At 44.5% G+C, this 144179-nt stretch overlaps 7 protein-coding genes and 1 long non-coding RNA gene across 13 annotated transcripts in view; 6 read left to right on the top strand and 2 right to left on the bottom strand.

The window, feature by feature from the left end:
* The window catches only part of LOC138961941 (uncharacterized), a 21624-nt gene extending 18746 nt beyond the window's left edge, over positions 1 to 2878 (top strand). Inside the window, exons 5-6 of the mRNA XM_070333625.1 lie at positions 725 to 809; positions 1262 to 2878. Of these exons, the coding sequence (XP_070189726.1) occupies positions 725 to 809; positions 1262 to 1760 (584 nt within the window). The 3' untranslated portion in view covers positions 1761 to 2878. The remainder of the gene's footprint in view (positions 1 to 724; positions 810 to 1261) is intronic.
* Positions 2879 to 8793: 5915 nt separating this feature from the next.
* LOC138961937 (uncharacterized) lies at positions 8794 to 25242 on the top strand. Of its 2 annotated transcripts, none has more exons than XM_070333621.1 (13): positions 8794 to 9331; positions 11107 to 11342; positions 16904 to 17057; positions 17529 to 17683; positions 18278 to 18500; positions 18797 to 18907; positions 19267 to 19500; positions 20218 to 20376; positions 20893 to 21161; positions 21450 to 21567; positions 22179 to 22355; positions 23151 to 23298; positions 24207 to 25242. In XM_070333621.1, the coding sequence occupies exons 1-13, from the start codon at positions 9238 to 9240 to the stop codon at positions 24478 to 24480; spliced, it is 2352 nt and encodes a 783-aa protein (XP_070189722.1). In that variant the 5' UTR covers positions 8794 to 9237; the 3' UTR covers positions 24481 to 25242. The 2 variants fall into 2 exon arrangements, with proteins under 2 accessions (XP_070189722.1, XP_070189721.1); XM_070333620.1 differs by having other exon boundaries at positions 8795 to 9331; positions 11104 to 11342.
* A 782-nt stretch (positions 25243 to 26024) lies between these two features.
* Positions 26025 to 33349, bottom strand: LOC138961939 (uncharacterized). Of its 2 annotated transcripts, XR_011454356.1 has the most exons (3): positions 33272 to 33349; positions 28406 to 32087; positions 26025 to 28342 (listed from the first exon to the last, which is right to left on the bottom strand). XR_011454356.1 is itself a non-coding variant. In XM_070333622.1 (2 exons), exon 2 carries the CDS (start codon positions 32065 to 32067, stop codon positions 31039 to 31041), a length of 1029 nt encoding a protein of 342 aa, XP_070189723.1. In that variant the 5' UTR covers positions 32068 to 32087; positions 33272 to 33349; the 3' UTR covers positions 26025 to 31038. The 2 variants fall into 2 exon arrangements, 1 of the variants encoding a protein (XP_070189723.1); XM_070333622.1 differs by having other exon boundaries at positions 26025 to 32087.
* A 105-nt stretch (positions 33350 to 33454) lies between these two features.
* Positions 33455 to 47125, top strand: LOC138961940 (8-oxo-dGDP phosphatase NUDT18-like). Of its 2 annotated transcripts, XM_070333623.1 has the most exons (9): positions 33529 to 33609; positions 34170 to 34218; positions 35503 to 35629; positions 38266 to 38426; positions 38951 to 39071; positions 39464 to 39560; positions 40262 to 40417; positions 41740 to 41842; positions 42871 to 47125. In XM_070333623.1, the coding sequence occupies exons 3-9, from the start codon at positions 35527 to 35529 to the stop codon at positions 43120 to 43122; spliced, it is 993 nt and encodes a 330-aa protein (XP_070189724.1). In that variant the 5' UTR covers positions 33529 to 33609; positions 34170 to 34218; positions 35503 to 35526; the 3' UTR covers positions 43123 to 47125. The 2 variants fall into 2 exon arrangements, with proteins under 2 accessions (XP_070189725.1, XP_070189724.1); XM_070333624.1 differs by lacking the exon at positions 34170 to 34218 and having other exon boundaries at positions 33455 to 33609.
* Positions 47126 to 58036: 10911 nt separating this feature from the next.
* On the top strand, positions 58037 to 68608 carry LOC138961936 (uncharacterized). Its single transcript, XM_070333619.1, has 4 exons — positions 58037 to 58692; positions 60026 to 60204; positions 60652 to 62558; positions 65452 to 68608. The coding sequence occupies exons 1-4, from the start codon at positions 58372 to 58374 to the stop codon at positions 65643 to 65645; spliced, it is 2601 nt and encodes an 866-aa protein (XP_070189720.1). The 5' UTR covers positions 58037 to 58371; the 3' UTR covers positions 65646 to 68608.
* An 808-nt stretch (positions 68609 to 69416) lies between these two features.
* On the bottom strand, positions 69417 to 123879 carry LOC138961935 (uncharacterized). Its single transcript, XM_070333618.1, has 24 exons — positions 123750 to 123879; positions 122120 to 122332; positions 115549 to 121002; positions 115066 to 115325; positions 112003 to 114745; positions 110881 to 111047; positions 109574 to 109682; positions 108987 to 109220; positions 98160 to 98272; positions 97068 to 97202; positions 95439 to 95600; positions 93152 to 93254; positions 90716 to 90808; positions 89753 to 89880; positions 88277 to 88357; positions 86928 to 86945; positions 82098 to 82277; positions 81485 to 81592; positions 80864 to 81039; positions 80568 to 80657; positions 79955 to 80104; positions 76035 to 76142; positions 74172 to 74259; positions 69417 to 73735 (listed from the first exon to the last, which is right to left on the bottom strand). The coding sequence occupies exons 2-24, from the start codon at positions 122217 to 122219 to the stop codon at positions 73598 to 73600; spliced, it is 10938 nt and encodes a 3645-aa protein (XP_070189719.1). The 5' UTR covers positions 122220 to 122332; positions 123750 to 123879; the 3' UTR covers positions 69417 to 73597.
* LOC138961934 (uncharacterized) lies at positions 99035 to 104683 on the top strand. Of its 2 annotated transcripts, XR_011454355.1 has the most exons (5): positions 99035 to 100596; positions 101585 to 101658; positions 101945 to 102105; positions 102643 to 102708; positions 104502 to 104683. It is a non-coding gene; the product is annotated as an uncharacterized lncRNA (long non-coding RNA). The 2 variants fall into 2 exon arrangements; XR_011454354.1 differs by lacking the exon at positions 99035 to 100596 and having other exon boundaries at positions 101129 to 101658.
* Positions 123880 to 124146: 267 nt separating the features above from the next.
* LOC138961933 (sialate O-acetylesterase-like) lies at positions 124147 to 139109 on the top strand. 2 transcript variants are annotated; one of them, XM_070333617.1, is made up of 10 exons: positions 124147 to 124287; positions 126048 to 126187; positions 126419 to 126631; positions 127035 to 127173; positions 128104 to 128305; positions 128795 to 128916; positions 130080 to 130213; positions 130675 to 130832; positions 133808 to 134006; positions 135720 to 139109. In XM_070333617.1, the coding sequence occupies exons 1-10, from the start codon at positions 124203 to 124205 to the stop codon at positions 136020 to 136022; spliced, it is 1695 nt and encodes a 564-aa protein (XP_070189718.1). In that variant the 5' UTR covers positions 124147 to 124202; the 3' UTR covers positions 136023 to 139109. The 2 variants fall into 2 exon arrangements, with proteins under 2 accessions (XP_070189718.1, XP_070189717.1); XM_070333616.1 differs by having other exon boundaries at positions 126045 to 126187.
* Positions 139110 to 144179: the final 5070 nt, after the last annotated feature.

Below are 144179 nucleotides of genomic sequence, written 5' to 3'. Positions count from 1 at the left end.
TCCCATTGGTTGTTTTCAGTCACATGACTCACTTACACTGGATTCCATTGGTTGTTTTCAGTCAAGGACTGGGCGGCCGAGTAGTAAACGCACTTGCCTCGGAAGCGAGAGGTTGCGAGTTCGACCCTGGGTCAGGGCGTTAGCAGTTTTATCCCCCCTTTCCTAACCTAGGTGGTGGGTTCAAGTGCTAGTCTTTCGGATGAGACGAAAAACCGAGGTCCCTTCGTGTACACTACATTGGGGTGTGCACGTTAAAGATCCCACGATTGACAAAAGGGTCTTTCCTGGCAAAATTGTATAGGCATAGATACAAATGTCCACCAAATAACCGTGTGACTTGGAATAATAGGCCGTGAAAAGTAAATATTCGCCTTAATTGGCTTGAGATTTACTAGCCGATGTGAATGCGTGATATATTGAGTAAAAATCTTACACGGCAGAAATTAATATGTAAAGCGCTTAGAGAACGTCAAGCACTATATAAATCGCCCCATACATACATACATACATACATACATACATACATACATACATACATACACTCACTTACACTGGACTCCATTGGTTGTTTTCAGTCACACTCACTTACACTGGACTCCATTGGTTGTTTTCAGTCACACTCACTTCCATTAGTTCTTTCAGTCAGTCACACTCACTTACACTGGATCCCATTGGTTGTTTTTAGTCACAATCACTTACACTGGATTCCATTGGTTGTTTTCAGTCACGCCGGCCATTGTTGGTGGGATGATGGCGGGCATTGTGGGATTGCTGCTTACCGTCTTCATCTTTATGTTCTACTGGGGCAGGTAGGAGACTGTTGTTGTTGTTGTTGTTGTTGTTGTTGTTGTTGTTGTTGTTGTTGTTGTTGTTTCCCCTGCCGAGTGTACTTGTTCAAGAAGCTTATTTTGCAATGTAGCGTTTAAGCCTTTGCTTCAGAAATAAAATACGGTTTAAGCACACGAAAATTGCTGTTTGTACATTACTTTTACACAAAATCAGCGTAGTTAGGCAACGTCAAGAAACTTCAACCATCATGTCTCCTGTTGTTTCTATTTTTAGCTATTCTCACACACACACACACACACACACACACACACACACACACACACACACATACACACACACACAGAGACACACTCTCTCTCTTCTCTTTCTCTCTCTCTCTCTTTTCTCTCTCTCTCTCTCTCTCTCTCTCTCTCTCTCTCTCTCTCTCTCTCTCTCTCTCTATTAACTCCTTTACTCCCCATATGTGTTGCAGGAAACGACAGGTCCGCATCTCGGGGAAGAACCAGACCTCGGTGTGGGACTTCCTGCTAGCCAACTCCATGTCGGTGCGGGCCTTCAGGGGTTACGACAACTTCAGCTCGTCGCGCCAATCGGTCAGCTCGGAGGACGGGTCGCCAGTGGCCCGCAAGACGGTGTGGCTTCCCAACATCTCCCTGGACAGCGGGCACGGCGAGTCCGCCCTCACCTCGGACGACAACTGCAGTGTTGTCACTCTGGAACACGCCGCCAGGAGGAGCTCTTTCGTGGGGGCGGGGCTTAGGGAAGGGGCGGGGCTGAGACAGGGAGCGGGGACGAGAGAGGGGGCGGGTCCAAGAGATGGGGCGGGGCCTAGAGAGGGAGCGGAGGCGAGAGAAGGGACGAGGGCGGGGGCGAGAGGAGGAGCGTTCCCAGGAGGGGTGTCTGTCGGAGCGGTGGAAGGGGCGGTGGGAGGGGTGGAGGCGGGTCGGAGTGTTGACGTCAACAGGCTGTGATGAGTTTGGACTCATTGCGAGACAAGCTGATATTGTGAGAAAGGAGTTGTTGTTGTTGTGAGACAGCGCGTGGCTCAACGTCAAGAGATGGACAAGCTGAGAGCTAGACAGCAAAATGCTGTGTGAACGCTGCTCTTCTTCAATTGGAGACAGGAGGATGCTGGTAAAAAAAACACCCAACTTCTGGCCCAATTGAGACCATTGGGAGCTGTGTCAGTCCCATTGACTGGAATCAGGAAATAAGCCGGATTTGGAAAGGGGGCACGCATTGCCCTGAGAACACAACGGGCTGCGGTTAGTAAGTTCTAACTGAATGCCACGTGTGAAGGGAGTGGTGGGGACAGAGAGGGGGCGCGGCAGGGGGAGGTGGGGCTGGCTCGTGTTAGACCAGCGACTGATTGTGTGAAGAGACCAACGGCTGATTTTGAAAAGCTTGTTTGTGATCTTTTGAAATTGACATGGGACACAAATAGCCCGTGTGGAACTGATGACTTTTTGACAGTTTCTGATTAGGCGGCCATGATTGGTTGATCCAGTAATAATCTTTGATACGATTGGATGATGTCAGACACTCACTGAACAGTTACTGTTGGCTGGTTTGAGACAAGGATACCATGTGAGAGTGTGTCGGTCTATATCACAACTACATGCAGTCCTTGTCGGCGTGTGGTGCTGGAGTAACTGAGGTCTGTACTGTGACAAAACCTAATGTAAAACAGCAGTGTCTGGTGATTTCCAGTCGATGTGAAATGACGTCAATGGCGTGATGTCAAGTCATTTTACCTGAGACAGCGTCATGCTACGTGTAAGAAGTTTTGCTGGTGGAAGTTAACAGAACAAGTGATTTCCTTTAAACACTGATGTGAGAAAACAAAAAGAAATGATTCACTTGGTACACTGAAGTAAGAAAGAAAGCGGTGTGTGGAGCAAACCTGAAGCCATTTTTGACATCTGCGTCAGGCTGTTCTCTTCTGTGGTGGACTGTTGCCTGGCATTAAGGCACACGCTCTATGGTGGAATGGCTGATTTGAAGTTACGGACAATTACCTGGGATATTTGAGGCAAATACTTTTGATATTTGAGGGGAGGGGGGGGGGGGCATTTATACATGAGACAAATTTATATTAGGTACTAGCTTATTTCAGACAACTGCGGCTAAGTGCAGGGAGGGGGGGGGGGGGGGGTGGGTATCACAGAAGACGGGCTGTCGAGGTTAGACTTGAAAAGCAGATATGACTTTTTGTTTCACGAGCGAAAGGGTCAATTGCTAGGTGCCAGAGTGGTATGGAAGGCTGAAGATAAGGGGGGGGGGGGGGGGCTGTGCTTTGGTCATTCTCTCCATCTGTTGGCGGTAGTCAGAGAGCACTGAACACAATGTGGGAGTGAGAGATGTTTCCTGGCGTGCTTTTTGATCCCACGGCCTTGGTGCAAGGTGTGAAGCTGTATGCTGCACACAACCTGACAGACAGGTCCACGGCTTGGGTCAACAAACAGGTGGGGGGGGGGGGTGATAATAAAGAGACAAAATATGAACAGCAAGAAGACAGCCCGTTTCAGTGAAAACATTGCAATCATCTGTGGTAGTGACGAACACGTGACTCGAAGCGTCGGACATACCTCCATTCACCTTCCCGCTGGAAAACATGGGCCTGTGTCAGTGGCCTCTCCAGCCATGCCCGGCGTTGGCAACATTTCACGTGGCGTTGCTCCCAGCACACAGACACATAGCTGTCTGCACAATTTCTCTCGCAACCCGCCACATGCTGCACCTGAGTGAATGTCGCCCTGCAGTGCCGAGGAATGTGATAATGCACACACAACCGTGGAATCCTCTTTCGCGACCTTCAGTATCTGAAAAAAATCAGGTCTTATACAGGAGGACGTCATAAAATGGGGGTAAATTTACAGAGGTTGTGAACAGAAAATGTGGGAAAGCATGGTCTTAAGAAGGAGTGAGTCTTAAAATTAAGGTTTTTTTTAAAGGAGGCTTAATTGTTATTTAGTGTGTGAGGGGAATTGTGAGGTGTCGCCTGTCACTCAAACACTCCCTTTTGACGGGACTAACGGTGACGTCATGATGAAGATGGCTGCCACGCGTGATGTGCGCGATGACCTTGACATTGATAGGACTCACCAAATGCTTCAAAGGGAATATATGCAGTTGATGGTGAAATGTCATGTGCTTGCCGGGAAATTTTGTTTTTGAAGTGCTTGGAGAATACGTTGTTATTTGTAGATTGCTGCCATGTGCCTAGGGATGTTTCTCTGTGTGTTTTGTTTCACGTCGTTTTGTGAGAAAATGAGATGTCTCTGTCTGTGTGAAAACTGATGGCGACAAAGAAGCATTACATAATCTTTCAGTGTGAAGTTATGTAAGCTGTTATCGCTCTAAGGGAGGATACTGCTGTTTTCTGACAATATTCGTTTTACGAAACTTATCTCCCTTATGTTGTCCCTATTGTCTTGATTTGTCCTTTCCTACAGCCTGTGTCGGTGCGGTTGTTCCATGTTAATATTGTCATAGCATTGTCTGACAAAGTGCTCTTTCGTATGAAGAAAACAGCACATCAATGATAATGTAGCGTTAGTGAACTGCAAAACTCCGTCAACCCGCTTTCTTGTCCGTACCCCCCATGCCTAGTGTGGAGGTTATTTGATTTGTCTTATTTTGCGTTTGCTTGTATTTCTGGGAAATGGTTTCTCATTGTTAAAATGGACCAAGACTAAGAGAGAGACAGAGAGAGAGAGAGAGAGAGAGAGAGAGAGAGAGAGAGAGAGAGAGAGAGAGAGAGAGAGAGAGAGAGAGGTGGTGTGTGTATATGTGTGTGTGTGGCAGTCAAAGTGTTTTTGCACTGCAGACCGTACTGCAGTCAGTTGTGATAAATGCTGTGAACTGAACTGTTCTCTCATCGTTTGTAAACCATGCTTGGCAATATTTGTATCATTTGCTTTTTTACTTTTTGTTTCTTGGATGCTGTAACTGACAAAGGTAATTTATGTTGGAGTGAAAAATGTGCACAGTGTTTGTGGTAATAGTAAACACATACAATCATTCGAATTTGAATAAGCAAATAATGTTACTCATGATCTCATGTTTTATTGTTCGCCATACGCCATCAGTGCCACTAACATGGGTGGGATTCTTCCGGTATATGCCGGAAATCCGGATTCGTAATGTCTGTGGTGACCAGTTTTTTTGGTTGTTAATCATACAAATCCTTCAGCGTCAAAGTCCGTCAGTGTGGTGTCAGCTCTCATAGAAACCGTCACACTTCTTTTACACAGAGTTTTACACGCGTTAAAGGCATCCTTCCACGTGCACACATACAGACAATTAAAAGCCTGTTTTCTGCGCAGAGCTGGATTTGTTGGATTGATTTCGTAAGTGACTTCTTTGTCAAGATCAACCTGCATGACGTGTTCTACTCTGCTGAGGAAGCAGTCGTGTTGTTGATTGTTGGTATGTTACCAAGTGGAAGGATAATACTTTCCCATGTGAACATTAGGATAAGGAGGATAAGATTTTATATAGTCCATGAGGGTAACCTCACAGAAATTCGGGCTGCTTTCTCCCTGGGGAAAGCGAGCTGCCACACAGTATACGGCGCTACCCATTTTTTTTTTCCTGCATGCGTGTATTCATGTTTCCAAGCCCTGAGACTTAATGCCGTGTGAGATGGAATTTTTTTTACACTTTATTCCAAGTCACACGGGTATTTGGTGGACATTTTTATCTATGCCTATACAATTTTGCCAGGAAAGACCCTTTTGTCAATCGTGGGATCTTTAACGTGCACACCCCAATGTAGTGTACACGAAGGGACCTCGGTTTTTCGTCTCATCCGAAAGACTAGCACTTGAACCCACCACCTAGGTTAGGAAAGGGGGGAGAAAATTGCGGCCTGACCCAGGCCTGAACACGCAACCTCTCGCTTCCGAGCGCAAGTGCGTTACCACTCGGCCACCCAGTCCATGTATGTACCTGAGACGGTGAACATCATGATGATTGCTTCTTCGGTCGCCTGTGGTCAGATGAAAACTAATGTAGGCCTACCTTTGATGTAAATATAACGATATGACATAACTTGCCCTGCAACGAAGTGTGCTATACAATGGTTTTCGATCTGTAAATACAATGACAATGTTCTTGTTTGTCATTACTTTTGTATAGTATCATTGTAAATAAGAAATAAATACATTTAAGAAAATGTGGCTTCTTTGTGGTATTTCTGAAATATGGTTACATCTTTCTCTGCCACGCTCTTTGTCCGTCTGTCTGTATGTCTATCTTTCTGGCTGGTTGTCTCTGTCTGTCTCACACACACACACACACACACACACACACACACACACACACACACACACACACACACACACACACACACACACACACACAGTTGGGTATTGTACCGGTAAGACATAATTTCTTTCCAAGTTCTTTGCCTCTAGTACAACTGTATGTCATCTCCACATACACACACACTGTGTAACTTTAGACTGTCAGGCTATGATGCGCGTTTTCAAAATACAACGAATATAATGGTTATCGTAAAAGTTATGTCGACTACATTTTCCTTATTGCCATGGTTGAACAGCGAAGCATGAACCTTTGAAGCTTCAATTGTGTAACTGTGAGGAAAGTTCATACGATACGTGCGCCAAATTGAACAAAAAGGCTGTATCAGTGTATGGGTTGCGCTGTCCTATCCGTGCAGTAATGGCGACACAAAACCCGTCTGGCCGCTTTCTCGGCCGGGTAACACCCATTGCTTCAAGGGACGATCTATTCTGAGCCGCGCGAGTAAACACGCACACACAACCATATGTTTTATTTCTAGGTGTACATAAGCCACAGACAGCAGTTATACTCACGTAAGATGTGAAGGACGGGTGAGGGGGGAAGAAGGTGGTAGAATATTAAGTTAAGCAGAAAGCTTACCTGTATCTTGAACACTGCTATGTCCTTTTGCAAGCACGTGTGACATGTGTGCTCTCTCTCTCTCTCTCTCTCTCTCTCTCTCTCTCTCTCTCTCTCTCTCTCTCACACACACACACACACACACACACAACCACAACCACACACACACACACACAACCACACACACACACATATGACACTGAAACGGGCGCTTTCTTCTTCCACCTCCGACCACTCTGCATACCACCAGATTCAACTGTGTGTATAACTTTATTACATTTATTACACACATTGTGTGTTCTCTGTATACCCGCAAAGTTTATATTTTTCTATCAATTGAAACTGTATGTTTGTTTGTTTGTTTGTAAGTTTGTTTGATTGTTTGATTGTTTGTTTGTTTGTAAGTTTGTTTGATTGTTTGATTGTTTGTTTGTTTGTTTGTGTTTGAGCTTTCCTGCTTGTCGTTCATTCCAGGCTCAAAATAAAGCATTCAGGCAGTCTATGTCCATTGCTGACACCGAACTCACGCATTCCGATATCTTGCTGAGCGCTTCAGCCATGTGGAGAGTCTAGTCATAGTTGTCAGTAAGCGGTTTAAAAAAAAAATTCTGCATAAATAGCGATCTCGAACATAACTACTTCGCTTCGTCAATAATGTGCGCAAGAGGCACTGGCATGACTTTACAAGGCACAACTTGCTGCTGAATCTTTTGCTGGGTGCGAACAACAACAACAACAACAACAATTACAACAATAACAACAACAACAACAACAGCAGCATCAACAACAACAACAACAGCAGCAGCAGCAGCAACAACAACAACAGCAGCAACAACAACAACAACAACAGCAGCATCAACAACAACAACAATTACAACAACAATTACAACAACAACAACAACAGCAGCATCAACAACAACAATTACAACAATTACAACAACAACAATTACAACAACAATTACAACAACAACAACAACAACAACAAATGGCATGGTGAAAACACGACTGTCTTTGTGTGTTTGTGTGCGTGTGTGTGTGTGTGCGTATGTGTGTGTGTGTGCGTATGTGTGTGTGTGCGTGTGTTTGTGTGTGTGTGTGTGGTGTGTGTGTGCGTGTGTGTGTGTGTTACGGTGTGCGCGCGCGCGTGTGTGCGTGTGTGTGTGTGTGTGTGTGTGTGTGTCTGTGTGTGTCTGTGCGCGCGTGTGTGTGTGTGTGTGTGTTTGTTTGTTTGTGTCAGGCATGGGAATTGTCCGCGAAATCGCGGATTTCCGCGAAAAGAAAATTACGTTTCAGCGAAAATAGTAAATTGTCCGCGGGGGAAAAAAAAGGTAAATTAAATGATACTATTGTCTTTCTGTCCATTATTTGCTTACACAAGAACTATCAAAATATTGGTCTAAAATGCTAAAATTCGTTTTCCTTCCCAACGGAGCTCTGCCCCTGCGCGCGTGTGTTTGTGTGTGTGTGTGTGTGAGTGTGTGTGTACCTTGGTGCATTACCTGTATACAGGAAAACCACCTACAGGAGGTGCACCCATTTTTGGTCGACTTAGACCCGGCTGCCACTGTAATGGCTACTGACACTCCACTAAGAACTGGATTCAAATAAAGTTGGGGCGGGGATGTAGCTCAGTCGGTAGCGCGCTGGATTTGTATCCAGTTGGCCGCTGTCAGCGTGAGTTCGTCCCCACGTTCGGCGAGAGATTTATTTCTCAGAGTCAACTTTGTGTGCAGACTCTCCTCGGTGTCCGAACACCCCCGTGTGTACACGCAAGCACAAGACCAAGTGCGCACGATAAAGATCCTGTAATCCATGTCAGAGTTCGGTGGACCGGTTATAGAAACACGAAAATACCCAGCATGCTTCGTCCGAAAACGGCGTATGGCTGCCTAAATGGCGGGGTAAAAAAATGGTCATACACGTAAAATTCCACTCGTGTAAAAAAAACGAGTGTATGTGGGAGTTTCAGCCCACGAACGCAGAAGAAGAAGAAGAAAAAATAAAGTTGGAGTTATTAATGTCAATCCTCCCAACAGCAGCCTATATTCCAACGCACCCACAATGAACTTGACAGGGCATATGGGCCTACCTTGTGAGACAGGCATTCTTCTGAGCGCCTGTATGTATAGTCAGCCGTGACATCAAAACATACCTCCAACCCCCGGAAAAGAGGCAAGCTGGCTGCGAGAAAGTGTGTGTCGTCAGGCTACAAAGGCGATTTGAGGACCCGGAATGAATGCCTATCTATTCAAACCCCAACCTGCTCCGCACTGCAAGACACGGAATGTAATTACTAGAAAGGAGGACAAGTCAATGGAATTGGCTCTCTGTCTGATTTTGTCTTTTGTGCAGTGATGTGATACAACGTGGTGTGATGTGATACATGTGTTATGATGTGATACACGTGTTATTATAATATGCACTGTCTTTTGGTGTAATTCATTGTGTTGTGACGTGATTATGATGTGATGGAGTGAGTGACAAGTTTGTGGAGGATGTAATACATTGTGTTAAGATTCGAGTAACACACTGTGATATGATGTGACACATTGTGATGTGATGCATTGCTGTCTGCGGCACAACATGGAGCACCTGGCTACAGTCTTGGCTGCCTGTCACCTGCTTGTCACTTTGCTTACTCTACCTGCAGCAGGTAAGATGATTTCATTCTGACCTGCTTGTGACTTTGCTTACTCGACCTGCAGCAGGTGAGATGATTTCATTCTGACCTGCTTGTGACTTTGCTTACTCTACCTGCAACAGGAAAGATGATTTTATTCTGACCTGCTTGTGACTTGGCTTACTCTTCCTGCAACAGGTGAGATGATTTCATTCTGCATGCTGCTATTGTTTTGATTCAGGTACACAATGTCTGAACGCACATTTTCACATCTGGCAATGGCGTGAATACTGGTCAGTATTGTGCAGCAAACCAGTAGAGAATGCACCGTCCTTAAAAATACATACGTTTTGCAAGTTGTTATTATATTGGATTGAACCGAATAATATAGTTTGGCCTTGAGGAACTCTGTAGAGTCAGGGGTGAGTCACGCCTAATTATCGAGTGTGTTTACGGGTAGTTTCAACACTCGTGGCAGTCACCTCTCTGTGGAAAGAACCCATGACTAGAATCGAATCAGTTAGGGAAGCATTCTCTGCAGACTCTTGTCTTGCGCACGCAGAGTAAAAATAAAAATAAGTTATTGGAACGTTTAATTTATGACAAAACAAAACATTACAATCACAGGAATGCAATGGTCTTCACAGTGGACAGACAGACAGTTGTGGTACAGATAGCAGGGCCGGACCAAGTTCGTTTGAGGGGGGGGGGGGGGGTTCCAACTGAAGGCAGGGGTCCAGGGGCCGCCCAGGCCCCGGTGGGGTGCAGGGGCAACGCCCCGCTGGGGGGTCTGGGGGGCAAAGCCTGCCAGAAGCCGAGAAAATTGTGCATTTGTGAGGTCATTTTTTGGTCTTTCCTTGCAATTGGGAATCAAAATTACACATTTTCAACACTTTTTTTTCTCTCTGAGAGGTACATTGGATGGCCAGGGGGGGGGGGTTCCGGAACCCTAGGAACCCCCCCCCCCCCCCCCAGGTCCGGCCTTGGATAGTATCTTAGCTGCGAAAGTGTTGCTGTTTTCAATCTTCTGAGCGTACACAGAAGTTGACCTCGGATCGCTCCAAGCTGAGACGCAGCCCCTGGAGAACGACTTTGCCACTTCCACTGTTTCTTTTCTTTCACAATACGTGGCTATTGCTGATTGAACAAGTAAACGGCGCAGCCCTTGGTGACCCACTGTGCCACTTCTACTCTTTCTTTTCTTTCACAATACGTGGCTATTGCTCAGAGAACAAGTTAAAATTACGATGCATTGTGTGGTGTCGCTGTCTTTGTCCATGTAGGACTGCCAGAGACTGCTCAAGTCCTCCGTCTCAAACATTACGCAATTGTGCCTGCTTCGCTTACACTATATCTGCGCCCTTAAAGGCCCACTCTGCCTCCCGTAAACCATCAGTGTCTGATCACAGACACCGCCAGGCTTTCGCATACAGTATAGACACCCTTCCCTTTCAGCACTTACCGCCAGAGAACATTTTTCAACGAATTTATTTCGCGTGGAGGTACAGATAACAATCGGAAGCCTCGTTATGGCGTTATACCTAACTTTTAAAATCTAGAGAATAAATTGACAGCTTGTGAGACAAACATTGTTAAAACACGAAAGAATTCTTACTAATGAATTACGAGCAAATGATAGTTGACGTCTTACCTCCATGTCCAGCAAGGAAAGACAGTTACACTTTACACTTTCCTCCTGTGACGTCGCTTTCAACTGGAGTACTAATCAGCGTTACGTTCATTCATTATCAGTGTTATCATAAATTACGTGCAAATGATAGTTAACCTCGTACCTTCATGTCCAGCAGGGACAGACCGTTACAGCCACACCTCCCCCCTGGTGTGTATGAGAGGGAGGGACCGGTCAAGCCACGTGGACATCGACTGCCACCACACGGTCACCCCAAGTCTCATCTCCGTCACTCGGGTCATCCACGGTCTCACCCCCAACACCAGCGGATGTGACGTCACGGCGCCCAGAGTCACGTGCTGTCCTGACCCCTATGACCCGGCCCGGGACTGTGTATTTTCAAGCGAGGAGGAGGTAATGTTGGCAAGTGTATTCCTTGTGTATAAGTTCTTGTCAGCGGCGGGCGTTGAAGCAACAGTCAAGACAAGATCCCTTCATTGTCCAAATTGGTAATTACAACAAAATAAAAGTGTATCTACTCGCACCACATTTGTAAACTCTCAGAATATAGACAATAATAACACACGTTGCCTAGCACTACAATCACACATTTTGGATGATTAAAGGCACAGTAAGCCTCACAGTAAACATCCTAGGTGCCCTCCGTAAAGAGCGAGCAATTTTCAAAGAATTTATTTTTGAGGAACTGGCGAAAGGTATAAACCGTCGTCTGCTACGAGAACCACGACCTTGCGTGACCCTGCTTCCGGGCTTTTCTTTTTTCAAACTTTCAAAACTTCGAATTGTACTGATCTTGTCTTGATGAAAAAAAGAATTCTTTTATGATTTAAGAATGTTTGTGTAACAAGCTGTCAATTTATTATTTAGATTTTAAAAGTTAGGTCTAGCGCCAAAACGCACCACGTACGGTCCGATTGTCTCTGACACAATCCGCAAAATTAATTCTTTGAAAATTGCTCGCTCTTTACGTAGGTCCCTGCGTAGTAGTCCAGGCATCTTAGCCACTTTAGTGAAGGGAACGTTGAAGTGACAATGACTAGGTTTAAAATGTCCCTTATCAGAAAGTTCAACCTCATTCGTTTGATGTTTATTAAGCACATTTTCATATAAAGTTGGCGCTTCATACGGAAAAATGGCTTTGAAATTGACCCAAATCCTTCTTTGGGCTCTGTAAATGTCGTTTGGGGGTATGGTTGTAAAATGGTATCTACTGGTCACCCCAATGTATAAACTGAAAACTATTTCTGCACCAGAACACGCAGAAAGGATTGTATCTGCCTGATGTCTGATGCTTTTCAAAATCCCCAACCACTAACACCTTCAAAACGGACTTTAACTGACACTGTTGTTTTTCCCTATATAATCCTTACTATTTTTCCGAGACGTCGTCGTGTTGTGTATTTAGCTTGCCACAACCTCATACATGGTCCTAAAAGTTAAAGTTGAAGAAAATACTAAAGATAAATGAAAAAGCTGACGCAGTGTCATTCGCACCGTGAATCCCCCCATGGGAACATACTAAAGTCTGGTTCCAAATAGGCTCAATTTCCTTCTATTTCTTTGTATTTCTGCCTCGTAGGGGTAGGGGTGTTCAAACCAAAGGCACCTTTAAACCAAAATTCAAATCACACATCTTACAATACTAAGACACTCAGCAGTAAAAGGGTGTCTGCTGGTAAAAAATTCCAAACAATCCTAAAAGTACTTCACTACTAAAAGTGCTTTTAAAAAGAGCCGTTATTTTTCCCTCTATATTCAGTATTGTGTTTTCTGCGAACATGTAGTCTATTTAGATGGTTGTCGTGTGCACTTGAGTTGCTAAAGCGTTTTCAGTTGGGCATATGTCGAAAAGCAAAGAATTAGCCCTTTGAAAACCATCAGAACTGTCACACAAAAATAACATTTACCTATCTCACCAACTGACCAAACATAGGGCTTTTCCTTATGTATTATGTATTGTCGTGTTTTTTGTAGCATACTTGTGAAAACAGCCACCACTGTTGTAAATGATACTTTAAAGAGCATTATTTCATTTTTACAGTTGAAGGACAACCTGGACTGCCGTATATTACAGCTGTTTTACAATCAGCCAAAATTTTCTTAACAAACGTATGTTAAGAACAACTCCCATAGTAAAATTGAAGGAAAACAAATTGAAAATCCCCCTGCCATAGAGGAGCTAAAGAATCAACAATAAACGACTGCATGGATAGCTTGATGCACGAATGCATTGCGGACATGTTTGTCTCCAACCAAGAGAAAGTTCCAAAAAATCCCTTTTGTGCTTCTTATTATACAGTGACGTCAAAGACAGCCTTTTCTGCTGTTCATACATTCAGGGGTTATAGTTACACTAAACGACGTAGTTGTAGCCATACTGCCATCCAGATTTATTTTTTCCTTGCGAGCAGTCACAGGGTGTTTGTGCTGTCTGCCAACCGTTAGATGACCCCGCCCAAGTCTGTTAAGGGACCGTTTGACCGTTATAGAACGCGTCTTTTTGATTTTTTGGCACAGTTGGAAACGGTTGATTTTTATCCCTACCATTGTTTCCAAACATTATATAGGAATGTTTTGTGAACAACGGATAATAGCCGCTACTCGCATGTGTAGCAAAAGTGAGCGTACATACTCACCCTGGTCGTCCAGCCGTTGTCCGTTGCCCGTCTTTATCTGTCTGTACTGAACATTACCTTTGGATATTTCTCCAACGCTATGAAGTGAAGAAACACCAAATGTTGCAAAATGTTGTATGACCCCAAGAGCTCAAAAAAGATACTTGAGAACCTTGACCTTACCTTAAGGTCAAGGTCACAGGGAGAATGAATGTGATCTAAAAACTGCAAAATTTCACATTGTGCCAGTTTTCTGGAAAACAAATTAAAAACAGCGGGCTTAGTTTTGTATGGTATACAAGAAAAAGAAAGCCTTATCTTCTGATACCATTTTGGTTGACCTCGCTTCAATGTCAAGGTCAGAGGAGCCCTTCAAAGTTGAATTGTAGACATATTTTGATGTGAACTTGCCCCTTTAACTTTACTATGGACGATATCTCTTACAAACTTAAACACTGAGTGGGGCGTTTGTTAGAATTTCATAGTGAGCCACATCTGGTCACATATCGTTAGGGTCAAGGTCACATTGACCCCTATGAAAAATGTGACCAAGCCGGGTAAAGAAATCCATGTGTCTTGGTAAAAAATCTTAACAAAGCAAAGCCCATGCGACTCTCATGCTTGACCTTTGTCTTAAAGTGACCTTGACCTTCAGGTGACCTTGAAGGTGAAGGTCTAACAACTGAAGCTGGCAAGGACATTGTACACTATTAGAACTGTTTTACAGATTTTTCCTACCAAATTACACATGACCTTTGGCCAAGGTCAAGATCATCAAAGGTCACACATCACAAGGCTATCAATTCAAGACATAGGAAGCATAAACATACTTATTGGCACTTTCTACAAAGAGACATTGTCACTTTTAGTGATTCAATTGCCCGTTTCAGTCACATTTCATAAGGGGCAAAGTGACCTTGACCTTGATGATATGTGACTAAATGTGGCTCAATATCAGTATATAACATGTGCCCCACACAATTATGAAGTTTGAAAGATTTTTTTCATAGTTCAGGGTCAAGGTCACTTCAAAACATGTATACAATTCAACTTTGAAGGACTCCTGTGACCTTGACATTGAAGCGAGGTCAACCAAAATGGTATCAGAAGATAAGGCTTTCTTTTTCTTGTATACCATACAAAACTAAGCCCGCTGTTTTTAATTTGTTTTCCAGAAAACTGGCACAATGTGAAATTTTGCAGTTTTTAGACCACATTCATTCTCCCTGTGACCTTGACCTTAAGGTAAGGTCAAGGTTCTCAAGTATCTTTTTTGAGCTCTTGGGGTCATACAACATTTTGCAACATTTGGTGTTTCTTCACTTCATAGCGTTGGAGAAATATCCAAAGGTAATGTTCAGTACAGACAGATAAAGACGGGCAACGGACAACGGCTGGACGACCAGGGTGAGTATGTACGCTCACTTTTGCTACACATGCGAGTAGCGGCTATTATCCGTTGTTCACAAAACATTCCTATATAATGTTTGGAAACAATGGTAGGGATAAAAATCAACCGTTTCCAACTGTGCCAAAAAATCAAAAAGACGCGTTCTATAACGGTCAAACGGTCCCTTAACAGACTTGGGCGGGGTCATCTAACGGTTGGCAGACAGCACAAACACCCTGTGACTGCTCGCAAGGAAAAAATAAATCTGGATGGCAGTATGGCTACAACTACGTCGTTTAGTGTAACCATAACCCCTGAATGTATGAACAGCAGAAAAGGCTGTCTTTGACGTCACTGTATAATAAGAAGCACAAAAGGGATTTTTTGGAACTTTCTCTTGGTTGGAGACAAACATGTCCGCAATGCATTCGTGCATCAAGCTATCCATGCAGTCGTTTATTGTTGATTCTTTAGCTCCTCTATGGCAGGGGGATTTTCAATTTGTTTTCCTTCAATTTCACTATGGGAGTTGTTCTTAACATACGTTTGTTAAGAAAATTTTGGCTGATTGTAAAACAGCTGTAATATACGGCAGTCCAGGTTGTCCTTCAACTGTAAAAATGAAATAATGCTCTTTAAAGTATCATTTACAACAGTGGTGGCTGTTTTCACAAGTATGCTACAAAAAACACGACAATACATAATACATAAGGAAAAGCCCTATGTTTGGTCAGTTGGTGAGATAGGTAAATGTTATTTTTGTGTGACAGTTCTGATGGTTTTCAAAGGGCTAATTCTTTGCTTTTCGACATATGCCCAACTGAAAACGCTTTAGCAACTCAAGTGCACACGACAACCATCTAAATAGACTACATGTTCGCAGAAAACACAATACTGAATATAGAGGGAAAAATAACGGCTCTTTTTAAAAGCACTTTTAGTAGTGAAGTACTTTTAGGATTGTTTGGAATTTTTTACCAGCAGACACCCTTTTACTGCTGAGTGTCTTAGTATTGTAAGATGTGTGATTTGAATTTTGGTTTAAAGGTGCCTTTGGTTTGAACACCCCTACCCCTACGAGGCAGAAATACAAAGAAATAGAAGGAAATTGAGCCTATTTGGAACCAGACTTTAGTATGTTCCCATGGGGGGATTCACGGTGCGAATGACACTGCGTCAGCTTTTTCATTTATCTTTAGTATTTTCTTCAACTTTAACTTTTAGGACCATGTATGAGGTTGTGGCAAGCTAAATACACAACACGACGACGTCTCGGAAAAATAGTAAGGATTATATAGGGAAAAACAACAGTGTCAGTTAAAGTCCGTTTTGAAGGTGTTAGTGGTTGGGGATTTTGAAAAGCATCAGACATCAGGCAGATACAATCCTTTCTGCGTGTTCTGGTGCAGAAAGAGTTTTCAGTTTATACATTGGGGTGACCAGTAGATACCATTTTACAACCATACCCCCAAACGACATTTACAGAGCCCAAAGAAGGATTTGGGTCAATTTCAAAGCCATTTTTCCGTATGAAGCGCCAACTTTATATGAAAATGTGCTTAATAAACATCAAACGAATGAGGTTGAACTTTCTGATAAGGGACATTTTAAACCTAGTCATTGTCACTTCAACGTTGTTCTCTAATATGCCTGGACTATAGGGCACCTAGGATGTTCCCGTTTGGTGAGCGTTCAAATGGAAGGGTGTTTGTACTGTGTGTAAAAGCCTTACAGTATCTGTGATGGTTTACGGGAGGCTTACTGTGCCTTTAAACAAAAGGGTGTTTGTACTGTGTGTAAAAGCCTGAGAGTATCTGGGATGGTTTACGGGAGGCGCACTGTGCCTTTAACTATATAGAGAGACTGGCAAGAGTAAATGCGTACATGCACGGCCTAAAAGCGAGAAACACACATAGGCCTACACTGGTAACTGAAAGGTGTGTCACCAGGTGAGAGCGGTCAAGGCCAGGTGTGACGGGCTGGTGACGTGTGAGACCAGTCTGGACAGAGCGACAGTGGCTGACCAGTGCCCGGACAGGGGGAACGGGGCGACATACGGCCGGTACTCGGACTTCGCTCGCGTGGAGTTCGTCTGTGCCAGCTGTGAGTAGCTACCCTTGTATCCTACAATGACAGATTGTAAGAAAAGGCCTAGCCTTAAATCTTTGTATTTTTTGTATTTTTTGTTTAGCCTTAAATCTTAATTCTTGTAAAATAAAGTTCAGTTCAAGTCAATTCTGTCCGCATCTCACAATCATGTATGTGTCAGCAGTGAGCAGGCTACCCCTGTGTCTGTCTGTGTCTTACATGTCTGTTCTCGCTATAGTGTATTCTATCTTTTGAGCAGCGGCGGTATCATGAGCAGACACAATGATGTGGGTGAATGCATTTAATGCGTCTGTTGATATCCTCCACAAAGACCGTCATTGCCCTGACTGTCACGAACTATCACTGACTATCACTGGCTATCACTGACTATCACAAACTATCACTGACTATCATAAACTATCACTGACTATCACAAACTATCACTGACTATCACTGACGATCACCATCCTATCTGTCTGTCAACAGCGGCGCTGCTGAGTGACGTGTGTGCCGCCAACACAACAGTGACGGGTGATCACGTGTTTCTGGAAACCAACTTCCTCCATGACAACCGTCACCATAGCAACAAGACCTGTTCCTGTGTCGTCACCACCGCCTGCCGGAATTCTCTCATTTTCAAGGTAAATGAATCACAAGCAAGTGCACGACAATTATTTCAAATATTTGAACAACAAGGCAATGCATTTGTAGGCCCCTACTTGATTGGATGCTTGTTGTTTGCTTGCCTCGTTATTTGATTTAATATGCGCTATCTGTCTCTCTGTCTCTGTCTTTGTCTCTGACTGTCTCTGTCTTCCTCTCCGTCTGTATCTCCTTCTCCCTCTCTGTCTCTCTCTGTTTCTGTCTCTCTCTGTTTCTGTCTCTCTCTCTCTGTATCTGTCTCGGTCTGTCTCTGTCTTTCTCTCTGTCTGTCTCTCTGTCTATCTGTCTATGTCTGTCTGTCTCTGTCTCTGTGTGTCTCTATTTCTCTGTCTCTCCGACTCTGTCTGTCTGTCTGTCTGTCTGTCTGTCTGTCTCTCTCTCTCTCTCTCTCTCTCTCTCTCTCTCTCTCTCTCTCTCTCTCTCTCTATCCTTGAAAAATAAAGTTTCATCATCATCATCATCTCTCTCTCTCTTTCAAAACGATGATCAGGAAGCCTAAAAAAAACAATGGTTCTATGGTTGAAAAATCGCGCTGTGAGAATATATGTTTCCAAGACAACGTGTGATTACAGGTGCTTGACCTTGACCTCAGCCATGACGCCGAGGGGGGATGCAGGGAGAGAGTGGTGGTGACGGAGGGAGAGGGTGGGGGTGTCCTCGCCAGCATCAACTGCAGCTACGACCCCTTGTTGCCAGGCAAAGCAGGGACGATCTTCACCAGCCAGTCCAGCGTGGCGACCTTTGACCTTGACGTCACGAACAACACCACGGGCAGGGTGCTGGTAGTGGTCACTGGTCAGTCAACTACACACACACACTCACACACACACACGCACACACACACACACACACACACACACATACATACACACACACACATACACACACACACACATATATATATATATATATACACACGTACAGCGCCACTATCGATCTACTGTATGTCCTTCACTACATCCCATGTCGCTGGCAACGGATGTTCTGCTTTAAGAGCGATTTCTTCTGAGAGTTGTTGAAACATGTAATCAGCATCACTGTTATTGTATATGTGTAAACAGTTGTGTTGAGGTTTGACTTTTCCTTTTCAGCCACGCAGGGAGCCCCAGTGGAGGTGGTGTGCGGACAGCCGGCCCGTCAATCACTGCTGACTGACCTGAGCCAGTGCTCCGCCCCCACCACCCCGCCTCCTGCTCAGCAAGGTCGGTTTGCTTTGAGCGCTTACTGATTTATCTGTTTCTCCTTCTGTGAGCTCATTTCATCAGTATGCAACAATCATAGTGGCGAGCCTTGCTCAGTTTGTGGAAACCATTATCTTTAAATGTTCCTGTTCCGCGGCTTGCGTATAAGTTCTCTGCCATTCACAATTCGTTGTGACGATTTATTTCAGCATGGAAGTCGATCTCGGGTCTTATTTTGTGATACAATTTTCTTTAAACTTCATCTAAGCTAAGTTTTAAGCAGCTAAAAGCAAACCTGTTCAACTGATCAAGAACTGAGCTACTCATGAACTTCAGCGGCCCTTAGTGAAACGTCACGTGATCATTTCTACTTGTTGCAGACGTGAGTTCCCCGCTGTACAACACGACGCGAGCAGCGTGCCTGCAGGGCAGAGATATCTCACACGACTTTGAGATCACTTGTCTCAACAAGGGCGCGCCGGGTCTCATCTCTGTGGAGCGCATCCTGCACGCGCTAACGCCTGACGTCATGGGCTGTGACGTCATGGCTCCCAGGAACAGCTGTTGTCCTGGCTACGACCCGGCCCGGGACTGCGTGTTTTCGAGTCAAGAAGGTCATAAAGAAGAATCATAGAGTGTTTTATGTTGCGACTCAGAACACTGAAAACTTCTCTCTATTCCACCTCCCCCCCCCCCCCCCTAAGCCTCCCCTCCCCCGGTCTGAATACTTGTCCCCAAATATTTGTTCTTGATTTGTTTAATCACCGATTATTATCCTTTACGCATTCTTCTGGTTAGATGTGTATGTGTGTTTACTTTATTTTCTTTGGTGTTTTCTCACCTTCTTTTCGTCTTTTCTTTTCTCTCCTAAATTTGGTAAATATTTTGAGTAAAATTTACGGATTGTTTTTATTTACTGTGTAAGGGCTTGTCTGCCATGTTCTTATTGTAAATGTGTTTGAAGACACCACCATAAGCCGTAGGCTTGTTGTTGTCTTCACCCTATGTCCATGTACATTTCCTGAACATGTAAATATGAATAAACATTGTTTAAACCAAGAGCAGGTTTAGAGTTAGGGCTGGGGGAAAGGAGGTGGGGGGGGGGGGGGTGATTGGACCATGGCACAGACTTTCATTTGACTGACTTACCTAGCTTATCGTCTTCACAGGTAACTAGCGACCTAGTGACCTAGTGGGGACATGAAGTTGATGCGCTACGACTTTTCAGGTGTCAAACAGTGCGACACTTTTTTGGTATTTATTGTTCATTGTAATGATTTTAGTTTATTATTCGTTCAGTTAATGCCATGTGTTGCCTTGACCCTGTGCAGGGCTGGCTGAGCTGCGCAAGAAGTGTGACGGGAGTAAGGAGTGTTACCCCAGCCTGAGGAGAGCCACGGTCAGTGGAGCGTGTCCCCCCACACAGGACGGGGCTCTCACCTACGGGGCTTACTCCCACTCTGCCTGGGTGGAGTACAGTTGTATCAACAGTGAGTTCCGGGCCTAGACGACCTCCGATAACCTTAACCTAAACATTCCGTGGCTACAATTCCTTAGATTTTGTGAATAATATAGCGAATGATATAGCGAACAATATTGCCAATAATATGAGTTATTTCTAATATCCTGACTGTTAGCAACTGATAACAGACATGTCGAGAAAATGGATTATTAGCCATGAGCCGGAGGAGAATGCTGATATCATTTGTGAGACATGTCTGTTATCATTAAATTTTGCTAACAGTAACAGTCAGCATATTAGAAATAACGGTTTTATTACCGTCTATTTCGACCAAAAGAAATTTCGAGTAGTCTTGTCTTGTTACTTTTTAGCGTGAAAAACAAAAACGTTATAACATTTAGAGGGTCACCTAGAATCAGGCCTGATTGGTCCAAAAGCCATATGGTGCACTGGAATGGTAATAATACAGTGATAGCGAACGATAGCGAATGATATAGCGGGGCTTTGAGTTGTTTGATGAAGGCCTGATTGTGACTGTCGACAGTGGGGTTGCTGGGCGACGTGTGTGACGCGGGCAGCACGACACAACACACGGAGCTGTACCTGGAGAGCAACGTGTACCACGTCAACAGCGAGCAACGCAACACGTCATGCACTTGCCACGTCACAGCGCCGTGTCGTCAGAGCCTCGTCTTCACCGTGCTGCAGCTGGCCTTGACCTCCAACAAAGCGGGGCGTTGCCTGGAGACCGTCGTCATGGAGGATGGGGGCAACAGCTCTCTGACTTTAACCCTGGACTGCAGCCACAATCAGGTGAACAAGAACATAGCCATTGTCGTTATGCCACTAACAACCAGGTGAACATAGCCATTGCCCTTATGCCACTGACTGGCACCGTACAATGGCTCTCGCTAGCTACAGTAAACTAGGTGTTGCCCTTGTTTTAGCCCTCTTTTTCCCTATTGTTACACAACCAGAGTTTCATTGCTCGTTGTGAGCTGTGGTTTCGTATGAGTATATTGCCAGTCAGGAAAATGTGTCATAGCTTTGTGCGTAGAAGTGTACACTTGTTTTGAGCGTTGCTGCTTTCTTTGCTCACAGCTGGACGAGGGAGAGAGGGGTGAGGGAGGGGGAGTGTTCGTGTCACAGTCCAACCTCGTCATCTTCAGCCTTCACCTTCCCGCCAACCACACGGGCAAAATTCTCTTCCGGGTCACAGGTCAGACACTAGGAAGGCGATAGCGCTTTTAGACGCCAGAGAGAGACAGAGAGACAGAGAGAGAGAGGCAAAAAGACAGAGAGAAAGAGAGAGAGAGAGAGAGAGAGAAAGAGAGAGAGAGTGCGAGAGAGAGAGAGAGTGAGAGATTGGATTGGATTGTTTAATTGTATAACCAGGGATTTGGTTTTTACAATGGTAAAAAGAAAAGAGAAAATGTACAAAATCAGCATTTCACGTAATCGAATCAAATGTATATACATGGTGTTAAATATTTTTGGCAGTTGCTTGCTAATAGTCACCTCACCATATAGATATATACATCGTAGCAAACAGTGTATCAACCATGAAAACTTTCTGGTAACGGTAATACCGAGGGGTACATTTTTCATGTCACGAATCAAACATCAAGTCTCTTCTGCCTCGCTTTCCAAGGGAGAGAAAGAGAGAGAGACAGAAAGACAATGACAAATCTTTATTTTTCGAAGGTGACAAGAATAACCATAGGTATGCTTTTTTGGGCGTAAAATGAAAGAGGTAGAAGAAAACAAAAAGAGAAAACGTACAGTTATGATGTTAGAAGCTGACCGAAGCAGCCTGGTCGTGTCTCACAGCCTCAGACGGCGGCATGCTGGAGGCTCGGTGCGGACGGACCACAGAGCTAGATGTGTGGGACCAGCATCGCTGTACCTCTGTCACTCCCCAACCACAACCCACGTCATACACCCTCACAAGCGTGACGTCAACACTGATGTCGTCAACTGCACCAGGAAGAAACGTCACGAGAGACTGTAAGCAGTTTGACCGCCAGTGTTCATTACGCTGTTCCAGCGAGGTCTATGTACTTAGTTCAGTGTTCATTACAGGCTGTTCTATCGAGGTCTATGTACTTAGTTCAGTGTTCATTGCGCTGTTCTAGTGCATGAGGTCTATGTACTTAATTCAGTGTCGTTTTGTTCGGTGTCGTTTGCCAAATTATCAATATTCTGGGCGGGGATGTAGCTCAGTCGGTAGCGCGCTGGATTTGTATCCAGTTGGCCGCTGTCAGCGTGAGTTCGTCCCCACGTTCGGCGAGATATTTATTTCTCAGAGTCAACTTTGTGTGCAGACTCTCCTCGGTGTCTGAACACCCCCGTGTGTACACGCAAGCACAAGACCAAGTGCGCACGAAAAGGATCCTGTAATCCATGTCAGAGTTCGGTGGGTTATAGAAACACGAAAATACCCAGCATGCTTCCTCCGAAAGCGGCGTATGGCTGCCTAAATGGCGGGGTAAAAACGGTCATACACGTAAAAGCCGTGGGAGTTTCAGCCCATGAACGAACAAACAAACAAACAATCAATATTCTGATTTTTTTTTCTCCATATTTTTTCAAGGTAGCTCACGTTTTTTTCAGGTCGACTTTGGGAGTGCCCTTTTTTTGGCGGCGGTCACGGGACGGACCCCAGTAAAAGACATGTTTCATTCCAAATCTGAGTGTGTCAGATAGCAAAGTGAAGTGCCTATTTAATGGCAAAGAAAGTTTGAATGAAAGGACACGGGCATGAGTGTCATAGTTAAAGTTTATATTGGACGTATCTTGCAGTGACGGCAGGGGACACGACCAAGGGAGGTAATAACGACGACAACGACAGTTCTCTCAACACCGGGGTGGCCATCGGTGTGAGTGTCGTCGCCTTTCTCGTCGTTCTTCTCACCATCATCGTCATCGTCGTCATCTGGCGCAGCAAGAAGTCAGTGTGATGTGGTCCTCGTCTTCACTCTTGTTATAGAGTGACAGGGTGACGCACTGGTAGTCGCCCTTTCTCCCACACCCCCACCCCCTCTCTCTCTCTCTCTCTCTCTCTCTCTCTCTCTCTCTCTCTCTCTCTCCCTCTCTCTCTCTCTCTCTCTCTCTCTCCAAGGACAGATTGTAAGAAAAGGCGTAGCCTTAAATCTTAATCCTTGTTAAATAAAGTTCAATTCAATTCAATTCAATTCTCTCTCCTCTCTCTCTCTTTCTCTCTCTCGCTCTCTCCCTCTCCTCTCTCTCTCTCTCTCTCCCTCTTCTCTCTCTCTCCCTCGCTCTCTCCCTCTCCTCTCTCTCCCTCTCTCTCTCTCTTTTCATTCTCTCTTTCCCTCTCTCTCTCTCTCTCTCTCTCTCTCTCTCTCTCTCTCTCTCTCTCTCTCTCTCTCTCTCTCAAGCTTTGGTATTTTGAAGTAAATGTCAATAGAACATCTTGATCAGCCCTGCCGTGGAAGCAAAGCCCTGGTGTGTTCCCCCAATACCTTTAACAATCTTGTTGTTTAATTAAACACCGCTGAGAGGCAACGGTGGTGGGAGGGTGGTGGTTTGGGCGATTGTTGAGAGGGTGGGTTGGTGAGTGGGGTGGGGGTTTGGGGAAATTTGAGTGAGTGGGGTGGTGAGAATATGGAATGGTTATTGCAATAGTGAGGAAGGGGAGATAAGAAGCATACGTGGAGGGCGGAGAGGGCCTCCAGTCCCCACAGTGAGAGAGAGAATCGTTGAGTATTATTGTAAAGGTAGGGCTTATCACAAAAAGGGCGTGCACTACTTTGCTATTTGACCTTGACCCCCGATGTGTGACCTCGAGTCCGCTGTGTGACCTTGACCCCGCTGTGTGACCTTGGCTGTGTGCAGACGGAGCCCGGATGATGACGAGGACCGCTACATCGTGCGCTACGTGGGCCCTGACCCCGAGCCGCTCGCCATCGTCAACCCCTCCCTCGCTAGCCACTACGACAACGTTGCCAACACCGTCAGGGACCCGCCCCACAGCCAGCGTGAAAAACACGTGTACGACGTCGTCATCCTGCCCGAGGAGGGGGAGGAGGTGGGGGCGGTGGGGGGCGTGGCCAACCCGATCTATGACTACGCTCGCCACGACATCACCTCGGACAAGGAGAAGTGGTGAACGCAAAGTGACGTCACTGCAGGTGTTGTACATGCAGCGTCAATCACAGAAACCGATGGAGTTTCAACTGTAGGCCTGACGTTGGAAGTGTGCGCAGCGTTTCTGTGAAAACTGTGTGTATATATATTATATACACTATATTTTCCTGATTGGCAATCCTTATTATACACCGTGATGCTGAGTTCACGGAGGCGTGACTCTTTGTGCGGAGTGCACGTGCACGCGCTGTCAATCAAATGTTGTTAATCAAGTGCTGTCAATCAAGTGGTGATTCCCGACTACAGACTGATAGTGCTGACTTGTAAAACATTGTATAACCTCACGCAAACTCTGGACATATCAAGTTTTACACTTCTTTCTCTGCTCCGCTCTCTCTCCTACCACAGGGAAAGCGAAGAGATTGAGGAAGAGGTGAAATCTTCCCAGTGTGTCATTCAACCCACAATGGGATACTACAGACATAGCTCCATGGAAGTGACGTCACATTCTGACAGAAGAGTGTTACACATTACACATGTTACACATTACTCAGTGTGATGACGAAGCTCACACCAAAGTAGGTGTTTTCACTTTTCTTTGTTTGACCTGTTATTTTCTTTCGTTGTTGTTGTTTTTTTTTTTTGTAATCGCCGCCTTAACATTGCTTCGACGATCTTGGGGATGAGGCACTGTAACATTAATTTTTTTCTGTCGATCGTGTCTCTTAAATCGTTTGTTCACTTTTGTTTTTTGATTCTTGATTTGGAACGTTAGCAGCCTGTCTGTTTCGGATTTTGTTGGGTTTTTTTTCGTTGAAAGTTTTTGTTGGTGATTTTCATGTAATCTTTCCAACACACACACATGAGCGCACGCACACACACATATATATATATATATATTGCTATTTCATATGTTACGTGGATTTCCATTGGTCAATTGGGCAAAACTGAGCTCATTGTAAAAGTGATATCGACGACATTTCCGTCGATATCAGTTTTGATATCGACGACCTCTTTATTGCTTCCCCACTTCAAAAACAAAAACACCTAAATCTAAAAATAAACAAATATATATGACAATGTAATGATCCCAGAATTTGGTTGAGCAAGTGACTAAAGACTTTTTGAAAGAAAAGACATTTTTAAATACTGAAAAGTACAAAAAAAGAGTGAACAAAAAGAAATAATAATCAGAGGAGGGATATGGAACAGCCAAAACTGAGACAAATACTTTTGTAATTTCTTTACAGTAAATACAAAATGTCCAGAGAATTAGCAATATATCTAACATTGACTGACTGTGTGATGATATCTTCTGCTATTGGTCTGTTTCGACAGTGATATCAAAATCTCGACCTCCGGTCTCGATTTTGATATCACTGTCTCAACAGACCATAGCAGAAGATATCATCACACAGTCCGTCAATATTGGGTAATTAATATATACACATACAAATGCGCGCGCATGCAGACACACACGCACAGACACGCTCGCACACACACACACACACACACACACACACACACACACACACACACACACACACACACACACACACACGTAAATAAGCTTGTACAAAGTAATATTTATTACCATAGATCGCAATGTACAGAAACATCAGTTCATGAAGGTACGTCACGGGTATGGGTGGCATGACGTCACGGGTATGGGTGTCATGACGTCACGGCCGGTATGGGTGGCATGACATCAGGACAATGATGCATTGTTCACAGACCCACACACATCACCAAAGTCAACATAACAAAAACAACACATTCTATTTAGCTGCACACACTAGTCCAAGTAATTAGGCAGCAACGTCTGAAGCTTGGGTGAATGTTTGAGAGGCTTAATTGTGCAGCTAGTAGCTACAGTCGAACCTTTCCAGAAAGACCACCAGCGGGACCAACCAAAACTTATCGTTATAGACACTTATGGAAAGGTAAATTAGACTGGAAAAAAAATTATCAATATCCTCTTGGGTGGTCGTTTTGAACAAGTGGTCGTTTTTGGAGAGGTGGTCGCTCAGAGACTGTAGAATACATACTGTTCAGTACACACTCGACAGTCTCTGACTAGCTCATCATAATCTAGTCTGCAACACGTGTCACACAACAGCAATTGTTTGATGGGCAATGCTCATCATAATCAAGTCTGCAACATGTGTCACACACCAGCAATTGTTTGATGGGCAATGCTCATCATAATCAAGTCTGCAACATGTGTCACACACCAGCAATTGTTTGATGGGCAATGCTCATCATAATCTAGTCTGCAACACGTGTCACACACCAGCAATTGTTTGATGGGCAATGCTCATCATAATCAAGTCTGCAACACGTGTCACACACCAGCAATTGTTTGATGGGCAATGCTCATCATAATCAAGTCTGCAACATGTGTCACACACCAGCAATTGCTTGATGGGCAATGCTTATCACAATCATACGAACACTTCCAGCAGTATTACCTGCTACCATAGCAGTACTACCTCTTATCGTAGCAATATTACCTGCACTTTTACCTGCTATCGTAGCTGACAACCTACCTGCCTCCAGGTATAGCTGGCAATATTTACAGCATCCACGTACTGTGGAACCTCCCCTTCCAAGATCCCATTTTGAGACATCCGGTCCCCTTTTTTTAGATCCTATTTTTTTCAGATCTTCGGTTCATAATGTCTGTAAATGAATGAACTAACTTTTCTGATCTTCTCAGATTGTTGTAGGTCTCATAAGAAGGCTACCACTGTTTTGAAAGTCCCGGTTCATAATGTCTGTAAATGAATGAACTCACTTCTGTGATCTTCTCCGATCGTTGGAGGTCTCATAAGGGGGCTACCACTGTTTTGACAGTCCCGGTTTATAATGTCTGTAAATTAATGAACTCACTTTTCTGATCTTCTCAGATTGTTGGGGGTCTCATAAGGGGGCTACCACTGTTTTGACAGTCCCGGTTTATAATGTCTGTAAATTAATGAACTCACTTTTCTGATCTTCTCAGATTGTTGGGGGTGTCCTACTTTCACAAAACAAACACTACCCCACTTCCATCCAAACCTACTCGATCCCACCCCCACAAGCATCATCTTCCTGGTGTTTTGGGACATCATAGCATATTCTTGGGGCACATTTAGCAAAGATTGTGTCTTTACTCCGGGAAATACTTCTGACTTTGCCTGGGGACATATATACTTCAACAAACAGGCACCAGCGGTCACACTCAACGTTGGTCCATCAAAGACACTTCCCACTGGAATAAATACAGTGGAACTCGCCACCTCCCACCCAACCTCTCTTTTAACGCCACATCCTTCCACAAGATCCTACTTTTAAATATTTTCTGTTCATTTCATTACAACTACAGTGGAACCCCCCTTTTAAGACCTCCAAAAATCTGACAAGATCAGATCTTAAAAAGGAGGGAGTCTTAAATTGGGTTTAAGACCTGATTATTCAGATTTTCGGAGGTCTTAAAATGGGGTTCCACTGAACATGGGCAGTCAAAAAGTCTACTGACACAGATCAACAACAATTAAACAGACACCTGCGTGCATGCCACTCGTTCATCACAATGTTTAACCAAGCAAAGACATGGAAACAAAATCATCACAATGTTCAAACAACAAAAGACATGGAAACAAAATCATCAAATCCAGGACTTTCATTCTGAGCTCACTTCTGCATTAGGTTTGTACGGTCGCATTCAATGCTTTTTTTTGGCTAGACCTCACCCAACTGAGAATTGCAAAAACAAAAGTCTGCTGGGAGTCACTTATAAATCACTGAGGAGTAAAGCAGCGTTAAACTGAGTTCTCAAGTTGCTAATAACTTAACTAGGAAGTAAATTGGAACAAAATCTTAGGGACTGTTCACATGGCAGACTTGTTGCCCAATGTTCAGTCACATGGCAGACTTGTTGCCCAATGTTCAGTCACATGGCAGACTTAGTTGCCCAATGTTCAGTCACATGGCAGACTTGTTGCCCAATGTTCAGTCACATAGCAGACTTGTTGCCCAATGTTCAGTCACATAGCAGACTTGTTGCCCAATGTTCAGTCACATGGCAGACTTGTTGCCCAATGTTCAGTCACATGGCAGACTTGTTGCCCAATGTTCAGTCACATAGCAGACTTGTTGCCCAATGTTCAGTCACATGGCAGACTAGTTGCCCAATGTTCAGTCACATGGCAGACTAGTTGCCCAATGTTCAGTCACATAGCAGACTAGTTGCCCAATGTTCAGTCACATGGCAGACTAGTTGCCCAATGTTCAGTCACATGGCAGACTTGTTGCCCAATGTTCAGTCACATGGCAGACTAGTTGCCCAATGTTCAGTCACATGGCAGACTAGTTGCCCAATGTTCAGTCACATGGCAGACTAGTTGCCCAATGATCAGTCACATGACAGACTAGTTGCCCAATGTTCAGTTAGTTGGTTTGAAGTTGCTCAGGAGTCGCCGACACCAAGTCGGCAAAACGTCTGGTATGTGAACGTTTTAGTTTTAGTTTGGATTTAGTTCCAATTTACTTGCTATAAAAGCCAAGAGTGAAGCCAGGAGTATGAGTTTGAGTGTCAAAACGTCTGCAGTGAGTGCCACACTTCCACACACTGTATATATTGCTCTCACCACTGTCTCTACTCACCTGCCTCACAGCAAATAGTTATAAATACATGTAATTCTGTCTTACAACTATTATTTGTCTTCTCTTTGTCTTCAATTTCTCCCACCTTGCATACAATTTCTGCCAAATGTTTTGCATGCACAATTAAGTTTCATGGTAAACTGCTTCACAAAACAAATCTGAAGTTTTCAGAAAAGCGTTCAAAGACAACAGTATAAATATTACATGCATCTCTATCATAAACAAATAAATCTATTCCTCATGTATACCTGATATCTTAAGTTAAATTTACACGGTACTGATAGCACAATTTCTTATACAATGTAAAACACAAAAAAACAAAAAAATTTGGGAACTATTAACAACTTAAGACTATATCAACAAGCCAGGTCATTACTTCTCACAAGAGTTCGTGGCGCACACAGGCATTCACTCTCACACATTGAGATATGATCATTTGCACAATGCCCAAGCAAGTCAGTCAGCGTATCTCCAAACAAAGAGAGAAGATGAGAAGTTATCAGTGTACCACCACAAGTTGGCCGGGATGTGAAACTGGACGCAACCTGGACACACCAAGCTGTGTGGTGGCCGGATCGGAGCGAGAAGCCAAACGCTCACTGTCCACTTGGTCAGCCACAGAGACTCGAGAGAGTAGAGCCAGCACACGGAGGGGCAGCATGTCGTGGTCAGTATTATGAACAGTGCACATCATACCATGCATATCACACAGCGACAGAACGCACCTGTCAAGAACGCACACAGCAGAATGCAAAGCTGTCTTCTTATATTCTGTAGAGCACAAAGTCTGCAAAGCACGAAGCTATCTGATCTTGCAGAACACAAAGCTATCTGATCTTGCAGAACACAGAGCTATCTGATCTTGCAGAACACAAAGCTATCTGATCTTGCAGAACACAGAGCTATCTGATTTTGCAGAACACAAAGCTGTCTGATCTTGCAGAACACAAAGCTATCTGATCTTGCAGAACACAAAGCTATCTGATCTTGCAGAACACAAAGCTATCTGATCTTGCAGAACACAAAGCTATCTGATCTTGCAGAACACAAAGCTGTCTGATCTGGCAGAACACAAAGCTATCTGATCTTGCAGAACACAGAGCTATCTGATCTTGCAGAACACAAAGCTATCTGATCTTGCAGAACACAAAGCTGTCTGATCTTGCAGAACACAGAGCTATCTGATCTTGCAGAACACAGAGCTATCTGATTTTGCAGAACACAAAGCTGTCTGATCTTGCAGAACACAAAGCTATCTGATCTTGCAGAACACAAAGCTATCTGATCTTGCAGAACACAAAGCTGTCTGATCTTGCAGAACACAAAGCTATCTGATCTTGCAGAACACAAAGCTGTTTTTATCATGTAGCAAACAACAAGGTGTCTTGCATGTTGCAAAACAAAACGCTGTCTTGTTGCCACCCAGTACAACTGACGGTCTCCCAACACTCACAAGTCACATGAAAGACCAGCTTCATCACGGCTACAAAAATAGCTTTTTTTGTACAAAGCAAAAGCTTGTAAATGGTAATGCAAACACATTGAAGATGTCTCTCAAATACTGTTCATAAGACTCGTTTTCCCTCAGGTTTTGTTCTGGGGGTTGGCAGTCTGCTCATGCTCAAAGTCACAGCTATCCTTACTCATGATTTCAATCATTATACACAGAATGAACCCACACTCTGGTATCAGCCTCTTCATGAAGACCTTATCAGTGTGAGACTTCAATCACTTCACAGAGAGCTCTCACACTCTGGTATCAGCCTCTTCATGAAAACCTTATCAGTGTGAGACTTCAATCACTTCACAGAGAGCTCTCACACTCTGGTATCAGCCTCTTCATGAAAACCTTATCAGTGTGAGACTTCAATCACTTCACAGCTCACATCCCACAGCCTGTTATCACGTTCTCCCGCACAGCACAAGGTCAAGGTCAGTAGGTGTTGGGGTCGGTGATGAGCAGATATCTCTTCAAGTCCTCGGGGAGCAGGATCTGCTGCACGGCGTGCACCACGTTGTACTGCAGGTTGCTGCGCACACACAGACGACACAGGTGCTTGAGGCTGTGGGGGCGACAGTGGAAGTCTTTGTACCAGCGGATCAGCTCCGCCGCCTTGTCGATCTCGACGTTGGCCATGCGGTGAATGGCGGCGGGACTCATGGTGAAGCCCGCCAGCATCAGGTACTTGAAGACATCGTCGTAGAGATCGGTGGGAAAGTTCTGGATGACGTAGAGCACGGCGGGGGACGCCTGACCGTTGGCGGCCTGGATGGTCATCTTGGTGATCTTGTTTCGACTGCTGGTGTGGATGGTGAACAGGCAGCCGTACGTGAAGTAGATGTCAAACAGGTTGTGTGCCGTGTAGTACCGCGAGTACGGGTTCTCCTGGCAGTTGACGGGCCACAGGTCGTTCAAGGACATGCCGCGCGTGAGGAGCTGCCAGTACACTTCTGTCTCCTCGTAGAGCACAAGGTTGAGGGACACGTCGCGACACAGTTCGGGCGACACTTTCAGCGCGGTCTCACAGAAGAGCACCAGCAAGTCTTTGGGCGGGGGCCGCAGGATCTTGAAGGCGGCCTGGAGGACCACCACATAAGGGATAAGGTGGGGGCGGCTGGTCATGAGACGACTGAGCAGCGACAGGAAGTGGGGGTTGCGAGAGTTAGCCAGGCTGTGCAGCGCGGTGATGCAGGCCGACAGCACCTCCTCCTGACCCAGCGATGCCCCCAGCGTGTCCAGCAAGTAGTCCAGCATCTCGTCGTGCGCCATGCTGGTTGCCAGGGACAACGCAGAGTTGCCCGCGTCGTCTAGCACCAGGCCCAGGTTGTGACCGTCACGATGCGCCTCCCTCAGCCCCGCCACGTCCCCGCTCTGCACCAGCTGTTTCAGTTGCGTCTTCCACGACGCCTCCCCTTCCTCCCCCGCCTCTCCCCCTGCTGCTACCGCCGCCATCATAGCCATGCAACCAGGCTCACAGCAAGCTGAAAGCACAATGGAATACCACATTTGTCTTACTAAGTCAGAACATTTGTATGTAGTGTCTGCAAAAACATAAATCACCAGAAAAATAAGCTTATGAAAACAACAATTGAACGTCAAATTGTCGGCACAACATGCACAAATATGTTGCAGGATTTATGAGTGGCAAAAATATAAACAGGTGTTATAGGGGCTCTAGCTGTGTTTGCCGTTCCTGCTGGAATACTCTAATGGTCTAGGTGACGACAGTTGTAATAGCAGTACAGAAGTATTACAACACAGAAACAAACTGATACACATACTGTGATACATAAATGCTCCTTGCTCCTTGAACAAGGAAGAAGAAGAAATATACATGTATGCAAGGAATGTTGTGACAGGGAGACTACTGCGTCAACCTTCACAGATTCTTGCGAATTTAATGGACATGTATATATACAAATGTGAGCAAGTCAGTAGAATGTTCATCCCATTCACTGTAACTAATGTGTTGAAATGGGAGCTATAGTAGCATTCATTATTTTTTGAAACGGCTAAACATTACAATTAGCTTATATTTATAATTCCATCATCACCAATGATTCGACCAACACGGTCTCCCCAAACTACCTGCTAGTATCAGACAGTAGCTAGAGTGTTTTTTAGCCAGCTTTTTAACCGGAACTCCAACTGAAAACATGAGCTGGTGGACTGTCCACACAAAAATCAGCACATATAGAGGACTTTTTTTTTAATAGGCGCTGCGCTCTCCCAGTTTCTGTTGCGACGATAGCCATTACTGGCTCCTGCAACGTACCCTTACCCTTACCAGATCCAGAACACAACTGGATTGCCCGGGGGGTGGGTTATGAGTGAAGGCTACAGTGCATCCGTTCAAAGGCTGACATTCTGGTGAACATTGTAATTATATCTTTAAAGACATAATACATCCCTCTTTCATAAGAGATCCGCCATTCGGACGATGCCAACCACGCTAGCTGAGACGCAGCACACACACGCACACACACGCAAACACTGTGTTATTGTTTTGCAGAGGAAACCGCGGCCATCTTACACACGTCGTCTGCTGGGGCTAATAAATGTGCAAACCACACTTTCTGTCCCTCTTTCCTCGGGACACAACACTGCTCATAAAGAACCTTGGGATTTCGAATCTAAAGCAATGAGTCAATCAAACGAAACTTACAATCACAGTGAAGTCACGATGAGTTTACAGCAAACAACGACTCAACATCTTGATCGATGGAAGGAGAGGTCAAGGTCAACTTTCAGGGAGCTCTTATTGTATAGAAACAGCGCTATGGTAGAAAAGCATGGATTCTCTTATAAGTTAACGTTAAAGTCATAAATATCACTAAGATATTCGAGTTTGCTACATGTTTAAAAACTGATATCCAGAAAAAACATTAGGAAAACTTCTGAGTGCATATCAACAGAACCCAAAATAATACGGATACTCTTTTTTGTGTGAAGACACAGAAATTATCAACTTCCTGGAGCAACAAAACACGGCTGTTTTCTATCGTAAGTGAACTTTGTGTGCGCATGTAATGCCCTTCTTATGCAGTCATTTCGCCCTGTGTTACATTAAATGGCTTGAATTAAATGGTAATCTTGAACTCTAGCGTTTTAATTTGAAGCTCGCAATCCTGTGCCATAATTGAATTTTCTCTGTAAAGTTTTTCGTACATGGAACCGTACTTTGATGAATGATTTTTCCCTTCTGCATGTCAAAAGGTACGCTTATAATATGTATTTTATTTACTCACAAACACACGCACGCACGCACGCACGCACTCACACACACACACACACACACACACACACACACACACACACACACACACACACACACACACACACACACACACACACACACACACACGTGGTGAAAACTGAGCTTTACATAGAACAATACGGTTGACAGGATGGTACGCACAAAACACACAACAGATTTAAACACGCACTGCCGCTGGGGTATGCCCAGCCGCCTTGCGCTTGCTACATTATCGTAACATGGGAATACTGCTGAGCTCCCCGGGGGAAGCTAAGCTTAAATGCCCTAAACAGACTCACCGTTTCAGGCTGTTGCAAGTCTCCGAAAACTTTGAAGACCGTTTGGAGATCCAAAAGGTACGTCTTGTTGTCTTGTCTCTTGAATCTATCTGTCTTACCCACCACTGTGTTTTTCTTTTCTTTATTTGGTGTTTAACGTCGTTTTCAACCACGAAGGTTATATCGCGACGGGGAAAGGGGGGAGATGGCTCAACACTCCCAGTACAGGGGGAATATATGGGAGTCGTCTCCCTTAGCCTAACAGGAGAATCGACATTCACCACACACACACACACGAGTGCATGAGTACACACACAAACGAACTTACACATGTGTGTGCGTGTGTAAGCGTCTCGATCATAGGCCCGTACCCAAAAACATACACACATAAAGGCTGTATTAGGATGAGAGAGAGAACAAAAGAATGAACAATCAATCTTTAAATCTAAAAACAAAGAGACTGCCAACGTACCAAAATTAAGAATAAAAAAAACAAGAAAGGTAGGTTGTTGGAACGTTTGTTATTGACAAAACAATACATTCACAGATATTTCGACCCAACGGTCTTTTAAGTGAACAGGCAACAGACCTGGGAACCCATACGATTTCGCCGTATTGTGTACGCATGATTGTCTAGAATACAATCAGTACGGTCAGTGGGAAAAAAATACGACCAGAAACATCCCTAGACATTTCTTCACAAGCCCATCTCGAAGGCGATCCAGTATTTTGACACATGATCACAGTTTTTGTCAGTAAACATTGAAAAAAAGCATTTGTTTTGATATCTTAACATCGCTCTGCCTCATTCTGTTTGAGATTTAAATGTATAGGTAAACTTGTGTGAAGCATGCTTTAATCATGGATGTTCATATGCTGTGTGGAGTACGCTCATTTTTCTGAAAATACACCAAGTTTGTTTGAGAATACTCCAAGTGCAAAACAGGGGTTCCCAGGTCTGAGGCAAACAAATATTCACACAAAACTTATCTTGATAGAATCAGGAAGCCGAGCGAATGAATGATTGTATGATGAAATAAAAGATTTTTTAAATTAAAATGAAAATGAAATTCTCTTTCTACGTCATTCATTTCATCATACAATCATTCATTCGCTCGGCTTCCTGACGAGTGGGCAAAAACTGATTCTATCAAGACAAGTTTTGTGTGAATATGTGTTTGTCTGTTCACTTAAAAGACCGTTGGGTCGAAATATCTGTGAATGTATTGTTTTGTCAATAACAAACGTTCCAACAACCTCCCTTTCTTGTTTTTTGATTTTCAATCAATCTTTATTTATTACTCAAGTATTGAGATTTCAGGCTGACGCCTCAAGAGTCTTACAATCTGTCCCTGAACACAGTGTGCAGGCCTGGTCCGCGGCAGGATGGCGGAGGAGCAGCAGGACCATGTGACCAAAGACCTCGGCAAGCTGCTGGCCGGTCAGCCCGTCCCCGTCAACACCATCGACTTCAAAAGGAAGGATGCCCGTGAGTTCCCTCTCAACAGACCTGTTTACCCTTACGATTTTGGCGTAATTTATTACGATTTTCTGCAAAAAATACGCCATTCTGCTATCCGTGTCAAGACTACGATTTTCATAAATAAAAAAAAATGTAAAAAAAAAAAAAATAATTTTTTTTTTTATTTTTTTTTATCCATTCACATGTTTGGCATTGTTTTTGTCAATGGCAAAATGGGGTGAAAAAGCACAGGACTGACCAGAGATCTGTCTGATGAGATGCTGGAGAGCCTTATTCTAGTGGTGAAGTCTCGCCCTCACTCATTCGGCAAGCTCAAGTACAGTAGAGAAGCGCTTGACACACTGAAAAAGGCCTACTACGAGCAAAAGAAAAAGAATCAGTGATGCATGTGCTTTTGATGTGATCTTCTTTGAAATTATGATGACCACAAAAACTGACTGATGTGTTTTGTTTGTGAATGATGGATATATGTGCATGATTGCGTTTCGCAGACACAGTTGTCATGTGCGTTGTAATTGGCGACGAATGCTGGATGATTACTATTTTTGTGCCAGGATTACTATTTTTGGGGCTGAGCATTACTCCAAAACACTTATGGGGGTAAACAGGTCTGTCTCAACCATGTGTGCTTCTGCTCAAATGGACCCCCCCCCCTCCCCCTCCTCCTTTTAAGATCTCCACAAATTTGAGAAAAATCAGGTCCTAAAAAGGGAATCTAAACAGTAATATTGGAGGTTTATGTTGCAGACGTTGTGAAATTGGGTGGTCCTAATAGTGGGTTTCCACTGTATAGTATTAGGGGGATTTAAATGAGCAGCTATAAGAGTTTCACTTTTTCACCTGTTTTCAGTCCTATATTTGCACTGCCAGCGATGTTCCCACATGTGTCACCACCCCCCCCCCCCCCCCCCCCACCCCCCCCACCCCCCCCCCCCCCCCCCACCCCACTGTACATACTGATGAGGATTCATATTTAAATGTGCATGGGTCATCGCTTTTTCTAACAATTTCTCCCTATCAGGGCACTTTCCCCCTGGATTTTTTCCCCCCTGACTTTATCCCCCCGAATTCTTCCACCCGGATTATTTCCCCCCGTGACTTTTTCCCCCTGGGACTCTTTCCACCCGTGACTTTTCCCCCTCGGACTATTTCCCCCGTGACTCTTTCCCCCTTGTGAATTTTTAGCAATGTTTTTTTTATATCAATTGATGATCACGTGAGAAGACACAAACATTTCCACCCCTTTACAAATTGGTCGCACGTTTGTATTATCACGTGAGAAGTGAGCAGTGTTAGACACAAACATTTCCACCCCTTTACAAATCATTCGTACACTTGTATTTTCACGTGAGAAGTGAGCAGTGTTGTTAGCCACTGTAAATGAAATCTGTGAATGCGTGAATGATAAATCTGCGATATCAGTATCCGTGACTGTCAACTTGATTGCCACTATTCTGCAAAATGGATAACAAAGAGAGGCCGATTTCAAAACAACAGAGAGAGGAGCAAGATGCGTTGTTGACAAGAAATACATATATTTAAAACAGAAGGATTTGGCAGGTGGAAAGCAAAGCAGGGAGTGTGAGAGAAGAAAGATGGGCGGTTGCAAGGCCAAGATCCATTTGTTTGAGACAATGGTGCAGAAGGAAGTCAATGAACACAACCATCTTCCTGAGTCACACAGAAGAAATTATGGCAGTGAGGAGTTCACTGAGGCGCCGAGCTGAAGAAACGGAGGAACCGCCTCAAAGACTTCTTTCAACGGCATTGTCTGGCTTGTCACAGGGGGCAGTCTGGCTTGTCACAGGATTCCAGTTAAACGTTGGAGCGCATCACCCCAACTTCTGGAAGTTCCTGGAAGTTCTCAGAAGAGAGGAAGCAGCTGGCCGAGCAGAGATTGCTCAACACATCGTTGGTCATCCTCCACCACCCAAAAGAAGGAAATACAAAGACTCTAACGAGCGCGTTTTGCGGCTCGTTCGGTCATATGACAACTGAAACCTTGACACATACCTACTTGGAATTGCACACAATGTTTTCTTTTAGACGCTTCTAGATGTGAACGTAGCAGAGATTGCTCAACACGTCGCTCGTCATCCTCCGCCACACACAAGAAGGAAATACCAAGACTCTAACCAGCGCATTTCGCGGCATACAGTGTTTTCTTTTAGACTATTTTAGACTCTTTTAGATGTGTATGTTTGTGAATGTACGTGTTTTAAACCAAAGCTGCTGAATTAAAAGTAGGAACCACACATGTGTAAGAATACACATTTTATTTATTCATTTTATAAAAAAATTAAGCATTATAAGCATTAACAAAAAAATTAAAATAGAAATAATAAAATAACGGAAAGAGTCAAGGGGGGAAAGAGTAACGGGGGAAAGTGCCCCAGGGGGGAAAAGTCACGGGGGGAAAAAGTCTCAGGGGGAAAATGTCACGGGGGGAAAAAATCAGGGTGGAAGAATTCGGGGGGATAAAGTCAGGGGGGAAAAAATCCAGGGGGAAAGTGTCCTAGAATCTTCTCTCTCTTGCCCACTCCGTGTGTGTGATTGTGCGTGTGTTTGTGTGCGTGTGTGTGCATGTGTGGTTTGCACGGTTTAAGTGATAATGAAGATAACACGTGTTGATTTGCTGGCAGTGCAATTTGTTCCCAGGACCAAGGTGAACACGGGCTACATCGTCATGACGATCCTCTTCAACAAGAACGGCCAGGTGCTGCTGGTGCAGGAAGCCAAGGAAAGCTGTCACGGGATGTGGTATCTCCCCGCTGGTAGGCTGGAACGCAACGAGACACTGGTGGTACGTACATATCTTGTCTCTCACCCTTACCCTTACACCCCTGTCACAGGATGTGGTATCTCCCCGCCGGTAGGCTGGAACACAACGAGACACAGGTGGTACGTCTCTTGTCATTCACCTGTGTCCCTTGAGAGATCATTGACTGACTTTGACTATCCACAGAAATGGGCCAGGAGAGTTATTATTGACTGACTTTGACTATCCACAGAAATGGGCCAGGAGACTTATTGTTGACTGACATTGACTATCCACAGAAATGGGCCAGGAGATTTATTGTTGACTGACATTGACTATCCACAGGAAGGGGCAAGAGAGATCATTGACTGACTTTGACTATCCACAGAAATGGGCCAGGAGACTTATTGTTGACTGACATTGACTATCCACAGAAATGGGCCAGGAGATTTATTGTTGACTGACATTGACTATCCACAGGAAGGGGCAAGAGAGATCATTGACTGACTTTGACTATCCACAGAAATGGGCCAGGAGACTTATTGTTGACTGACTTTGACTATCCACAGGAAGGGGCCAAGAGAGAGGTGAAGGAGGAGGCGGGACTGGACTGTGACATCGTGACCTTGCTGCATGTTCACTTTGGCTGTGCTCGCTGGATGCGGCTTTCCTTCTTTGGGGTCGTCACAGGTAGGGTTGCTTCTGAAACAGGATCATTTGTTTAGACAGGGTTGTGTTTGTGTGTGTGTGTGTGTGTGTGTGTTGGAATTGTTTCGTTTACTTACTTAAGAGTCGAGTGCTGGTATTGGTGGCTTGTTAGGCTTTTGTTTACAATGTACGGTAACAGTGTTTTATTAAATTCATTGGTATTATTTTATTTTATTTTTTTTGAAGCCATTATTCACATTATGGTTTCAAATTGGTTGCATTTTTCTTCTCTTGGAGTGTACATGCGAACATCTTCTCATCTACACACATTAACGCAGTCATGTACTCACTCACACACAAATCACACACACAAATCACACAGACCTCCCAGCCCATGTTGGCGGTGTGGTGACCCAACCTGTGCTGTGTGACAGGGGGACAGCTGAAGACGCTGGCCGAGGCGGACGAGGAATCATTGCAGGCAGAGTTCTATGATGTCAGCGCCATCCTCAACGGGGAGGTGGAGCTGCGGTACGTTACCATGACTACGCATGTCTAGAAAGGAGAGATAGGTTGAAGGGTGATGGGTGTGGTATCATGCTATTGAATGTGAGTGTTCTGTGTAATAAGTAACTTGGGTTTGGTCTAATCATATATAGTAGTAGTGGAAAGGACAGGATTCTTTGGGCGGGGAGATAATTCAGTCGGTAGAGTGCTGGCTGTGAAAGCAGTTGACACAGTTATATTTACAAACACAAGAGTCAACTTTGTGTGGACTCTATTCGGTGACCCAACATCCCTGTCAGTGCACTCGGTGACCCAACATCCCTGTCAGTGCACTCGGTGACCCAACATCCCTGTCAGTGCACTCGGTGACCCAACATTCCTGTCAGTGCACTCAATGACCCAACATCCCTGTCAGTGCACTCGGTGACCCAACATCCCTGTCAGTGCACTCGGAGACCCAACATCCCTGTCAGTGCACTCGGTGACCCAACATCCCTGTCAGTGCACTCGGTGACCCAACATCCCTGTCAATGCACTCAGTGACCCAACATCCCTGTCAGTGCACTCGGTGACCCAATATCCCTGTCAGTGCACACACGCGCTCGATAAAGATCCCAAGCTTTGTACCAGTGTGGACCAGTCACCGGACTAGATGATACCTTAATATCCTAACCCTAAGCCTTGCAGCTTTTTATCGGTCCCTTCTGTATGTGTGTGTGTTTCAGTGCCGGTGACATCATCCCACCGATCCAACAGGCCCTGGAATACAAGAACTCACTGGAGTCCACTCCCCTCCACCCTCCCCTCCTACCCACCCTCACCCCCCACCCCCTGCTGCTACACCGCTTTGTGCTGGTCGCCGACCTGGCCGACAATGGAGGGTGAGGGTCTGTGTGTGTGTGTGTGTGTCTGTGACTGTGTCTGTCTCTGTGTGTGTCTCTTTGTCTCTATAGATGTGTTTGTGTGTGTGTTTGTATGTCAGTCTTCTTCTTCTTCTTCTGCGTTCGTGGGCTGAAACTCCCATGTACACTCGTGTTTTTACACGAGTGGAATTTTACGTGTATGACCGTTTTTACCCCGCCATTTAGGCAGCCACACGCCGCTTTCGGAGGAAGGATGTATGTCAGTCAATCCTGCATTGACCTCTGGCAGTGTATTGATATTGTGTGTTGCTGCTGGTTGATGTAAGTTGCTGCATGTTGCTGTCTTGACATAATTATGCTGTCTGTTGGTGTGTATTTCTGTCTTGGTGTAAGTTGCTGCATGTTACTGTATGTTACTGTCTGTTGCTGCATGTTATTTTATGTAACTGACTGCTGCAGCATGTTACTTATATTACTGACTGTTGCTGCATGTTACTTTATGTTACTGACTTGCTGCATGTTACTTTATGTTACAGACTTGCTGCATGTTTCTTTATGTTACTGACTGTTGCTGCATGTTACTTTATGTTACTGACTGTTGCTGCATGTTACTGACTGTTGCTGCATGTTTCTTTATGTTACTGACTGTTGCTGCATGTTACTTTATGTTACTGACTGTTGATGCGTGCTACTTTATGTTACCGACTGTTGCTGCATGTCTTTTTATTTTACTGACTGTTGCTGCATGTTTCTTTTTGTTACTGACTATTGCTGCATGTTTCTTTATGTTACTGACTGTTGCTGCATGTTACTTTATGTTACTGACTGTTGCTGCATGTTACTGTATGTTGTCAAAGCAGCACCGCCCTGATATGGCCCTTCGTGGTCGGCTGGGCGTTAAGCAAACAAACAAACAAATGTTACTGTATGTTATTGACTTGCTGCATGTTACTTTATGTTACTGACTGTTGCTGCATGTTACTGACTGTTGCTGCATGTTACTGACTGTTGCTGCATGTTTCTTTATATTACTGACTGTTGCTGCATGTAGCTTTATGTTGCTGACTGTTGCTGCATGTAACTTTATGTTACTGACTGTTGCCGCAGGTTACTTTATGTTACTGACTGTTGCTGCATGTTACTGACTGTTGCTGCATGTTTCTTTATGCTACTGACTGTGGCTGCATGTTACTTTGTGTTACTGACTGTTGAGGCATGTTACTTTATGTTAATGACTGTTGCTGCATGTTACTTTATGTTACTGACTGTTGCTACATGTTACTGACTGTTGCTGCATGTTACTGACTGTTGGTGTAAGTTGCTGCCTGTTCATGTTTCAGACTGAGGATGCTGGCCAGTAACAAGGAGCGGCCTCACATCATCACCACCGTCATCTCTCCCCACGACACCTCGCTCAACATCACGCTACACTCTGTGCTCAGGGTAACTGGCTTTCTCCTCTGTCTGCTAGCTTAGTGGCTAGATCACTCAACATCACGCTACACTCTGTGCTCAGGGTAACTGGCTTTCTTCTCTGGCTGTCTGCTAGCTTAGTGGCTAGATCACTCAACATCACGCTACACTCTGTGCTCGGGGTAACTGGCTTTCTCCTCTGTCTGCTAGCTTAGTGGCTAGATCACTCAACATCACGCTACACTCTGTGCTCAGGGTAACTGGCTTTCTTCTCTGGCTGTCTGCTAGCTTAGTGGCTAGATCACTCAACATCACGCTACACTCTGTGCTCAGGGTAACTCACTTTCTCCTCTGTCTGCTAGCTTAGTGGCTAGATCACTCGACATCACGCTACACTCTGTGCTCAGGGTAACTGGCTTTCTCCTCTGTCTGCTAGCTTAGTGGCTAGATCACTCAACATCACGCTACACTCTGTGCTCAGGGTAACTGGCTTTCTCCTCTGTCTGCTAGCTTAGTGGCTAGATCACTCAACATCACGCTACACTCTGTGCTCAGGGTAACTGGCTTTCTCCTCTGTCTGCTAGCTTAGTGGCTAGATCACTCAACATCACGCTACACTCTGTGCTCAGGGTAAGTCACATCATCACCACCGTCATCGCTCCCCAGGACACCTCGCTCAACATCACGCTACACTCTGTGCTCAGGGTAACTGGCTTTCTCCTCTGTCTGTCTGCTAGCTTAGTGGCTAGATCACTGGACTTTGAAACCAGGTCAGGACAGACACACTTTATGTGACTCCCAGAGAGGTATTCATGTCACACACCCGTGTCATTCTCAGATTTGTTAAGGTCTTAAAAGGGGGGTTCCACTGTACCCCTGGACTTGTCTTCTTTCACAAGACTTTCAGGTTGTGTGTGTGTGTGTGTGTGTGTTTTTGTGTGTGTTTTTTTAAAGAAAAATAAACCTTCAAGTAGTAAATATTTCTGCCTCTGGTGGAATATGCGAAATACATGTACAAAAATCCATGCCCTGTCATATTCCAGTGAACATTTGTGCAGGAAGGGATATCCGGTGACAAGTTCAACCTCACCTTGCACGGCATTCTGGGAGTGGAGCATGACGGATTGTCTGGTCAACACGACGGGATCTGTATCACCACGCTGGCATCACTGTCACTGCCGCCCAACAGGGGACTGCCGTCGCTGAGAGACATGTCATACCGCTGGGTGGCGCTCACCGACCAGGCTTCCGTCAACGCCTTGCGCCACGCAATGAACTGTCACACCGTCATGCTCATACAGAAAGCATAGACACAGGCAGTGAATGTTCACACTGTCAGGCTGATACAGAAAACATCGTGAAAGGTTATGGATGGACTTAACATCTTGTTGATACAGAAAGCGTATATAGCGACAGTGTCAGTAAATGTTCACACTGTCAGGCGGACACAGAAAGCATATAGGGACAGATTATGGCTGGATTTATCATCTTGTCAACACAAAAAGCATGGTGATAGATTGTAGTTGGCTCTATTGCCTTGTTGATACAGAAAGCATAGACACAGGCAGTGATCGACTGGTCACGCGGTAAGCTTGATGGAAAAAGTATAGTGACCTAACCTTCAGACACATCCAGCCATCTGATGTGGACTGGTCAAAGCCAAATGGGAGATGAAAGGACAAAGAAGATTGGAGGTCACAGGTCTGTTCTCATTGAAGTGAAGTTGTCTGTGTTGTTTGTGATAGAGAAAGCATGGTGACAGAACCTGTGGTCAGTCATGTGTTGTGTCCAGGTGTTTGTGAAGTGAGAGATAAATGAAATAAAGAGAGTTAAAGGCACACACAGCCTCCCGTAAACCATCCGTTTCTGGTCACAGACACTGTCAGGCTTTTACACACAGTACAAACACCCTTTCGTTTAAACACTCACCGCTTGAGAACATCCTTGGTGCCCTCCGTAAAGAGCAAGCATTTTTCAAAGAATTTATTTTTGCGCGGCCTCCCGGATGGTCTGTACCACCAACGGACGCCTCGTTTTGGTGCTAGAACTAACTTTTAAAATCTAAATAATAAATTGACAGCTTGTAACACAAACATTCTTAAATCATAAAAGATTTCTTTTTTCAGTAAGACGAGATCAGTACAACTCGAGGTTTTGAAAGTAAAAAAAACAAGTCGCGTAAGGCGAAAATACAATATTTAGTCAAGTAGCTGTCGAACTCACAGAATGAAACTGAACGCAATGCCATTTTTCAGCAAGACCGTATACTCGTAGCATCGTCAGTCCACCGCTCATGGCAAAGGCAGTGAAATTGACAAGAAGAGCGGGGTAGTAGTTGCGCTAAGAAGGATAGCACGCTTTTCTGTACCTCTCTTTGTTTTAACTTTCTGAGCGTGTTTTTAATCCAAACATATCATATCTATATGTTTTTGGAATCAGGAACCAACAAGGAATAAGATGAAAGTGTTTTTAAATTGATTTGGACAATTTAATTTTGATAATAATTTTTATATATTTAATTTTCAGAGCTTGTTTTTAATCCGAATATAACATATTTATATGTTTTTGGAATCAGCAAATGATGGAGAATAAGATAAACGTAAATTTGGATCGTTTTATAAATTTTTATTTTTTTTTACAATTTTCAGATTTTTAATGACCAAAGTCATTAATTAATTTTTAAGCCACCAAGCTGAAATGCAATACCGAAGTCCGGGCATCGTCGAAGATTACTTGACCAAAATTTCAACCAATTTGGTTGAAAAATGAGGGCGTGACAGTGCCGCCTCAACTTTCACGAAAAGCCGGATATGACGTCATCAAAGACATTTATCAAAAAAATGAAAAAAACGTTCGGGGATTTCATACCCAGGAACTCTCATGTCAAATTTCATAAAGATCGGTCCAGTAGTTTAGTCTGAATCGCTCTACACACACACACAGACACACAGACACACGCACACACGCACACACGCACATACACCACGACCCTCGTTTCGATTCCCCCTCGATGTTAAAATATTTAGTCAAAACTTGACTAAATATAAAAAGGGAGACCGGAAGCAATTAAGTCACGCAATGATCGTGTTTCACCAAGGCAAGCAGACGAACTTTCTGCATATCACTTGCGTCTTTGAAGCTAACCGCCTTACGATAAGGATAAGTGCGTGTGACTCGCAGTCGTTCGTTGCATTTTACATTCAGAGGTACACAATTACGTGCTATTGCAGATACAGCAAGTCGCATTGAAATCACAAACTGATGACGAACTTGTGAGAAAAAAAAGGAAAGTGTGTGCCACGGGTCCACGATGGCTCAAGGGTAAAATGAACCACGAAATCTGGTGTGTGGTTTACGCAAGCTAAATTGCCATTGTCATTTAATGCTATTAAATGCTGTTGTAAGTGTGTTCCATAAGGTTAGAACTACTTTTTTCGGGAGAAGATTTAAATCGTTCTGTAAACCATTTGAGGCAGACTGGGCCTTTAAGTGATCTTCATTTGCCAAATTGAAGTTGTTGGAATACTTTTGATAGAAGATGTGATACTGGGATCTGTGAAAGAAGTAACTGACTCATGTCTGTACTGATTTTAAGGTGCATGTGAATTGGTGGAAGGGATAGCATTTGGCACTTGATTTTTTAGTTTTATTCACATTGTTATTGATCTTTTTGCTTGTTACTTTGCATAGCGCTGTCTGTGATACACACAGTCTTACTGGCTGGTTCAGACTGTCACTGTGGTAACGTGACAGGAACACTTGGGTGTACATATAGTGATTTCTCAGGCCTGTCATCTGAAGACGGAATCTCAACTCCTACACAGAGGATATAAAAACCAAAACAGATTTTTATTGTTTGTATTGTTGCATGAAACATCCATTTAGAACTTTTTGTTCTTGAATATATATGACAAGTTTTCTTGCTTTGAGGCTGCATGATTTTCCTTCTGAATTGTAGATCCTAATCTTTAGTCAAGTTAAGCCCCCCGCGGGTTAGGGGGAGTCCCATAGTGGTTGGGACGAGAAAGAATTTTCCCGATGCTCCCCAGCATGTCGTAAGAGGCGACTAACGGATTCTGTTTCTCCTTTTACCCTTGTTAAATGTTTCTTGTATAGAATTATAGTCAATGTTTGTAAAGATTTTAGTCAAGCAGTATGTAAGAAATGTTAAGTCCTTTGTACTGGAAACCGACACGGTTGGCCTCGTGGTAAGGCGTCCGCCTCGTGATCGGGAGGTCGTGGGTTCGAACCCCGACCGCGTCATACCTAAGACTTTAAAATTGGCAATCTAGTGGCCACTCCGCCTGGCGTCTGGCATTATGGGGTTAGTGCTAGGACTGGTTGGTCCGGTGTCAGAATAATGTGACTGGGTGAGACATGAAGCCTGTGCTGCGACTTCTGTCTTGTGTGTGGCGCACGTTATATGTCAAAGCAGCACCGCCCTGATATGGCCCTTCGTGGTCGGCTGGGCGTTAACGCGTTAAGCAAAACAAACAAACAAACTTTGTACTGGAAACTTGCATTCTCCCAGTAAGGTAATATATTGTACTTCGTTGCAAGCCCCTGGAGCAAATTTTTGATTAGTGCTTTTGTGAACAAGAAACAATTGACAAGTGGCTCTATCCCATCCCCCCCCCCCCCCCCCCTTTCCCCGTCGCGATATAACCTTAAACGGTTGAAAACGATGTTAAACACCAAATAAAGAAAGAAAGAAAGAAAGTCAAGTTAAGGGGGGAAGGAGGAGGGCAGGTTAATAGTGAAAAAATAGGGGATAGGGATAAGAAACCATTGTCAAAAAGCTAACACAAGAAATCAAACTTTTTGCCTCTGTGGTATGAAGACCCCTCCATTTGTTTTACTTTAAAGACATTTTTACCATCCAGACAAGGTTTCTGTCCAGTGCTGTGTGAGCAGGGACGTAGGACGCGGTACGGCGGGTACGGCGATCGCAGTACCAAATTTTAGACTTTTTTTTTTTTTAAAGAAATCCGATGATGATCACGTCACATTGGGAAGCAAATCGGCTTTTTTTTTCCCTCGCCGTACCAAATGTTGTGGGTCTGCTACGTCCCTGGTGAGTGGTAATACGTGTACGTGTGTGTGTGTGTGTGTCAACAAGGGGTATAGCGCGCATAAAAATCAGTGTCATTTTCAACATATTGTGGCTGACCTGATGTGATCTGTTCAGTTGCAGTGAACAAGGACTTTGTCAGCCACTGGCACACAGTGACGCCTCCAACATGTTGCACTATCAAGCCTCTGTTTTTGTACATCTATATTTTGATCAGTTCTATAAAAATGACTTGAGTTTTGCATCTGGTGTCGTTTTGACACTGAGTGTTACTGTGGAACCCCCCTTTTAAGACCTCCAACAAATCTGAGAAAATCAGGCCTTAAAAAGGAGGGAGTCTTAAAATGGGGGTAATTTACAGAGGTCATGAACAGTAAATCTGAAAAAGCAAGATATTAAAAGGGGGAGGTAATTGGGGGGTCTTAAAAGGGGGTTCCACTGTACCCCCAAGATAACTGCTTGGAAGTGGGGAAAGTTGTACGTCTGTTGTGTGAGTGGGATGACCATTGTATGACATTTATCTGTGAATCACTATGTTTCTGTATACACACTCACATATGCATGCAAGAACGCATGCACACACATAATTATACACACACACACTCGTACAAATACACACTGACACACATTCAAACACATTTAAAATAAAGTAAAAAGAGAAATGATTTTTGTTTCAACGTGTTTTTCGCTCGATGGTTGCATGAGAAATAACAAAATCATGTGATGCCAATATGACTGTTTTTTTCACAAAAAGCTAGTACAAACTTGCAGCGTACATTTTATAATGATGAAATATGGCAGTAGTGTATAATCCATCCTAGCTTGTAGATCCCCTCTTGCAAAGAACTATGTGTACATTCTGCGTTACATTGCAAGCCAAAACAAAAGTGAACTTGGAACACAATGTCATACACTTTGGCTAAACCTGCTCATGACTGCGGATAACTTTGTATATTTAATCATTCACACACACACACACACACACACACACACACACACACACACACACACATACACACACACATTGATGCAAACATATAACCACACGCGCACACACACACACACTGAAATTTTAACAGAAAAAGGAGACAATTATTCAATGTTTTCCTCCATCTTTTAGATGCTAAGTTTGTCACAGTAACCACAGTCACAGTCATTGAGACCAGTGAAGTGTTGGAACAAGCCCACACGGCAACATGGTGACTGAGACCAGTGAAGTGTTGGAACAAGCCCACATGGCAACACATCAACATGGCGACTGAGACCAGTGAAGTGTTGGAACAAGCCCACACGGCAACACATCAACATGGCGACTGAGACCAATGAAGTGTTGGAACAAGCCCACACGGCAACACATCAACATGATGACAGACCAGTAAAGTGTTGGAACAAGCCCACACGGCAACACATCAACATGGCGACTGAGACCAGTGAAGTGTTGGAACAAGCCCACACGGCAACACATCAACATGGCGACTGAGACCAGTGAATTGTTGGAACAGGCCCACACGTCAATATGGCGACTGAGACCAGTGAAGTGTTGGAACAAGCCCACACGGCAACACATCAACATGGCGACTGAAACCAGTGAAGTGTTGGAACAGGCCCACACGTCAACATGGTGACTGAGACCAGTGAAGTGTTGGAACAAGCCCACACGGCAACACATCAACATATATGGCGACTGAGACCAGTGAAGTCTTGGAACAGGCCCACACGTCAACATGGCGACTGAGACCAGTGAAGTGTTGGAACAAGCCCACACGGCAACACGTCAGCATGGCGACTGAGACCAGTGAAGTGTTGGAACAGGCCCACAATGCAACACATCAACATGGCGACTGTGCTACATTTACTTCCAACACATCATAACTTACCAAAAGATAAACATGAACTGACGTGTAAATAAAATCCTTTCTAATATAATTCATACACTGCCATGAACACACTTTCATTCTCAAAAGTTCATAGAAATATATGCGCCATCTTCACTTAATATATATATATATATTAATCGTTTTAAGCCCACGGCAGCCTCATAAAATATATAAATTGACATTTAAAACAAGCCTGCAGTGTACATAGATGGTACGAAATGTACACACAAAATTTGTTGGCATTTATTTCCGAACCCTCAAAGAATACAACCTTGAGTACTGGAAGAGACAGACATACTTGTGAATGCTGCAAACTGATCTGACTGCTTTATCATTGAACCTTAACTCCATTCTGCACGTCACAAAGTTCCCTTACCGGCCTCTTTAAGTACACCTTCCTATGGCATAGACTGTGGTAAAATCTTTGAAGGTTAGTAAGTGAAATTTGATTGTTTCTGTTGTTCTTTGTGGATAAGTAACACCCTTATGTTATTACGTTGTATAATGAAGATGAAACTGTGAGAGAGAGCGACAGAGAGAGAGAGAGCGCGAGAGAGAGAGAGAGAGCGCGAGAGCGACAGAGAGAGAGAGAGAGAGAGAGCAAAGATTGCTCAGAACATCATTTTTTCAATTTTTGACAAGTTTGTTTCCAGTTTCCTGTTCTGTTGCTCTAAAAAGGATTAAAAAAAAAATAAAAATAATGTACACTTCAGCCGGCTGATAAAATTAGCCCGCCAGCTCCAAGAAAAGTTCAGCTGAGATAGCAAAGCCCTCCACCGAACGGAACAGTGTGACAGCTGTCCTATTTGCCAGAAGGTATTGCGGGCAGTCGGGGTAAGTACACTTCAGAAAAAAATTATCAGAGATACTTTTCTCTTCCCATGCAGCAAAATTAAAAGATTCACCGGCACCTGAACGTTGAAACAAAAGTTGCAAAGCAGCTTATTTATAAAGCTTGTCAAATAATGATAAAAACAGACAGTTTACCATACAATAATAAACTGACTTTGACAAGGTGGGGAAAACCTCCAGTACACAGTCACACAGATACACATGCACACACTTGATCTTGGACCTAATAAGACATAAGACATAAGACTTTATTTCAACCATGTGCAGTACACTAGGGACATGTTTTGGCCAGAGTACAATCAATCAATCCATACACACCCTTCCAAACATCGCTTGCAATCTCAGTCACACAAACGCTCACGCACGCCCGCATACATTCCCCACACAAAACCCACAACAGCACTCACGCACAAGCATGCTCCTCCTTAACAAAACGTATTTAACCATCAATTATACATATGCGTGAAATAAACAGTATAGAAGTATCAGTAAGAATTATATATGTAGGCTATCAGACATCAATTATGACGACAATAACTAAAATCACAAATCCTTAATAATTTTAAAACCAAAACATTTATTACAATACTACACTGGGTAGGTGAACTTTAAGAAATATGGTATTTAAAGGCTTGACGGCTGTGTCTCCCAACAAAATACCAGGACATAAACCTTGAGTAGAAGCTCAATTTTTACCAAGAACAGCAGTTAAAAAACTTAAGGAGCCAGGACACGCACTGCACTTGGGATAAAAACTGTCTCTGAAACGCGCGGTGCGTGTCCTGATCGAGCGAAAACGCCTGCCCGAGGGTAGGGGCCGGAACAACTTGTAAGCAGGGTGCGAGTTGTCTGCCAGAATCTTTTTGACCTTCTGAGCGCTTCGGGATGTGTATATGGAGGCAATGGAGGGAAGCTCACAACCCACAATCTTGGAAGCTGTTCGTACAACTCTGGCACTGAGTGGAGCTACATAAACGATAAGATCCAAGCAGGCCTGTCCAGCAACAACACAAAACCCTTTTGGAACTTCATTAAGTCCCGCCGACAGGACAACACCGGCGTTTCCCCCTTAAAACACAAGGGCAAACTTATAAACGATAGCGTAGGGAAAGATAAACTTCTCCTCGACCAGTTCAAATCAGTATTCACAAAGAGTGCTAACTTCACCCCCCCTCCCCCACCCCCCGCCGTCAGTCCCATAGAGCAGATTGAAGTGACCACAGCTGGAGTAGCTAAACTGCTACGTGACCTCAACCCCGCCAAAGCCCCAGGCCCCGACAGCATACCCAACCTGGTCCTAAAGACCTGCGCCGACCAGATTGCTCCTGCTCTCCGTGCAATCTTCCAGAGATCCCTGGATAGCGGTTCTCTCCCTTCCGACTGGCCGCGTCCAGGCCAACATCTCCTGTGTATTCAAAAAGGGTGATCGCCACCTCCCCGCGAACTACCGTCCCATCTCCCTCACTTCCATCCCTTGCAAACTCCTAGAACATATTATATGCCGCCACATCTTCACACATCTCGACTCGCATAACATCCTCACGCATCTAAACCATGGTTTCCGTTCTGGATTCTCGTGCGAAACCCAACTTCTCACCACAACCCACGACCTCTTGACCTCCTTCGACCAAAGAAAACAAGTAGATGTCGCTGTGCTTGATTTTTCTAAAGCGTTCGACACTGTTCCCCACCCCCACCTCCTCCACAAACTCTCCTGTTATGGCATAAACGGCCCCCTACTCAACTGGCTCACGTCGTTCCTCACTAAGCGCTCCATGAAAGTTGTACTCGAGGGTACCTCATCCGAATCAACTACAGTAGACTCTCTGGCGTCCCGCAGGGGACGGTGCTCGGCCCACTACTCTTCCTTGTCCATATTAACGACCTGCCAGCCTCCGTATCGTCCCACGTCCGCTTGTTCGCCGACGACTGCCTGCTCTATAGGGAAATAAACTCCTTCACGGACCACCAATCCCTGCAACAAGACCTCAGACACCTCGAAGAATGGGCGGTTACCTGGGGCATGCGCTTCAACGCCTCTAAATGCTATATCCTCAGTATAAACAAATCCTCTGACTTCTACTACCAACTGGACAACAGCATCCTCCAAAACGTTAGATCCACACCCTACCTTGGCATTCTCCTCTCAGACGACATGAAATGGAGCCCCCACATTTCTTCTATCACTAAAAAAGCTAACTGCACCCTTGGCTTCCTTCGCCGCAACCTCCAACGCTGCCCGCCTCGTTGCCGTCAGCAGGCCTACCTCTCCCTTGTGCGTCCCCTCCTGGAGTACGGGGCGGTTGTCTGGGACCCCTACCTGAAGAAAGACATATTGACTGCATCGAACGCGTACAACGCAAAGCATCAAGGTTTATCACAGGCGACTTCAGGTCGTCGACCCCCGGCAGCGTCACCAGACTCCTAGAGAAAACTGGACTCCAACCTCTGCAACAGCGACGTCAACAACTCCGTCTAACGTTCTTCTATAGGGTGGTTGAGGGGCTGGTACCGGCACTACCATCACACCAGTTCTTAACTGAGCAGAAGCAAGGCCGTAAAATCAGGCCAGTGAGACACTCTGACCATCACACATCCATCATCGTCTCACAGTTTTCAAGAAACAATTCTAGACCCTATTCAGTGCCCCAAGGCCGCACTGATCAGTTTAGGAACTCCTTTTTTGTGAAGACGGCACAAGACTGGAATCTACTTGAGGACAATACTGTAACCTCCAAAAGCATTGGCATCTTTAAAGCCAAGCTAGCAGCCGTACACCACCATTAGGCTGCCGCACTCTCCCCCGCTGCATTTACGCCAGTCTTCTGGTACCCAGCAGCGTAATCCATCAAGATCAAGATCAAGATCAAGACGAGTCAGGAATCCATATTAGGTCCAAGACTTGATGCAGCAAACAACACACTCTTTTACTGTGGTTACAACAGGATGTCACATGTACCTGATTCACACAAAATAACAACAATTCAGTACAGATTCATCCCACTGGATTCACACAAAAGAACAACAATAAAAGAACAATTCAGTACAGCGGGTTCATCCCAAAAAAGAGCAATTCAGTACAGGTTCATCCCACTGGAGAGCACAATGCCACCCCCCTCCCCCCTCGATCCCCCTCCCCCCCCCCCAAAAAAAAAATGACAAGAAAAAAAAGACAAACATAATGGAAATAGGCTGAGAAATATCGCTTATTAATGACATTACTCACACAGTATACCGCCGTGGTTGCACTAGGCAAATCTGTCCGAAGCGGTTGCACCCTTATTTTTCTGTCCGAAGGGAGACACGCGACGAAAGTTTCTGCACAAAAATCACCTGTAATTCCTCACAAATGACATATCATCACAAAACTACCGTTTGTACTTTGGCCTCAGTAATTAAGGTGTCATAGCATCATATCATCGATTTGTTTCGGCATTGCTTCAATGTGTTTGTGAACGTTGGCCTTCAAGTATTTACACATTTCAAGCGCATTATGTACAAATTTTGACTTTTCGCAGTTACTAGGGAAATTCAAGCACATGAGAAAGGCTACACGCGATTGTAATGTGATCTATGGTCATTTCTTGACATCTGGGTCAGATGATATGATTTAAAGTGGTGCAGGAGCGTCATATTTCATGAATCTGTAAAGACATTCAAAGATTTGTCGGTTGCGCATCTGATCTCTCGAGGGGGAGAGGGGGGTTGGGTGGTGGTAGAGTCTGAGACTGTGAACTGAAATATTTTGGTGGGAGAAGTGTGACAGCGGGTTAAAGAGATAATCGCGTTCCTCACGACATTTGCATAATGAAGGGAAGTAACTTGATTTCTTCGCAGACAAGTGCGAGATGTGGGTTATCGTTCTTCATTCACTGATTCAGCTGTGTTTTGCCGACTGGCGACGGGGTAAGTGCATACAACAGTATTCGTTTTCAAAGCTTTTAATGTTCGCTTCGACAATCAGATCCTTAGGTTGTGCATAGTTTTAGGATGAACTTCCTGCCTAACAACACCAAAGCAGCGAAAGTTCGTAGCGTTCAAGACAGTGTCCCAAATTGATTCAAGGATGCTGCGGGTGTCACGATTTCATCTTTCGCCTGTGTACATATTTCCCCCTCGATAAATACTCAAGATTGAAATGTTGTTTCCTGGTAAAATTAAGAAGTGAAATTATTTATGGACGAAAAGCATGTCAGTTTCTTGCATGTGAAGAAAATTGATGGTGAAATTTAATAGATTTCACTCCCAAAATCGAGTGGTTACGTCCCTTGAATAAGAAGGGAACATTTTAGGATGAATCAAATTTCTAAGTTAAGTTAAAAAAAATTGGTTGGACAAATTTGGCCCCATGAATGTAAGGTACACAAGGTCGCCCATCAGTACTATCGAAGGGTGTTTTTTTGTTCAGTGTAGAGTTTATACTAGATCAACGAGGCCGAGAAGCGAAATATCAACACGGCGAAAGATGAAAACGTCACACGGGCAAGTGTACCAAACTTTGCAGACTGAGAGTGAAAGAACCGTACGTGTAGGAGTGGGTTGCACCTGATGCAAAGCCTTCATGATTGGCGATCATGTTGACTTTCATTTCATTGTGTAAACTTTATGTTCGTGTTGAAGGGACATAACTACACGTCGGACTGTGAATTGACGGTGGGAGGTAAAGTGAGTGCTGGAATGTCTTTGTGTGGTGAGACAGCACAGACTAGCGAAGCGCACGTGCATTGTTCCAGCGTCGCGGACGACGCTGGTATCTGCGGTCGGGAAAAACTTACCACAGGAGAATAGTCTCCAAGCCAAAGCAATTGAATTTGCCACAGGGCACCGCCATGAGCAAAACTCTCCAAGCCAAAACAATTTCAAAGCTGGCCGAGTCAATCCGAGACTAACCGAGAGGACCACGGCTGTTCCAGGCAAGCGAAGGCCAGCGGTAAAAATAGCCAGCGGGGCGATATCACTTTGTCTGCACGTCGCTTTTTTCTTTGGGCATATCGGCGCAGTTCAAGGTTGCCAGAGACCAAAGAAGCGCTTTACTCAGGTCGCAGAGCGCGGCGGCTCACTGGAGGAATGTTTGAAAACTATTTGTGCTCGACTGCGAGCAGATCACAGGCACATTACACCCAATAAAGTTTGGACTTGTACTGGCAGAGCGCGAATGCAAATTCTTGTAGGCATACACAGACGCAACATAGCATATACAGACAATAACACCCACAACACTTCAACAGCCGCATATGAAAGGAATAAAAAGAAATCCGCAAATCGCGCACAATACACCAGTTAGAAAAACAAGGAGTACCAAAGCGGCGTGCAGAAACTAAACTGACTCGGAGAGAAGAAACATTTATCACACGATGTGGATAGCAAACATTAAAATAAAACAGATAAGTCAAGCAAAAAATAAACACAAATATCGAAAACACAATAAACAAAGGTGAAGCAAACAAAAAGAGATGCTTGCCGACAGTCAGTGTGTGTGTGCGTGGTTTGTGCGTCAGCGGGTACGTGTGTGTGTCAGTGTGTGTGTGAGTGTGCGTGCGCGTGCATGCGTGCGTAGGCTACGTTCTTGCGTGCGTGCGTTCGAATGAGAAAGAAGAGAGAGAGAGGATTGAAGAATGAGGTCACGCTATCTGTCACATGAATACATATACACACACTGAAGGCTACCTCGGACACGAACATTTGCCAACAACTGTGGTTGGACATGCTTTTGAAATGGAATATTTTTTCGACATGATTTCTGGACATACGAATCCCGCTGTGTTGCCTACTGATGTTGCGAATGATGAAGGTTTTGAGTTGACTGACCTTGAGGAGGGATTGCATCAGGCGTTTATCGTCTCAAATTATATCCTTGCTACTTTTCAGGAGTCAACTATTGCCATTCATGGTAACTTGGATAGTCAATGTTTTTATTTGTTTGATTCCCATCAAAGAAACAGAAATGGTAACCATTCTTCAAATGGCGCTGCAGTTTTGATGTCATTTAATTCCTTTGCAGAATTGATTGATTTTCTCAAAAGCCATTATCAATGTGTTTATCAATTAACACCTGTTCATTTCTGTCCAACTGCAATGCAAACTCAATGTGGAGGAAACAAGGATTCATTACAAACAAGTCATCCCTGTACATCAACAGATTTATGTACCTCAATCAATACTGCTAGTATGAGTGACAGGAATCTAAAAGAAAAAACAACCAAACGCAAATGTACCACTACTTCTACGACTCGTTTGAATGTAAAACAGAAATGTAACACTATCTGTGACAATGACGGTCCTACGACTCGTTTGAATGTAAAACAGAAATGTAACACTATCTGTGACAATGACGGTCCTACGACTCGTTTGAATGTAAAACAGAAATGTAACACTATCTGTGACAATGACGGTATAGATCGAACCCACAACTACGAAAATTTGTGTCAGACTTTTTTGAACAGGAAAATATGCCTCTGTTCAACAGTAACCAAAACATGGAAGATGTTTCTGAAACTTTACAGAAATGTAACACTATCTGTGACAATGTTGCTTTTGAATTGAACCCACATCAGCTTAAATCTGTGTCTGACTGTTTTGTTGAACAGGAGAGAATGTTCCTGTTCAACAGTAGCCAAAACACTGAATCTGACGTTTTTGAATCTTTTCTGTCATCTAACCCAATTGCTCATGACTTCATCGATCTTGAACATGCCTACTTTTCAAAGAAAGACAGACGAAAGCGAAATCTGCATGTTAGCCATCTGCCTGAAATGGTCAATGCACTTTTGTAAAATTGTCACAGCTGTTATGCACTTTTGTGAAATGGTCAGTGCTGTTGTGCACTTATGCAAAACTTGGTGCTGTGCTGTTACCATTTGAACAAAATGCATTTTGTTCAAATGTTTAGTGCAACTTGCCACTATGTAATCGCTGTATGCGCTTTGTGGTAATAATGCACTGTTGTGAAAAGTTTGCGCAAAATGTTGGCACTATGCATCATTGTTGGAGCACCCTCCTGTAGATGCACCATGCTGAAAAATGTACTTATGTGAAATGTTTCGTGTAAATTATTGTCACAATAATGTTTTGTGCGCCCCCATGTATGTGTTCTGTGCTAATAATGCACGGTTGTGAAATGTCCGTACAAATTTTGTGGCACTATGTAATTGTTAGTGCATCCTCCTGCGGATGCTTCGTGCTAAAAATGCACTTCCATTAAAATATTGTACGCTCATGTCAACTGGTACTATATTTTCAATTGTTTCTCTGTCAATTTCAGATGTTTGTTTCCAATTACTTCAGTATCTCCCTGTTGCAATTCCAGGTGATTCATTATTCATGTGCCAATTTGAGGTGTTTAATTCTGATTCCTGTATTTACAGTGTAAAATTAAAACTATTGTTTTCAAACATTCCTATGACACCTGGTAATGGTTCTGTGTTTTTTTTTTAAATTTGTATTTTGTTTTTCTGCAATAAATATTTGAAATGGATCTCAGACTGACTTACTACTTTTAGCACTCTTTTTCACCACATTCCCACGTACAGATATTGCAATATCAACTCATCCTTTCTACCTGTTTCAAACAAGCTCTATTTTTTAATTATAAAGTGTTTTTTTCTTGTGGCTGTTTGATCAATTCATAGCAAGCATTGACTGAAATAAACAATTTATATATCCAGCACAACATGCAATTCATTAACTTTTGACCCTAACCTTTAACACTTCCAAAAATAAATCTTTGGTGGACATTGCATCGACGCTGTTCATTTTGAATGAACATTTTTCTTGTTTTATTTGTCCTGTGTCTTACTCCAGTCAGGATGCCGAGGGTGTGGGGAGGTTGTCGCTGAACTGTTGGAGGGGGGGGGGGAGAGCGAGTGCCAGTAGGGGGGAGCCCTGGGGGGAGGTACAGAGTGTGTGTGTAGGGGGGGGGGGGGGTAACAGCGACATCAGCAGCTGTAATCTATGCAACTGCAAGTATTCCTTATCTTCTGTCTCAGCAGTCCAGGAAAACACTAAGAAACAGCTTTTTTGTGTGATAAAATCAACTTCTATCCTGTAGTATATTGTTAGAAAAAAATGCATCCGTGGAATATATATTCATAGATCATACATAAAACATAAATTCCCCTGCTACCCAGTTCTGGAGATTGACCCATTGCATGACCAGTGTCCATCACAAAGATAGAGACCAAAATCTCTGGTTTCCATGGCAGCAGTGCTCTATTATAGGGGCAGGGGCTTGTTTAGGCTAGCCCAAGTGCCAGAAGGCATTGGAATGTTTCTAAAGGCACTCTTGTGGAGATTCTTCATCAAAAAGTTGCACTGAAAGCTTATGGTGATAAGAGTGCTGTTCACTGAAGGTATGTCTGTTGGACTGTAAAGTTTGTGTACTATGACTGTGAATGAATTTACTTTTGAACAAAGATCAGTCTTGTGGAAATCTGATTAAAGATCAGTCTTGTGGAAATCTGATTTTGGCAATACAGTGTTATTCTCAGGCTGCAGTTTTCCGTCATTGGATGCTGCATACTTTTTGTTATCCCGGCAGCCTCTTTCCATGCGGAATCGTTAAACTTACACACACACACACACACACACACACAGATGCACACACAAACAAAGACACACAAAGACGCACACGCAAACACACACACACACACACACACACACAAAACATTACGAGTCATACCAACTAAACTTTCAATACACTGAATGGTGAACGACTCTTTTTGTCCAGTTGCCCTGCACTGGCTGCAGCCCTACCAGCCCTGATGGAGTCTCTGAGAAACATCCCCTCCCTGCGTCACCTGTACATCGTCAGGAGAGACGACAACGCCTGGGTATCTTTCAAAGACTTCTATCAGACACTCTGTGACAACAGTCCTGCTCCTTTTCCTGTGCGAAAAGACAACATGTTGGCCACTTTGAAACATACCAAGAACTCTGTGTGCACAAACAGCCAAGGCAAACACCTGATTGCTCTTCGTGCTATCCTGCCGTTCTGTTTTAGTTACGCTGACAAAATAGCGTTCTGTGCCAAACTCGTTAGGGAAATAGAAATGTGCCTGCTGCCAACACAGGATAATGTGCAGGTGAGAGGCATAATCGAACTCGGCTTATTGGAAATGTGGGATGTAAGAAGAGTTTGGTCAACAGGGTTTAGCCTGGGAGAAAAAGGCAATGGGACATTTGTCCCCCTCAACCAATTTCCGATGGGACAGTCGAAGGCAAGGCGCACAAACGAGGCCTGTACGTGTTTTTGACCAAAGATGCAAAATGGTGCCATCTGAGAATTAGCCGCTATATCGTGTTATCTGTGTGTGTGTGTGTGTAATCCGATGTAAAGTGTACATTTGGTGGCTCAGTGGTACGTAATCTCAATGCGCCCTTAGACGCACTGAAGGGAATATTGATGGGACATTTTCAGATTTAATGCGCCAATGGCGCAGGGCGCACTAGTAAATGAAACCCTGTGTTAATGAAGCAATCGTGTCTCATTTGAAATGTAAGAAGAGTTATGACCAGACCATGTGATAAAAACAGGGTCTGCAAAGGGAAGAGCTATGTCTTAAATCATGGGGCCTTGATTGGCTTGAAAGGGGAATTACTGGTTTTTCCACTTTGTTTTATTTTGTTTTTATAATCCTTCATAGCACTTAAATCGCTATTTTTGTTCTCTTTTTGTAATTTCTGGATGTCAGCGATACTGAAATGGTTCCCCCCCCCCCCCCCCCCCCCCCCTTTAGAAAAATTGGGACGACTCCAGCATGTTGGCCCCGTACAAACGAAATTGGTTTAAGGACTACATTACAACCCATCTTTTAGGACCTCTAAAATTTGAGAAAATAGGCTCTTAAAAAAGAGATAAACATGTATTTAAAATATAAATGATTAAATCTGGAAAATACTGCAAATAAATTCAGCTTCCAGTCAGACGTACTGGTCGATATTTTTTTGAAAAAGTTATCCTTGCGGATAAAATTTGAGGAAACCTACAGACGTCAGGAATGAAAAATCGTAGAAAACAGGGTATGTAAGGGAGGGAGTCTTAGATTGAAGGGTCTTAGAAGGGGGATTCCACTGTATATGTGATCCTCCACCACGAAATGAGTCGCATGTCACCTCACGCGGTTCTGCGCTAGGCTTAATATAAGTCCGGTAACAGTGTGAGGGTCACCTTAGTCACAGGCTTATAACTCAAACAGTTTTTGCTCTTTCTAAAACGGTTATCACCACTGGATAGAGCATAAAAAACTCTTTAGAAAAATGTAAAAATATGAAAATCATGCAAAGGAGACATGCGACTCATTCCGTGGTGGAGGGTCACATATTGGGAGGGAGTCTTAGATTGGAGAGTCTTAGAAGGGGGATTCCACTGTATCTTGGTTACTGACCTTCCAACATGTGTCACCTTTCACTGTGCAGTGTATGAGCCAGACAGGGAGGAGGAGACAGGAGGAACCAGAGGAGGCTGACAGCGTGCACAGAGAGTCCGACACGTGCATCTCTTTCTGCGCCTCCAGCGACACATTCCACACGTGGCAGATCATCAGAGAGAACCACGACTGGAACAACGCTCAGCTTGCAACTTGTCTCCTCAAATGGTTAGTTCATTTTTGTCGTTTGGATCAATGACTACATGCAAAGTCAGTATTTGGGTTAGCCAGAAATGTGACACTACAGGCTTTCATTTCAACGACATTACAGGCTAATAATAGTTCAACGACATGTGACATTACAGGCTAATAGTTCGACGACATGTGACATTTCGGGCTAATCGGCTGGGCGTTAAGCAAACAAACAAACAAAAACAAATTACGGGCTAATAGTTCAACGACATGTGACACTACAGGCTAATATTTCAACGACATGTGACTTTACAAGTAATAGTTCAACAACATGTGACATTACAGGCTAATATTTCAACAACATATGACATCACAGGCTAATATTTCAACGACATGTGATATTACAGGCTAATATTTCAACGACTTGTGTCTGTGTGTCTACATTATTTGTGCGCATTTAATGGTTAATTTATCTTTTTGCAGTTATGAAAAATCACTGAGAAGTGATGTTTGTGCTGCTTGTGACTTCCCACTGAGCCTCTTAGTCTACTGTTCCAAATGCTTCCACATTGCTGCTAAAGACGAACATTCTCAACAGGGATCCCCCCAACAGCCATCCTCCTCCCGCCTGCCAACCCATCGTTCAAATCAGCGCGTGACTTCACTGCTTTCAACCTCTCTTTCATCCGTCACAGTTAAAGAGATGTGTGAAGCAGCGTGTCGTGACAGCAACGAAAATCATGCAACAGTTGCTGATGAAAGCAACGAACTGCCTGAGATGGAAAGTGTTGAAGTGGATGAACACTGTGAAAGATCGGACACAACGTGCGATGACTGCGATGAAGTGTGTGACACTGGAGGTGTGGAGCTTGACATGAGTGATAGAGAAAGTGACAGGCTTCCTTGTACCAGCAACCTATCACCTAGAACTGGGCGTGCTGAGGCCGCCGACTTGAGCCAGCTGGGAAGGTGCCAACCAACTGTTGATTACAGGCACCAGAAAACATTGGGACTGGGTTGGACAGAAGATGGCAGCAGACCGCAAGTTGCACCCGTTTCCACAGCCAATGGGTTCATGTTTCCTGCATCTGTTTCAACAGCGAATGGATCTCCCCGCTCAGAGCTTCCGTCTGGTTCTCCGTTATTCTTCAAACTTGGTGCTGCTTGTTTGAGATTAGAAGCTGCGCTACAATCCAGTGACCTTGAATCTGGAAGTTCTGGTCCAGTGAGTTCTAGTAGACAGCTACCTGTGTCCAGTGTGAAGACAGAGAGGCCTTGGTTTGATACTAGTGAACAGCTCTCTGTGCCCGCAATTAACAATCAGCAGCTATCCTCGCCCGCAATATCCAGTGAACAGCTATTCTTGTCCACAATCACCAGACAACAGCTATCGTCACTTGCAGTCAGTGATCAGGTGCCAGTGGCTTCCAGGCAGGACTCACCTGTCAGACCTGTGACAGATGCTGCTGTTGACGTGACAAAGCTGCAATGTGTTGAAGAGGGGAGGACTGATGTGAGGGAGAAAGTGCTGTGTGGAACAAAGCACAACATCCATGCCCCAGCTCCATTTCCCACACAACTCACCCACAATGTTCCAGGGCCATTTTGTGCAGCCAGTGTTGTGTCAAGGGGAGTGGAATACACCAATGTTCAAAGTGAAGCTCCTGTGTCTTCGGCTTTTTCAGGCCGCTCTGAGACTTCAGTCAGTGTCAGTGAGAGCGGAAGGAAAGACACATTTCAGCAAACAGACAAACACATGACGGGCATGAAGTGCATGGATGACCATAGCACATTTCCCCTGCGTTCAACATTGTCCAACCAGCCCAAGAGTGTACGTAAAGTCACGCCTCGAGGAGAAGACAAACACGACGAACAGAGGAGGGAGGAAACTGTACCACTTATGTTCAAGTGCTTCCTCTGTGACTCGCCTTTCAAATCCTTCAGGCTGATGATGTGTCACCTTCGCTCTCACCCCTTCCCCACTGCGCAGTGCCCTGTCTGCAAGAAGAAACTTCCCGTGGCCTTTTCTGTGTCTGATCATGTTTGTACCGTAGATGAACAACCCCCCTTCACCTGCACCGTCTGTGCCGCTACTCTGGCGTCCATGAAGAACTACAGAGAACACTTCGCTGTTCATACAGGAGAAAAACACCACCTGTGCAACGTCTGTGGCTACGCTACTTCCCGTGGTATGAATTTCAAAGACCATTTGCTGACTCACAGTACGCTCAAACCTTACGCATGCAAGCAGTGCGACAAGTCTTACAAGTCGCTAACCAGCTTGGGAAGGCATACGCGTACTCACTCAGGACGGAGATATGTCTGCGAGATGTGTGCCAAACGTTTCTTCCAGCCGTCACACCTAAAACTACACATGAGAGTCCACACTGGTGAGAGCTTGTGCCTTTTTGTTCTGTCGCCTTTTGATCATGCTTGAGGATATATGGGTCATTCTCAGAAATGGTGGTCCAGTGAGAGTGAGTAGGGGTGACACATTTGAAATCATGAAAAAGTAAATTAAAATTATTTCTACCACGACTTTTTTCATCTCAATCTATTCCTGAGACATTAAAGCATTGTTGTATGTCAATAAAAATGGTTTCTATACATTGGTGTTGTTTTTGTGTGCTTTTCAATTGCGAAGTTCGGCCGTTTCCGGATCGCCGAAGCGTTACACGACTTTCGTGATCAACAATATGTTCAGTTTCATGGCTAAATGCAAACATGCAAACACCAACAAATTACTGCTATCGACAGTCAGGAGTTCAGTCTTGGACGTAGCAACACATCTTTGCAAAAACTCACGCTGAATTTGAAGTTACGGGCTTCGAACAAAAAATTCTGAATGTCGTAATGCATCGTATCCAAACTTGACGCGCGGACAGCAATGTGCTCCATGACTTTGCCACATCACGGCTATTTTTAGCTCTTTGGCGCACAGGAAGTTCGAACAAGAAAATAGTCCTTTGAATCACAGCCAAATATTCACAGAAAACACCAGAATCATATCATTTGCTGAAACTCATGGCGTCGTTTCCCGACCTACGTTACGACTGAAGATAGTTTTTACTTAATTGTCGAGCCTGCAAAGCTTTGTCACAAACTTACACACCGCGGATGGCGACAATGTAGTGTCGGAAGGATATCGAGTGCAAACAGTCTCTCAAAGCGCGAAGTTTAGCGGAACAAAGCAGCCAAGAAGTTTTCGTAACCTCTGATTGTCGATGTTCGACATTCATCAAGTACTTAAAATGGGTAATCTGAACGCAACAGGAACTTTCAACAAATACAGCAAACTCTGACGAATTGTGTTTTGTGTAGTTATTTTGGGTCAGACGGGTTTTGCCGGCAGGAAAGGCCAAACAGTGCAGATTCATGTCTGTCGCACAGGAACCGAAAGTGGTTCAAGCATTTCGTTTCTGTGTTGCGACATTCACCTTAGTCAGTTCCAAATGTCATTTTTTTACCAATATTAGTTGAAGTCCTTACCTTTCATAACTAGAATGTGTTGGGTAGAGCACAAAAATACTGCAGAACTGATAAAAAATGCACAAAGGATTGAAGGCTTAGGTGGTTTAAAGTTGGAATTTGGTTTCCATGTTACAACATTCATCACGTAAATACAACACTTTAAAACGTCTCTTATTCAGCAACCAATTACTCTTTTTGTCTAATTTTTGCATTATTATGTATAGCAAACAATAGACTTCATAGTAAAAACAATTATTTTGTATTTCTTCACACTTTATTTTTTACTTTGTATGACAGTATGTAACACTTTGGACCACCATTTCTGAGAATGACCCATATATAAATTACTAGATAAATACCCGCTTCGCCGGGTAGCCGGCTTCACCGGGAAGAAGTAGAGCCGAATACCCGGCTTTGCCGGGTGAGTGGCGCACCGTACGCCGGCTTTGCCGGGTGAGTGGCACACCGTACGCGATTGACGCCACACGAAGGAAAACTTCTAGAAATAGTAACGGGAATATGGATTGAGCGTTGTGGACAGTGACCTTCTAAAAATAGTAACGGGAATATGGATTGACGCCACACGAAGGAAGGGAGATAAACGCAAAACAGTGGAGAAGATAAGGAAAAGTTACTGGGAATGGATCTGGGAAGATGAACAGAAAAACCAAAATCAGTTCAGCGCTGCGCGCTGAGAGCACGTGTTGAAAATTTTCATCGACCAGATTGTGTACAGGGTGTACCTGAATATGACCACCAAATTTGAAGCAGATCCATCGAGAACTTTGGCCGTGCATCGGGAACTGACACACGGACACACACAAGTCGTACATAGATATAGATAATTGAGTGTGCAGCGTGCTTCCTTTAAAACCAGTATGTCAATATATATATTAGTTTATTACCTGTAGTGGGGATTTCGACCCTGGATTTGGCGAAAGATTGATTTGCCAATCATCTTTGTGCAGACTCTTCCAAAAGACCCTAGTAGACGAACACGAAGTTAAAATTTCAGTGGTGAGGGTGTGGGCCTTCCAAGTGGAAGGTTGGGGGGTTTGAATTCCAGTCGCACCTAGTGGGATTTTTATGTTTGTTTGTTTGTTTGCTTAAACGCCCAGCCGACCACGAATTAAGGGCCATATCAGGGCGGTGCTGCTTTGACATTTAACGTGCGCCACACACAAGACAGAAGTCGCAGCACAGGCTTCATGTCTCACCCAGTCACATTATTCTGACACCGGACCAACCAGTCCTAGCACTAACCCCATAATGCCAGACGCCAGGCGGAGCAGCCACTAGATTGCCAATTTTAAAGTCTTAGGTATGACCCGGCCGGGGTTCGAACCCACGACCTCCCGATCACGGGGCAGACGCCTTACCACTAGGCCAACCGTGCCGGTACCTAGTGGGATAAGCGTGGAGATTTTACTGATCTCCCAGTTCAACTTATGTGCAGGCCTGCTAGTGCCTTATTCCTCTTTGTGTGTAAAAGCAAGCACAAGACCAGGTATGCACAAAAATTATCCTGTAATCCATGTCAGAGTTGGGTGAGTTTTAGAAACAGGAAAATTCCCAGCATGCATCCCTTGGAATGTGCTAATGTTGCCAGTAAAGCTATGTACAATATCACACAGTATTCAAAACTTGTTACAGGAATGTGTTCAAATAATGTTCACTTCTGTTTAGAGAGTGATATAGATACTATAGGCTAAATATATTAGATTGACGCCAGAATGCGGACGAATTATGTCATGAGCAAAGGAGGTCATAAATATATATATATATATGTACTTTATTCTTTCACTGTTTCAGGTGAGAAACCGTACCAGTGCAAGCTATGTCCAGCCCGTTACAATAACGGTACGTCTCTTGCTAGACATACCAAAGTGCACACTGGAGAGAAACCATACCAGTGTCAGACCTGTGGCAGATCCTTTGCTTTAAAGGGCAATCTTCTCAGTCATCGCCGCAGACACAATACCAACAGTCAGACAGGGAAGGCATGATTTGTGATACAGTGGCAGAACCTTTGCCTTAAGGGTAATCTTCACCTTCATAGCTGCAGACACAATACCGACAGTCAGACAGGGAAGGCATGATTTGTGATAATTCATCTTTCCCCAGCAACCACCTGTCTATAACAGTCACTTGTGGTCAGCCCCCTGGGATGGTCATTATAGACAGCATATGGACTGACTACCAATGGCTCTAATTTTGTTCAGTAAAATTGGTTTAATTTAAATATGTGTAATGTTAAACTTGTGGGGTCCTGATTTGGCCTATATGGTCCGCTGGACCCAAAAAGCAACAATGAACTAACTAACTAACTACCAATGGCAGAGCCTTGTGGATGGTCATTATTGACAGGGGAGCCTTTAACTGTGGCAGAGTCTTTGCTTCAGGGAGTAATATTTGCAGTCCTTGCCACACACACAATACTAAGAGTCAGACATGGAAGGCATGATTTGTGATGTTTTTGAGTCACTTGACAAAAAGTGACTCTATGTAATCGGTCAGTGTTAGTCTGTCCGGCCGTCCGGCCGTCCGTAGACACCACCTTAACGTTGGACTTTTCTCGGAAACTATCAAAGCGATCGGGCTCATATTTTGTTTAGTCGTGACCTCCAATGACCTCTACACTTTAACGATGGTTTCGTTGACCTTTGACCTTTTTCAAGGTCACAGGTCAGCGTCAAAGGAAAAATTAGACATTTTATATCTTTGACAAAGTTCATCGGATGTGATTGAAACTTTGTAGGATTATTCTTTACATCAAAGTATTTACATCTGTAGCCTTTTACGAACGTTATCAGAAAAACAAGGGAGATTACTAGCCTTTTCTGTTCGGCAACACACAACTTAACGTTGGGCTTTTCTCGGAAACTATAAAAGTGACCGGGCTCAAATTTTATGTGAACGTGACTCATTGTGTTGTGAATAGCAATTTCTTCCTGTCCATCTGATGCCTCATATAATATTCAGAACTGCGAAAGTGACTCGATCGAGCGTTTGCTCTTCTTGTTGCAGTGTTGTTCCCAGACAAGCGGTCAGTTGGACCTGGAGTCAAAATATACAAATGGATCAACACAGGGAAGTTATGAATCGTTGTGCCCAGAACTTCTCGCCAAAGTGTTCTGATTTATTGAAGCTATTCAAGCTACTTCAGTGTCACAGAAATCACAGCCTTGAAAGATACCATTTTTTGGCAGTTGTGCTCTGTGCAGTTTGTGAATGTGTTTTTTTTGTTTTTGCGGAATCAAATTTAGCAGGTGGACAGTGGTGTCACGGATACAATTAATAACAACAATTAATGTCCTAATGCATAGCAAGCAGCCAGGCTATTGGCGTTTGCCATGTGTTAAAATTGAAAGGTGCTCGACGGGCACAGTGGCCTAGGGGATAAGACATCGGAAGGTCGTGAGTTTAAATCCCGGCTGCGGTCGCCTGATGGTTTAAGGGTGGAGATTTTTCCGATCTCTCAGGTCAACTTATATGCAGACCTGCTAGTGCCTTATCCCCCTTCGTGTGTACACGCAAGCACAAGACCATGTGCGCACGGAAAAGATCCTGTAATCCATGTCAGAGTTCGGTGGGTTATAGAAACACGAAAATACCCAGCAGGCTTCACCCGGAATCAGCGTATGGCTGCCTGAATGGCGGGGTAAAAACGGTCATGCACGTAAAAATCCACTCGTGGCAAAAACATGAGTGAATGTGGGAATTTCAGCCCATGAATAAAGAAGAAGAAGAAAGGTGCTCTTATGACTTGAACAATCCTCGACATAATGATTGTGTGTTGGTGGGTGAAGGTGATCACTTCGTCGGGAAGGAGACAGCTGGAGTGCACCTTTAAGAAAGTTGTAATTCACTCATCACCCGACAATCAATGGGTTATGTGTGCCGACATCTGTATTGTTTCACTCATCACCCGACAATCAATGGGTTATGTGTGCCGACATCTGTATTGTTTCACTCCTCACTCGACAATCAATGAGTTATGTGTGCCGACATCTGCCTTGTTTCACTCATCACCCGACAACCAATGGGTTATGTGTGCCGACATCTGTATTGTTTCACATCACCCGACCAGCAATGGGTTATGTGTGCCGACATCTGTATTGTTTCACATCACCCGACCAGCAATGGGTTATGTGTGCCGACATCTGCATTGTTTCTTTCATGGTCAGGTTAACACTATCAGTGATTTGTTGCTAAATCTGTATCTAGATTTCTTCCGAACCCTTGCTAATATAACAAGAAACTATTATGCGAGTTGTGCATTTGAAATTTATTAGGATAGATGGCTCTTTTTTGTGACCTAAGTGTGACTGTTTTCCAAAACAATCTTTCAAGAATAAGTGGGTGTGTGCAAGGGAGTGTTGTTTTTGTATTTTTTAGCAAAATATGAGGTATTTGTTTTGTTTCTCAAAAAACACTTTTGTTTCAAAAACCTTTAACTTCAGCATAATTATATTTTTGCTGTTTTTGTTTGCCAGTTTCACCTTCATGGGTGGTGGAATTGGGTTGCAGATCTGTTCTTTTCTTGGGTCAGCAAATACTGTTATTATGTTTGATGCTCTACCCACAATGAACCATTGCTCTCCCTAGACCTTTCTTTCAGCTATTACCTTCTTCATTGTTCACACACACACACACACACACACACACGCACGCACACACACGCGCTATTACGTTCTTCAATGTTTACACACACACAAACAAACAAACATCATTTCTCTCACCTTCCAAGGAACTGCCATTGACAATCAAGTTGTTGATGATATTCAGGTTGTGTGTGTGTGTGTTTGTATTTGTCTATCTGGATTTTGTTTGTGTGTACGTTTCTTTGTTTTTGTGTATGTTTCTTTGTTTGTTTTGGACTGTATTATAATCATGAAGTTTGAAAACTTTGCTGTAACTGCATTGCATGGTGTAGTGAGAATGACATAAACAAAAATCGCTAAAAATCCTTCAGTGTTCTTGTTTGCTTTCCTCTGTGTTCATACATGTCTGGTGTGTGTGCATGCGCGTTTGCGTGTGTGAGTGTGTGTGTTACATTCTCCACTAAACAGGTTTTTTTTAAATGGGCCTTTCAAAACAAATTGAAAAAAAAATTAAACTAAAAAAATAATCCTGGGAGGAGGATCATTAATTTAGGACTCTAAGAAGTTGCAATTTCCATAAGTGCATCCCAAACATAGCTTCTGAAAATATTTTGTGTTTTGTTTTGCGTTATAACTGAAGTCATGACACTTTTCAACAATCATTGTGAACTGATAACTTGTATAATATATATATATACATAGTATATATCTCTTCCACCATCTTGCATGGTCAAAGTGATATTGGAAGTTACGGGCGGTTTGTGCACCTTTCAGTCTCGCAAAACAAGTTGTCTCTTTCGTCGTTGCCAACTTCTCGCGGAAAAATGTTAAATTCAACATCTTACACACACACGTGCGCGCGCACAATACATACACACACAACACACAGCGCCTTGACTTGCGCAACACCCATTGCGTTTGTGGGGAGGTGGGGTGAGGGTGGGGTTGCATGGCTTTCGTCAGTAACTGATGAGGAAAAGAACGGGGGGGGGGGGGGGGGGGGGGGTGCGGATGGGAGGGAATGCGGCGGGGCTTTTTCTGTTCCAAACTGAGTGATTTGTTTTATTGAATGTTGGGGGGTGGGGGGGGGGGGGGGACTCGGGTACCTTTGATAAAGCACACATACGGTGACTGACACAAAAAATACACGGTGAATTAAGGGATAAATTTAAAGAAAAGTAGCAAGGCCGGATCATTGATTAACGAACTCACATGAGACATGACATGAAAACAATTAAAATCGACATTTAACTAATGACAGTTTTGTAAGATAAAACAATTAGTCGCGTGAATCGAAATTACTACATTTAGTCAATCTGTCGAACTCTCAGTGACTGAAATTGAACGCACCGCATTTGTCACTAAGACAATGCACAAAAGCGTTACGATTACATACTCCGCGGCCGCGGTAAAACGTTCACGCCACGCACTGAAAGTGACAAGTCTGGCAGTATAGCGGCGCATCAGCGTATAGCGCTTCACAGCAAAGCGCGCTTTTCTCTATTCTTTTTAACTGTCAGAGTTTGTTTTTTTAATCCAAACATAGCAGATCTATATGCTTTTGGAATCAGGAAATGATTAAGAATAAAAATGAAATAAGTTTTGAATCGATTACTGAAATGTTCATGTCAATTAGAATTTTCAGATGCTTAATGACCAAACTCATTAATAAGCTGAAATGCAATCCCATCAGTGGAAGATTGGTTGACCAAAGTTTCAATCCATTTGATCGAAAAATTAGGGTGTGACAGTGCCGCCTCAACTTTCACAAAAAGGCGGATATGACGTCATCAAAGACATTTATAAAAAATAAAAAAAGAGAAAAAAACACGTTTGGGATATCATTCTCAGGAACTCGCATGTAAAGTTTCATGAAGATCGGTCCAGTAGTTTTCTTCTGAATCGCTTAACACACACACACACACACACACCACCCTCGTCTCGATTCCCCGTCTATGTTAAAACAGTTAGTCAAAACTTGACTAAATGTAATAAAAACTGTATTATCATAAATATCATCAGGCTCACGCCAAGTGAGAAGTAAATGAATAAATAAAGAAAGTGTGTCTTCAAAAGTCGTTACACTGATGAAATGTCTGAGAGCGTTTGATAGTGAATTCCAGAGCCAAAGTTCCAGACAAGAGCAAATACCGTGACTTAAAAAGATCGATACAAGGGGAAAGAGCAACCGACAAATCTTTGAATGTCTTCACAGATTCATGAAATATGACGCTCCTGCACCACTATGTCATCTGACCCAGATGTCAAGAAATGACCATAGATCACATTGCACTCGCGTGTAGCCTTTCTCATGTGCTTGAATTTCCCTAGTAACTGCGGAAAGTCAAAATGTGCACATAATGCGCTTGAAATGTGTAAATACTTGAAGGCCAACGTTCACAAACACATTGAAGCAATGAAACAAATCGATGATATGATGCTATGATGACACCTTAGGCCAAAGTACAAACGGTAGTTTTGTGATATGTCATTTGTGAGGAATTACAGGTGATTTTGTGCAGAAACTTACGTCGCGTGTCTCCCTTCGAACAGAAAAATAAGGGTGCAACCGCTTCGGACAGATTTGCCTAGTGCAACCACGGTATACGGTGTGTTACTGGTTGGTGTGCTTTCGGCAATACATGTACAACAATTATGCATGGAAGTAACAAGCAATATTTTTTTCTCTTTAGGCCAACACAAAAAAAGTCTGTTTACGGTAACATAGGCCCAAAAAATAGGGTCGGTAGGTCGGGATTTATTTTTTTATTTTTTTCCCAAAAAACATATTTTTAAGTTATTTTGCCAAAAAACAAAGACTTTTTTTTTTTTCCCCAAATGCCAAAAAAAAGTCTAGGGTCGCGCGAAAAAATAGGGTCGGTCGGGATACCGTAAACAGACCTTTTTTTTTTGTGTGCCTTAAAGGCATTTTGTTATACAAAAAACATGACATCATGAATTCTATACGCAAGTCCAACATGTGATAATTATCAATCAATCAATCAATATGAGGCTTATATCGCACATATTCCGTGGGTACAGTTCCAAGCGCAGGGATTTTTTTATTTTTTTTATTTTTATTTTATGCAATTTATATCGCGCACATATTCAAGGCGCAGGGATTTATTTATGCCGTGTGAGATGGAATTTTTTTTTTACACAATACATCACGCATTCACATCGGCCAGCAGATCGCAGCCATTTCGGCGCATATCCTACTTTTCACGGCCTATTATTCCAAGTCACACGGGTATTTTGGTGGACATTTTTATCTATGCCTATACAATTTTGCCAGGAAAGACCCTTTTGTCAATCGTGGGATCTTTAACGTGCACACCCCAATGTAGTGTACACGAAGGGACCTCGGTTTTTCGTCTCATCCGAAAGACTAGCACTTGAACCCTTAGGAAAGGGGGGAGAAAATTGCAAACGCCCTGACCCAGGGTCGAACTCGCAACCTCTCGCTTCCGAGCGCAAGTGCGTTACCACTCGGCCACCCAGTTATCATAAACATTCAACATAGAGGGTTGTGATGTGCACTGCATAACCAGCACAATTTTTGTCTGTACAGAACACACACATGCACGCATGCACGCACACTAAAGCAAATGGTTTGGCAGTAATGGCAGTGGCAATAAATAAAAGCTATAGATCTGACTGGCACTAATAAAATCACATAAGAAAAGTAAAAAGCAGCACGAATCATTTCACACACAATCAATACAGGAACAGATCTTGTCGCAAACACACCAACCATTTCACACAAGATGAAATCAATTCTTTATGCACGGCACTGCGCTGCTTGTTTCTGTGCCCCTTGTCCAAACTCCTTCACCAGACAAAACTTAATACCAGCAGTAATGTGGCTTGTGTTTCAACTTTCTTACAACATGTACAATGTCAATTTCTAAATACACGGAGTATACATGTTCAATTCGCATGCACACACACACACACACACAGGTGCGCACAACTATTTGAGAATTTTTTAGCACTAATACCAACCGTTCTTGTGTCTCTAGAGGAGAAGATAACTGTACATAACACATCATGGAGAATGCACCACAGACTTACTCTGTGTCTGTCATGAAGCGAAGAAGAAGAAGAAGAAGCGAACAAGAAGAAGAAGAAGACTTACCCCACTTACTTCCCCTGTTCAACATCCATTCAAGCTTGGTTAGCAAAGCGTTCCTAAGTGTGATCTGTGTCACATCAGTCCGGCACACTTCCAACCTTGTGACCAACACAGAATGTACTGTGGCGGCTTCCTTTCTACCTGGTCATGGTCAACTTGTGGTCACACTATATACTGTGGCTGATACCTTTCTACCTGGTCATGGTCAACTTGTGGTCACACTATATACTGTGGCTGATACCTTTCTTTCTACCTGGTCACGGTTAAGCAGTAGGTAAACCTTTGGCTGATGTGTTGGTGCAAACATGATGTTCCCATCTCTGTGATCCACTGTCATTGGGACAGTTGTGTGAAGCCAGGCTGGGTAACTTGAAGCAGCAGTGTAACAACACTGCAGACAGTGACACTGCTATGAGGGCTTGTCACCACTGTCTAGGCTGGGTCTGTACTTGTGCTTGAAGGAGCAGTGTTGCACCAGGTCAGGGAACTCTGTCAGGGTCTGTACTTGTGCTTGAAGGAGCAGTGTTGCCCCAGGTCAGGGAACTCTGTCAGGGTCTGTACTTGTGCTTGAAGCAGCAGTGTCGCACCAGGTCAGGGAACTCTGTCAGGGTCTGTACTTGTGCTTGAAGCAGCAGTGTCGCACCAGGTCAGGGAACTCTGTCAGGGTCTGTACTTGTGCTTGAAGCAGCAGTGTCGCACCAGGTCAGTGAACTCTGTCAGGGTCTGTACTTGTGCTTGAAGCAGCAGTGTCGCACCAGGTCAGAGAACTCTGTCAGGGTCTGTACTTGTGCTTGAAGCAGCAGTGTCGCACCAGGTCAGAGAACTCTGTCAGGGTCTGTACTTGTGCTTGAAGCAGCAGTGTTGCACCAGGTCAGGGAACTCTGTCAGGGTCTGTACTTGTGCTTGAAGCAGCAGTGTCGCACCAGGTCAGTGAACTCTGTCAGGGTCTGTACTTGTGCTTGAAGCAGCAGTGTCGCACCAGGTCAGAGAACTCTGTCAGGGTCTGTACTTGTGCTTGAAGCAGCAGTGTCGCACCAGGTCAGAGAACTCTGTCAGGGTCTGTACTTGTGCTCGAAGCAGCAGTGTCGCACCAGGTCAGGGAACTCTGTCAGGGTCTGTACTTGTGCTTGAAGGAGCACTGTCGCACCAGGTCAGGGAACTCTGTCAGGTCTGTACTTGTTCTTGAAGCAGCACTGTCGCACCAGGTCAGGGAACTCTGTCAGGGTCTGTACTTGTGCTTGAAGCAGCAGTGTCGCACCAGGTCAGGGAACTCTGTCAGGTTGTGCACTCGCTGGATGACGGGTCGCTGGCCACGATCCTGTGCGTCCATCACCAGCGCCTTCCAGTCTCTGTCCGTCTGACAACACACAACGTATGGATTGAACATTGAATTTCTCTTCTTTCAGCCATTCGACGTCAAAATATGATATTTGGCACAGATCTTGCCTGTCATTGCTAGCACGGTCTCGGAGGAACAATGACTGTCTCCATCTGTGTACAATGTCATATTTGGTCAACAGTATAAATAACGTACATGTATAATGTATAACATGAGATTTTTTTCTCTAAAGTTTTCTGCCATGAATTGTGCATTTGTGAGTCTGAATGCTTGTGAGTGAGCATATAGAAGCATGTGTCTGTGTGTATACATGCATGCTTTATTGCCATTCGCAGTGACCGGAAGGTTACCATGACATGCCCCTTTCACACGTACTGCAACATGTATATGCTCTACTTTAAATTATTGAGAACATGGAGCGTGGGAAGACAGCATAGAGTGAACTGCTACTTACCCGCAGTGACTGGAGGTGAGCGATGATGTAGAGCGCGTACTTGGCTCGGGTCAGCGCCACGTTCATCCGCCGCGTGTCCGCCATGAAGCTGCAACAGTGCGTTGCAACAACGTCAGTGTCTCTTTTATCCCGTGCAGACATTTGCCCACGTCTTGTTCTTTTTTTTCTCTCTACATTACTTTATCCCGTGCAGACATTTGCCCCACGTCTTGTTCTTTTTTCTCTCTCTACATTACATCTTGTTTTTCAACATCTTCCTGTCACTTTCCTTCTACAGTGGTACCTGCGATGAAAGGACACCCTGGGGACCAGCCCACAGTGTCCCTACATTGCAGGTGGCCTGTCATGACAGGTATACTTTGGTCAGAATGACAGGCATTAAAGAACAACAAAGGGTGTCCTTTCATGGCAGGTGTTCTCTCATCAGAGGTGCCTCACATTGCGGGTACCGCTGTACTTTTGAATGCCTCTTCATTATTTAACACTAAACATTAGTTTGCATCATTGGGTCTGGGATTAGTTTGCATCATTGGGTCTGGGATTAGTTTGCATCATTGGGTCTGGGATTAGTTTGCATCATTGGGTCTGGGATTAGTTTGCATCATTGGGTCTGGGATTAGTTTGCATCATTGGGTCTGGGATTAGTTTGCATCATTGGGTCTGGGATTAGTGTGCATCATTGGGTCTGGGATTAGTTTGCATCATTGGGTCTGGGATTAGTTTGCATCATTGGGTCTGGGATTAGTTTGCATCATTGGGTCTGGGATCAGTTTGCATCATTGGGTCTGGGATCAGTTTGCATCATTGGGTCTGGGATCAGTTTGCATCATTGGATCTGGGATTAGTTTGCATCATTGGGTCTGGGATCAGTTTGCATCATTGGGTCTGGGATTAGTTTGCATCATTGGGTCTGGGATTAGTTTGCATCATTGGGTCTGGGATCAGTTTGCATCATTGGGTCTGGGATCAGTTTGCATCATTGGGTCTGGGATTAGTTTGCATCATTGGGTCTGGGATTAGTTTGCATCATTGGGTCTGGGATCAGTTTGCATCATTGGGTCTGGGATTAGTTTGCATCATTGGGTCTGGGATTAGTTTGCATCATTGGGTCTGGGATTAGTTTGCATCATTGGGTCTGGGATCAGTTTGCATCATTGGGTCTGGGATTAGTTTGCATCATTGGGTCTGGGATTAGTTTGCATCATTGGGTCTGGGATTAGTGTGCATCATTGGGTCTGGGATCAGTTTGCATCATTGGGTCTGGGATTAGTTTGCATCATTGGGTCTGGGATTAGTTTGCACGCACTAGTTCTTTTCTTAACATCTTTTCTTTCTGTACTCTTTTTCCTATTTATTTCTCTTTTTATTTTAGTGTGTGTAAGTGGTTAGTTGGTTGCTTGCTAAGCTAGTTGGTTTATTGACTGCTTGGCTGTGCAGATTTGATGGTAGCCTGTATGTTTGAATGAAGACAGTCAACACGAAGAGAGACAGAAGAGTGAGGAGAAAGGTGCAGATTTGATGGTAGCCTGTAGCCTGTATGTTTGAATAAAGACAGTCAACACGAAGAGAGACAAAAGAGTGAGGAGAAAGGTGCAGATTTGATGGTAGCCTGTAGCCTGTATGTTTGAATAAAGACAGTCAACACGAAGAGAGACAAAAGAGTGAGGAGAAAGGTGCAGATTTGATGGTAGCCTGTAGCCTGTATGTTTGAATAAAGACAGTCAACACGAAGAGAGACAAAAGAGTGAGGAGAAAGGTGCAGATTTGATGGTAGCCTGTAGCCTGTATGTTTGAATAAAGACAGTCAACACGAAGAGAGACAGAAGAGTGAGGAGAAAGGTGCAGCGTCACAAGCGGACATACCCAATGCCCCCGGTAGAGCTACGAGCCCTGACACACGACAGGATGATGATGTGTTTCTCTCGGCCCTGAAACCCGTCCACCGTGTTCACCTCGATGCCCTCAATATTCCTGTCACACACAAAGAGAGAACGCAGTTAGAACATGACGTGTTTCTCTCGGCCCTGAAACTCGTCCACCGTGTTCACCTCGATGCCCTCAATATTCCTGTCACACACAAAGAGAGAACGCAGTTAGAACATGACGTGTTTCTCTCGGCCCTGAAACTCGTCCACCGTGTTCACCTCGATGCCCTCAATATTCCTGTCACACACAAAGAGAGAACGCAGTTAGAACATGACGTGTTTCTCTCGGCCCTGAAACTCGTCCACCGTGTTCACCTCGATGCCCTCAATATTCCTGTCACACACAAAGAGAGAACGCAGTTAGAACATGACGTGTTTCTCTCGGCCCTGAAACTCATCCACCGTGTTCACCTCGATGCCCTCAATATTCCTGTCACACACACAGAGAACGCAGTTAGAACATGACGTGTTTCTCTCGGCCCTGAAACTCGTCCTCCATGTTCACCTCGATGCCCTCAATATTCCTGTCACACACAAAGAGAGAACGCAGTTAGAACATGACATGTTTCTCTCGGCCCTGAAACTCGTCCACCGTGTTCACCTCGATGCCCTCAATATTCTTGTCACACACAAAGAGAGAACGCAGTTAGAACATGACGTGTTTCTCTCGGCCCTGAAACTCGTCCACCGTGTTCACCTCGATGCCCTCAATATTCCTGTCACACACAAAGAGAGAACGCAGTTAGAACATGACGTGTTTCTCTCGGCCCTGAAACTCGTCCACCGTGTTCACCTCGATGCCCTCAATATTCCTGTCACACACACACAGAGAACGCAGTTAGAACATGATGTGTTTCTCTCAGCCCTGAAACTCGTCCACCGTGTTCACCTCGATGCCCTCAATATTCCTGTCACACACACACAGAGAACGCAGTTAGAACATGATGTGTTTCTCTCGGCCCTGAAACTCGTCCACCGTACCGTGTTCACCTCGATGCCCTCAATATTCCTGTCACACACAAAGAGAGAATGCAGTTAGAACATGACGTGTTTCTCTCGGCCCTGAAACTCGTCCACCGTGTTCACCTCGATGCCCTCAATATTCCTGTCACACACAAAGAGAGAACGCAGTTAGAACATGACGTGTTTCTCTCGGCCCTGAAACTCGTCCACCATGTTCACCTCGATGCCCTCAATATTCTTGTCACACACAAAGACAGAACGCAGTTAGAACATGACGTGTTTCTCTCGGCCCTGAAACCCATCCACCGTGTTCACCTCGATGCCCTCAATATTCCTGTCACACACAAAGAGAGAACGCAGTTAGAACATGACGTGTTTCTCTCGGCCCTGAAACTCGTCCACCGTGTTCACCTCGATGCCCTCAATATTCCTGTCACACACAAAGAGAGAACGCAGTTAGAACATGATGTGTTTCTCTCGGCCCTGAAACCCGTCCACCGTGTTCACCTCGATGCCCTCAATATTCCTGTCACACACACACGCACACACACAGAATGCAGTTAGAACATGACGTGTTTCTCTCGGCCCTGAAACCCGTCCACCGTGTTCACCTCGATGCCCTCAATATTCCTGTCACACACAAAGAGAGAACGCAGTTAGAACATGATGTGTTTCTCTCGACCTTGAAACCCGTCCACCGTGTTCACCTCGATGCCCTCAATATTCCTGTCACACACATACACACACACACACACAGATAGAACGCAGTTAGAACATGACGTGTTTCTCTCGACCTTGAAACCCGTCCACCATGTTCACCTCGATGCCCTCAATATTCCTGTCACACACACACACACACACACAGAGAACGCAGTTAGAACATGACGTGTTTCTCTCGGCCCTGAAACCCGTCCACCGTGTTCACCTCGATGCCCTCAATATTCCTGGCACACAAGTAGAGAACACATCATGGTCTTTAAAATATAATTTATTCTTTTTTTGTGCACACAGAGAAGAAGAAAGCAATAAACGCTGGCAACAAAATGAGGAAACAATCTAACTGATCCTAATGCGATGATGTGTTTCTGTCGTCCCTGGAACCCCTCCAATGTGTTCATCTCAACACACACACACACACACACACACACACACACACACACACACACACACACACACACACACACACACACACACACACACACACACACACAAAGTTCATGCGCTTTGTCTCCAGACCACAATAACACTGGACACAGTACACACAGAGAGCCCACGACACTGATGGCAAAATCAGTAAAACAGTAATGATTTGTTTTTTTCTGCCCTCTGCCCTCAATGGCTCTGTGGCACAGTCTGATCTCAAGACTACAAGAAAGTAGTGTGTTATTCTCTTGGAGAAGAGGAATAAGAAGGAAATGATGGCATCACCTTCATAAAATAATAATAATAATAATAATATTAATAATAACTGGACATTTTTAAGTGCCTAACCTATGCTATGGGTCTAGGCCCTTTACAAAAGAACATATACAAAATAGAACAATTAAAGGCACAGTGCAGCTCACAGCCTTCGTTTTGCGTTTTTGTTGCAGCTGAGTGCATTTACAGTTCAAAAATCCTCCTATGGTAGTAAAACAAACCCAAAACTACCCAACGACGACATCTGTGAAGCTCGACAGTTTCTTGTTCACGCGAGTGCATAAATTAACCTAGTTATTACGTGGTGTTTGGTCGGAGTTCGATTCAACTGAATGATTCCGGCCTCCATTTTGTTTTACACAAACTCATGATGACGTCTGACATAGTTTGCTAGTGGCGTGTCTTTTTGTGCATGATGTGGTGATCTACCCGATCTAAATTTAGATCCAAAAATAGGTCAAGACCAGCCGGGTCCGAGTACGAAATTAATTCGTAAAAAATTCGCAGTTCTTGACTCTTTGGGTGCAAGTCAATGAAACTTGGTAGTTCTTCTAACGGATAGCTGCCTGAGGTATGACTAAAAGCCCCAGGGGCTCCGTGCACCTGGATTTGACAAGTTCAGTACCTATGTACAACCTAAATAAAACAATTAATCATACAGACAAAAAGTCAATTATAGTCAGTGAAAGCAATCTTCAAAATGCAGAGCAGTGCGCAGAAGGACAGCAACACGATGAAGGTAAGGCCTATGCCACATTTACATACACCTGTCTTGTGATAACAGCAACACGATGAAGGTAAGGCCTATGCCACATTTACATACACCTGTCTTGAGATAACAGTAACACAATGAAGGTAAGGCCTATGCCACATTTACATACACCTGTCTTGTGATAACAGCAACACGATGAAGGTAAGGCCTATGCCACATTTACATACACCTGTCTTGTGATAACAGCAACACGATGAAGGTAAGGCCTATGCCACATTTACATACACCTGTCTTGTGATAACAGCAACACGATGAAGGTAAGGCCTATGCCACATTTACATACACCTGTCTTGTGATAACAGCAACACGATGAAGGTAAGGCCTATGCCACATTTACATACACCTGTCTTGTGATAACAGCAACACGATGAAGGTAAGGCCTATGCCACATTTACATACACCTGTCTTGTGATAACAGCAACACGATGAAGGTAAGGCCTATGCCACATTTACATACACCTGTCTTGTGATAACAGCAACACGATGAAGGTAAGGCCTATGCCACATTTACATACACATGTCTTGTGATAACAGCAACACGATGAAGGTAAGGCCTATGCCACATTTACATACACCTGTCTTGTGATAACAGCAACACAGTGATACATACAGCTATCTTTTCAATAGCATCAGCTACAGTTGCACATTTTCTCCACAGCATTAACGAACCAAACCACCGCTGTGTGCATGCAGGAGGCACCAACCTGTCTTTCAGTTTGCGCGTGACCAGTCGTTTCTGCCCGGCGTAGGGGCAGATGATGCCGATGCTGTTTGGAGTGATGTGGAGCTTGGTGTTCAGCAGTTGATGACACAGAACGGCCGTGCAGTCCGCCTCTAGTTCGTTGCTCAGTGTTCTGTAGGATTACATGTGGAACATATAATAGAATAAGAGAAGAAAACATTAATTTTTGCAAATAAACTGTGCACACACAAACATTTTTTTACATAAAATGACACCGGAATGAGTTTTAGTTGGAGTACAAAAATATGTGCCATCATTTTTTTCCCACAGTTTATATATGTATGCGCACATGAAATGGAAAACGTGTCTTCTGGCACATGACACTGAATACCAAAAGAGACCTTCTGTCACTGAACAGTAATGTAACCTTGACTCTGAGCCACTAGGCAAGGTGCTACACTGTTCACTGGGGAACCAACACTTCTGTGTATGTACACACACACACACACAAGCACGCACGCACACACACACACACACACACACACACACACACACACACACACAAACTCACTTACATACACAAAGAATACATAGATGCAACACAAACTTAGACACAAACAGGGGAGGCAACTGACCCCGACTGAGAGAGGAGTTCCTGTCCCTCCTCCACGTCGAAGATGACATAGGGATGCAGCGGGTACTTGGCACAGTTCTCCAGCACCTGTCTGTCAACATACAGTATCACACAAATGACATTCAATTTTTACTGCTCAAGTCAACGCCACACAAGGGTGTCATTCTGTCACAGTTTAACCATGTTTCTTTCATACCAGATGTCAGAAAACAACATACTCATACAACTATTGTGTGCATATTGTGTCTGAAGGCGGGTTCCATGCGGTACTGTGTAGTGTGTAGTGTGTATAGTTACCTGTCTGTGACCAGCAGGTCTCTATATACATGACGATTGGGGAAGCGGCAGATAGCGGGGTCCATGCGGTACTGTGTGCGTAGCATCATGACGGGGTTGTCGCTGCCAGGCCGGTCGTGGAAATGGTTGTACAGTCGCTCAAACAGAGACAGGTTGTAGTTGAGGCTCTGAGCTTTCTGCAACACAAGGCGTTGACCTCACACCGTTGCTGGAAGGGTGCTTTGAAAACTCCAGCACATCACAAGAACCACAGGAAGTTGACACAGAACTGGCTGCGCATGCTTTTCTCACCATAATCAATACTGACATACACAGTCCAGTAAAGAAGACTGCCTTCACCACAAACTTTCTACAGTTTTCCTGTGTATTAAGGTGGCATAATGTTGTCTGTGTGTGTGCGTGCGTGCATGCGTGTGTGTGTGTGTGTGTGTGTGGGCGTGCATCCTGGGTGTGTGTGTGTGTGTGTGTGTGTGTGTGTGTTCAGTGATACATCAGTGTGTGTGTGCGCATATGTGCATGTGTGCGTGCATGCATGCGTGTGTGAGTGCATGCGTGCGTCCATGGGTGTGCGTTTGTGCGTGCGTGGGTGTGCATGCGTGTGTGTGTGTGTGTCACACTCACAGTGGAGAGCACGGTGGGGGGAAGCTGGTTGGGGTCGCCCACCATGAAGAGCTTGGTCACGCAGTATTGCAGTGGTATCAGGCTGTCCAGCTCCGTCGCCTGTGTGGCCTGCAATCGTCATCTTCATATTCATATTCATCATCATCATGTTATCATCATCATCATCACCATCATTGTCATCATCATTGTCATCATCAATCATACATGATCATATAAAATACAATGTACCAATTTAACAATTGATTTCCCTTCCTTGAGCCATGTGACTTCAAAGGTTGACTAAAACTCAAATTTAGGCGGCTGGTCGAGACTACTAAACAGTGCATTGTTTGTGTGCATTAAGTTGTAAACAGAAAAAGGATTTCTTACTGAAATGGATCAATACATAAATGTTATAATAGCCACATCACCAATGTCTCTGCAATCAGAATATCAGAGTACTGCTCCCATTTCATTTGCTGACGGTATGTGTGTACAGTTCATATGACGCTATTCTTTTCACTGAAGGTCAGACCACCAGAGGATTTTTATCCTCAACCAACAGGAACAGTTGTTAGTCCCCTTCTTTCCACCCCTCCCTTCCCCCAGTCCCAATCCCTCCAGCCTTACAGACCTCGTCAATGATGGCGCAAGTGAAGTGCTGGTTGTTGTAGCGGTTGCCAGTGGGGTTGCGTCGCAGCGTGTCCAGGATGCGTGGCTGACCAAAGCTGCTGAGCGTGCCGCACACAATCTGCGGCTCCTTCAACTGCCGCTCGAAGATCTCGTTGTACTCCCTCCCCGTCAACTCCACGCTCTGTTGATCACAGTCACATGCAGGGTTACACTCAAAGACTCACCAACTGATGTAAATAGAGAGACATCCTCTGCCACAGTCACATCATCCAGCGTTAAACTAAACATCACACCAAGGGACGTAAACTCACTGCCACATTCTGTCACAATCACAGCAGACATCCACTGATCCAGCGTCAAACTAAAGATCTCACCAAGTGACGTTACAAAAAAGTCAGTCATGCTCTGTTACAAGCATTCAGGGTAAACAATGTCATCTGCTGACCCTTGTCAGAGACATGCAGTCTGCTTCCAGACGGCTGCAAATCTGCAATGTTTGAATCACATGAAAACCTGATCAAAAAACGGCCAAACACTACTGGTAATAAGGCAGGAAGTCATGTGACCCTTTGGGAAATCATGTGACCCTGCGCCTGCAACTTGGCAGCATTCCTGAAGTCACCTGTGCACTAAACCTTCCTGATGGGGCCTGACACGTGTCTGAAAACACCAGTTGGCTGCAGTCTTGTTGGTTGATGAGATCTTTAAGGGCCGATGGACAACTGCACCCCCCTCCCCTTTCCCACACCCACTCTCAAGCCCACATCCAATACTGCGCCATCCTTCTTTTAAGTCTTCTTCTTCTTGGCGTTCGCAGAGGTTACACAATCAGTCCAGCACTGGTGATAAATGTTGTCGTTTTCTCCAACTCCTGTCGACTGCCGTATAGTTTGGTCTGCAAGGGAGTTGGTGACGGCCACACTTCTTTTCGTTCCTCATCTAGTAAGGGACATCGCTGTAAGATGTGTTCCGCTGTTTGGTCCTCTTGACCGCAGGCACAGGTTGGTGATGGCGCCAGCTTGAACTTTCGGTTCATGTGAGCATTGAGCCTGTTGTGGCCAGTACGCAGCCTGATGAGGTTGACTTGCTGCTCTCTGGACATTGTGTGGTAGTCATCTCTGTTTGTCCTTGGCCTCATCAATGCCTTGATGATTGTCTTCTGCTCACTAAAGCTGACACTGTTTTCAGGTTGGTCTTCCACGGCTCCTTCTTTTGCCAGCTCATCTGCCCTTTCATTTCCTGGTATCCCACAGTGTGCTGGTATCCACTGGAGGACAACTCTTCTGGTTTGTCTGACCATCTGTAATGCTTTGGCCAGCTGTGGGAGTTTGTCGTTCTCTAGGGCCTGAAGGACTGAAAGGGCGTCCGAGAGGAAGACAACTTGGTAGCAAGGGTCTGCGGAGTCCTGAACGAAGGAGGCGGCCTGCATGAGAGCTTCTGCTTCTGCTTTATAGTTTGTGCAGTGTTTGCCAGTGGCAACGCTGGATGTAGCTGTATGTCCCCCAGGGAACTGGATGAGAATGCCTGCACCTCCATTGAGCACGGCGTTAGTTGCTGATCCATCGGTGTATACATGGATCCACGCCTCTTTTGGGTACTGTTCGTCGATCAGGGCTAAGGTGAGTGCCTGTCGAGCTGTGTCATTCTGATCTTCTCCTGAGGTAACATGTGGAACACTGGTGCAGATCTGGATGCCTGGTTTCTCTGTTGCCTTGGGGGTTTCCTCTTCTTCTTGAGTCAGAGGTAGAGTGTTCTGTGGAAGGACTTCCCTGTACTGTCGAGAAAGTCTCTTGCTCTCGTGTACAAAACTGCTCCGTTTAAGCCGGTTCTTGGTGAGGTTGCTCAGTCTGTGCTTCATGGGGTGGTCGGGTAGGCACTTGAGCTTCTCGGCCTGTACCATAGTCTTGGCTTCTCTTCTCTGACAGAGGGGTTGGATGGTGGTAAGCTTCTCCATTTCCTTGATGGGCGTGGATTTCATTGCACCGGTGATGAGTCGGAGGGCCTGGTTTTGCACACGGTCAAGGGTCTGCAGGTTTGTCTTGGCTGAGGTTGACCACGCTGTGGAGCCGTACTCGAGGTGGGGTCTGATTGTTCCCTGGTATACTGTCTTCAGTATCTTCTCGTTCGCTCCCCAGGTGGTACCTGCCAGCTTCCTGAGTATGGCTAGCTTGCGCCGGGCCTTCGTCTCTGCCTGTGCAATGTGTGGTTTCCAGGTCTGCCGTCTATCAAAGGTGACACCAAGGTACGTTGCTTCTTCATCCTCTCTCAGAGGAGTTCCACCAAGCCTAATGGTTCCGGCTTTCTGCTTTGGCGACAGTGTGAATAGGGTGGTGGAGGATTTCTCCTTGTTGATGGAGACGCACCAATCTTCTGCCCATGCGTTCAGCGTTCTTTTAAGTAAAGTGAAAGATGAAAATCTTGGGTCAAGCCTGCTGTCAGAAATTTTCTCTGGTCACGACAACCAAGGGATGTAGCATCATCCTAACACTATACTACCCTTCAGTACCAGAGGTAAGAGCAACCATTAGATTTACTGGTGAAGTTCAGTACAAAATTAGGAATAAATGTGCGTAGACAAAGTAGCAAATGTTACAGGCACTACATCTCAATGCTAGAAAATACATAGCAAATAGGATATACAATATACTACCACTTGCTACAGTATACATTTCTTGAAGATACAAACAAAACAAAATAAAATGAAAAAACGAACAAAACAATACCCAAAACTGAACACTAGAATACTAACTCAAACTTAAAGAAACTAGGAAAAGCTAGAATATCCTTGACTGACAAGAATGCTATAAAACTGTGACAATTAAAATGGAAAGAAAAAAATGGAGAGAAAAATTTAAAACTACCTTCTCTTTGGGACCGTATTATAATAACTTGTATCATTCATGCAGCTGTCAATCACTAATTCAATCCCAATTCTTCTTTCTGGCACAGTAAGAACGTCACAGTACAAAACTTGACTCAAAAACGTCAAAAACTGAAACAACGCCAAATAAACTGAATCTTCTGCTCAAAAGATTTGTAAAGTATAACATTGACTAAGTATCATAAAGTAAGGCAAAACTTGTTTGTATAACAGGGAATAAAAGAAAAACAACACTCGCTGTGTTAGCACATCAACCTAACGCCGTCTTCAAGATGTGTTTTCTGTGGGGTTGGGGTTTTTTAAAACTTTTTTTGACCAGGCTATATGTTGTGTAGTGATACAAATTGTTAGTGGCCTGCAAAGCATGTTATTTTCATAGTACAGTGGAACCCCCCTTTTAAGACCCCCCAATTTAAGACTCCCTCCTTTTTAAGACCTTGTTTTCTCAGACTTTCTGTTCATAACCTCTGTAAATTTACCCTCATTTTATTTTCTCAGATGTTTGGAGGTCTTAAAAGGGGGGTTCCACTGTAATGCATTGGCACAGCACCTACATGCACTTATTTTTCTGGGATCAGTACTTTCAGCACAGCTCATTACCAATCACATTACTTGCCAGCTGATATTGACCAGGTTCTCTTTCACATCATGGCAACTGCTGACTGCAAATTCCTCAGGTACCATTGTGAGACAATAGACGAACTACAGAAATAATGACTCTACTAGGCTTGTATGGGTTGTGAAAGGGTGAAAACTCTCAAATAATCTCATAATAATCCCGTGGGGTCACATGAAAACTCTCAAATAATCTCATAATAATCCCGTGGGGTCACATGAAAACTCAAATAATCTCATAATAATCCCGTGGGGTCACATGAAAACTCTTGCTTCTATCACGGCAAACTTTCCACAACCGGCACGGTTGGCCTAGTGGTAAGGCGTCCGCCCCGTGATCGGGAAGTCGTGGGTTCGAACCCCGGCCGGGTCATACCTAAGACTTTGTCGAACGCTGAAGAAGAAAGAATACCTAAGACTTTAAAATTGGCAATCTGGTGGCTGCTCCGCCTTGCGTCCAGCATTATGGGGTTAGTGCTAGGACTGGTTGGTCCGGTGTCAGAATAATGTGACTGGGTGAGACATGAAGCCTGTGCTGCGACTTCTGTCTTGTGTGTGGCGCACGTTATATGTCAAAGCAGCACCGCCCTGATATGGCCCTTCGTGGTCGGCTGGGCGTTAAGCAAAAAAAAAAAAAAAAAAAAAAAAAAAACCTTCCACACGTGCTCCTCCCTGGTGACCGACCTACAATTTCACGTATGAAAGTTTGCCTCAATAAAGTTTGTATTCACTCTTTCATAGCCCATACAAATCCAACAGAGTTATTTCCAAACATTGTGGATTGCAGCTGATGTGCTCCATACGGACCTATAGAACCACTGGGACGGGGACAGTTCTGTTCCTAGCACTCTGGCTGGCTTGGGAAACTATTTGTCGCTATGGGCATGGATTTGATCACCAGGTTTCGGCAAGGGATGGTCTTCCCAGGCAACTTTGTGGGAGTCAAAACATGCCTATGTGGATACATGTACTCGATAAAGATCCTGAGTTCAAAGCGCAAATCTCAGGGAAACGCCAAGACACGCATGCAGAAAATAAAGAGGGTAAAATTAATAGAAAAAAAGAAGAAGAAGAAAAGAGTTGTGCGATACTGCATGGCACCTGGTTTTCTCATGAGAAAACGCAACGTGAACTCTGTAAGGGTTAGCGCACAGGACTGAATGACTTGACTGGTAGGGTACCCTACCCTTGCTATCTTCTGCTTAATTACCAAAAAGACTAGAGATTTGTTGAATATGCTTCTTTGTGTGTGTTTTTACCACAAACACACACATATAGATAAATATCAAACAGGAAAGCAGAAAAGTAAAAACCAAAATCTTTTTCATACTTTACCTGATTTACGTACTGGTCCTACAAAATTAACAAAATCCCTTAACACAACTACTCGGCCAAACATGAATGCAAACTGTGTGAACCAAACCAACGTAAAATGACGGAGAAAAAAACCCATTAGTATAACAACAGCTCCATAATGAATAAATACTGTACACAAAGCACAATGCATAAAAGAAAGCACAGCATCCCAAAAAGCTTCATACTCTATCACGCGTCTCTTGTGTGATGACAAAACAGACAGCCCGGTACACTTCACAATACTACAGACAGCATAGACAACAGTCTGTACAGTTCGCTGACTGTCTAGGATCTAGCCAGGCTTTTACATGGGATAAGACCACCCCTCCACTTGGTCACATATCAACACTCAACAGCCGGGCTGCTTTCTGCGCAGTGACAATTTTGATGCATTCATTTTGTAGACTGACACCAATGCCAGTTACAAAATTGTCTTTCGTAAAATTCCCAATCTCGGGCGGGGATGTAGCTCAGTTGGTAGCACGCTGGATTTGTATCCAGTTGGCCGCTGTCAGCATGAGTTCGTCCCCATGTTCGGCGAGAGATTTATTTCTCAGAGTCAACTTTGTGTGCAGACTCTCCTCGGTGTCCGAACACCCCCGTGTGTACACGCAAGCACAAGACCAAGTGCGCACGAAAAAGATCCTGTAATCCATGTGAGAGTTCGGTGGGTTATAGAAACACAAAAATACCCAGCATGCTTCCTCCGAAAGCGGTGTATGGCTGCCTAAATGGCGGGGTAAAAAACGGTCATACACGTAAAATTCCACTCGCGCAAAAAACACGAGTGTACGTGGGAGTTTCAGCCCACGAACGCAGAAGAAGAAGAAGAAATTCCCAATCTGCACAGAAAGCTGTCAGGGTGTCCATGTTTGTTTCATGCATTCATTGTCTATCGTAAAATTCCTAATCTGCACAGAAAGCCGTCAGGGTGTCCATGTTTGTTTTGTGTCTCGGCAATGCAGAAGGAGGTTTGTGTACACGCCTGACCAGAAATGAAATACAGTGGAACCCCCGTTTAAGACCTTACAAAATCTGGGAAAATCAGGTCTTTAAAAGGAGAGAGTCTTACAATGAAGACAATTAACATAGGTTATCCGTCGCGATATAACCTTGAATGGTTGAAAACGACGTTAAACACCAAATAAAGAAAGAAAGAAAACATAGGTTATGCACACAAAATTCAGACAAAAATTCAAGGTCTTTATATGGGGGGTTTAAAAAGTGGGGTTCCACTGTAGCAGGCAGATTTGTTTTCACAGGTAGGCCTGTCCCACAGAGCAAGCAGCCATGCATGGTGAGGAACAAATACAGAGACCCCCACTCACCTGGTTTCCCTGCTGTATCTGCTTGGTCAGCACGTCCTTCCTCCGCTGTTCTTTCTTCATCTCTCTCTCCAGCACCTCCGCCTGCACACAGAACACAGACAGTGTTAACTGATCTCATCATTGTACATGTCATTTGATCTCTCTCTCCAGCACCCCGGCCTGCACACAGAACACAGACAGTGTTAACTGATCTCATCATTGTACATGTCATTTGATCTCTCTCTCCAGCACCCCGGCCTGCACACAGAACACAGACAGTGTTAACTGATCTCATCATTGTACATGTCATTTGATCTCTCTCTCCAGCACCCCGGCCTGCACACAGAACACAGACAGTGTTAACTGATCTCATCATTGTACATGTCATTTGATCTCTCTCTCCAGCACCCCGGCCTGCACACAGAACACAGACAGTGTTAACTGATCTCATCATTGAACATGTCATTTGATCTCTCTCTCCAGCACCCCGGCCTGCACACAGAACACAGACAGTGTTAACTGATCTCATCATTGTACATGTCATTTCATCTCTCTCTCCAGCACCCCTGCCTGCACACAGAACACAGACAGTGTTAACTGATCTCATCATTGTACATGTCATTTGATCTCTCTCTCCAGCACCCCGGCCTGCACACAGAACACAGACAGTGTTAACTGATCTCATCATTGTACATGTCATTTCATCTCTCTCTCCAGCACCCCGGCCTGCACACAGAACACAGTGTTAACTGATCTCATCATTGTACATGTCATTTGATCTCTCTCTCCAGCACCCCTGCCTGCACACAGAACACAGACAGTGTTAACTGATCTCATCGTTGTACATGTCATTTGATCTCTCTCTCCAGCACCCCGGCCTGCACACAGAACACAGACAGTGTTAACTGATCTCATCATTGTACATGTCATTTCATCTCTCTCTCCAGCACCCCTGCCTGCACACAGAACACAGACAGTGTTAACTGATCTCATCATTGTACATGTCATTTCATCTCTCTCTCCAGCACCCCTGCCTGCACACAGAACACAGACAGTGTTAACTGATCTCATCATTGTACATGTCATTTGATCTCTCTCTCCAGCACCCCGGCCTGCACACAGAACACAGACAGTGTTAACTGATCTCATCATTGTACATGTCATTTCATCTCTCTCTCCAGCACCTCCGCCTGCACACAGAACACAGACAGTGTTAACTGATCTCATCATTGTACATGTCATTTGATCTCTCTCTCCAGCACCCCTGCCTGCACACAGAACACAGACAGTGTTAACTGATCTCATCATTGTACATGTCATTTCATCTCTCTCTCCAGCACTCCGACCTGCACACACAGAGTGTAAACTGATCTCATCACTGTACACGTCATTTCAACTTCAAGCAAACAAAAGGCTATCATACCACACACGCACACACACACACACACACACACACACACACACACACACACACACACACACACACACAGTACGTACCTCAGCCATCTTTCTCTGGTGTCTGAGTTGGAACAGCCTGTCCTCCATTGCGACGATCTTGTTCTCCAGACGTGTGTGTTCCGTCCGCACTGTCTCTGGCACCATCTTCATCCGCTTCTCACGCAGCACTGACACACACGGTGTCACGTGTTACACAATTATCCCATACACTTACATGTGTTACACACTTCTAAACACAGTTACAGAGGGAGTTCTGTTCTGTCTATTTCTTGTGGTTTTTTTTTCAGGAGTCTGTGTTGTGTTTATCTTTGCAGACTGTGATTGATCCTACATAGGCGAGAGAGACCTACCCCTGTTATAAATAAACCATTTTTTTCACACGTGTGTATATTATGTAAATGAGAAATATAGACAATACTACATAGCTTGCTGTGGGATATAGACAATACTACATGGCTTGCTGTGGGATATAGACAATACTACATGGCTTGCTGTGTCATACAAGGTTTATACCACTTGTTTTCTAAAATATTGAAATGTGAATGAAAAGCCAGCTTTTCAATGTTCTAAAGAAACCACGATGAGTGTAAACCTTGTACGACACAGCAAGCCATGTAGTATTCTCTATATCCCACAGCAAGCCATGTAGTATTCTCTATATCCCACAGCAAGCCATGTAGTATTGTCTATGTCTCCTCGAACTGTCTTTGCTTTTACTTCTGTCCTACTTCATCAAGGGAGCAGAAGGTCTTACATGCATGACAGGTTTACGTACCCAACCTCACGCTCGCTTCATCTGCTACTGCTAGTATTATGGATGATTGACAGCAATAACAAAAATAAGTCGATGACAGGATCAAGACGCAAACGCAAACGAACTAGCATAATGACATTGTTCCTCCATTTATATTGATTTAGTTAATTAGCCTAGATAAAAAGCATTTCTGAGTTTATCTTTTGCAGGTGCGTCTAAAGTACAACAGTCGTCATGACAACACCTACCTAGTTCCTTGGCTGTCTGCACCTTGTTCTCAAGGGCCAACTGCTTGACGTCGCTGTGAGTGCTGCCCACCTTGCCGATACGCACCATGTCGACTGCACACACACACACACACACACACACACACACACACACACACACACAGTCAGAGGTTTCTGCCACAGCACAAGTGTACGAGCAGCTAATACAGAGCTCTTTAAGTTTGCTTGCTTACGTCAAATCTCACCCACACTTACACCCAGAAACACACGCACACACAAACACAGACATACAGAAACACGTACACACATGCACACACAAACACAGACATACAGAAACACGTACACACATACACACACAAACACAGACATACAGAAACACGTACACACATGCACACACAAACACAGACATACAGAAACACGTACACACATGCACACACAAACACAGACATACAGAAACACGTACACACATGCACACACAAACACAGACATACAGAAACACGTACACACATACACACACAAACAGCAGTCCCTGCAATGTACGGCCCCCGGCGTGAATGGACACCTGACATGTACGGACACATTTGCTCGGCACGGAGTGTTTTCCTTCTATATTTGCCCCCCCTTAAACGGACACCTGCAAAACGTGGACGCGGACACTCATTTGACGTGTGAGTGTAGGGGGGAGGGGGTGGTGTGGTCACCCCTCCCGTGACTGGACACCTGCAATGTACGGACAGTTTTGCTATGGCCCAAGGGTGTCCGTTCATGAGAGGGACTGCTGTACTACCGTATTTCTACTTTTTACATTTAGTCAAGTTTTGACTAAATGTTTTAACATAGAGGGGGGAATCGAGACGAGGGTGTGCGTGGTGTATGTGTGTGTGTGTGTGTGTGTGTGTGTGTGTGTGTAGAGCAATTTAGAGGAAACTACTAGACCGATCTTCATGACATTTTACATGGGAGTTCCTGGGTATGATATCCTCAGACGTCTTTTTCATTCTTTTGATAAATGTCTTTGATGACGTCATATCCGGCTTTTCGTGAAAGTTGAGGGGGCACTGTCATGCTCTCTTTTTTAAACCAAATTGGTTGAAATTTTGGTCAAGTAATCTTCGACGACGCCCGGACTTTGGTATTGCATTTCAGCTTGGAGGCTTACAAATGAATTAATGAGTTTGCTCATTAAAGTTGTCATTAAAATCGATTTTTCGCAAACAGATTTAAAATTGATTGCATCGTATTCTTCGTGACATTCTGAATCTAAAAATATATACATATGTCATGTTTACTCTTAAAATGTGATCACAATTAACGAAAATAGATTAATTAGTCTTACGATTAAAATTTAAGAAATCGATCCAAAAATGATTTCATCTTATTCTTTATCGTTTCCTGATTCCAAAAACATATAGATATGTCTTGACATGTATTTCTCTCTCTCTCGACTGTACACAGAGATAAGAACAGCCTCGCTTTCACCTAGATCCTGCCTAAAAACAATGTTCAGACCTCATGTTCAGACTCGGCGTAATAATACCGAAAGGACTACTTTTTAGCGGTCAAGTTCAGTCGTCCGCATACTCGAAAGTGAAAAAAAGATGAAACGTTTTGCTACAGTATCGGAGGATGAACTGTCGAAGAAGAAAAAGAATCTCGTGCCAACCACTACGCAGAAGACCATCCGAGTTGTCCAGAAGAAGTTCTGAAACACGTCACGTTCCAAATCAAAAGATGACATTCTATTCTCTTACGTCACTATTCTTAGTTTACAGTACCATTCGGCGGCTTTGCTACGAGTATGCCATAGTCTTGGTTGGCCGAGACCTTGAGGTGGAATGCGAGTGATTAGGTTTGTTGATTTTGCTCGGAGAAGTGGTCCGTGTTCAAGCAAGTTTCTTTCTTATTTGAAAACAAAAACCCTAAGACCAGTGAATGTCGAGATATATATGTTAATTGGATCTGTGATCCAAACATGCCTTTTGGTCAATCTCGATGGCAGTTTATTCCACTCGCCCTACGGGCTTGTGGAATAAACTTCCATCTCGATTGACCAAAAGCCATGTTTGGATCACAGATCCAATTAACGTATAATGATAGGTTGTATTCAAAACAAGCTCAGAAAGTTAACACGAATACAGAAAAGCGCGCTTTCCTGCTTAGCACAATACGCTACCGCGCTATTCTGGCGTGTGCATATCACTGCGTTTTGCACGTGGGAGGTGAGCGATTTCCTTCTCACGGAGATTGACGAAGCTGTACTGTCTTGGTGAAAAAAATACAGTGCGTTCAGTTTCATTCCGTGAGTTCGACAGTTTGACTAAATGTAGTAATTTCGCCTTACGCGATTTGTTCTTTCTCTCTCTCAATTTAATTTTGTCTAACTTTTTCTGTCTCTGTCTGTCTGTCTGTGTCTGTCTCTCTCTGTCTGTCTGTCTGTCTGTCTGTCCCCACACTCACAGTTGAGACCGACGGTATTTTTCTTGATGATGAGACGTCTGAGCAGTTCATCGGCCGCAGCGTTGGACGGGGCGGCCAGACAGATCTTGGCCTTGGGCTTGACCTGAAACAGCACAATATTAAGTTACATGAAGCAATATCAAAACATTCAGTCAATATGTCATACCTGACACTAAAAGATCAAGACTGGAAACCAGTCATCAACATGACTACATGTAGTAAGACTTGGTTAGTCAAAGACCGAGACTGGTGACGCTTGTCTCCGCTAAGCATGCGAACGTTGTACTTAAACAACCTATTTTCTTTAAATTGTGAGCACATTTTCAAAGTAAACATGACGAATCTACATAGTTTTTGATTTGGGAATTGATAAGGAATACAATTCAATCCTTTTTAAATCTGTTTGTGATAATTTTATCCTAATACAGTGGAGTCCAGCTATAACGAACCCGGTTATAAAGAAATCCCGCTTTTAACGAACTGCCATTGATTTCCCGGCAGACAGCCTTCTATTTCTTACTTGTTACTTTCCGGCTACATCGAACCTTTTGAACTCATTTGCATAACGAACCCCTCTTTTAACAAACACGTTTTCATCGCCCCAGAGCCGTTTTGTCTCTAAAAGTCACAAGGCTACAACGAACTGATGTCAATAATTGTCTCCAAAGACAAAAATACACAAACACAAGTGCACATTGCGTGATGAGCGAACTCTAAACAAACAGCGGGAGGTGCACGGAACAGCCACCGCCGCTGTGTTTTCACTATTCCAATCAGCTGCTAAGCTATGACTGTGCTCAGTACACAGCAGCGGTACCCCACAGCAGTACACATCGGGCACAAACACGTTTTCATCGCCCCAGAGCGGCTTTGTCTCTAAAAGTCACAAGGCGACAACATCTGCGTGTGCGCGAGATCAAAGGCAGGTCCATTGTGATAGCTGGGTGGCCTTGTTTATATACACTCAGTGACCTTCTTCCCCGGGGTCAATGACCCAGATTTAGCTATGAGAGGTGGTTCCCCTTTCATATGAGAGAGGAAACACTTCCTGTACCCGGGTCAGTGACCGACTTATGGAGCGGTCTCTTTCATGTCTTGAGAGGACAGTTACTTGGCCAGGGTAGTACATGCACCAGAACAGGTGGACACCATGAAATCGGAGATTGATCGGAGATTGATCAGAATGTACATGTACATGCTTTTACACGACTTTTTAAATTTTACTTCTAAAATTGTGACAGTAAACTGTAAAGTGAACATTTGAACTATGCCTCTATGGATTATATTATGAAGCTGTTGAAAGCATGCAGAGATTGTACTCTCCAAGGAAAGATCGATGGGACGATCATTTGAGGTGAGTGGGAAAACTTGTCTTAAGGCCATTTAGGGTTGAAAACTCTACAGCGAATTACTGATATAACGAACTTAAATGCATCTCCCCTGAGATTCGTTGTACCCGGACTCCACTGTAACAGCTTAAATCACAATGAACAAACAAATTGATTATTTTCAAGCTTCTGAACTGAAATGCAATACCAAAGTTCGAAATGAGTCAAAGATTTTGCTCCAGTGCCGCCTCATTTTTCACTAAAAGCTGGATATAACGTCATCAGAACATTTATCGCAATATTGAACAAATGTCTGGGGATATCATCTTGAAGAATTTGTATGCAAAGTTTCATGACGATCTGTCTGGTATTTTTCGGGGAATCGCTCTACACACACACACAGACACACACACACACAGAAAAATGCACACACACACACATACACACACACACACACACACAGACACACACACACAGACAAATGCACACACACATACATACACACACACACAGACAAATGCACACACACACACACAGACAAACGCACACACACACACACACACACACACACAGACACACACACACACAGACAAATGCACACACACACACACACACACAGACAAACGCACACACACACACACACACACAAACACACACAGACAAACGCACACATACACACTCACACACACACACACACAGAGACGCACACACACACACACACACACACACACACACACACACACACACACACAGACAAACCCACACACACACACACAGACAAACGCACACACACACACACACACACAGACAAACGCATACACACACACACTGACAAACGCACACACACACACAGACAAACGCACACACAGACAAACGCACACACAGACAAACGCACACACACAGACAAACGCACACACACAGACAAACGCACACACACACAAAATGCAAGAGCTGCTGACCTGCAGGATCCTGAGGATGGTGGCGATGATGACGTGGGACTTGCCTGTGCCGGGGGGACCCTGCAGCAGGGAGAGGCGGGGAGTGGAGGGGGGCTGGTGCACAGCGCTCAGCATGGTCCGCACTGCCACACTCTGGTCCTCGTTCAGCTTGGACCTCCCCATCTGGATCATACACATCTAGCGTGCACAGTTTACTTCACAATTATCTGTATCGCGACACACAGCTAGCGTGCATGTCTTATTTTACACCTCTCTGTATCTTGACACACATCTAGCGTGCATGTCTTATTTCACAACTCTCTGTATCTTGACACACATCTAGCGTGCATGTCTTATTTTACACCTCTCTGTATCTTGACACACATCTAGCGTGCATGTCTTATTTCACAACTCTCTGTATCTTGACACACATCTAGCGTGCATGTCTTATTTCACAACTCTCTGTATCTTGACACACATCTAGCGTGCATGTCTTATTTCACAACTCTCTGTATCTTGACACACATCTAGCGTGCATGTCTTATTTCACAACTCTCTGTATCTTGACACACATCTAGCGTGCATGTCTTATTTCACAACTCTCTGTATCTTGACACACATCTAGCGTGCATGTCTTATTTCACAACTCTCTGTATCTTGACACACATCTAGCGTGCATGTCTTATTTCACAACTCTCTGTATCTTGACACACATCTAGCGTGCATGTCTTATTTCACAACTCTCTGTATCTTGACACACATCTAGCGTGCATGTCTTATTTCACAACTCTCTGTATCTTGACACACATCTAGCGTGCATGTCTTATTTCACAACTCTCTGTATCTTGACACACATCTAGCGTGCATGTCTTATTTCACAACTCTCTGTATCTTGACACACATCTAGCGTGCATGTCTTATTTCACAACTCTCTGTATCTTGACACACATCTAGCGTGCATGTCTTATTTCACAACTCTCTGTATCTTGACACACATCTAGCGTGCATGTCTTATTTCACAACTCTCTGTATCTTGACACACATCTAGCGTGCATGTCTTATTTCACAACTCTCTGTATCTTGACACACATCTAGCGTGCATGTCTTATTTTACACCTCTCTTACAGTATGAACCGCCCCATCTGGACCACAAACAGCTAGCGTGCAAAGTTCACTTCACAGCTATCTGTATCGTGAATAACAGCTAGCGTGCATGTCTTCACTTCACAACTTTCTGCCTTGTACAGTACTGTTTCAAGTTGTACAAGCAGTGACTTCTGTTTTCCATAACACTCGACATCCCTCTCTACTCTCCCCAACCCACTCCCCCCCCCCCCCTACCCCCACCTCCACCCTTCCCCCTACATTTCAGTCTCAGGCCCAGGTTGACAGACATAAATATACTCAGACACTGAAAAGTTCAATGCTTTACAGCAGTATCAGAAACTGTTCAGTCCACATACAAACAGGTGTTCTTGCCAAGACACAAACAGGTAAAAAGTAAAAGATGTCATGCGCTCAGACAAAATAGGCAAAGTCTAACCGGTAAAATAAGTAAAAGATGTCATGCGCTCAGACAAAATAGGCAAAGTCTAACAGGTAAAATAAGTAAAAGATGACATAGTTCAGACAAAATCTGACCGTGCTCACCAGAGCGCGAGGAATGTCCACACCGCGACCGGAGGCAGCGAGGGAGGGACTCAGCACGTCACGCATCAGTGGACAGCGCGGCAACATCTGAAGGGCAGAGAACCTGCGCAGGGTCGGAGTAAGCGACCCCAACGCCTGCAACACAAAGTAAGACTTTTCCACTGTCGTTCGCCTTTCAAAGTGCAAACATCTGACACGTACAGGGGAACCCCATTTTTAAGACCCCCTCCCCCTCCCCAATTTAGGACTTCCCCTTTTTTAAGACCTTGATTTTTAGATGTTTTGTTCATAACCTCTGTAAACTGACCCCCTTTTTAAGACTCCCTCTTTTTAAGACCGGATTTTCTGAGATTGTTGGTGATCTGAAATAGAGAATACTACATGGCTTGCTGTGTCGTACCAGATTTACACGAGTTTTTTTTTAAAATATTGAACTGCGAGCGAAAGCGAGCTGTTCACTATTTGAAAAAGCAACGAATGTAAATCTGGTACGAAACAGCAAGCCATGTAGTATTCTGTTTATCCTACATACTGTACTTGCGTGTATTTTACTGAAAATGTCCTGCATTCGGGGCAGCTAAATTGAAGACGCTTGTTTTGGAACCTCGATCTCTTCTAAAGCCTCGTGCAATCTAATACGTCAAAGCAAAGAAACGTCACTCTGAAAGTGTGGCGTGACGTGTTAGTTCAAAAAATTCATCGAGGGTAATTAGCGAGCGCAATTTTTTTTTCTATAATGACTTTTGTCTCGGTGACTTTGGCATCATGAGCAGTGGAAAAACAGGTCCCTGCCAGACTTACTTGACATGACCTCATTTACATGATACACACACGTGTGATTTGAACGATTATTATCTCACGGGTGTCTCTCTCACGTATGTAGGATAAAAGGGGGATTCCACTGTACTAAACACTGGAAAATAGCTTTCTTCTTTTGTTACCAGCATACAAAGAATGAACCATCTAACTTCAACACCTGTACACACCAAGCCCATCGAGGCCAGAGTCTAGGAAAACACGTGGAAGGATTTTGAAGGAAGGAAAATCAGTCTAGGAAAATGTGGACTAATTTGAGGGCCAGAAGTTGCGTACCTCCAGTGTGACGAGCGCCTTGTTGGTGGGGGCAAACTTGCGGTAGCGCGTGTTGACTTTGACGGTAAGCTCGTACAGGTTTCTCTCCTCACTCACCACAGCGGGGTGCTTGCCTGCACAGATAACCCTTGGTCAGTCAGCGACCTATACACCAGTGTGCCTTCAATACCCCCCCCTCCTCCCCCCCCCCCACCTCACTGTCAATCAGTGACCTCTACACCACTGTGTGCCTTCTGCCCCCCCCCCCCCCCCCCACCTTCAGTCAGCTCGTACATGTTACTCTCCTTGCTCACCACAACAGTGTGCTTGCCTGCACAGATACCCTGGTTAGTCACTTAATTATACCCTTGCTTTCAATGAGACAAACAATCCACGGGCAAATCACCATCGAGGGGTGTGTCTGGTCAAGGAGCACGTGTGGATCAATTGTCTTACTATAACAACTCTTCCACAACCCATACAAAACCGACATCTTCTATCACCTCTACACTACTGTGTGCTTTCTATCCTTCACTAAACCGACATCGTCTATCATCTCTACACTACTGTGTGCTTTCTATCCTTCACTAAACCGACATAGTCTATCACCTCTACACTACTGTATGCTTTCTATCCTTCACTAAACCGACATCGGCTATCACCTCTACACTACTGTATGCTTTCTATCCTTCACTAAACCGACATCGTCTATCACCTCTACACTACTGTATGCTTTATATCCTTCACTAAACCGACATCGTCTATCACCTCTACACTACTGTATGCTTTCTATCCTTCACTAAACCGACATCGGCTATCACCTCTACACTACTGTATGCTTTCTATCCTTCACTAAACCGACATCGTCTATCACCTCTACACTACTGTATGCTTTATATTGTAACGGGATGGGCGCGCGAGCTGTGTTGGCTCTGGTTGTTGATTGTTGTGTGTGTGAATGTTAATGAAGAATAAAGCAAACACAAATTGTTCCAGGTTTCAATGTTCAGATTTATTCATCTGAACAAATTCGTATCGAACTTCAATATATCAGTGCATCATTCATTCACATATAAAAATAGGCATGACATATGATGACCTTGTTCTGGACTATCTTCTTTACTGTAGACTGCGATCTCTTTATGTAGCTTAGAACCTAATATTCTCAACTCAATATTATATCCTTCCTAGTCCAGTCTCGAAGAAGCCGCCCCGATTTCTCCTGTCAGATAGCCCCACTTTCTTCTTGTAGACTGCTATCCCTTCCTAGTCCAGTCTCGAAGAAGCCGCCCCGATTTCTCCTGTCGGATAGCCCCACTTTCTTCTTGTAGACTGCTATCCCTTCCTAGTCCAGTCTCGAAGAAGCCGCCCCGATTTCTCCTGTCGGATAGCCCCACTTTCTTCTTGTAGACTGCTATCCCTTCATGTAGTTTAGAACCTAGTGTTCTCTAACTCAATATTATATCCTTCCTCATCCAGTCTCGAAGAAGAATACTAGAACCCCCTCGCTCAGCCAAAAGAACCAAATTGCTGGAACAATTGCTAGGAACTTCATCAACCAGGAACCCGCATAAGCCCGGAACAACTAGAACAACCGCTAGGAACTAGCGACTAGAAAACTTCATAAGCTAAGCCAGAGCAACATCTTCTTAGAACCCCGATTTCTGCTTCCCTTCTCTATTTATCTCCTTCCTTGTTTGTTTACTTGTTACCGCTAGCTACCGCTAACGTTTCGATCGTCTATAACAATCTCCCCTGACTGTCTACGTTACCCCAATACATGTCCTAACAACATAAACAACATACCTTGTCTCTCCTTCCTTTCTTCTTGTTTCGTACCTTTAGCAACGAACCGACACTCTCGATCGTCTTAGAGTCAAGGCGATCGAGGATGTTTGTTTACGTTTCTCTAGGTAACTTCTAACAATGCTCAAACAACCTATCCTACCGAACTAAATCTCCATTTTACTTTCACTCAATCATTATCCTATCAATAATGAATCAATTCTAAAATGCATAACCATATTTACATGCACATTTCATTACATAATATTCTCTCATCGATGAGATCTCGTATAACACCTTCTCAAGTCAAAGCGACCAAAAAGTGTTTGTTTACGTTTCCCTAGGTAACCTCTAACAACATACAAACAATTTATCTAACTAAACCAAATCTCTGTTTCCTTTCACTCAATCATTATCTTATCAATAATGAATTAATTCTAAAATGCATGCAGTAATATTCACATGCACATTTCATAACATAACATTCTCTCATCGTTCTTCTTCGATGAGATCTCGAATAACACGTCATCTAAAATGGCGTCATCGAAAAGAAGATTACGTTCCATTGTGTTCGTCTCATAAGAATGCGATCGATACGCACACGATTCCGAATAAAAACTACATAAACTAGTCAGCGAAAGTTTCCTGCTACGAACTGTGCAGTGGTTTTCTGGTGAGTACAACCTAACACAGTTAATATCGTAACATTTGTCCACAAGTCTCCCAATCTTTCACTTGTCTCAATGAAGAACACTTTTAGATCTGTATCACATGTTTCTCAGTGCAAAAGTTAGATCTACTAATGTTCAGGTTAAAGTTTCTGGATAATACTAATAGGGCCATCCATTACATGCACCCCCGCTTTCTAACATTATGCTCCGCATAATCTATATATTTTAAAACATATTCTTCTGTAACTTTAACTACCAGTACCAGAACTGGAACATAGAAATTGAAATTTGAAATTAAAACTTGAGTGAATCAATCCTGTCCTATTTGATCTTTTTGTAGTTTAGTTTGATGGTGGTTCTTCCATCCTTCCTTTTGATCACAGAAGATGCAAAAGTGTTTGTCACTTGCACCTGTGCAATCGCCATCGCTTCATCGTAGGGCAGATACACTGTGACTGGGTATAGTTTTGCTGCAGAAGGCAAGTCTGTTTTCTCTTTCTTCTTCCCCTGACCTCCCTCATTGATTGAAACATCACTTATGGTTTCATATACCGGTACTGGTTCCATCTGTAACACATTAATATCGTATTGCGCTAATTAAGTTATTCATAGTCAATGTTTTCATATTTGTCAACCGTCCATACTACAATACATCTTGTATTACCCACTTATCTTCTAAAACTAACCGAGACCGAGTAACATTGTTAGGATCGAAAAAGCGTGCTACAGTACCTTCGTGCTTTACCAATTTCACATCGCCTAACAATAACTCGACTCCTTGAGAACTCCACCTGTCCAGTTTGAATAATTATCTTGGCCTAGTGCCTCACATTATTGTCACACAGGGATATATATATGTCTCGAAACCAGCCTCAATTTACCTTGAGTTACGCTCCATCATACTAACTAACCCAATTCATACGAAAGACGTATATGAGAATACTGTTTATGAATGACTATCTTTTGCACAATGTCATCGTTATGTTCCAGAAAAACAAGGCGAAGTTACGAACAGTTCAGTCTCCACTTCTCCATCCACGTCGGCACATTCTTTCCTTTATAAGGTAACAGTCTGTCAATGTGATACGCCTTTGAATCTTTCTTTGGTCTAGTTTTAATAAGGTATGTCAAATCATCAATCTTGTTGGTGATGATATACGGTCCTTTCCATTTTGACGTCATTTTAGTACACACACCTATCTTCCTGACAGGGTTGAACAACCAGACTAATTGTCCTACACTCAGTTCACGTTTTCTGGTTTTCATGTTGTAGTACTTCTCTTGATGCACTGCACTTTTCTTTAAATGTTTCCGCGCATGTTCATATACTTTTTGAAATGTCTGTTCCAGGTTTGCAGTGTAGACATCTGGGGAAACATCTTCTTCTTCAGCTCCGGGTCGTCCAAACACCAGTGACATCGGTAGTCTCGCCTCACGTCCCAGCATCATTCGATTTGGAGTTATACCTGTACTGCAGTGAACCGACGATCTGTATGCTGAGGCCAGCAGAGGTAAGTAGATATCCCAGCTTTTCTGGTTGTTTTCGCAGTACGCTGTTAACATAGCAGCCAGTGTTCTGTTGAATCGTTCTACAATTCCATTTGCTTGAGGCCGCATGCTTGTAGATCTGGTCTTGTTTATCCCCACTAGATTACACATTTCCTTGAATAACACTGATTCAAAGTTTGTGCCCTGATCAGTGTATAGTGTTAGTGGATACCCAAATCTGCTTGCGAAATGGGTTATGAAGGCTTGTGCTACCGTCTTTGCTTCTTGATTTGGAATTGGTATTGCTTCTGTCCATCGTGTGAATTGATCTGTGATGACCAAAATGTGTGTGTTTCCCATCACTGTTTTGGGAAAGGGTCCACATATGTCTAGATTCACTCGTTCCAGAGGTTCACCAACTCCACAATGTCCAAGTGGAACACGTTTTTGATGAGATTTTCTAGCAGCACACTTATCACATTGGACACAGTAGCGTTTGATACAATCATCCATGGCTGGCCAATAATATGACTGTTTTATTCTCTCTCCTGTCTTTTCAGATCCAAGATGACCAGCGGTGGGAACGTCGTGGTGATTCTTCATAACATCTTCTTGCTTTGACTCAGGTACGATCATTTGTAGTCCTGTATCTTTATCATTCTCAAGACGCTTTCTGTAGAGAATACCATCTACCATACATAGTCTGTCCCACTGAGCCCAAAGTGTTTTTGCCTGAGAACGTTTTGTAGAGAGCTCTGCCCATTTTGGTCGCTCCTTTGATTTCATCTTCGCAGATAGAAGTGGTTCAATATCTTGATCTTCAAGTTGAGCTTGGCTAAGTTCTTCTGCATTCCATCCGTCCAAAGATAATGGATGGAATCTGACTTCAAAATCAGGTTTTTCTGTACTTGATGATGAGTCTAGAGTTTTACTACATGACGGTTTCTGTTCATCCTCCACAATCATAGCTATGTTGTGATTTTCTTGCTTGACTTGCTTGCTTGCAGAACTGAGGATATCAGAGAAAGAGAATTGAACTGCTGTAGGTCTTAGTTCATCATTCTTGGTTCTCTGTTGTATCAAAGTACATGCAACAAAGTTTTCTTCTTTCATTGTTTCTTGATCTCTTTGTTGTTGTCTCAAGTATGATGTACAGGGTTTTCTGCTCAAAGCATCTGCATTGGAATGTTTCAACCCAGCACGATGTGGAACATCTTCTTGTGTTTTATCTTCTTTCTCTCTGTTTTCCTGTTTCGTAGTTTCTTCTTTCTTCATGTTGCGTTGACTCGGTTGAGTATCCTCTCTGTTTTCCTGTTTCGTAATTTCTTCTTTCTTCACGTAGCGTTGACTATCTTCCCTGTTTTCTTGTTTCGTAATTTCTTCTTTCTTCATGTTGGGTCTTCGTCGATTTACCGATTCTCGACCCTTTAAAATCGGCGGTTCTCGTTTCCCTCTCTTCTCTGTTGAGAACGTCCGTTGTGGGTTGGTCGAGTTTCAAATTGTTCCTGTTCTTTGCACTTCCTGTACAAATTACAGTCTTTCAAACTGTGGTCAGAGCGTTTACAACATGTGCAAAACTGTGTTCTCTGTCTGCAGTTTCTGGACAAATGTGTAGTCTCATTACATGTCCAGCACCGTCTGTCTCCCTTTTGTTGTTGACGATTTCGATCAGTTGTCTCCGGTGAAGAATTTATCATCGTTGATTCTTCTCCGTTGACCATGAAGATTTTCTTTTTCTGTGGTACCATGATAGCTTCATACATGTCAGCCACCTCTTCAGCTTCACGAATGGTTTGACAGTTTCTCTCCAAACATCGCCATTTTATGTCTGGACTCATATTTTTATACCATTGCTGTAGTGCAAGTTGATGTTGAGTTGATGACCCAACATTTGGATATGCCCTTTGTGCAAGTAGCAGAAGTTCATCAGAAAAGTCTGCCAATCCTTCATTTGGTAGTCTTTTTCTGTTTTCAAACTGTGTGGTCCAGTACACCCCATGTCTGGATGCTGTGCCGAATCTCTGTCGCAGTTGAAATATAAGACTGGCATATTCTCTTTTCTCATGAGGTGCTAGTCCAGCGTAGAATCTTCTAGCTTGTCCTTTCAAACAGGCTCCAAGAGTGAGTGTTCTTTCTCTCAGTGTCCAACCACCTAAATCAGCAATACATTCAAACTGATCTAAGTATGTCTCAAAGTCATCACTCCCATCGAAAAGTTGTGGTTTCATTTGTAGACCTCTTCTACTTGATCCTTTGTATGTCTTGTCTGTTACTGTTAGTTCTTGAACACCTCCAGTAGAATTATGACTATTTCCTCCCATCGGAAATTCTGCTCCCTCAGTTTCTTCATCACGTAGATACTGTTCATAGAATTGTTCAGGATTCATCATTGTTAATACTTTCTTTTCTTCTTTTGCAGAAATCAATCAAGTCCAATCCAAGCAGAATCTCCGTAAAAAGTCACTTTTGAAGAAAAGTCATTCTTCATCTGGTATAAAAGTCAAAAGACATCTCCTTCTTGTAAAATCCTCTTCTTCCACGATATCCGCTACAGCTCTGTATAAAACATGTATCAAAAGTCAATAAAGTTTATAAAAATCACCTCCAGGCTACTATGCTTCTTCTAGTTTCTTCAGTTCCTCTTCTTTCTCTCTTGTTGCACGTTGTCTAGTTTCTTCGGTTCCTCTTCTTTCTTCTTGTTGTACGTTGTCTAGTTTCTTCAGTTCCTCTTCTTTCTCTCTTGTTGCACGTTGTCACAATCACATGAAGATTTTAATCCATGAATAATCACATGAAGAAAATAATCCGTGAATCAGCACATGAAGATAATAATCCGTGAATCAGCACATGAAGATAATAATCCGTGAATCAGCACATGAAGATAATAATCCGTGAATTAGCAGGGTTATTTCCATATTTTTTTTTTTTTTTTTTTTTTTTTCACACACACACTTTAATCCATGAATCCACTGCAGGCCGGGTTATTTCCAAGAAATGTGTCTTTCACAAAAGAATCACAAATCCCACTTCTGACACCATTGTAACGGGATGGGCGCGCGAGCTGTGTTGGCTCTGGTTGTTGATTGTTGTGTGTGTGAATGTTAATGAAGAATAAAGCAAACACAAATTGTTCCAGGTTTCAATGTTCAGATTTATTCATCTGAACAAATTCGTATCGAACTTCAATATATCAGTGCATCATTCATTCACATATAAAAATAGGCATGACATATGATGACCTTGTTCTGGACTATCTTCTTTACTGTAGACTGCGATCTCTTTATGTAGCTTAGAACCTAATATTCTCAACTCAATATTATATCCTTCCTAGTCCAGTCTCGAAGAAGCTGCCCCGATTTCTCCTGTCAGATAGCCCCACTTTCTTCTTGTAGACTGCTATCCCTTCCTAGTCCAGTCTCGAAGAAGCCGCCCCGATTTCTCCTGTCGGATAGCCCCACTTTCTTCTTGTAGACTGCTATCCCTTCCTAGTCCAGTCTCGAAGAAGCCGCCCCGATTTCTCCTGTCGGATAGCCCCACTTTCTTCTTGTAGACTGCTATCCCTTCATGTAGTTTAGAACCTAGTGTTCTCTAACTCAATATTATATCCTTCCTCATCCAGTCTCGAAGAAGAATACTAGAACCCCCTCGCTCAGCCAAAAGAACCAAATTGCTGGAACAATTGCTAGGAACTTCATCAACCAGGAACCCGCATAAGCCCGGAACAACTAGAACAACCGCTAGGAACTAGCGACTAGAAAACTTCATAAGCTAAGCCAGAGCAACATCTTCTTAGAACCCCGATTTCTGCTTCCCTTCTCTATTTATCTCCTTCCTTGTTTGTTTACTTGTTACCGCTAGCTACCGCTAACGTTTCGATCGTCTATAACAATCTCCCCTGACTGTCTACGTTACCCCAATACATGTCCTAACAACATAAACAACATACCTTGTCTCTCCTTCCTTTCTTCTTGTTTCGTACCTTTAGCAACGAACCGACACTCTCGATCGTCTTAGAGTCAAGGCGATCGAGGATGTTTGTTTACGTTTCTCTAGGTAACTTCTAACAATGCTCAAACAACCTATCCTACCGAACTAAATCTCCATTTTACTTTCACTCAATCATTATCCTATCAATAATGAATCAATTCTAAAATGCATAACCATATTTACATGCACATTTCATTACATAATATTCTCTCATCGATGAGATCTCGTATAACACCTTCTCAAGTCAAAGCGACCAAAAAGTGTTTGTTTACGTTTCCCTAGGTAACCTCTAACAACATACAAACAATTTATCTAACTAAACCAAATCTCTGTTTCCTTTCACTCAATCATTATCTTATCAATAATGAATTAATTCTAAAATGCATGCAGTAATATTCACATGCACATTTCATAACATAACATTCTCTCATCGTTCTTCTTCGATGAGATCTCGAATAACACGTCATCTAAAATGGCGTCATCGAAAAGAAGATTACGTTCCATTGTGTTCGTCTCATAAGAATGCGATCGATACGCACACGATTCCGAATAAAAACTACATAAACTAGTCAGCGAAAGTTTCCTGCTACGAACTGTGCAGTGGTTTTCTGGTGAGTACAACCTAACACAGTTAATATCGTAACATTTGTCCACAAGTCTCCCAGTCTTTCACTTGTCTCAATGAAGAACACTTTTAGATCTGTATCACATGTTTCTCAGTGCAAAAGTTAGATCCACTAATGTTCAGGTTAAAGTTTTTGAATAATACTAATAGGGCCATCCATTACAATATCCTTCACTAAACCGACATAGTCTATCACCTCCACACTACTGTATGCTTTATATCCTTCACTAAACCGACATAGTCTATCACCTCCACACTACTGTATGCTTTCTATCCTTCACTAAACCGACATCGTCTATCACCTCTACACTACTGTATGCTTTCTATCCTTCACTAAACCGACATCGTCTATCACCTCCACACTACTGTATGCTTTCTATCCTTCACTAAACCGACATCGTCTATCACCTCTACACTACTGTATGCTTTCTGTCCTTCACCAAACCGACATCGTCTATCACCTCTACACTACTGTGTGCTTTCTATCCTTCACTAAACCGACATCGTCTATCACCTCTACACTACTGTATGCTTTCTATCCTTCACTAAACCGACATCGTCTATCACCTCTACACTACTGTATGCTTTCTATCCTTCACTAAACCGACATCGTCTATCACCTCTACACTACTGTATGCTTTCTATCCTTCACTAAACCGACATCGTCTATCATCTCTACACTACCGTATGCTTTCTATCCTTCACTAAACCGACATCGTCTATCACCTCTACACTACCGTATGCTTTCTATCCTTCACTAAACCGACATCGTCTATCACCTCTACACTACTGTATGCTTTCTATCCTTCACTAAACCGACATCGTCTATCACCTCTACACTACTGTATGCTTTCTATCCTTCACTAAACCGACATCGTCTATCACCTCTACACTACTGTATGCTTTCTATCCTTCACTAAACCGACATAGTCTATCACCTCCACACTACTGTATGCTTTCTATCCTTCACTAAACCGACATCGTCTATCACCTCTACACTACTGTATGCTTTCTGTCCTTCACTAAACCGACATCGTCTATCACCTCTACACTACTGTGTGCTTTCTATCCTTCACTAAACCGACATCGTCTATCACCTCTACACTACTGTATGCTTTCTATCCTTCACTAAACCGACATCGTCTATCACCTCTACACTACTGTATGCTTTCTATCCTTCACTAAACCGACATCGTCTATCACCTCTACACTACTGTATGCTTTCTATCCTTCACTAAACCGACATCGTCTATCACCTCTACACTACTGTATGCTTTCTATCCTTCACTAAACCGACATCGTCTATCACCTCTACACTACCGTATGCTTTCTATCCTTCACTAAACCGACATCGGCTATCACCTCTACACTACTGTATGCTTTCTATCCTTCACTAAACCGACATCGTCTATCACCTCTACACTACTGTGTGCTTTCTATCCTTCACTAAACCGACATCGTCTATCACCTCTACACTACTGTATGCTTTATATCCTTCACTAAACCGACATCGTCTATCACCTCTACACTACTGTATGCTTTCTATCCTTCACTAAACCGACATCGTCTATCACCTCTACACTACTGTATGCTTTATATCCTTCACTAAACCGACATCTTCTATCACCTCTACACTACTGTATGCTTTCTATCCTTCACTAAACCGACATCGTCTATCACCTCTACACTACTGTATGCTTTATATCCTTCACTAAACCGACATCGTCTATCACCTCTACACTACTGTATGCTTTCTATCCTTCACTAAACCGACATCGTCTATCACCTCTACACTACTGTATGCTTTCTATCCTTCACTAAACCCAAACACCTTGGCCACATATTCTGACAAGTTCAACTCCACTCCATGAACGGCCTAACACTGCTCATAACAAAGTGACTCATCCTGGCTCACAGCCTAACACTGCTCATAACAAAGTGACTCATCCTGGCTCACAGCCTAACATCGCTCATAACAAAGTGACTCATCCTGGCTCACAGCCTAACACTGCTCATAACAAAGTGACTCATCCTGGCTCACAGCCTAACATCGCTCATAACAAAGTGACTCATCCTGGCTCACAGCCTAACATCGCTCATAACAAAGTGACTCATCCTGGCTCACAGCCTAACACTGCTCATAACAAAGTGACTCATCCTGTCTCACAGCCTAACACTGCTCATAACAAAGTGACTCATCCTGGCTCACAGCCTAACACTGCTCATAACAAAGTGACTCATCCTGGCTCAGGTCAGTTCATATGGCAGCCAGAAGAAACACTCAACACTCACGCAGGGCCTCGTTCTGGTTCAGCAACCTGCGTACATCCTGGCACTTGACGACGCGACTCCGCTCCACACAGGCCAGCACTTGGCTCTGGACCTGTCGACCCTGCGCGGGCTGAGGGGCATGCTGGGAAGGCTGTGGGCGGCTGGGCGGGAGGTTAAAGCCGACCATGTTGAGAGCCAGCAGGTCTCCCTCCATGGGGTAGTGGCCTGACCGCCACTCTCGCTCTGTCACCACACCTGCACAGGTAACGCTTGACAGTTGATGACATGTCCCAAATCTCAAGATACTTTACAGGAAATACAGTGGAACCTCCCTTTTAAGAGCCCCCAATGTAAGACTCCCTCCATTTACAAAATACTGGCTATAACCACATGCCTGCTATTAAAATGATGAAAAATGACAATGACAATGACGTTGACGATGACGATGATGATGACTACAAAAACGAAGGAGATGATGAAGATAACAACAATGATGACAATGATAACAATGATGACGATGATAACAATGATGACGACAATGACCATGATGATGACGATGATGATGATTACGACGATGATGATGATGATGAATGTTTACATGATCTTACCTGTCCACTCAAAGGTGATGAGCACCTGAGAGCTTGGCCGGTAGGTCTGAGCCAGGACTACCTGCCAGGGCGCCACCTTCTGCTTCTTCTCCTTCCAGCTACGGAACACCTGCAGACACCAAACATGTACTGTGGAACACCTGCACACACCTAACACCTGTACCGTGTAACACCTGCACACACCTAACACCTGTACTGTGTAACACCTGCACACACCTAACACATACTGTGGAACACCTGCACACACCTAACACGTACTGTGTAACACGTGTACACACCTAACACATACTGTGTACACACCTAACACAAACTGTGTAACACCGGCACACACCAAACACGTACTGTGTAACACCTGCACACACCTAACACATACTGTGTACACACCTAACACAAACTGTGTAACACCGGCACACACCAAACACGTACAGTGTAACACCTGTACACACCTAACAGTACTGTGTAACACCTGCACACACCAAACATGTACCGTGTAACACCTGCACACACTTAACAGTAACACCTGTACTGTGTAACACCTTTACACACCAAACACATGTACTGTGTAACACCTGCACACACCTAACAGTACCGTGTAACACCTGCACACACTTAACAGTAACACCTGTACTGTGTAACACCTGCACACACCTAACAGTACTGTGAAGCAACAGAAAGGTGGCAGGAGACAGGTAACCTAATCTTTGCATGGCCATGGAGTGCTGAAGAAATGAGAAAAGAGAAGAAGAAGAAAAGCTGAACTGACAAACAAATCTGCCCCAAACTGAGCTGCAGTACTGATCTGTTTACAAGCTTGTGTTCACGTGTTTTAACATTGGTCAACAAAAACTGATTGTGACTTTCCCATTGGTCAACAACTGACATTGATTTTAACAATCTTAAATGCCAATATTTTGAAAGATGGTTGTAGTAGGCATTTCTCAGCTTAAAACTGAACAAACTAGTTGACGTGCAAACAACCTTTGGTTTATATATATGACGTTGTCGTTGTGGAATTCCCTCAATTCAGGGAATTCAAGCTGCTATCCCTGTGGATAGCTACAGAATTGTGCTACCCAATTTTTTAATTTTGTTTCCCTGCATCCCTGTATTCATGTTTTCAAGCCCTGAGACTTTTGCTCTGATCTTGGGATGTTTAATGTGCGCATGTGAGCACACGGGGGTGTTCGGATACAGAGGAGAGTCTGCACAAAATTGACTCTGAGAAATAAATCCCTAGCCAAACTTAGAGGAAGGGCCAACACCAATATTAAACTAAATGCCAATAACAACAAATGGGGTCAACTCACATCCTCCCATGTCTCGAGCAACAGGAGCTTGAAGCAGATCTGCTGATACTCCTCGATCTTGTCACCATAGGTAGTCAGCAGGGGGTAGAGTTGGCTCAGGTCCACTACTGGTGGGGGGGTCAGCTCCCCCCCTCCCCCCCTCTCTCCCGCACGCTGCACCTGCTTCTCTGAATAACAACAGTATGGCAGATTTTTTGGATTGTTTGTTTGCTTAACGCCCAGCCGACCACGAAGGGCCATATCAGGGCGGTGCTGCTTTGACATATAACGTGCGCCACACACAAGACAGAAGTCGCAGCACAGGCTTCATGTCTCACCCAGTAACATTATTCTGACACCGAACCAACCAGTAGTATGGCAGATTTTGTTTGTTTGTTTGTTTGCTTAACGCCCAGCCGACCACGAAGGGCCATATCAGGGCGGTGCTGCTTTGACATATAACGTGCGCCACACACAAGACAGAAGTCGCAGCACAGGCTTCATGTCTCACCCAGTCACATTATTCTGACACCGGACCAACCAGTCCTAGCACTAACCCCATAATGCCAGACGCCAGGCGGAGCAGCCACTAGATTGCCAATTCTAAGTCTTAGGTATGACCCGGCCGGGGTTCGAACCCACGACCTCCCGATCACGGGGTGGACGCCTTACCACTAGGCCAACCGTGCCGGTCTAGTATGGCAGATCAGAAGCATCGTTCTCTGTGATAAAATATAACACACACAAATACAAATAAACATAGAAACTGTGTGTCCCCAAAATCAACATATGGCTGCGTAATTGGCAGGGTAAAAAAGGTAGACGTAAAAAAATTCTCATGCAAAAACATGAGTGCTCCTGGAGTTTCACTGCTTTCAGCCCATGAGTGCAGAAGAAGAAGAAGAAGAAGAAAGTGTGTCAATGAGATAAGTCTTCCCAGAAAGGCCAGAAAACACGTGGTTAAGGAAGCATTCTACAATTAGCTGTAGACATCTATTGATCACCACAAACAATCAGAACACAATGTTACATTTAACATTTGCTCACTTTGAAACACCGAACTTTACTCAATGAATCCACACACATACAAATGCACGCTTGCACAGTTGCGGGCACAAGCACACACATACACGCAGCACTCACCATACTCGATCAGCCAATGTGGCGACCATCGCAGCAAGTGGATCAAAAGGTCGTGAGGCCCCAACAAACTCTTGCCAGGCGCCACGTTTTCCCCGGACCCTGACGCTTGGTTACTCTCCAAAACCAGCGGCTTGAAGACAAACTCTGGTATCGTCGATTGAAGCTGCTGTTGTTGTTGCTGATGCTGTTGTTGCTGCAGTTTCAGCTCTTGGAGCGGCGCGAGTCTTTTCTGCAAGGGGTTGCCAACAAAGTGAGGCGCTTTTTTCCCTGCGGCTGTGTTCTTGGAGCTGAGCATTTCCTGGAGGGTGGGGAGAGTTTGGTCGAGGGGGACGTTAGGGCGGTGCGGTGGGAGGGGGGACACGCACCTGTACTCCGGGGTTAGGTTGAAACGAACCGTCTTCTTGCCCGCAGGCCCTGACCTGACCGGTACCATCTGGTCGTCACGCCCACTCTCTTCCTCCCCCTCCCCTCTAGGGCTGATCTCCGACCTCCGTGGTGGCGTGGGCGGCCTGGCTCTGTCCTTGACACTCACAGTGTCACCGGGTTCTGTACACACCACTTCACTCACTGTTGACACCACTTCACTTGAGGATCGGCTGGCAGTCGTCACGCTGGCCTGTCCGCGCTGAGCTGTGCCTCGTGAAGTTGAGGCAGCTTCAGCAGCTTGCCTTTCCACAGAGACACGCACTGCCTTCTCCTGTCTGGAAGAGCTTGTGGCGAGGACAAATGCTCCTTTGGGTGGAGCACCTTGCTCAGATATGGGACCTAGCTGTGGTGACGGCGTGTGTGATTGTTGATGCTGGTCGGGCACTGTGTGTGTGGAACTGGAAAGAGCTGCGTCTGTCTTGGCCTGTTTGGAGGAAGGTGATGCAGACGAACTACCAGAGGAATGTCGTCGCTTTCGCCTGACTCTCTCACTTTCACTGTCTTTACCGCCTTTCTGTAGTCTGTCTTCACTGTGTGTGTGCCTTTTGTTTTCTTCCTTGTGTGAGCTATCTTTGTGCGTTTTGTCTTTGCTGGGTTCACCGTGTTCCTTGTTCTTCCTTTGTTCACTTTCCTTGTGCTTTGTTTGGTCACTTTCCTTGTGCTTTGGTTGGTCACTTTCCTTGTGCTTTGTTTGGTCACTTTCCTTGTGCTTTGTTTGGTCACTTTCCTTGTGCTTTTGTAGGTCACTTTCCTTGTGCTTTGTTTGTTCACTTTCCTTGTCCTTTGTTTGTTCACTTTCCTTGTCCTTTGTTTTTTCACTTTCCTTGTGCTTTGTTTTTTCACTTTCCTTGTGCTTTGTTTGTTCACTTTCCTTGTGCTTTGTTTGTTCACTTTCTTTGTTCTTCTGTTCTTTACCCTTGTGTTGGTGGTGCTTGTGTTTTCTGTTTCCTTTGCTGCTCTCTCTGTCTTCTCTCTGTCTCTCGTTTTCTTTGGACTTTCTGCGCTCTTTGCTGTGCTTCTTATCGTCTTGTCTGCCCTCTGCTGTTTTGCGCCTCTTGCTGTGTTCACTGTCTTTCTCACGACCATCACCTCTCCTGGAACTCCCTGTTTTGCGCCTCTTGCTGTGTTCACTGTCTTTCTCACGACCATCACCTCTCCTGGAACTCCCCTCCCTCTCACCACTCTTCCTACGTTCAGCATCCTGGCGTTCACCAGATCTGGGAACGACACTTAGCACAACATCGTTAGGTCTTGACCTCCCTGTGTCACTAAGCTCACTGTGCACATCATCGCTTCGTCTTGTCCTCTCACCGTCGTCATGTTCACTGGAGTCAGTTGTGCGCACCGTACCACTGCTGTGTCTCTCCCTGGTGGAGGCAGCCACTGGGTTGGACTTGACGCTAGCAGGTTTTGCTGTACGGCCGCTATCCACACTTCTGTCACTGGGTGTGGGTAATGTGGGTACTGTGGGTATTGCCCTGTCATTCAGCTTGTCGTGACTGCTGGCTGATCCTGCTTTGTCTGAAACTGTACAGCTTAACTTTTCAAAGAGAGAACCAGATATTGCACTTTTACTGCTCGACCGACCGGTATCCCGTCGTTCCTTGTGTCTCTGCGATGTTCCCATACCGCTGGAGAAGGTCCCCTCGCTGTCGTTTCCCTCGCTGGATATCTCCGCCCTCAGCTGATCAAAAATGTTCTCCCTCTTAGCGGCAGAGGCAGCTTCGTGGCGGCGTGAAGCCGATTTTGCAGCGTCCAGGTAATCACTGCTAGAGGTGCTTGAAATGGATTCAAGCGAGGGGCTGCGAGATCGTCTTGACCGGCCGTCTGGCTTTGACCTGGTATCCTGCTTTGAACTTTGACCCTCTGGCTTTGACCTGGTACTTTGACCCTCTGGCTTTGACCTGTCACCCAGCCTTGAACTTTGACCCTCTGGCTTTGACCTGTCACCCTGCTTTAAACTTTGACCTTCTGGCTTTGACCTGTCACCTTGTTTTGAACTTTGACCCTCTGGCTTTGACCTATCACCATGTTTTGAATCCAGTGATGATCTGTGTTTCTGCCTGGAGCTTTTCTCCTCCCTTGAATCAGTGAATGAACTTCCAGAGTGGCTGGAACTTTTATCCTGTTTTGAAGCAGTGGATGAATTTTTTGCCTGGCTCAAACTTCTCTCCCTCTTTGAGTCGTCAGATGAATTTCTAGAACGACTCTTAGCTTTTTCCTCTTTGGAGTCCGTGGAGGAAGAAGTGGAAGCGCTGGATGAAGTCTTTGCCGGCTGTGCCCTGTCCTTGTCTCCTGAAGGTGCGTCGCCATGGCGCTACAACATGAAAGGAAGCAAAAACATGTGACCACCTTTACCAAATGGAAATACCAAAAATCTGTCAGTTATCCTTTGACAGCGCTAGAAAAGAAGCTATACGGCCCCAGAGAGGACTTGGAGAGGACAGCACGTTTCGCCCTGCAGTCCGGACTGATGATCTAACAGCGAACGACAAGAAGAAGAAGAAGATCACAACTGGAAATGGGAAACGGCAGCTTTGTTCTAATTTTATTCCTGAAAAGTTCTGAAACTATTTCCATTGAAATTCTCAGTCAATCATGACATGACAATTTCAATCTGTGAGCTTCCGTACATACCTTGTGCCTGTGACCCGAGTCTTGCCCTGGCTTTCCCTGAGGCTTAGCAGACCCAGCAGCACTGTGACGTCTTGCGTCTGACTTGGATGGTTTCTCCTGCTGCACTGTCTTTTCCCCCTTTCCTGCGTCAGCTTGGATCTTTGTGCTGTGTTGTTGTGACGACTCCTTGCTTGGCCTGCCTGGCGTCTTGTCCTGCTTGCCATCCGTCTGTGTCGACGTTCGTTCTGATGTGGAGACACTGCCAGTGGTCTCGTCCGATTCTGATATCAGAAATATCACCACTGTAGCTGACAAATAGCATCTCTGGTTAATTTGCAAAAGGATAACGAAGTGTGCGGCCGAGTAAGACACACACACACACAAACTTCAGTTCAAATTAGATTTTGTTTGACAAAATAAAGAAAAAGGTAGGATTTCATAATTTAAGACTGTGTGATCGACAAGAAGGATAAGATAATACAAGACAAATGGTGCGTAACCAACCTTGGGAAGGCCTGGAGCAGGTGGCAGACGAGGCCGATGGCTGTTGGTTACCCCTGGCCCTGGCCTTGGTCAGTCGCTCCTTGGACACAGGAACCACGTTGGTCATCAGCGGCAGCCCCATCCCGAACACCTGCTGCGTGTCGGGCAGCTCAACGTCAGTGTCAAGGTCACACTGCGGGATGACCTCCTTGGGTCGAGAGGTCAAGGTCAGCTCAGGGTGCTCGATGGCCTTCATAAGGCGTTCCTGCATCGCCTGTCGCGCCTTCTTCGTGATGTCAGAAAGGTCAGGGGTCGCTGGACCTTTGCCTTGCTTCCGAGACCTCTTAGGTTCTGAGGGTTTGGATGACTTGGGCTTTGAAGGTTTGGATAACTTGGGCTTTGGGACGACAAGGTTTGGCTGCTTGCTGAGCCAGGCTGGGTCTGACGAGGTGCTGGCTGCCCGCTGGTCTCTGGGTCCCGGCTGGTCAGTGGACGCTGACCGCAGGATCCCCTTGGGGGGAGCGCTGGCTGCTGTGTAGGGAGGGTCAACGTGGGAAGTGGTCAAGCTGTGTTGCTGCACGAGCTCCCTGCGTGGGACAGGCCCCTCCCCCTCGCAGAGCTTCTGTTTCAGCCCCAGCCGCTTCCCTCGTCTCCGCTTCTCTGCCTGGGGAGAGATCTCCATTGCTCCCACAAACATGTTCCTCTCCTTGATCTTCTTCATCGTCTCACGTGCATCTGCGAAGGATTTCTTGGACGACAAAAGGCAGCTACTCTTGCTTGCTGCTTTCCCCCTGGGGCCTAGCGACTGGTTAGAAGGTGTATCGTCAGGGTCTGATACACAGATCTCATCTTGCTTCTCCGTTTCTTTCTCTTCTTCCAGGTCAAAGTCAGAATCAGATATCAACTCTAGATCCGAGTCCTTGTCGGCAACCACTTCTGCCCTGGGAGGAGTTGCAGCGTCTGTGTCACTCTTGACGTCTGACTCTGAGGAATGTTTGCGTTTCTCTCCTCGCGTGTCAGCCTGGTCTTCGCTGTGGTCATCATCAGAGTCGGACGGTGAGCAAGGGTCAAGCTGTGTGGCTGCCAGGTAGGGGTCAAAGTCTCGCTGCGTGGCCATGGAGTAAATGTCCACCTCTGTCTCCTCGTCCTGTTCATCGCTCAACACATTGTCCTCAGCCAGCGTCTGTGCATCATACAATCTCTTCTGCTCAGAACTGGTGGACCTACGTAGTTCACTTTGCTCCTCTGCTCCAATTTCAACAGCATCAGCATCACTGTCCAAGCCAGAAAAATGGTCCTCTTCCGCTAGTGTGGCGCAGTCAAATAATCCATCGACTTTCGCTTTGTCGACGTCTTCCATGGAGGCCTTGCTTTTGTCCTTTGAAGTTTCTCCTTCTGACATAGTGACCTGTTCTTTGACCTTGACCTCTGGAGTTGAACTCAGGCTAACGACGGAGATGTTGTCATCACTGCTGTCCTGTGTGAGGTCGACAACGGGGGACGCTGGCTTGGAGCGAGGTCTGTGTGAGATAGAGTCCATTGTCTGGAGGAAGGCGGGCTTGGGGTGCAAGATGTCACTTACAACTCTCCTGTCCACCTGTTTGCCTGCTTGACCCTTATCACCTTGACCCTTGCCAGCGGTCAGCTTTTCCATGCCACCCTCACTGCTCTGCACGCTCTGTCCGGACGTCTGTTTCGACAGAGCGAGGGAAGGCTTGTGTGTGTGACTGCTGTCTTTGGAAGTAGAAGACTTCTGTTTTAGTGGAGGAGGGCAGTGAGATTTGAGCGACGGTTTAGTAACTGGTGCTTCCTCGTCAATCTGAGTGGCGGCCATGTACAGCGCATCATCCATGTCATCATCCATGGCATCATCAAAATCCTCCGTCTTCACATCTTTCTCATCTTCAGACTCGGACTGATTGGGCCGTGGCGAGTCTTTCTGCTTGCTGTTACCATCGTCATGGTCGTCATGATCATCAGTGGTCATCAGAAGACTGTCTACCTGGGTGTCCTTGAAAAACACACTGTCAAGGTCACCACCATCAGCAACCTCATCAACAGCTTCGTCCTCCAGGGTGAGCTGGGAAAATATCGACAACTTTCCTTCTGCTGCCATCTTCTCGTCTTGTTTCTGGTTTGCTTCAGCCTTTTCATCTTGTTTCACATCAAAGTCCCCAGAGGCCGCCAAAAGGTCGTCATCATCAGCAGAATCCATGGCAATGTCACCGTCACTGTCAGAGTTCTTCCCACAGGCCTTGACCTCCCTGATCTTCACCTCCCCGTCTTTGCTCAAGGCAACGCCACTGTCACCGCTTCTTTCGTCGTCATCGCTGTCTTCATCGGACAGAATCTCGATGGGCTGGGTGTCCCAGATGTCTGCCCAGGGGTTGCCCCCCTCATCCCCCTCGGTGTCGCTGGGGGCTTCGTTCTTCACCTCTACCTGGGTGAAGCTGGTAAACATCTCTTCCTCGTCAGAGTCGAACACCACCACCTGGTCGTCCTCCACCGTGTAGCCCACAAAGTCTGCCTCTGTCCCGTCCTCTCCCCCAGCACCACTTGACCCCTCCTGTTTGACCACCACTTGTGGGCCTGACGGACACAAAGAGAACTGCAGGTCAGACATGGAGGGCTGAGGTGTGGACATGTGTAAAGTCATGTGTGTCCCCGCGCCAGGTGCTCCAATCACACCCTCCTCAGCGTCCGACAGCAATTTCTCATCGGCCTGAGAGAGCTGGGGTGCGGGCAGGTCCTCAAACAGACACTGGCTCTGGTCGCTGTCGCCATCGTCCTCATACTGAGAGGCGTTCTGCACAGTACAGCTCCGCTCAGCGTCCACCTTCTCCTCTTTCTTGGGCAGCAGCGAGGAGCTGGACAACATGGCCCCCTCTCTCTCCGCCTCCCGTTTCACTGGCTGTGTGGTCAGTCCCTGGGGTGTGGGGAGCGAGACAGAGATGGTCAGACTCTCTGCAGCAGGACAACCTCCTCCCCTTTCCGTGCCGGCTGACATGTGCGAGTGCTCAGTGATACCAGCGATCGGCACCGTAACACGAAAACCTCGCTGAGGAAATCCGGCCTCTCTTTTGATGCTGTACACAGGAGAATCATGCGTGTCACTGCTGCTTGCCGTAGCAGGTGACGTAGCAAAGTTTCCTCCCCGTTCCTCCCGCTCTCTCTTCACCTGGCCCAGGGCAGCTGCGGTCAGTGCCGACCAGGTGCTGCCGTCCACTGTAGAGCCGGCGCTGTCAGCAATCACGCTGGATGACTGTCTGGTCAGTGAAGGCGGCTGTGTGGACTGACCGCTGTCTGAGATGGCACTGGACGACCTTCTGGTCAGCTGGGGTGGGGGGAGGGACTGGCCGGACACCTGTCGCTGGAGCATGGAGGGAATGCTGGGAAGGCTGTGCAGAGTGGGCGGAGCCTCCTGACTCTCAGTGTCAGACGCTTCATAGGGCTGAGTCATGTCAGAGTCAAGTGATGTCTGACTTGTTAGCCTCTTACATGCTAGATCCACAGTGCTGGCGCTGCCGGTACTGTGATGAGACACGCTATTGCTGGAACTGTGGTGGGACACATTGCGAGACACACTACTGCTGGTTCTGTCTTGGGACACAGTGTGCGACACACTGGGCTCTAACACAGCGTGTGCAGTGGACTCAGCATTCCTCACAGCCTCAGCCCCATATGAAGCCTGCTTGGTTCCCTGGCTCCTCTTCTCCACAAAGTCTGGTCGACCACTGGGAGTGCCCGAACCCTGCATGTCTTGTGTCTCCTGCTGGAGGATGCTGGGAGAAAGCTCGGGGTCTGTGTCTATGACTACAGGAGACATGTGGGGATACTCCTGGGTGGGATCCTCGTACGTCACAGTGCACTCACCACGATGGCCAGCGGAGAGTTGCCTGGTTTCAGTGTCCATGGCTCTGCCTGGTCTGTGTGTGTGTGCAGGTCTTGCATTCCCTGAGGGTTCCACATCGCTGTGATGGGCCGTGCTTTGGGACACAGGGGGCGGCCGGTGAGTCTTCTTTCTGCTCCCCTTGGACACTGACCTGGGGGCAGTGGCTGGCTCGGTGTCCGAGGCTGACCCCACAGACTCTATGTCAGCGTCGGAACTGCTGGCGTCCCACGAGTGACACTCGTTCCCTGGCCACCGAGAGCTGGTCTCTGACTGGCGTTGTGTTGTCTGTGAGGAAGATGGTAGTGCACACACATCACGCTGTGCTGTCTGTGATGATGATGATGATGATGATGCACACACACCCCCGCCAGCCATCCCTGTCTGTCTCTGACTGTTCTGCCTGTGCTTGGACTGAAAGGACACTGTCGGTAAGACCAGGTCGCCCTCCTCGTCCTCTTCCCTGTCAGCACTCGGTGAGGGAATGCTCGGCACACGGGAACAAGTAGTTGCAGGCTTGCTATCAGAAGAGGGTTTACACTCAGCACTTGACCCTCTATCCTCATCTATTTCTACGACTGTCACTTCTTCGTCATCATCATCGTCTTCATCATCCGACTCGAAAGAGACTGTCTGCCACACAGCCCCAATGTTATATTCTGAAGAACTCCTGACAGGTGTTGAATCCAGCAATTTATAAATGTACCTGGGCTCCGAGTGTTTTGTTGCTGAACGCCCCGTGCTGTGTTCGGGTTTAGAGGCAGCATTGCTGTTCATGGAAGTGGGGTGTGAAGCAGGCACAGATGAGACAGGTGCAGGCACTTTGGAGACAGAGGCAGTGGCACCTGATGCCGACAGCGTGGATGTTTGGGTGACACTGGCGTTTGACTGTGACAGTGCCGGCCATTCACTGGCTGACAATGGTATGCCGGCGCCAGGAGTTTTGAAGACAGCAGATTTTGGTACGTTTTTCACAGGTGTCTCTCTCCCCTCTCCCTGCTCCTCCTCACTGAAGTCAGTTTCACTGATGGTCTCCACACCGCTTGTTTCAGGCACTGCAGTGTCTTCATAGCTCAGCGCCTTACTGACTGTGGTCCCTGTTCTCGCCACATCCCTCTGACCTTGCCTGCCCTTCTTGCCGCACAGCGATAACATGACCGGCTCATCCGGTGAGGACACTGATACCAGCTGTGGCCTGACGCTAGAAGACCCCAACAGCCTGGCAGGGGTCTCTCTGTGCTGTGTGGAGGACTGAAAAGGGCTGTGCCTGCGCTGTGTCTCTCTGTGCTGTGAAGAAAAGTCAAACAGCGGTGTATCTCTGCCATGTGCTTGGCGAGCAGTCTGTGGCTGTGTGGAGGACCCCAACAGTGTAAAAGGGCCGTCCCTGTGCTGTGTCTCTGCGTGCGGTGCTCGACGTGCAGTGTGTGACGACGGCACCCTGCACGTGTTTCTAGCAGTGTGGGCAGGTACATGATGCGCTGACACACCCAATTCTCTGCGACCGCTTGATGTGAGACCAGTTTCTGTCGGTGTGGACCTTAAGATCTGTCTCTGGCTGTCATGCTGGCTGGAAGATGTACATTTTCCTGCAAGAACGAGCGAACAAAACATCAGAATTAAGGCAAAAAACACAAAAGAAAAAAACTGAAAATCAAACAGGTAAACAAACAACAAAAAAGTCCTTGCAGTTTTACAATCTTCCCAAACGCATAATGACTATACAACACTAAAGCTGTCCAGCTAAAAGGTTCATGAACTATGCAAACACAAAACAAACTTTCTTGAGATCATCATTATCATTAGGCCTAAAAAAAAAAAGGTGTGGTTACGGTAACCCGACCTACCCTATTTTTAGGGGCCGACCCTATAAATTTTTATTACATTTGTCAATAAAAAAAATAAAAAAAACCAGTGCAGAAAACGCAATGAAAGCGAAAACGCTCGAGTCGCACACTTATTTCCCTGTCAAGTAGGTTTAATTTGTACACATTAGAAAAAAAGTTTTAAAAAAAAGAAGTGATTGCCTAGGTTCCTAGCCTATTTTTTTTGGCTATGTTACCGTAACCACACCTATTTTTTTTTTTTGGGCCTTATCATCACCATCATCCTCATCCTAATTGTGCCTGAAGACAGTTTACCGTACTTTCCGGGTCATAAGGCGCGACTTTTTTCCTCGAGTTCGACCCCTGCGTCTTGTATAACGAAGCGCCTAATCCGTGTATGAAATACGAAAAAAATCAAAGAGACCGCTTGAGTACCAGTCAAACAACTTGTGATAATGCATGTTTCAGCTACTAGGTACTGCCCTGCCTTTGATCTGGCCGCACACACAGATTTCCACTCTGTTAAACTCGGTCACTGACCGGTCACTGACCCCGATGCAGGAAGTGTTTCCTCTCTCAGATATGACAGGGGAACCACCTCTCATGGCAAAAACTGGGTCATTGACCCCTGGGAAGAAGGTCGTGTCTTTTAACAAGGCCACCCAGCTATCACAATGCCTTTGGTCACTGACCCCGATGCAGGAAGTGTTTCCTCTCTCAGATATGACAGGGGAACCACCTCTCATGGCAAAAACTGGGTCATTTTGGTGCGCCCTATTGGCCCCCTGCGTCCAATGGGTGACTGGATTACAATTTTTTTTTAAAAGAAGGGGGTGCGTCTTAGATAACAAAGCGCCTTGTCACCCGGAAAGTACGGTACCTCTCTGGCTGTGAGTGAAGGGAGCCTGGGAGTTGTTTTTCAGGTTGAGGAGTCTGGCTGGGATGAGACAGTCCTCGTCACTGTCACTGTCGGTGTCCATGCCTCATGCTCCCATATCTCATGCTGCACCACTCTATGTTCACAACATTTCAGTCACTGCAGTTGTTGCTCTCAAAACCTCAAGGTGCAGTCATTGCTGCTACTGCTAGAGCCCTGAAAAAAAGAAAAGACAACATTATCAGTATCACTCATTGCTGCTACTGCTAGAGCCCTGAACAAAAGAAAAGACAACCAGGGTTCCACATCACGTAGAATTAAGGGTATAATACCCTTTGACCCTCCAAATCACGTACGAGATGCTCTCTGAAGAGGTATAAATACGTAACTGTTTTCTTCCAAAGAGGTTAATAAAAAACGTACGAGTCAAACGCTGAAAGGGTATAGCCTTTGCTAGTTTACAAGCAACAGCACGCAGGCCGCCTGCTCTACTGAGACCACTGAAGTACACGCCGTGTTCGTGCCACTCCTCTGTCGACACTGACACGCCGTGAAGCAGAGGTTGCCTCCCTTGTCCTCAAACTGCGCGATATCTTCAAACTGATCATCTCGATGGCACTGTTCGCTTTAGCCTGTCCGGTGCTGTCGCCTGCTCAAAAAAATGCCTCGCAAAACGAAAGAACAAAAACCCATCCCGAAACAGACAAAATTGTCATTTGGCGGTTGCAGCCAGAGCAGCAATGAGTCAGTATCAGTCAGTATCATTATGGGTTGCAGCAATAGCAGTGCTCAGTGAGTCAGGGAAAGACAAGGTGTTCCAGCAAAAATGGATGAATGAGTTTCCGTGGCTTGAAAGGACCGAATGCATTGATACACTATATATATACATGTATTGTCACAACGTCAAAATGGCAAAGGTGATAACTACCAGACAGGCAATCATATGGGAAAAAAATGACATTTCATGGATACACCGATTGTCACTCATACCCTGTGAAAAATCTGGAAGGGGTATAAGAACCCTTTACTTTTTTCCTGAAAGGGTATGAATACCCTTGACTTTTGGGGTTGTGTGGAACCCTGAGTCAACATTATCAGTATCACTCAGCTGTCTGGCCCGTGCATGGCAAACCTCCGGAATCCCAGAGTCAAATTTAATTGTGCAAACTTAATCTGCCACAGTGCCAGCAAGTCAAATTTAAGGACAGCCAAATTTGGCTTGTTTGAGTAAAGAAATATCATAGCCTATCCTAAGCATATTACCAAAACATTTTTGTTATACAGGCCGATTGATCCTAAGTCGACGTTTTACTCGAATAGTCAAGTCTGTCTGAATCCAACTTTCTACTTTCAGTTTCACTTTTGCTTCTGCTGGATAAAAACAACGGGCTAAACCTGGACATCAATGCACATTGTTAAAGTATATCCGCGCGTCGTTTTCAACAGCATGCTTCTTATGATTGTCTGTATTAACGATTTTTAAGTGAGCATACTCGTTCAATTCATCGGAAAACATTTGCTCAGTTATTCAATATAGATCTACCCATACAAACGACGACAGGACATCATACATTGCGCTACACTGGTGCAATAGAAAGCAAACACAAGCATAATGACCAAAAATGCGACCTACCAGCACAGGGCCTGAAGATAGTTTACGACCCAGAGATGATTTCACTGAAGAAACTAAAACAGAAGCAGCATCTGCAAACTTTGATTGTTCACTTCGTTCCTGGCACAACTCAAATCTTCAGCAACTTGCTCTTTCGCAGGAAGTGGCTCGTGGAAGGGAGAGCACTTTGTTTCGGTGCCCCTTAGTTTTGATGTTCACTGACAAATTAGACTTTTTCCAGCCGAAAGCGAATATTCAAAAATTACCACTGTTGATTTAAGCTTACCATATCGTCTAGGAAAAATAATGGTACCGGCATGTGAATAAAAAAATGCTGTGAAATGTGTTCTTTGCAGTTAGATCAGTGGTTTATTGTGTGTCAAGGGGGACAACCACAGAGGCCGTAATGTCACATGACCAGCACTGTGATCACATGACCGCTCCATCTCTTCGAACTTGTCCTGAGGCTCCAACATGAAGATTGTATTTGCCTTGTTCGCCTGTTTTGCTTGTTCGAGCACCGCGCAAAATGTGGTGCGAATGCAAGAGGAAGAAAGTGGTCAGTATTATCGTTGTGTGTGCCGAAGTGATGTGGGTTGATGGTGAAGTTATGAATTATGTACATCATGTACACGGTTGTCAGGAACTCGTCCTGCCTCTAGTGTATGACTATAAGTATAACCACTGAGCAGTAACAATGTATTCACTACTGTATCACGTCATGTAATATCGGAGGTACAGTGCATACATCTGACTTTGTTCTCTTGTTCAATGATAGTACTGATTGCTCTTGTTTTGCTTTCACTCTATCAGTATCAGTGAAAGTTCATTTAAGCTCTTCAAGTTTTGGCAGGAAGTATGGTTCTATTAATACCCCTGGTTATTGTCACCAAGAGGTATGGTATGTAAACGTGTCCGGAAAATGTGCAACGATGTATAGTGTTATACTTTGTACCATGCCACTGTATAACCAGAGCGGAGACAGATGACTGCACCTGCTCCAACGTGAAGAACAAGTCGTCCTACTCAGACTCCGCACATGCAGTCCGGACTGACGATCTAACAGCGAACAACAAGAAGAAGATATCACTACGTTATTGCTTATTATAACTACTGTTGTCTGACACACCATGTCTCCCGGCAAGACTTAAATGGCGAGTGGGGCGAGGAAGTACCGTTTCTTGGGCAATTCTTTCCGCGAGGAACGCTAGGATCTGGCGAGAGTTCGCTAGGTAGCTTTGGGATTGCTCGCTAAGCGAGAAAAGATGGCGGCCACGCAGCTGCCAATCCCATTGGCTGTCCATGGCTGTTTACTGACCTAGTGCAGACGACTTTTTCGGTATCATGACCAACCCATGGTGTTTAATTCTTGCATAGCTGACCACCAAACCGTTTCATATACACTCACGCCTCCTAGCTTCGCGAGAGGCTAGCCGCAAGAATATCTCCCCTGAAAGAAACACGCGTCTGGGTATCGCGACTCTTCTTGTTGCTAACTTTCTACTTAAACAAATTAAAGCAACCGATTTCACAGCAATGGAATACTAAAGTAATGGCAGTGACAAAAGTCTCTAGAGGGTCAGTGTACTCAAGCATTCATTCACATTTCTATCAGTCACGGACCTTTCATAGTCAAAACTAGCTAGTTTTTGGGGCACTTGTAATGTATATATATAATATATTTATTTTCTAAACTATTCTTCAATATTTTTGTGCATTATAATTTATATGTATGAATGTCTATGTGATGTAAAATTGCTGATGATGCTAAAATATATTTGACAGTGCCGGCTGATAAATAAATGTGCCAGTGAGGCCATATATGTAGGTCACTAACACTATGGTATCAGTAGGTGAGCTGTTTGAGATTGAGATTAGCATTGTTAACTGCTGCTCTAATCAGTAAAGCAAGTGCAAAGGTAATTCAGGGAATGTGACCTTGAGAGTATATATGTGTCAGTTTCAATTGAGATAGGTTAGGATCCCATCTGATAAACTGTGATGATTTATAATCGTTCTTCATTGACAAAGTACTTGTGAAGTAAATCGTGAGATAGGATTACATATGCACTACTGAATCCTTTTAAAAATAAAATGCTTCACAACAGTTTGCTTTTGTGTGATTGTTGTCCTCAGGTCTTAATTTTCTTTAATGTGCAACCACGGAAACATGTTCATAAATACGTTTTGCTGTTGTTTGCGTTGTTCTTTTTCTTTGATGTTTGCAGCTTAATTTCTGATGTAATTGTAGTGTCGGTCAGCATATTATTTTGCAACTTTTTACTTGACTGTCGATAATTTTGTCATTGCCACAAGGAGGTGAGGGGTCACGGTCAGAGGGTCGCACTGGTTTTGCCTTCGCCACGTACTACAACAGTCACATGGTGCTGCAACAAGCCCCGCAGCAAGCCGTCGTCTGGGGCATCCACCCCGACGTGGGCGACCGCATCATCGTCAAGGTAACGCAGTCAAGCAATACCTGGATTTACCTGAATCAACAATTTACAGTGTGCCTTTCATGTATAAATGAATACACCACACACTCACACTTAAATGTTTGTTTGTTGTTTTCTTCTTCTTCTGTTGTCATTGGTTATTGAACGGTTTGTTGTCCCTAACAGCAAGTGACCCAGGACAACTGACAGTGACTGTCATGTTCACTATTTCACTGTCATATTGGCTACCACCAGGTGGCAGAGCTGCAGCATTCATACAGCGCAGACGTCAGACAGGGGCCGGACACTGGCGTGTGGTCGGTGACCCTTGACCCCATCGCGGCGGGCGGCCCCTACACTATCACGGCCTACGCTGACGACGGCAGCACCATCTCCATCACAGACGTGCTGTTCGGCGACGTGTGGGTCTGCTCCGGACAGTCCAACATGCAGTTCTCCACTGACCAGGTTCACAGTCTGGTTTGCTTGTGTCATTGGTGGGTTGGTTGGTTGTTTGGTGGGTTGGTTGTGTGTTAGGGGTTGTTTGGTCTGCTTGGTCTGCTCTGGCCAGTGGAGTATGCAGCTCTCTCTATTGACCAGGATCTCATGGTGTGACCATTGCAGTTAGGTTGTTTTCACGTGTATGTAAAACTGCATGGCTGGTTGCTTGATTGTCTCAACTTTTTCCTGTGAGTGAGTGAGTGTGTGTGTTTGTCTGCCTGCCTGGCTCTGTGTGTGCATGTGTGTGTGCTTGTGAGCAACTGTTGAGCACACAACAAACTAAAGAGGTTTGTATTTTCTTGCACTTCCACTTCCATCTGCGTGTCAAGGGAGACAATACGTAATGCACAAGTGTGGTGTGTGTCGACAGATCTACAATGCGTCCCAAGAGCTGAACGCGTCCAGTCAGTACACAGACATCCGACTTTTCACTGTCGCCATGCGGACCTCCACCACCCCTCTCTATGATCTGTCGGCCATCGCTGAGCCCTGGTCCCTGCCTAACGCCAGTGAGTTGATCGTAGAGTACAGTGTGTCTATGATCGTAGTGTACAGTGTGTCTATGATCGTAGTGTACAGTGTGTCTATGATCATAGTGTACAGTGTGTTTATGATCATAGTGTACAGTTCGTCTATGATCGTAGTGTACAGTGTGTATCTATGATCGTAGTGTACAGTGTGTCTATGATCGTAGTGTACAGTGTGTCTATGATCTTAGTGTACAGTGTGTCGCTATGCGTACCTCCACCACCCCCCTCTATGACCTGTCGGCCGTCGCTGAGAGGGATTGGATTGGATTGTTTAATTGTATAACCAGTGATTTGGTTTTTACAATGGTAAAAAAAAGAGAAAATGTACAAAATCAGCATTTCTTGTAATCGAATCAAATGTATATATATATGGTGTTAAATATTTTTGGCAGTTGCTTGCTAATATAGTCACCTCACCATATAGATATATACATCGTGGCAAACAGTGTATCAACCATGAAAACTTCGCTGAGAGGGAGAGACATAGAGAAGCCGGGAAGATTATTATTATACGCATTTGACACATCTGCACATTTATGGAAAAAGAGTTTTGTTTGTAAGGCTGGCACACATCTGATTTTACTGGACAATGTCAGTTTGTATAGGCTTGTTTGTAAGGCTGGCACACATCTGATTTTACTGGAACATTTCAGTTTGTATAGGCTCAATTGTAGCATAAACTAACGGGTGCACATGCATGCAAATATGTTGGACTATATGTACACATAGCACATAGCACTATACTTACAGTCGGTGAGGTTACAGGATGCCAGTGGGACCAGCAAAAAGTCTGTCCTGTCATGACGGGCATATTTTCTGCAGCAGAAAAAGGGACAGCCAATGATGTCCCTGATTAGAAAGTGCCTCTTCTCAGAGGGGTCTCACGTAACCACTGTACTTTGATTGCAGCCACGGTGGGCAAGAGCCCCTTCAACTATTTCTCGGCGGTGTGCTGGCTGTTCGGCAAGGGGCTGTACAAAGAACTGGGCTATCCCATCGGTCTCATCGACACCACCTGGGGGGGAACACCTGTTGAGGCCTGGTCCTCACCTGTCGCTCTGGCCAGGTGTGGTCTGGAGGACACGGTCACTGACAGTGCTGTCTCATACAGGTGAGCCATGTCTACCATGTGGAGGGGTGGGGGAGGGGGGGGCACCTGTGGAGGCCTGATCCTCACCTGACGCTCCGGCCAATTGTGGTCTGCAGGACATGGTCACTGACAGTGCTGTCTGGTACAGGTGAGTCATGTCTACACACCTGGGGGGGGGGGGGGGGCGCTGGGGATGGGATGGTGTCAGATGTTTGTCAATATGTGAGTTGTAGCTGACTGTGAAAGGGTTGTGAGGAACCTGTGAGAGACAGGTGGGATGGGTTGGTGTCAGGTGTTGGACAGTCCTGTGGCAGACCTAGGCTGGGGGAGGGAGGCGGAAGGGGAGGGTAAGAGCTACTTATTGCAAGTCGGGCACTACTTGATACTGGTGATAGTGAAGGGGAATGGAGGCTGACATTTACATACTAATCAAGAAAGCTGACATTGTGTGCACAGTTACTCACAGCACTGAGGAAACAAACCATTAAAATGTTGTATTTTGGAAACTAGGACAAGCCCCAGGGAAGACGGTACAACAGATGTGGACGGGCCGGGCAGCAACTCGCAGCTGTGGAACGCCATGGTCTATCCTCTGCTGAACATGACTGTGTATGGCGCCATCTGGTATCAAGGTGTGTGTGTGTGTGTGTGTGTGTGTGTTTGTGTGGAACGCCATGGTCTATCCTCTGCTCAACATGACTGTGTATGGCGCCATCTGGTATCAAGGTGTGTGTGTGTGATCAGGATGAAAACAACATTTTAATTCAACATCAATTGCCTGTTCGCATGACTCATTTGTCGACATGTCATGAACACAAAAGAACACTTTCAGACATATTTTACTGTAGACATTGTGTCTTGAATGACTATTCGTACACATGCATGTCTCTCACAATTCCCGCAGTAGTTTCTGGAAACTGCGAGAAATGGAATAAACAATTATTGGGTGTACTGAATACAGACAATGTACTGAGGTGCCATGCTGGAACTGAGAGCCAAGCAATCAGTGTAATGAGACAGTGGAACCCTCCTTTAAAGACTCACTCTTTTTAAGACCCTGCTTTCTCAGATGTTCTGGTCATACCCTCTGTAAATTTACCTCCATTTTCTTCTTCTTCTTCTTCTTGTCGTTCGCTGTTAGATCGTCAGTCCGGACTGCAGGGCGAAACGAGGGGTTCCACTGTATCTGTGTGAGAGCGAGAAGTAAACGAAGAGTGTGAGAAAAGTAAAACAAGAGAGTGGGTGAGAGAAAAGTGTTCAATCAATCAATATGAGGCTCATATCGCGCGTATTCCATGGGTACAGTTCTAAGCGCAGGTATTTTTTTATTTTTATGCAATTTATATCGCGCACATATTCAAGGCGCAGAGATTTATTTATGCCGTGTGAGATGGAATTTTTTTTACACAATACATCACGCATTCACATCGGCCAGCAGATCGCAGCCATTTCGGCGCATATCCTACTTTTCACGGCCTATTATTCCAAGTCACACGTGTATTTTGGTGGGACATTTTTATCTGTGCCCATATAATTTTGCCAGGAAAGACCCTTTTGTCAATCGTGGGATCTTTGACGTGCACACCCCAATGTAGTGTACACTAAGGGACCTCGGTTTTTCGTCTCATCCTAAAGACTAGCACTTGAACCCACCCACCTAGGTTAGGAAAGGGGGGAGAAAATTGCTAACACCCTGACCCAGGGTCGAACTCGCAACCTCTTGCTTCCGAGCGCAAGTGCAATACCACTCGGCCACCCAGTCCACAAGTGTTGACAATACTGGTGTCATTACCAGGTGAGGCGGATGCGAGTGAGCCCAAGATGCATCACTACAACTGCACCTTCCCCGCCATGATCGACGACTGGAGGACAAACTTTGCTGCTGCCTCCCAACAGACCAAGCCAGACTTCCCCTTTGGCTTTGTACAGGTAGGCAGAAATTACTTCGGCTTCATGCAATGACATGGCATCAGGTTCATGCACATTTGTAAAAAAAATAAAATAAAAAAAATAAAATTTAAAAAGCAGGCAAATACTAGATATAAAGTGATCCACTGTAGGGGAGGAACAGAGGCTCCTCCGGTATTTCACAGCAAATGCACTGGAGGTTGCCAGTTACTGGACTGTACAGATACCAGCATGCAAAACGTAGCTTCAGTTTGCCATGTCTCTGTATCTTTTGTTTAATTCGTGCATGTGTAGATGTCTCTAACAAAGTTAACGAAAGAATGTGTTAAGTGGAACCCCTCTTCTGAAAACATAGCTTATTTTAGTTTTTCCGTTTATATTCACTGTACATTTACCTCCCCTGTCAAAGCTGATTTTCTCAGGTATTTTAAGGTCTTGAAAGAGAGTTTATATATACACTCATCCATTGTGTTGACAATCAGCTGTCAGGCAACAGTCCCGACCCAACGGTGGTGGTGGGTTTCCCTGACATCCGCTGGCACCAGACGGCTGACTTCGGCTACACGCCCAACCCCAGGATGACCAATGTCTTTATGGCTGTCAGCATGGACCTGCCCGACTTTAACTCTCCATATGGCAGGTGTGTGTGTGTGTGTGTGTGTGTGTGTGTGGGTAGTGTGTGTGTGGGTGGTGTTTGTGGGGGGTGTAGTGTGTATGTGTGTGTGTGAGTCAGTGTGTGAGTCATCATGGACCAGCCCGACTTTAACTCTCAATGGGGCAGAGGTGTGTGTGTCTGTGTGTGTGAGAGATGAACATCGTCTACATGGCTGTCAGCATGGACCTGCCCAACTTTAACTCTCCATTGGGAAGGTGTGTGATGTGTGTGTGTAATGTGTGTGTACTGTTTCAGACATCCGCCTTGCTAGGGTCTGGCCTATAATGTCACATGGAAAAGTTTAACCAAGGGTATTCTCTCTTTCAAACCCATACAAACATTGTCTATTTAGCTGTGTCTGTTAACCTTTGCCGTGCTTCCTGGGTTCACCTGTACCAGAGACACACTAAAATCATTATAACTCTGGAACCATTAAAGGTATCGTTTTGAAATTTTAAGTATCTCTCACACACCTAATTTGCTCTCTGTCTGCAAATTTTTAGTGTGTACATGACAAAACATTAAAATTAATTGATTATGATAATTTACATAAACACTACCGATGGCGCGGGTTCACACAAACCCATACTTTTAAAGAGTAGTAGTGATTGTAACTATCCCTCTGCCGACGGCGCGGGTTCTGCTACACCCATAATTACCAAAGCGGCGGTACAGTGTCTGTCTGCCTGTTTGTCTCCAAGCGACTGTCTGTCTCTCTGTCTGTCTGTCCGTATCTCTCTGTCTGTATGTCTGTTGTCAGTTGCTCTGTCTGTCTGTCTATCTGTCTATCCGTCTATCTGTCTATCCGTCTATCTGACTGTCTGTCTATCTGACTGTCTGTCTCTGTCTCTCTCTCTGTCTCTCTCTCTGTCTCTCTCTGTCTCTCTCTGTCTCTCTCTCTCTGTCTCTCTCTCTCTGTCTCTCTCTCTCTTAGTCTCTCTCTCTTTCTTAGTCTCTCTCTCTCTGTCTCTCTCTCTCTTAGTCTCTCTCTCTGTCTCTCTTTCTTAGTATCTCTCTCTCTCTTTCTTAGTCTCTCTCTCTCTCTCTTTCTTTCTCTCTCTCTCTCTCTTTCTTAGTCTCTCTCTCTCTCTTTCTTAGTCTCTCTCTCTCTCTTTCTTAGTGTCTCTCTCTCTTTCTTAGTCTCTCTCTCTCTCTCTCTTTCTTAGTCTTCCTCTCTCTCTCTTTCTTAGTCTCTCTCTCTCTTTCTTAGTCTCTCTCTCTCTTTCTTAGTCTCTCTCTCTCTTTCTTAGTCTCTCTCTCTCTCTTTCTCCCTCTCTCTCTTTCTTAGTCTCTCTCTCTCTTTCTTAGTCTCTCTCTCTCTTTCTTAGTCTCTCTCTCTCTTTCTTAGTCTCTCTCTCTCTCTCTTTCTTAGTCTCTCCCTCTCTCTCTTAGTCTCTCTCTCTCTCTTTCTTAGTCTCTCTCTCTCTCTCTTTCTTAGTCTCTCTCTCTCTTTCTTAGTCTCTCTCTCTCTTTCTTAGTCTCTCTCTCTCTCTCTCTCTCTCTTTCTTAGTCTCTCTCTCTCTTTCTTAGTCTCTCTCTCTCTCTCTTTCTTAGTCTCTCTCTCTCTCTCTTTTTTAGTCTCTCTCTCTTTCTTAGTCTCTCTCTCTCTTTCTTAGTCTCTCTCTCTCTTTCTTAGTCTCTCTCTCTCTCTCTTTCTTAGTCTCCCTCTCTCTCTTTCTTAGTCTCTCTCTCTCTTTCTTAGTCTCTCTCTCTCTCTCTCTCTCTTTCTTAGTCTCTCTCTTTCTTAGTCTCTCTCTCTCTCTCTCTCTTTCTTAGTCTCCCTCTCTCTCTTTCTTAGTCTCTCTCTTTCTTAGTCTCTCTCTCTCTCTTTCTTAGTCTCTCTCTCTCTTTCTTAGTCTCTCTCTCTCTTTCTTAGTCTCTCTCTCTCTCTTTCTTAGTCTCTCTCTCTCTCTCTCTCTTTCTTAGTCTCTCTCTCTCTTTCTCTCTCTTTCTTCGTCTCTCTCTCTCTCTCTTTCTTAGTCTCTCTCTTTCTCTTTCTTAGTCTCTCTCTCTCTCTTTCTTGGTCTCTCTCTCTCTCTTTCTTAGTCTCTCTCTCTTTCTTAGTCTCTCTCTCTCTTTCTTAGTCTCTCTCTCTCTCTTTCTTAGTCTCTCTCTCTCTCTTTCTTAGTCTCTCTCTCTCTCTCTTTCTTAGTCTCTCTCTCTCTCTCTTTCTTAGTCTCTCTCTCTTTCTTAGTCTCTCTCTCTCTCTCTTTCTCTCTTTCTTAGTCTCCCTCTCTCTCTTTCTTAGTCTCTCTCTCTCTCTTTCTTAGTCTCTTTCTCTCTCTTTCTTAGTCTCTCTCTCTTTCTTAGTCTCTCTCTCTCTCCTTCTTAGTCTCTCTCTCTCTCTCTTTCTTAGTCTCTCTCTCTCTCTCTTTCTTAGTCTCTCTCTTTCTTTCTCTCTCTCTTTCTTAGTCTCTCTCTCTCTTTCTTAGTCTCTCTCTCTCTCTTTCTTAGTCTCTCTCTCTCTCTCTTTCTTAGTCTCTCTCTCTCTCTCTCTCTCTTTCTTAGTCTCTCGGTCTCTCTCAGTCTCTCTCAGTCTCTCCCTCCCCTTCTCCCTCCCCTTCTCCCTCCCCCTCTCCCTCCCCTGCAAGAAGTCGGTGAAGGGAGAAACTCGATGCACCCACTGAAGTAGCGCTGTGGGTTTCCCTGAACCCACCCCGTCGTTAGAGGAATAAACGGTAAAAACCCTCTTTCAAATGTATGGGTTCAGACAAACCTGCATCGTCGTTAGAGGAATAAACGGTAAAAACCCTCTTTCAAATGTATGGGTTCAGACAAACCCGCATCGTCGGGCGTGTGTAGTCAAAAGCGGCATCCGGCAAAGGTTAATACATATATCTTTTTTGTCGTGTTTATTGCAATTTTTATTTTATTCTTGTAACCCTAGGGGTTTTTGAAATAAATATTGACTTGACTTGACTTGTTGTGATGTTACTGATGACCAGAACTTCTTTGTACAGTGTCCATCCCCGTGACAAGCAGGACGTGGCTGAGCGGCTGTTGCTGTCAGGTCTGCGTGTGGCGTACAACAAGGGATCCGAACCCACACAGGGGCCGCGACCGGTCAGTGTGGTCCAACAGGGGGACACCGTGGCCGTCACTTACTCCGCCTCCAACAGCGGCGACAACATTCGCGTCAAGAGTCGCAACGGATTTGAGGTCAGTCCCTCTTACCCAGTCTTGGATGATGTTTTTTGTCAGTGTGCAGTTGTAGCAAGTACTTAGCCAAAAGTGTTTGAATTCTTTTCTTTGCTTTACCAATAAGTAATATTGTCATCATTTTCACGATTTTTCATTCACAAGCACCTGGGAAATAAATCTCATGTTCCCCAGGCAATAAATCCCCGGTTACCATAGTTACAGGAAGCAGGTTATACATGGATAATCAAAAGCAAACCCAATAGAAACGCTCGGGGATTCTTCGGCTCTTTTCATTGGTGTTTCCCCAGACCTAAACAGACGACACGACACTGCTTTGCAAAGTTCCAAAAACGAACTGGCAAACTGGCAAAAGTAAACAAAAAACAAAACTACTTCATGAAAGGTCATACATTCATCAAAAACAAATGAAACCTAGCGATATGTTTTGTCTTACAGAGTCATGGAGTGCGTGTATCTGGGTTTCGATACACGGACGTTCGGAGAAACACGAACGTCAAGTTCAAGTAAAACGACCACTGACACTCACATTTTGACCCGTGCACAAGACGTTGTATCGATAAACGAAGCACAAATAAGAAACAATAATAAAAGCAAAGTAAATAGCAACAAGATATGCAAACATCTAACAAAGCCGAGCAAGCAGAATGACAGGTCTAATGAAAAACAAAGAGGTACTGAGTCGGAAACAAGATCGCGATTCTTTCCTTCGCTGCACGACGCAAATCTTCGGTGACCTTTGACCAAATGTAGCTTCCACATTGGATCACTCAGCTTAATATTTAAAACAGAAAGCCAAGGGGGTGGAATACCGAGATGAACCTACAGAACTGTGCATCGTCAAACCTGACATATTCATCCCAACATTTAATGAACTCAAAAACACAAAAAGTTGCATCAAACCGGGACTCGTGTGGTTATCAGCACGGAACCCGTGTTTCAAAGCATGGCTCCCTGGGTTGATTGTGCACTTATTTTGTCACTACCAAAATGATGACAAAAACGATGTTTGGTGGTTTGTTGACAGACCAGCTTTTTTGTCAGTCCTCGGGGGGCATAAAGACGATAATTATGCTCCCCCTCGGACCGACAAAAAAGCTGGTCTGTCAACAACCCATCAAACATCTTATCAATCAATCAATCAATGTCTGCATGTGTTTAATTCACCTCGGCTCCATGCAAAACTGTCTGGTGACGAGTAAGTGACAAAATAATCAGTTGGTTGATCAGTTCATATTGATTTGACTTATGGATTGATGGATCATTTATTGATTGATTAATTGATTGACTGGTGTGTCTACAAATCTGCTGCAGAATGTACACCAATTGATTGATTGATTGAATGATTGATTGATTGATTGAATGATTGATCGATTGATTGATTGACTGGTGTGTCTACAGTTCTGCTGTTCATGGAATGGCAAGGCTGACTGCACACTGATTGATTGACTGACTGACTGACTGACTGACTGGTGTATCTACAGTTCTGCTGCTGATGGAATGGCAAGGTGGAGTGCACACTGATTGATTGATTGATTGATTGACTGTTTGGTGTGTCTACAGTTCTGCTGCTGATGGAATGGCAAGGTGGAGTGCACACTGATTGATTGATTGACTGTTTGGTGTGTCTACAGTTCTGCTGCTGATGGAATGGCAAGGTGGAGTGCACACTGATTGATTGATTGATTGATTGACTGTTTGGTGTGTCTACAGTTCTGCTGCTCATGGAATGGCAAGGCGGAGTGCACACCGAAGAACTCGTGGTGGTTACCGGCCCCCATCATCAGCACCGACCCCACCACTCTCTCCCTGGACGGCAGCGTATGTGGCGCCGACCAGTTCATCGTCGGCCTGCGCTACGCATGGCACGAGTCGCCGTGCGTCTTCAAGCACTGCGCTGTGTACTCAACGTCCAACGACCTGCCGGCCCCGCCCTTCATCACCATCAAGCCTCAGAGCTCTGGCACCGCCTTCACTTACACCATTGACTGGTCCAAACCACAGCTTATTCCTTAGACCTTTTTGCAGGACTTACATCTTTCCGCTTCTCGCCGGAAATCTGGTTTTTGAAAACTTTTTTAAACCAGAAAATCTGCTTTCTTAAAGTAAAACTTTGAAAACAAATTTTTTTTTAGTTTGGATTGTTGATGGAGGCAAAATGTGTATTATTTTATCATTTATTAACATACATTTTGCTACCAGGAGAGGCTGTTCTTTGTCCCTACAAGATAATTTTTAAAAAAAGCCTCAGCTTCTGGGAGGCGCCGCTGTGGACCCTGGCCTTTCAGGTTTTTCACTAATTTTTGGTGTTACAGCAGTCCCTGCAATGTACGGCCCCCGGCGTGAGCGGACACCTGACATGTACGGACACATTTGCTCGGCACGGAGTGTTTTCCTTCTATATTTTCCCCCCCTTAAACGGACACCTGCAAGACTTGGACGCGGACACTCATTTTCGGTCCAAACAGCAGGTCATACCTCCAATGTCTAGTCTTTCGGATGAGACGAAAAACCGAGGTCCCTTCGTGTACACTACATTAGGGTGTGCACGTTAAAGATCCCACGATTGACAAAAGGGTCTTTCCTGGCAAAAATGTATAGGCATAGATAAAAAATGTCCACCAAAATAACCCATGTGACTTGGAATAATAGGCCGTGAAAAGTAGGATATGCGCCGAAATGGCTGCGATCTGCTGGTCGATGTGAATGTGTGATGTATTGTGTAAAAAATTCCATCTCACACGGCATAAATAGATCCCTGCGCCTTGAGTCCGAGTCTGGAGATACGTGCGCGATATAAGACTTCATATAACAATGTACGGACAGACCATCGTCAAATTTTCACCACAACAAAATCAATAACAGAGCAGTCCGGCTCTTGGTACAAAGATCACAGCCGCAATGGCGTGATGACAGTCACTGATAACTTGAGTGCACGTGTACACATCAGGAGGGGGGATAGTTTTGGTCAGGAGTGGAGAACATGCGAAGATGCCAACATGAAACTGCACTGTGCTCTTTATTCTTGTCTGTTGCGTAAACAACAGAAACCACACAGAAACCACAGTCGATGAAGGTCCTGAGCGAAAGAGAGTGAAAAACTGGCCACAGTTCTCAGCATCGTGTGTCTGTGTGTTACCTCTTTCATTGACAAGATACTCTTGTTTCCCCTCAGCCTTGACCAGTGAGTCGGTTGCCAAGAGAGGGGAGGGGGGGGGTGGAGGGGTAGCTAGCTAGCTAAACTCTGTGGGGTGTCCGGTGTCACTGCATGTCAGCAGGAAGAGCATTGGAGAGAAATAGAGAGGTGTACTCTTCCGCACAATTTCCAAGCATCAGTTGTCACGGCTTGGGGTAGGCATTAGTGAGGGAGAGTGGGAGCTGTGTTATGTACAGTGTATTTCCGACTGAAGAGTGAAAAGTCACTGCCATGCCACATGATCGGCATGCAGTCAATAAAGCCAGACAAGAAGAAAATAAATTACATGATTATGGGGGAGGGGGTGGTGTGGTCACCCCTCCCGTGACCGGACACCTGCAATGTACGACAGTTTTGCTATGGCCCAAGGGTGTCCGTTCATGAGAGGGACTGCTGTAGCTCTGTTTCTGGTAAATACTACTGTTGACAGTGGAATTTGGAAGAGGAAAATTGCTTTCAAAGGAATACAGAAGGGTAAATATACTACTTATTATCAGGGCTTTTATACCTGAGGTGGGCATTGTATATATGGTTGTTGTTTGTTTGATTTTCGTGGTTTCTAGAGATTTGCTTTGTTCGGGTGTTCCACGAGAGAGAGAAAATGATACAAAAAGAGAAAATTAAGTTTACTGCCCCTCATAATGAGTTTGCAATGCAGTGGAGATTATTGACGTGTTTGTTGTTGTTGTGGCCTTGTAACTGTTAGCGTCTCAACATTTAATAACAGCTATGTAATATCTTATTATCAGGGTCAATGTCACGGAAGTTGATTTTTTGTAAACATATTGTATATTCCTATGGAAGACTGCTATGCAAACCTTTTTGGCATGACATAGCTTGAATTGAACAAAGCATTCCAAGTAAGTACAACATTTTTACTTCACATGTGTACATGCTGCAATGCCTTTGCCTTCATGCAAGAAACGGCAAACGGAGGAATAAAAAATGTGTGCCTGTGCACGTAAAAGACCGTTGGGTAGATATATTTGTGACTAACGCATTGTTCTGTCAATAAGAAACGTTCCAACAACTTCCCTTTCTTGTTTTTTTATTCTGAATTTTGGAACGTTGGCAGTCTCCTTGTTTTTGGAATGACAGTGAACCAATTTTGTTGGTTTTCGTTCAAATGGTCACATGAGTGTTTTTTATTCATATCATACAGCTGATTGTGATACTCATGCTCAAGCCATGCACCTCACTGCATCTCAATGGGGATTGTTGTGTGACACCTTCAACATTGCCTTACAGTTCACTCTTTACTTAATATTTTGTATGTGTAGAAACAGACTGGGTGTTAGCAGACTTATAATTATGTGATGTATGTTACAAATGGATCATGTTCAGAAATAAATCGCACACGATTTTGTACAACAGTATATTTTATATTACACTCTTTACATTCTTAAAACAACAGTGCAATGATTTCATTCAGTTATGAGTGTTCATGATAACATGTTGTTGTTTGTTGCATTTGTTGCCACTTTTTATGAGCATTCCAGGTAAAGATGTTAACAGTATATATATTCCAACCCCCCGCGGGTTAGGGGGAAGAATTTACCCGATGCTCCCCAGCATGTCGTAAGAGGCGACTAACGAATTCTGTTTCTCCTTTTACCCTTGTTAAGTGTTTCTTGTATAGAATATAGTCAATGTTTGTAAAGATTTTAGTCAAGCAGTATGTAAGAAATGTTAAGTCCTTTGTACTGGAAACTTACATTCTCCCAGTAAGGTAATATATTGTACTACGTTGCAAGCCCCTGGAGCAAATTTTTTATTAGTGCTTTTGTGAACAAGAAACAATTGACAAGTGGCTCTATCCCATCTCCCCCCTTCCCTCCGTCGCGATATAACCTTGAATGGTTGAAAACGACGTTGAACACCAAATAAAGAAAGATATATATTCCAGATTTTGTTGGTTGCTTGTTGTGTTTTTTTTTGTTTTTTTAGTTTTTTGCAATGCAGTTTGGGCTATCTCTGCTGATCATGACACCAAACAAATACATGTGATGCAGCCATTGTGCTACAGTGGAACCTCCCTTTTGAGAACTTTAGAAGCCTGAGAAAACCAGTTGTCTTAAAGAGCAACTGCCTGGCCACAAGAATGCGCAGTCGCATGCAAAAATGCGTTAAAGAGTTTTCCGAGTAGATTCAACAAAGACTGGTGATTTGGTTGACAAGAACACACTTTTATCAACAGGTTGAAACCATACAAAATGTGTGAAACTTGCTGCTAGTACTCGCAATCCGGGCGAAACGTAGCTGTCAGTTGGTGGAAATCCGAGACCGACAACTCTGTCAGTACTAGAAAAGCCGACGCAGTGATAGCCTCTGGGGAATAGGACGATGTGAAGACTACAGTATAGTGTTATCATGGGGACAGCTGTAATGCTCTGCGCATGACTGATTCTTGCACAAAGTAAAGTATTAGGTGTGGTGGTATTTTCTCACATCCCACTTTCCCTTTTTATTTTCCTTTGATCTGACCGACTATTATGTCATTTCACAGGTCATTTCTAGTGTGGTTGACAGACACTGGCTGTTGCTACCCGTCCATCCACCCGTTTAAATCATAAAGGTTGCTCAACCCCTCCCTGGAGGCAAATTTACAAAGGTTATCAACAGAACATCTGAGAAAGGGAGGGTACCCACTGCGTGTATTGTGTTTGTATGCTTAATGCTGAAGTAGGATAACTTGAGTGTGATTTTTAATAATAGATGTGCTGCTTACATGTATATGTTATAGCCCAAGTGGAAAACTTTTTGTTCTAGGTTCCTGTTATAATTTAACTATCCCTACACTGCCCGAGATCAATTTTGGCCATGTTGAAAACTCCCACACCTCTCTCTTCTTCTTCTGCGTTCGTGGGCTGAAACTCCCACGTACACTCGTGGTTTTTTTTTGCACGAGTGGAATTTTACGTGTATGACCGTTTTTTACCCCGCCATTTAGGCAGCCATACGCCGTTTTCGGAGGAAGCATGCTGGGTATTTTTGTGTTTCTATAACCCACCAAACTCTGACATGGATTACAGGATCTTTTTCGTGCGCACTTGGTCTTGTGCTTGCATGCACACACGGGGGTGTTCGGACACCGAGGAGAGTCTGCACACAAAGTTGACTCTGAGAAATAAATCTCTCGCCGAACGTGGGGATGAACTCACGCTGACAGCGGCCAACTGGATACAAATCCAGCGCGCTACCGACTGAGCTACATCCCCGCCCACACGTCTCTCAGATGGTAACCCCACGTCTGATAAAGACCCCCCCCTGCGTTTGTTATTATCTTATTGTTTGTTGTTATTGTTTGTTGTTATTGTTTGTTGATATTTGTATTGTTTGTTGTTATAAACACACTTAAACAAAAATAATCCCCCCAGTCCGATGAGAACAACAAACAATACAAATATTAACAAACAATAACAACAAACAATACAAACAATAACAACAAACACAAGCAGTAGGATATCCCAGGACTGAGAAGGGATCCGTCGTCAAGCCTCTTTTTCTCTGTAGTAGGTTGCTTGTGCGAATTATTCGAGTTTCTGTCTTTGAATTACCCCCCGCGGGTTAGGGGGAAGAATTTACCCGATGCTCCCCGTGACTAACGGATTCTGTTTCTCCTTTTACCCTTGTTAAGTGTTTCTTGTATAGAATATATTAAAGTCAATGTTTGTAAAGATTTTACTCAAGCAGTATGTAAGAAATGTTAAGTCCTTTGTACTGGAAACTTGCATTCTCCCAGTAAGGTAATATATTGTACTACGTTGCAAGCCCCTGGAGCAATTTTTGTATTAGTGCTTTTGTGAACAAGAAACAATTAACAAGTGGCTCTATCCCATCTCCCCCCCTTTCCCTGTCGCGATATAACCTTCGTGGTTTGGAAAATAGCCCACGTTTCACCAGTTCATAAAAAGGGGAACAAAGATACATGTAGTAATTATCGTCCAATCTCCCTCCTAAGCTGTGTTGGCAAAACACTAGAGAAATGTATACAAATTCATGTCTTTGACTACAAAACAATATCATTACAGAGTCGCAGTCCGGTTTCATCCCTGGAGACTCAACTGTTTACAATATACAATGACATATGCAAATCACTCGATAATAGAATAACTACCCAAGCAATCTTCTTTGATATATCCAAAGCATTCGATAGAGTTTGGCACCGGGGCTTATTGCATAAACTCGAAGCCGCTGGAATTAATGGGCCATTATTAAACTGGTTTACAGACTACCTAACAGATCGAAAGCAAGCAGTTGTATTAAAAGGCAGTAAATCAACTTATCTTCCAGTAGTAGCGGGAGTTCCTCAAGGTTCAGTGCTTGGACCCTTGCTCTTCCTAATTTATGTAAACGACATTGTACGTGATATAGAATCTACGATTAAGCTTTTTGCTGACGACACTAGCATGTACTTGTCTTTAGCCAATCACAACATCCGTGCCGAAATTTTAAACTCAGATCTTGAAAAAATTGTAAATTGGGCAGAAACATGGAAGGTAGCATTTAACCATGCAAAAACTGAATTGGTGAACTTTTGTACACAAAGAACCCCTGATATCGCAGATCTAAACTTTGGCAATACCATCCTTGAAAGTTCCCAAAATCACAAACACTTAGGAATAATAATACAAAACAACTGTAAATGGGATGAACATATAAAATCTCTTGTTGCAAAGTGCAGAACTCTCGTAGCTTGCTTGCGTACATACAAATATAGACTGAGCCGAAAATCATTGGAAATTATGTATAAATCCTTCATTCTACCACACTTTGATTATTGCGACATAATATGGGACAATTGTAGCAAAACTTTAACAGATGAACTCGAACAGTTAAACCTAGATGCAATACGAACAATCATCGGAGCTGTCCGCGGAACCAGTCACTTTAAGCTTTACGGAGAATCTGGACTCCAATCATTATCTGAAAGGCGTAACCGTCATAAACTAACAATGTTCCATAAAATTACTCACGACAAGACCCCCCCATACCTACAAGCAGCACTCCCACCTCTCGTAGCAGCCAACAACCCCTACCACAGACGCCGCCCCTTAGAACGAAGTATACCCCCACATCGAACAGAAACGTACAAAACATCCTTTTTTCCTTCGACAGCAGTACTCTGGAACCAACTACCTGAACAAATACAGTTAACCGACTCCCTCGGGGAATTTAAACATTCATGATATTTCAAACCACATTATGCTTGAACTGGCCATTCAGAATGCAAAGAGGACTGGTATATTTAATGATCTCACAACAAAGGAAGTCAGAGATGCAGAAACAGGAGAAGATGATGGATTCGTGATTCTTGTTGGAGAAGGAAAAACATTTCGAACTAACCAACAACTTCATACACACAGATATTCTACTTCATGGAAACCCCTCCTTGCAAACAAAAATTAACAAAAAAATCTTTTTAACAGTGCAGGAATGTATTGGACAGTCCGGCCGTTTCGAACAGATAAACATGTAAAGTGAAAACAAAATCGATACGTCTACTCGTCTCTCTCTCTCTCTCTCTCACTCTCCCCCTCTCTCTCACTTTCCCACTTTCCCCCTCCCTCCCTCCCTCTCTCCCTCCCTATCTCTTACTCGCTAACACCATAAATATTATATTATATATGTATTCTAAAACCTACTAGGAATGGTGGGTTACCTGCAGAAGTTCTGCCCCAACCTGTCAGAAATCGCTACACCATTGAGAGAACTGGTGAAAAAGAAGAACAACTTCAGATGGGACAACGACGTCCATGGAAGAGCGCTCGAAGAGATCAAGAAAGTGCTGTCAGAACCACCAGTGCTACGATTCTTCGATCAGAATGCAGAAATCACACTCCAGTGTGACGCATCTGAGTTTGGACTAGGAGCTTGTCTCCTTGCAGATGGACAACCAGTCCAATACGCCTCAAGAGCATTGACAGAAACTGAGAGAGAGAGAGAGAGAGAGAGAGAGAGAGAGAGAGAGAGAGAGAGAGAGAGAGAGAGAGAGAGAGTTCTTTCTTTCTCTCTTATGCCTTATCACAATAAGCCGCAAGGGTCACTTTCTGCACGCATTCTTCTCTCTGGGAATGTTTAGGGTCGGCAGCCTTTTCAATCATAAGTTCGATCTCGTGAAACAAGCAACACACACACACACACACACACCCTCACACACACATATATTCACCCAGGAACAGACACACACACACCCCCCCGACACACACACATCCACACACACGAACATATACTTTCACACAACGGCACACACCACCCTTAACAGACACTCATACACACTAACGCACACACAAACACACACACACGCACACACACACACACACACGCCCACTCACAACACACACGCACACACTTACTACACACACACACATACATACTCGCACAATCACACGCGCGTGCGTGCGCATACAAATACACACAGACACACACACATGTATGCACACACATATATATACACACACACACACATGCCCAACCACACACACAAACACATACACACACACACCACCCTCAACACACACACATACATACTAACGCACACACTGACAAACACACACGCGCGCGCGCACACACACACAAACATGCACTTACATACACCCAGACACATACACACACACAGACACATCCAGGCGCACACACACACACACACACACACGCGCGAGCACAAACACTCTCACACACACATACACACACGCACAACCTTATACACATACACACACACATACACACACACATACACACACACATACACACACACACACACACACACATATAAAACACACACGCACACGCAAATACACACATGTATTTATGTGTGTTTGCGTGCGCGCGCGCGTGTGTGTGTGTGTGTGTGTGTGTGTGTGTGAGAGTGAGAGAGAGAGAAAGAAAGGGAGAGAAAGAAAGGAAGAAAGAGAGAGAGAGAGAGTCAACCGGAAAGCTCAGTACAGTGCAATAGTTTTTGGCGTGCCACCTCTCAG

The sequence above is a fragment of the Littorina saxatilis genome, linkage group LG3 (assembly GCF_037325665.1).
Source record: "Littorina saxatilis isolate snail1 linkage group LG3, US_GU_Lsax_2.0, whole genome shotgun sequence".
In the NCBI taxonomy this organism is placed as follows: Eukaryota; Metazoa; Mollusca; class Gastropoda; order Littorinimorpha; family Littorinidae; genus Littorina; species Littorina saxatilis.
This window is presented reverse-complemented; position numbering and strand designations above follow the sequence as displayed.

Coding starts and splice junctions, on each gene's coding strand:
- LOC138961933 (XM_070333616.1), top strand. CDS start 124,203: ATGAAGATTGTATTTGCCTTGTTCGCCTGTTTTGCTTGTTCGAGCACC. Junction 130,833..133,807: donor TTTAACTCTCCATATGGCAG/GTGTGTGTGTGT, acceptor TTCTTTGTACAG/TGTCCATCCCCGTGACAAGC. Junction 134,007..135,719: donor AGAGTCGCAACGGATTTGAG/GTCAGTCCCTCT, acceptor GTGTGTCTACAG/TTCTGCTGCTCATGGAATGG.
- LOC138961935 (XM_070333618.1), bottom strand. CDS start 122,219: ATGGACACCGACAGTGACAGTGACGAGGACTGTCTCATCCCAGCCAGA. Junction 109,221..109,573: donor CATCACCTTTGAGTGGACAG/GTAAGATCATGT, acceptor TTACCTGTGCAG/GTGTGGTGACAGAGCGAGAG. Junction 81,593..82,097: donor CTTGCGCCATCATTGACGAG/GTCTGTAAGGCT, acceptor TGACGATTGCAG/GCCACACAGGCGACGGAGCT.
- LOC138961936 (XM_070333619.1), top strand. CDS start 58,372: ATGGAGTCTCTGAGAAACATCCCCTCCCTGCGTCACCTGTACATCGTC. Junction 58,693..60,025: donor CAACACAGGATAATGTGCAG/GTGAGAGGCATA, acceptor TTCACTGTGCAG/TGTATGAGCCAGACAGGGAG. Junction 60,205..60,651: donor GCAACTTGTCTCCTCAAATG/GTTAGTTCATTT, acceptor ATCTTTTTGCAG/TTATGAAAAATCACTGAGAA.
- LOC138961940 (XM_070333624.1), top strand. CDS start 35,527: ATGGCGGAGGAGCAGCAGGACCATGTGACCAAAGACCTCGGCAAGCTG. Junction 35,630..38,265: donor CTTCAAAAGGAAGGATGCCC/GTGAGTTCCCTC, acceptor ATTTGCTGGCAG/TGCAATTTGTTCCCAGGACC. Junction 39,561..40,261: donor AACGGGGAGGTGGAGCTGCG/GTACGTTACCAT, acceptor TGTGTGTTTCAG/TGCCGGTGACATCATCCCAC.
- LOC138961939 (XM_070333622.1), bottom strand. CDS start 32,067: ATGGCTATGATGGCGGCGGTAGCAGCAGGGGGAGAGGCGGGGGAGGAA.
- LOC138961937 (XM_070333620.1), top strand. CDS start 9,238: ATGCATTGCTGTCTGCGGCACAACATGGAGCACCTGGCTACAGTCTTG. Junction 17,684..18,277: donor GGAATTCTCTCATTTTCAAG/GTAAATGAATCA, acceptor GTGTGATTACAG/GTGCTTGACCTTGACCTCAG. Junction 22,356..23,150: donor AAGAAACGTCACGAGAGACT/GTAAGCAGTTTG, acceptor CGTATCTTGCAG/TGACGGCAGGGGACACGACC.